The 105,872-nt window shown below is 38.4% G+C and overlaps 4 protein-coding genes across 4 annotated transcripts; 2 read left to right on the top strand and 2 right to left on the bottom strand.

The window, feature by feature from the left end:
• The first annotated feature begins 12,351 nt into the window (after positions 1-12,351).
• On the top strand, positions 12,352-20,792 carry LOC140233318 (uncharacterized). Its single transcript, XM_072313428.1, has 5 exons — positions 12,352-12,593; positions 12,848-13,174; positions 14,529-14,861; positions 17,823-20,002; positions 20,526-20,792. The coding sequence occupies exons 1-5, from the start codon at positions 12,401-12,403 to the stop codon at positions 20,790-20,792; spliced, it is 3,300 nt and encodes a 1,099-aa protein (XP_072169529.1). The 5' UTR covers positions 12,352-12,400.
• An 18,167-nt stretch (positions 20,793-38,959) lies between these two features.
• LOC140233316 (scavenger receptor cysteine-rich domain-containing protein DMBT1-like) lies at positions 38,960-46,940 on the top strand. The gene is made up of 7 exons (XM_072313427.1): positions 38,960-38,966; positions 39,532-39,858; positions 40,127-40,453; positions 41,375-41,707; positions 44,843-45,175; positions 45,993-46,176; positions 46,889-46,940. The coding sequence occupies exons 1-7, from the start codon at positions 38,960-38,962 to the stop codon at positions 46,938-46,940; spliced, it is 1,563 nt and encodes a 520-aa protein (XP_072169528.1).
• A 6,907-nt stretch (positions 46,941-53,847) lies between these two features.
• LOC140233418 (histamine N-methyltransferase A-like) lies at positions 53,848-64,136 on the bottom strand. Its single transcript, XM_072313525.1, is given in 4 exon segments — positions 53,848-54,132; positions 54,134-54,213; positions 55,657-55,986; positions 63,935-64,136. Coding segments are annotated over 4 exon segments (897 nt in total).
• A 13,637-nt stretch (positions 64,137-77,773) lies between these two features.
• Positions 77,774-84,624, bottom strand: LOC140233417 (histamine N-methyltransferase-like). The gene is made up of 3 exons (XM_072313524.1): positions 84,423-84,624; positions 79,344-79,673; positions 77,774-78,159 (listed from the first exon to the last, which is right to left on the bottom strand). Exons 1-3 carry the CDS (start codon positions 84,622-84,624, stop codon positions 77,795-77,797), a joined length of 897 nt encoding a protein of 298 aa, XP_072169625.1. The 3' UTR covers positions 77,774-77,794.
• Between the last annotated feature and the right edge of the window lie 21,248 nt (positions 84,625-105,872).

Below are 105,872 nucleotides of genomic sequence, written 5' to 3'. Positions count from 1 at the left end.
ATGGATGATACGGAAAAATGAGATTGTGGCTTAATCTTCAAAATGATTCTTCCTACTCTATTTTGAAGTTTTTGTATTTGATCAAGAAGTTGCCCACGTGATGATTGAAATATAATATCTGCATAACCTAGATGAGGTAAAATAACCGTTCGATATATCAAATTTAAATATTTTCTACTGATAAATTGTCGTTAACGACGAAGAAATGAAATCATGCGACCAACCTTTTGACACAAATGATCAATATGAACATCCCATTTAAGTTCAGCATCAATATAAAGGCCCAAATATTTCACACTCTGTACTTGATTTATCATATGGCCTTTTATGCTAAGATCCAATCTATTATACCTTTTAATCATATGACGGTTCCCAATGAGCATACTCAGTTTTTTTCATAATTGATTTTAAGTTTATTTTTGGAAATCCACTTGTCGAGTTTCAGAAGCTCATATCGCAAAATTGATTGAACTGTACGCGGGTCTTTATGAGAAACATATAAAACTGTGTCGTCCGCATACAAATGTACGCTACATAAGTCGAATACAGAAGGTAAATCGTTGATAAATATAATGAATAGCAAGGGACCTAAGATAGATCCTTGAGGCACCCCCAGCTCAATGGGTAATTCTTCAGAACAACAAGTCCCTATACTAGTAACAATCCTCCGATCCGAGAGATAGCTTTCAAACCATTTAAGCGAGGTGCTACTGATCCCTATATTACGCATTGTATTGAGAAGGCATTTTACATTGACTAGGTCGAAAGCCTTTTGAAGATCGACAAATACGGCACCTGTATACATTCCTTCATCCATGGCTTTTAACCACGTATCCGTGACCTTAATCAGTGCTGTGGAAGTAGAATGATTAGGACGAAAACCCGATTGTTCTATTGTGAGTATATCATTCTGATTCAAATGCTTAATCAACTGTTTTTGTATGACTCTCTCAAGGACTTTGGATAAACATGACAATATAGAAATTGGTCGGTAATTAATTGGAATCGATCTGTCACCCTTTTTATGTACAGGAATAATTTTACCAATCTTCCGTTTCTTGGGAACGATACCAAGGGTTATGGATTTATTAATCAAAAATGTTATAGGTTTAACAATTTCATTCTGAGAAATTTTCAAAATATGTACAGATATACCATCTAAACCTACAGATTTCTTATTTTTTAATAATTGTATTTCTTTTAGAATATCTTCTTTACTAACAGTACACAGTTTGAAAGGATGATTGACACAGGTATCAGTAATTGAATTACAATTTTCAGGCTCATTCTCAGATGAATCAGGGATCAGTCCAGTCGCAACATTAGCGAAATGGTGGTTAAACTGATTTGCCATGCTCTGGCACTGACTGGGTGGAGGCTGGGAATTGGAACCTTCCTTTGGTAATAATGAAGCCAGTATTTTCCAAGACTTGCTGGCGTTTTGTTCCTTGGTTAAGTGTTCAATATAATAGCTTCTTTTCGATTTTTTAATCAAGGAGGTTACTTTGTTTTTCAGAACACGGTACATTTTCCATTCAGTTTCGTGAAATTGGTGAAATTGTGAGGGTATATAACAAACTCTCAATAGATTATGAATTGACATTGCTGAAACAATAAGTATCCCAGGGAAGAGATGGATGATATGTTGTTTGTTCTTCCTTCTGGTCATATACCAATGTATACTGGCATATAAACTTGTCGGAGTTGTTATTCAATGACACTATTCTTTTGATTAGGATTTATTGCTCAGCGCTGCCTAGAGCGCTGTTCGTGAATCAAATAAAGTCACTTATTTCAATTTCCAAACCCATATTTTGTGGCTATCCAAAATCAAGTAAAACTTTTAAAAAAGTTTATCTAATGTTTAGAATTCAAAACCCTATCTAATTTTGGGGTTAACGAACCTCACTTTATTTTCGGACTATAACGAACTTTACATTTTATTTTGACTGACGGTCCTTACTTTATTTTCAGGGTGAACAAACCTTTCGGAAAAACGAATTATAAGTCACTTACGGAATAACGAATCCTTTTTGATTTTCCGACTATTGACCCTTCTTTCATTTCAAAAATTCGGAATAACGAAACTTATTTTATTGTTGGAATTACGAACCTTCGGAATAACGAACTGTAAAGAGTTTCATGACACACCAATACGAATTACCATCACGAGGTATTTCAACTTCATCTTGGGTCTTTGCTACTGTCATGTCCCCTCAAATTTACTTTTCATTTTGAGGGACGCCGACAAGTTAACACTCCAGTAAAAGATATATATATATATATACATGTATATATATATATATATATATATATATGTATATATATATAATATCTATATCTATATATATAATATTATGACTCGGAGGAACAATTACAACAGATCACCCATCTCACCCCTGGGATACTTGTATTGTTTAGGCAATGTCAATTTATAGTCTGTTGAGAGTTTCTACCCTCACAATTTCAAAATCCATGACTCTGAATTTTATCGGGCATGCATCAATGGGTCTCAACGATTTTGTTTATGTGGAAAGATGAGATAACAGCTAGGATCTTCGATTACAACTCAGCCTAAAGTCAATCATTTGTGTGTTTGTGTGTGTGTGTGTGTGTGTGTGTGTATGCGTGCGTGTTTGTTTTGTTTAATAATTGTGACCGTGCACCTCAAAACGAACATACAGTCGCACACACTGATTTTGCGTGAGGACTGAAAATAAGTAAAATGGATCAACCTAGCCGAACTTGACTTTTTCGTATTTTCTGAAAGAGCGGGTCTTCGTTTACATTATGCTAAAATTTGGTATCATAAAACGGGCAGGAAAGTGTGTTTTTTAGCAGTTTATCTCGAACATTTTTGGTAGAATAGTGTGATTATAGGTGTGTCTTTACAATCCCTTTTTCATTTCTGAAAAACCTTGTCTACACTCTTCACTTTCAACTCTAATAACTTTTGAAAGGATAGTGCTGCTCTTTTGAAAGTTGGCATTAATTATGGACAGTAGGTGTTAATGAGGCATGCTTAATTTCACTTCAATTTGATATTCCCTTCATTGTTGTTACTCTGGTGGTTTACTTCCTGTTTTTTGTCCCATTCATCGCACAGCCAGCACTGTTTGGTAAAGATTAAGCGCTTGAATAGACACTGTACTTCAGAGCCTCTTTTCTCAGTTCACACTTTTCCTGAGTTTGTGCTTTCTTTCCAATATTTAGATAGATTAGGAGAGTCCATTTGATTTGAGTTATACATCATTTTAAAGCTTAAAGTCTGCTCTTTCAGAATATGGTCTTAACTAAAAATTCATGGCTGGCGACTTTTTGTTTGTTTTGAGGTGCAAATTCACAATTGGAATACAAAGAAGTCATTGAACACATCGAATCGGTTTGCGCTTTGGATTATACTACTTACACAAAGGAGTTACTTTCAAAGTCGGCCTCAGGCGTATAATGTACGTCATTACAGTTTACTATTATATTACTAACATAAGATTTGCATATTGTTCACATAGCATCTTGGGTAAGCACCCCCCAACGGAAACAACTAATGTAGTAAATACTTACATGAAGATGAAAAAACACCCGAGGGCCGATGTATTATATCACATAACTTCATACATGAATGAGAATTATTTTCAGTAATACTTTAGTTAACGTTAAATGTATAAATCACGATCTACATAATTCAAAGGAGAAAGATAAATGTGTACATTGATTCCTTTACCCAAATATATTGTATTGCTAAATTTGCAAATAATGATTCAATAAATTATGCAGAAGAAAGGACTGCCACAATAGGGGCATGCTTGAATACGTGGCAGCCCAGGAAACCTACCTACGTATACATTATTTAGTATAGCAGAATGGAGAAAAATCTGAAAATAATTATAAAATGCATTCGGGTTTCATATGCCAGTACATAAATACTAATAGAAATAATCTCAGATGGTAAATTATGATAATGATGAAAGAGTGACGATGATAAGAAAAATATGTTCATGAAGATGAAGGTGATGGTGTCAAAATGAAATGGCAGGCACAGAAATATTGTGTGTATTTACTGTTTACTATAATTTCAAATCCAATTCACTGGTAAAAATCTGATAAAAACAAAACAAACAGTAACATAATTTTCAATCTTGCCTTAAAAGAATATAACGCTTAACATGATTTGACATAACAGATTGATCCCTTTTAATTTTTCAAGTAATCATTGTTGCTGCAATTTCGAAACATAGTTATAATCAATTCGTCATACCGTATGCGCACTTTGACCAGACAATGGCTGAAGAAACGTCAGTGGCAATAAAAAGGCAGCGCACCAATGCACAATACAGAGGCTGCGGGGGGGGGGGGGGGGGTCCATTCACCGTCCGTAACAGCAATGTACAGTTCCTTGGCCGGTTCACTTACTAATTTATGCATCTGCCGTTAAAAGGACGTTATGAAAGTTACATTTAGTAGCACTGCATGTGTGCACAAACAGAATCAAATGGCAACACGGCATTAGAAGCACGCTGTGTCAATAGTGCCTGAAAGTGATACATCATTAAAGATAAGTAGCGCTAACCACTTATTTTATTATCTACCCCGACCATGGCGTAATAAGCAACCAGCAGAAAGTCGTGGAGTGACAAAGTTCGTATAAATTCGTAATTTGACAGAATTCCAAGTTTCTATTTCTCCATTTCGCATGTTCATTTGTATTTATTTTTCATTTCGTTCGACCATGGATGATTTTTGCTGACTACCAAAGATCCTCGATGACTCTGCAATATTGACACGAGCTTTGCTAGAAGGATCAAAACTGGGATCGAGACGGGCGTCAAATCTTTCGTCTGAGAAACGACATCATGTGGATCGTATTTGCTGCAGGAATATCTATTTTTCTTTATTGCCTTCCAGCTGCTTCTTCAGGTAAATATTTATTACATGTATATAATATCATTATTGCAATAAAAATCTTCCTTGTAACATTTACATTTGGCAGTGACATACACATTACATGTTAGTTTTTTAGCATATAGGCAAATATCCTTCGTACGTTAGTGTAATTGAAGGACGGTTGGATAATGACAGAAAAATTCGAGTTCACTGCTGGTTTTGATGCTATTGATTTTGGAGGCGAGTTCTTGTGAAAGAATGAAAATGTTGTGATTACGGCAGTGCTAGTTAATAGATTCCTTCTAGGGCAGCAGAATGAACAAGGGTTGATTCGACAAAAGACTAAAATTCTGACTATTTTAGTAGGCTTATCATACATGTATGCAGTATACTGTTCTTTTCTTTCGGAGGGAGCAGAGTGTTTTGCAAGGAAAGACGGAAATATGTGCCCTAGGGATGTACATGAATGTCATTTTTGTATCTTGTTCTATTGTTCCAGACTACAATCGTTTAGGAAATTACGCCGCAGTAAAACATGTAAATTATGTATATAATAATATATGAATCATGTATAAGACATCATGGAGCTGGCGTATAAACTGAATAAGAAATTGTCTAATGATCTTAGAAGCCATCATTATTTTTAGCGCTTGCAATCGTCATTCAACTCAGTTGATTTGAATCAAATGAAGTTAAATTGGATTGAATATAATTGAATACAGTTAAGTCCTATTCAATTTGGTTTACAAAAAAAATGCTGGTACCTGCGTGCATACTGAATCTGTAAACAAGGTTTTTAAATCATGTATATGACTAAATTAAATGTCTTGGCTACAAATCGATTCCTCGTATTGCTAAAACAGATAATATTTATCACTGATTCACTCTCGTATTGTCTATCTCAAATCGTACCTGTTGACTTATCTAATTCTTCAATATCAAAATATTAAAATGTATTTTTTTTTTATATTTCAAATCATGTTGTTTTGTAATTATGACTACATAATACAGCTGCTCCAAACAAACAAAAAAAGAAATGCTACCATCCCTATGTGTGCATCCTTTACGTTCATCCCTGCCTTGTTTCATTTCCTTTGGTGTTATTTCTTAAATCAAGAATGTTTGAAATACTCTAGGTTCAAGTAATATTGTGTCTGTGTTTTGTTCATCTGGTTAAAACTTAAAGGACAAGTTCACCTTCATAGACATGTGGGTTGAGTGAATGCAGCAATATTAGTAGAACACATCAATGAGAGTTTGAGGAAAATCGGACAATCCGTTCAAAAGTTATGAATTTTTTAAGTTTCTGCTCAGTCACGGCTGGATGAGAAGACTACTGTAGCTTGTGATGTCATATGAGTACAACTATATCAAGAAAGCATAAAGAAAATTCAAGATATTCTCACTTTTCTCACATAATAAAAGAACACTCGATTTCTCTCTTTAAGAAGTCGGGGGGAATGATATCACCCCTAACATAAGTCAGTGACAAGTCGAGGAAATGTTCACTTTATTCAAAAACTCAAGTTTTGTGAAATTCTCTTTTTATTTTCCTTATATCGTTGTACGCATGTGACATCATACACTGTATGTGTTCTGCTAACATTGTTGCTTTCACTCAATCCACATGTATATGAAGGTGAACTTGTGCTTTAAAGAGGGGCACAAGATACCATTTTACCAAGAGGCCGTTATCCCAGTCAAGTAAACTACTTGTTAATCATGTTGAAAACGGTCTCCTCCACCATAAAATACCTGTTTGTGTATGTATACATCCAACCTCATCTGTTTCTTTAAGTACTCTTTTAATTACACTCATAATTACATTTCATGTCATCGTTGTTGATTTGTCATGATATCTTTTGTGCAAGTATCGAATAGAGTGAAACAACATGAACACAGTACACTGAATAATACTCAAACTAAAGGAAAAGTTGAATTTCTCCTCCACAAGGTTATCTATATAGGTCCCTACAAACACAAGAAAAATGATGCAATGTCAGAACCCTCTATACGCTAGTCAATGGCATTGTCCTACCTGTTTTGGATATATTATCATATATATATCTGTATATATGTTAGGGGATGGGTCTTTTTGGTGTTAATAGTTTCGTGCGTTGTAGATATTGAGCTTTGCCAACCTATGTGAAGAGAAGAACATTTTCATTTAATATCAGAAGTAAAAATGTGTGTGTCTCCTTTCGTGCTGGGTCGTAACTTCTGTCTCTCCCTCTGTAACCTCTCCCTCTACCCGACCCCCCCCCAAAAAAAAAAAAAAAACCAAAAACAAAACAAAACAAAACAAAACAACAACAACACAAAAAACCCAACCAAACAAACAAACATACAAACAAAATCGCCTTGACAGCATAAATTTCAGTCATTATAAGTTCACGCAAAGCAGCAATAGGTACTTGTCGAAGTACCCCATTGTTTTCTCCCATACGCAACGTCTTTTTAACCCCCACAGTGCATGACATAAGATGGAATAAGGATTTGCATTTCATTGTCGCGCTTGACCAAAACCAATTACTTATTCCGTTCTTATTTTGTTTGAATGATTGCTCAATTGGATTTTTTTTTTTTTTTTTTAGATAAATAGTATACCATCAAACTTCAAATCTTGATAGTTTGCAATGCAATACATGTACATAGAAATATCTATGTTCAGGGTCTTGAAGAAGCGTAATCAGGCTAATACTGTCCATGATATTGTGTATTACTGCATTTTAATAATGATTATAATTATTCAGAGTTGTTTACCAGTAATGTTAACTTCATGTCAGAGAATGAACCATGTAATTATAATGTGATTTCAGTGAATATCATCAATTGAGCAATTCGGAGAGGACTGCCGGATTTTTGCTACGGCGTTGTATGTTATAATACTCCTTTGTGTGTGTGTATTGTTGTTGTTATTTTTTTTTTCATATTAATGGGTCATCATTGCTGAAGGGTAGGGCTGAAGGAAGAATGACAAAATTTAAGAAGTTTTCCGAGTAAAAATGAAACGTCTGACATAATTAACATAACACAAGTTCAATCTATGAAAAGACTAGTTTAATGTCATCATGTCATCAATACCGTTTAGTATTATATTTTCTTCTTCTTTTTTTACCTATTCCATCTTATTTCAACAGGGTTAAAGCCCCATCCGCAGGCAGGCATTGTTCTTCTTGGGGCCCTGAATACATTAAATCGCAAGTTATCACGCGATGATATGGAATGCAATAAAATGATTTGGATACATTTATCTCTCTGAGTCACTGTTGCTAACTGCAACCAACACCGAATCATAGTCTTCAGAAAATGTATAATTCATAAGTTACCTTCAATTGATTTTTCCAGTGATTAAACTCATGCGACGCTTCGTGTTGTAATGACGCATGTTTAGATGTCACTTTTTAAGCACGTTCGTGTCTTAACCCTATTAAGCCCAGGCTATTTTGACCCTTCGAAGGCCCAAGGGGGGGGGGGACAAATTGTATCCCCCCCCCCATGTAACTTTTTATCATTTGATGTATCATCGTCATATTTGGCACACTGGTTAGAGCAACTCATACTCTACATGACGGTACATCTGAATTTTCTCAAGGTCACCCATGGAGGGCGCTATAACACTTACCAAAATATAAAGGAATACATGGGAAATATGCTAAAAACATGATTTTCTGTATAATTTCTTTATCCCGGTACATATGTCTTATATAGACCAATCATTTTCATCATTGCCATAAATGACAAGCAATTGGAGTCTTATCATATAATCATGATTATCATGGTTGAAAAATTTCAAGGTCACCACATGGCGGCGCTATTCATAACAACATAAAGAAATACATAATGAGACTTGTAATGAAATGTTTAGGATAGGCACATGTATGGTTATCACATATCATATTTGCATAATACTGGAATTTTTAGTTGCAGATTGATATGATATTACAGGCATAACTTGGGTGAAGGAATCAAAATGGCACAAAATATATAATAGAAGGGCAAACTTCGGGAAATACTGTTTTCAGTTATCTGTATTGTATATTATATTGTTTTATGCCAATGTCACATAAAACAAAGGAAACAATAAGAAAAACATTCAGGACCATAATTACTTCATATTTTGCTTCTTCAGCAAATTTCAGCCAAGAAACACCCATTTCATACACTGTAATATTGTTTATTGAAATTGGAACAGAAAAAAGATGCAAAATCTGACTGACATGGTTGTAAATTTATGGTTGCCATGGGAACCAGAAATATCCAATGTAAATCAATTATATATCAAAATGTTTGCAATAAGATTTTAGGAAAAGTCAACAAATTTGGTTGAAATCAAATCAAGGGCGAAGGAGTGGCAAGGGAAAATCTGGAAGGGCGCGCAATGTGCCTCCCCCCCCCTTGGGCTTTATAGGCAGTGGCGTATCTAGGGGGGGGGGGGGCAAGGGGGGCACGTGCCCCGGGCGCCACTCCTTGGGGGCGCAAAAAAAAAGAAACGAAAAAAAAAACGAAGAAGAAGAAGAAGAAAAAAAAAAGAAAAGAAGAAGAAGAAGGAAAAAAAAAAAAACTCGCCCGGAAGGGGGGAGGGAGAATGGTGGGGGGGGGGGGGCAGAAAACCAAATCAAACAAGATGAAAATTAAACGTGATGATGACGCGGACAAAATGACAGTGTTTATTGTGTTCACACAAAAATTCCATGTTCTGTGAGCTGAAATACAAAAATTTTCGGCAAAATGTTTCACGGAGCAGCGGCTGCAATTTCTTTCGTTCTGAAGCGATCGCCAATTGGATCAAAAGAAGGCGCCAACGGTTTCGAACATACGGAGGGGGGGGGGGGCAAAAAACCCCGAATCAAACAAGATAATAACAAAACGTAATGATGACGCGGAAATATACAAATTTCGGCTCACTCGCTCGTACTAATTTAGATTAGTTTTTCAAGTCCTCGGTTTGTTGGTATTTATAAATCGTTATCTATAAGGCCGTCACTATTATCTTGATTAGAATTGTAAGATTTAATAAGCAAAAAATGACAAGAGTTTCATGATTTGTAAGCTGAAATACAAAAATTTTCGGCTCGCTCGCTGCGCTCGCTCGCCAAAATTTGTATAAAAAAAGAGAAGAAGATAAGAGCAAAACGTGACGATGACGCAGACAAAATGACAATGTCTATTGTGTTCACTCATGTCATTTTATATTTAGCAGGAAAAATGTTACACGGAGCAGCGTCTGCAATTTCATTCGTTCTAAAGCGATCGCCGATTTTATCAAAAGAGGACGCCAACGGTTTCGAACATGATTATATACGGGGGAGGGGGGCGCAAAAAAAATCAAAAAAGATAAGAAAAATAAAAAACGTAATGATGACGCAGAAATATAAAAATTTCGGCTCGCTCGCTCGTACTAATTTAGAGTATTTTTTCAAGTCCTCACTTTGTTGATATAAATCGTTATCTATAAGGTCGTCACTATAATTGTGAGATTTAATAAGCAAAAAATGACAAGAATTCCATGTTTTGTAAAGCTGAAATGCAAAAATTTTCGGCTCGCTCGCTGCGCTCGCTCGCCAAAATTTATACTAAAAAAGATAAGAACAATACGTGATGATGACGAGGATATTATACAAATTTCAGCTCACTCGCGCGTGTACTAAAATGTAGAGTATGGTCCTCAGTTTTTTGGTATAATTCGTTATCTATAAGGCCGTCACTATATCTTGTTTAGAATTGTAAGATTTGGTAAGCAAAAAATGACAAGAATTCCATGTTTTGTAAGCTGAAATACAAAAATTTTCGGCTCGCTCGCTGCGCTCGCTCGCCAAAATTTATACTAAGAAAGATAAGAACAATACGTGATGATGACGAGGATATTATACAAATTTCAGCTCACTCGCGCGTGTACTAAAATGTACAGTATGGTCCTCAGTTTTTGGTATAATTCGTTATCTATAAGGCCGTCACTATATCTTGTTTAGAATTGTAAGATTTGGTAAGCAAAAAATGACAAGAATTCCATGTTTTGTAAGCTGAAATACAAAAATTTTCGGCTCGCTCGCTGCGCTCGCTCGCCAAAATTTATACTAAAAAAGATAAGAACAATACGTGATGATGACGAGGATATTATACAAATTTCAGCTCACTCGCGCGTGTACTAAAATGTAGAGTATGGTCCTCAGTTTTTTGGTATAATTCGTTATCTATAAGGCCGTCACTATATCTTGTTTAGAATTGTAAGATTTGGTAAGCAAAAAATGACAAGAATTCCATGTTTTGTAAGCTGAAATACAAAAATTTTCGGCTCGCTCGCTGCGCTCGCTCGCCAAAATTTATACTAAAAAAGATAAGAACAATACGTGATGATGACGAGGATATTATACAAATTTCAGCTCACTCGCGCGTGTACTAAAATGTAGAGTATGGTCCTCAGTTTTTTGGTATAATTCGTTATCTATAAGGCCGTCACTATATTTTGTTTAGAATTGTAAGATTTGGTAAGCAAAAAATGACAAGAATTCCATGTTTTGTAAGCTGAAATACAAAAATTTTCGGTTCGCTCGCTGCGCTCGCTCGCCAAAATTTATACTAAAAAAGATAAGAACAATACGTGATGATGACGAGGATATTATACAAATTTCAGCTCACTCGCGCGTGTACTAAAATGTAGAGTATGGTCCTCAGTTTTTTGGTATAATTCGTTATCTATAAGGCCGTCACTATATCTTGTTTAGAATTGTAAGATTTGGTAAGCAAAAAATGACAAGAATTCCATGTTTTGTAAGCTGAAATACAATAATTTTCGGCTCGCTCGCTGCGCTCGCTCGCCAAAATTTATACTAAGAAAGATAAGAACAATACGTGATGATGACGAGGATATTATACAAATTTCAGCTCACTCGCGCGTACTAATGTAGAGTATGGTCCTCAGTTTTTTGGTATAAATCGTTATCTATAAGGCCGTCACTATATCTTGTTTAGAATTGTAAGATTTGGTAAGCAAAATATGACAAGAATTCCATGTTTTGTAAGCTAAAATACAAAAAATTTCGGCTCGCTCGCTGCGCTCGCTCGCCAAAATCTATCAAAATTCATTACATTTAAATCACCCTCAAAAGATCCCTTTTAAGTGCTTGAAAAAGCATCATGTGGACCTTGTTTTGACCGGGATGGTGTTGGGGTTGAACACTTTTTCAGAAATTAGGGGCGCAATTTTCGTGCTTGCCCCGGGCGCCGTTTTCCCTAGATACGCCACTGTTTATAGGGTTAATTTACTGACACCAAGGGTAATCCATTACATGTATAATTATTAAAAATACCCCAGCTTCTCCGTAGACAAACATAAAAAATGATAGATTAAACTGCAGTACCGCTTGACGTAAACTCCTTTGCAGTAGAGACAACTCCTGTGCGGCTGGTCGGTGGAGAAAGTCCACACGAAGGGCGAGTGGAGCTGTATCATAACGACGACTGGTCAACGGTCTGTGATGATAACTGGGATATCCAAGACGCAAAAGTTGTATGTGCCATGCTTGGCTATCTTGGGGCTGAACGTGCTACATCGGGAGCCGAGTTTGGACCAGGTAAAGGGCTCATCCTACTGGACGATGTGAACTGTGCCGGGGACGAGGTTGATATATTGCAGTGCCCCCACAACGGACTTGGTACTCATAATTGTGGACATCACGAGGACGCGGGCGTCGTCTGCGTGAACATTTCTGGTATGAAATTTGATTTCTTAATTGATTAAAAAGAGGCGTTTAATCGCCATGAAAACATAAAGGAAACCTTGCTGTCGTCCAGAGCTTTAGAATTAAACGCGATTTGTGTATGTAAATTCTGACGAGTGAGGAATTGATAATAAAACTAAAATAGCTTCTTCCATGGACAAAAAAAAAAAGAAGTTCGACAGAAGAAGGTAATGTATCTATCATTTAGAATTCATGATCTGCTATTTCCATCACTTTAATTGCAGTTCAAACAACGCCTGTGCGACTGGTTGGTGGAGAAAGTCCACACGAAGGGCGATTGGAGCTGTATTATAACGGCAAATGGTCGACAGTCTGTGACGATAACTGGAATATCCAAGACGCTCAAGTAGTTTGTGCTATGCTCGGCTATCTTTGGGCGAGGCGTGCTACATCGGGAGCCGAGTTTGGACCAGGTACTGGGCTCATCCTACTGGACGATGTCAATTGTGTCGGAGACGAGGTTGATATATTGCAGTGCCCCCACAGCGGACTTGGTACTCATAATTGTGGACATCATGAGGACGCGGGCGTCGTCTGCCTGAACATTACTGGTATGCGTGAAGTTTCTGGTTTATATATCAAGCCTATCGACACATTCGATATATGGCGTTCCGTTCATTGAGAACTTATATTTGCGTATTCTTTCATCCATACTCAATTGCTGACTGTTTTTTTTTTCTTCCGGGATATACATTTAAAACAGCATTATAGCATTCGTTATAAAATCAGCAATCACACAATGGCATTTGAGGCGTTAAATTCAATTGGGGAGCATGTCCAAGAAACAATAATATGCATATTATTAAAAATACTCTGTTTCGCTTCTGCCACTCAGTATTTATGACTCTTTTTTACTGAAATCAAACATGTGATTTCAATTCTCGATATCTATGTAAGACATCTGGTGACAGCAGTAAGAAGCAATATCTGTAAAGACAATTTTTAAACAGAAGGTAAAACTTGTATGTAATAGCATAGGTTGATATCAAATTTGAAATCATTTATCATTATTATTATTATCATTAATGTTATTATTACTAGTTTCAGTATCATTTTATCATTATCATCATTCGTTTCATCATTATTATCATTATATTACTATCATTATTATTATCGTAAATCAAGTATGAACAATATAGTGTTGGCTTGAAAACAAAAACCCAACAGCAATGGATCCAGCATTTTGATGACCGCGTTGTACCATCTACTTCATTTTGCAAGTGATTTATGTATCAGCTTTATGAAATACATAAAATGTTACAAAAGTGTGGCACTAGAGATGGTTCAGTTCAAACAAAAGTGGAGATTCAAAAGACTTTGTAATACACTGTAATAGCTTTTGATCAGTAGAATGCACAGTACAAACCGTATGCGTGCTGGGATTTCTTACAGAAAAGTTGCATTTTAAATGCATATAATGAGGGAATAAAGACATAATTATTACCAGGGGCAGTCGCTTTGCACGTTACATGGTTGTCGGCGAAAAAAAAAGAAGGCATGTCGCATGTTTTATTTTTCCCCTGTTTTCTTAAACCAAAATGCCTTTTCAAGTTATTGATATGATCAGTATGGCTTCTCTATGACAATGTCGTCTTTCTTTTTGGCCCTACTGGCGTTTACGCCAGTGGAATGCGTCCTTCAACAAATGACGTCATCAAGTAAGTGGCTGAATTCCGAATTCGGGATTCAAATTCCGAGGCCGAGAGTGAGGGGAAATCGACCCACTTTGTAGCCTTTCTAGAACAATTTTTGTTCAATGTTAGACAAAAACATAAAAAGATCGTATTCGGTGTAACTTTTTGTCTTGATTTATAACAAAATTGGACTGGTAAAAAAAGTCCATGAATAGGCTGATAAAAGCTCACAGGAAATATCTAATAAATCTGCTCCCTTGTCCACTGGCAGCTGCAAACGTTCACGAAGTCTTGCGACTGGTAGGTGGCAATGAACCAAACGAAGGTAGGGTGGAACTGTACTTTGACGGCAGCTGGTCAACTATTTGCGACGATGACTGGGACCTGTTTGATGCCAACGTGGTCTGTTCAATGCTGGGCTATCTACGAGCAAGCCGAGCTTCATCACAGGCAGAGTTTGGTCCTGGGACCGGACCAATTCTCCTGGACAACCTGATGTGTCGAGGCAGTGAAATAAGCATATTTACCTGCCCACATGAGGGCATCGGCGTTCACAACTGCGGTCACCACGAGGACGCAGGAGTTGTGTGCTCGAACGATACAGGTATGTCTTTTTATGTACAGTAAAATACAACTTACGCTTAATTTAAACTGTAACATGGTAATGCGTTAAGTCAGCCTCATTTTGTACCTGGCATTGGCCGCGCTGTAGTATAGTTCGATGTTGATAGCTTTGATAAATAGGCCTGTAAGTGCATTTTCCAAATAAGAAACCTAAACACAAAATCAAACAATTAAGTAAGCCTTGAGTTCGGCATGACATGTAACACTGTGTTAGTATTCTTGCTATAATTCCATATGCAGACACAGAATCTACAGTTGTTGGCAAAATCAGCGCGGAGGGAATTTTATATGAATTAAATATTATTTTCTTTTTCCAGAAAAAACAAAAATACGAGCCCATAGCCTCCATCGCCTATTCAAATTCTCATGAAAACATGTCTGGCTTTGCAATAGCAGAAATTGTCTGTGTCTGAATGACTTTCCTGTTAAACAACATTTTTAACGTTAATTTTACTAACTATGAATTGCAATATGATAATTTCCTTTCATTTTTTTTTTCAGCAGCGAGTTCAACTTTGGTTATTTATACCTCTGTTTTAAATCACACACTGCTCTTGCAAATATCTGTTGCTTTCTGAATTTCCTTTATCAAATAAGTATTGTATTTTGTTGCAACTGCATTATGTTAAACTTTCTAGCTCTTAACAAGTATTTGAATAACTGTGGTATTTGTTTTATAAGAGGTGTAAAGAAGGATTTCAGAAGAATCAGCATTCTTTATCTAGACTTATAGAGTGAAACTAAAATTCTTGGAATCTTAAAATTAGTGACAAATTCCGTAGTTCAAGAATTAAGGTCAGAATTTGAATTGTTTAAAGACATTGCTTCATTCAATCTATCTAGTCACACACTATGTAACTGTGTATCATGTGAACTGCAGTTTGTGTTTAATTGAATATTACGTTTGGCACAAATAGCTCCTGTGTGTGAGTAAGAATTGGACATAGAATGGCCTTCATTTCTCGGATTTTGGGGGACTAACCAAGGAAAAGAAATTTATTTTCGGCAATATCTATTTCCATCCCTAGTAAAACCCTTGGTGAAACGGATGAACAATGTAATATACATTTTTTCCCCTCAGAGTTCTATTGGAATGAATGAATCATCATATTCAATCCTTTAACATACCTTCTTGGAATGCTATAAAACTTTCTGAAGTATTATATTAACTGTGATATAGATTTCATTTTATAACTATCTTCCCCCAATTCCCCCTATATCCATGGGAAATGCGTGTTTAGTCCGTCACCAACGGGTTAAATACAGTAAAATGATAAAGATGTAATAACAACAGGTTTGATTTTTTACTAACAGCTCAATTCAGTTCATAAATATCGTTGATATTTCTACATATAATTATTACAACACCTCAACATTCTATGATTCTTTTGAGCATTCTAGATTATTAGACAATTCTTTATTTCATTATAATTTGCATTCAAGGAATGTTATCTTAGCTTTATTTAAGTTCAATCTAAGGCCAGCATATTTTTTTTTAACGTAAACACTTCCTGAATTGTAAGATTGTGTCTAATATAAACAGAGTTTAAAAACAGAGCAACAGCATCCGCTTTTAACACTGAGAAATCTTTACTTCAAGTGCAAATGCTTCTTTCCATGTGAAATCACTCACTGATGACATTAATATTCTTTGGCCTTACGCGTGATTTGTATTGAGTTTTACAACTTTTTAAACCTTACAGTCTGCTGTTTCAGAATCTGTCCGTCTCTAAAATTTCATGTCTGGTAGTTATATATATATATATATATATATATATATATATATATTAATTATTATTATATGTGACCGTGCATCCCAAAACCAACAAAAAGTCGTACCACTTGATTTTATGTGAGGACTCAAAAAAGACGAAATGGGTCAACGAAGTCAATCTTCAGTTTGTCATATTTTTCCGAAAGAGTTATCCTTCGTCTAGATTATTCCTTTGTTTGGGATCATAAAATGAATGGGAAAATGTGTTTTCAGCAGTTTTTCTAGATACCCTTTTTTGTAAAGTAGTGAGATTAAGTATATGTCATAGAGATCCCTTTTCATTTCTTGAAATTCCTTTGCAAACTCTTCACTTTCAACTCTAATAACGTTTTAAAGGATAATGCTACTGCTTTGAAAGATGTTATTAATCATGACCATAATGTGTTAATAGAGCATGCTGAATTTCATATTAATCTGAATTCCCTTCATCGTTGTTACTCCCATAGTTTACTTTTTTTTTTTAATGGTCTCATTCATTGCACAGATAGCACGGTTTGGTAAAGATTAAAGGGATGGTACAGTATTGGTGGATATGAGAATTGGGCTTTTAATTTTTTTGCGAGATACCAAGAAAACACTTGTGATATAGTATAGAACATACCATTTTAAGAGGAATTCAAAGTTTATTTGATGAAAACCAGGTTTGCAATGACTGAAACATCCAAAAACAAAGTAAAACAAAGTGATCGTAATAAAGTGTGGGTCCCACACTATATTAGAATCGCTCTTTTTTGGACATCTCAGCCATTTCAAAACCAATTTTCATCAAATAAACGTTGAATTCCTCATAGAATTACATGCTCTTTCATATTTCATAAGAGGTTTCTCATTATCTCACCAAAAATATTAGAAACCTGAAATTAGGTCTCAACCAAAACTAAACCATCCCTTTAAGCACTTGAATAGACTCTGTACTTCAGAGCCTCTTTTCTCAGTTCACACTTTTCCAGAGTGTGAGCTTTCTTTCCAATATTTCGATAGGTTAGGAGAGTTCACTTGAATTGAAGTATATATCATTTTAAAACTTAGAGTCTGCTCTTTCAGAATCTGACCTTAACTGGAAATTCATGTCTGGTGACTTTTTGTCGCTTTTGTGATGCAGGGTCACATAATTATATGTGTGAAGATGGTAGAATAGAAACGTAATTGTTTCATTTTTTTTCTCAGCCCACGGTTCTCTGGTCCCTGTTCCATCGACAGAAAAAGTTTGCCCAGAGTCATGCCAACAAAATGCACATACATTCTGCTACTGTGACTCCATCTGCACATTCCTTGGGGATTGTTGCGAAGACTTCATCAGCAATTCCTCAAACTTGTCTTCAGGAAGGTCCAATACGATCCCGCCCTTGGAGTATTGGTCTTGCCTTACACTACCCGTAGGACTTCACCTTAAAAACTGGTTACTTGTGAACAGATGCCCACCTGCATACGAAAATACATCAATTACTGAACAGTGTGAATTTGTCGGACACGACAGCATCTTGACTGACGGTCAGGGTGTTTTCTTTGTAAATGAATACTGCGCGGATTGCCACGGCGTCAGAAACACACCGTTACTTCAGGAGTATGCTGTCTTTGACAACTTCTCAACAAACGCGTCTTTAAGCCCATTGACTTTTCTTAGTTACCGTGTACTTTCAAAGAGCAATTCACTCACTCCTCCAAGGGAATGCTCTCTTTCATTCAATTCAATGGTCAAAACATGCCCCGGCGGTGATGATAGTATGCCATTGGCGATCGAAGCTTGTGATCGCTTTTCAGCTGTAGTGCATGTGGATGGTACGCCATATAAAAACGAGCACTGTGCAGTGTGCAACCATGTTCTTGATAATGAAAGCTTAATTACTTCGCCCTTACTTTGCCATTGGGTTGCCACATTCTCATACTCTGCACCGCTCATTCCGCATTATGCTCCAAGTCAAATCGGAGATGTTGTTAATGATGCTCTACAACCAATTGTAAGACCACGGTGCCCTAACGGACTATTTCTTGAAAACTATCGGTGCATACCCGAAGACGCAGAGTGGCCATCCTGCCAGTCTCTCCTCTTATCTTACGCCGTCCTACAGAACAGTGACGCAGTGGGATGCCTTACAGGTCTCGGACTCTCGTCAGTATTGACAGAAATCATTGAGAACACAACAGCTGAAGCCAATACATTATATATCTACGATATCGTTGGGCTACATTTGCCTCCTCGTAGTGAAATCTCGATTATGATAGGCAGCGACATTGCCACATTTAACAGCACATGTCCGGAGATAGCAATAGAGCTTCAGGAAACTTGTCTCATTTCAGACGTTGACGGTGCTGATTGCCCCGAGAAGTGGCATACCGGCCCCCCGAATTTTTTCCAGCCAGTGCAGATCAACGGATCAAACTATGTTTTGTTTAACGAGACTTACATCAATCCGGTGAAATGGAAAAACGCCACAACCTACACCCGTATATCTCAAGCTGCTATATTTGATGCAACAGCACATTTTCATCTGTGCGGAAAACGCGAAGATATTCTGGACTGCCCGTCTGTTTTGATTGACATATTTGAAATCATCACTCTGGAAAATAGAACTGGTTTGAAGATCAGTGGTCATGATGTGTCAGTACCACAGGGGGAATACGCCCTACTGCCGAACGGAAGTGCCCTAGTATGCTGGTCTTCTGATTTAGCTGACAGTGGACTGTGGTACTTTTCACCACTCACGAAAGCACAAACTATTGTTGGTCATGTTGTGATTGGTTTATCATCACTATGTCTCTTAGCAACAATGGTAACGTATTCCGTTCACGAGCAACTACGCAACATTCAAGGCATATCTGTTCTCAACATGATCATTGCTTTACTGATTGGACAATTGCTGATAGAGTATCCAACCACTTATCTTCATCCATGGCCAGCACTCTGTCAGACAGTCGGTGTTCTTGCACACTTTTTTCTCCTCGCTGCGTTTAGCTGGATGAATGTTCTGGCCGGGAACCTTTGGCGTAGTTTTTCTCTGACCGAATTCAAATCGAAGCTAAGTCGTGAGAAAGTACGAGATGTCGTATTGCGCTTTTGCGTGATAGGTTGGGGTGTACCGGCTCTCTTTGTTTCTCTCTGTCTTATTGTGCATTTTGAGGGGCGTGACGTTTTCTCGTTGAGGTACGGTGGTAGAGGCTGTTGGATATATCCTTTCAGAGATAACGTCATTGTTTTCCTCATACCGGTTGCCTTGAGTCTCACGCTGAATGTCGTATTCTTCATTCTTACTGTTCGTGAAATCAAAGCGCTGAAGAGCAACTCTGAAATTCTGACTTCAAACCATGATAAGAAGGAGCGAAGACACGAATTGATTACTTACACAAAGGTAGGTGATGACTAAAACAAAATTCACTTTTATCAATTAAGGGTTAAATATGTCTTACACGATAGAGTAAAACCTGCAATAGCTGCACAAGAAGAACATCTCTCTTTAACATTTTTTTTTTTACTTTCTAAGACTATATTCAAAGCAGTCGACCAAATGGCTAGACAGGAATATCATTTAAATAAGCTTTGTTTCGAACCCAAAAATTTGATATGAAAAAACGAAATAGAGGATTTTAGCGAGCCTTTAAGCACTGTTGAAATTCGGCATTCATTGTCCCATCATAATTATGAATAACATTTGAATATAACTACATTTCTTTTAAATGTAATTTTATACAAAATAGATCATATAATACTGTTGTACAATTCTTTCTTCAACGATTTAAATTACAACGTGGATTACATAGAAAGAGGTATTCATATGTACAGTATTTAAAAAAAAAGACTGCACAATACAATAAAGTACGGAAATACTTCTTGTCTTGTTTTTCGCTCTGATTTTCTCCATGCGTTGCAATTAGATCTCAAGCTTGATGGGATTCGGATGGATAACAAGTTTCATTGCGGCTGCGGTCCAGCTTTCTTTCGCCTTTTACGTCTTCACTCTGGCCGTGGCTGTCCAAGGAATTCTGGTCTTCTGGTCATTCGGTCTCAACAGAAGAGTCAGAAAAATGTGGCAAGACTTGGCTAGGAATAAATTCGGTCAGACAGAAGGAAATAGGAACAAAAACGAGCAGGTGGTCGCTACTAGTTCTAACCAATTGGGCACACATGCAACCTCATTGTAATGAAAAGAAGCAACCATTATTGGTAATGGTGGAGAATAAAGGAACTCTCATTTTCAAACTCAGATTTTTTTTTCGTAGTTGTTCTGCATTTCATAACATTGGATGATGTTTGCCAGATAGATGAATAGATAAATAAATAAACTCGTAGATAAATCCGCGTAACTAGAAAAAAGTAAATAGCATTTTTAGCAATGGATGATCTTCATTCTTCGGTGTGATTTGTTTGATGGGATTATCGTAATTCTTTGTCACTTAACTAATCAATTATAGAAGAGAAGTATTATTCCAGCTATTTTACCAAACCATGTATTTATTAAACCATATTTCGTATTTTGTAAATTATAATTATATACAGTTGTATGGGACCCTGAGTCATCAAACCTCCAAAAAGTCGTCAACATGGATTTTCACAAATTCTGAAAGAGTAGAAAGATTTACAAAAAGAAAAAAAAAATGAAATAAAGTTTGTTACGGCACGAATTGTCGCCCCGGCACAAATTGTCGCCCTTCCATAATTTGTCGCCTGTGTGCTGCTTGTGCAGTTCCCAATTTCTGAACTCGATGGCGACAATTCGTGCAGGCAAAATGAAACGTAGCTGCACAAATTGTCGTCGGCCATGCACTATGAATTGTGTGGTTGGGGTACCCTCCCTAAATGTTATGTGTCTTTGTTCATTTTTTTTTTCACTGCATTCATTTTCTTCCATCAGTCTTAACTTTAACTTCCATAATCACTATTTTTTATCCCAGAATACATGAGCAAATGATTTCGACACGCCGTAAATAATTTCTCAAAATCGTTAGTTGATTTTAGCACAAACGAACTGCCGTATGCACACCCCGAATACATAATGTATTTATAAACAAGCACCAACAAACATTCGAACAAATCCTCATAATGCATATAAACTACCTCAACACACATTCTTCCATAATATGCAATAACTTTTTTTTTAATAATATTCTTTATTTGAGTTTCATTCAATATCAAATCCATATTAACAATAAAATTAATGTCCACCAACAAAATGATTTTTACCAAATCATACCCTGTTTTTATAAGAGAAAAAACATGAAATTCTGCATAATTCTCAGTAATAACACACACACACACACACACACACACACACACACACAGAGGAACGGACACTCAATTATCATGTGCGCGCGCACATACACACTTCCTTGAAACCTCACCGTGACTTTTTACATGACTTGTTTGCATGGATGTAGCCATGTAGGTTATGTGTATTTCAATGATTATGTCAAGAATGATATTACCCCCTGAAATGTGCTTCGAGGGCGAGCGACAATTTCCATGCGCAATTTGTTGCCTGTTTCAGGGGGCGACAATTTGTGTGTTTGTGTGTCGAGGTGTACATATAGCACTGCAGCTTGTGTTTGTGTGTTCATACACTTCAATTATTAATTAACTTTGCATTTCATATTATGAGCACCATTCTTGGAGCATTTTCTTTCAATATTCTGAATTCATATTGATCAATCTAAATGCTTGCCTAAGAAAACAATGAGATAAACTACAATTATATGATTTATGTGTAGAATGGTGTCGAAATCAGGCTCGGAGCACGTGCAAAGCGAAAGAAACAGAAAAACAAAAATCATGTAATTACCTTTGTACAGCCCACTGTATGTTAATTATTTTTTTTTCCAGAGGATTACTATTCTTACCGTTTTTTCATTAACTATTCGTCAGTTTTGCGAAAAACAAATTTAAGACGTGTTTCATTAGCATATGATTAGTAGGTGTTGAATTGAGTTTTTTCCTCTCACAATGTATATTTTGTACGCTATAGTTTGTTTTACATTTTCGACATATGCTTTTCACAAAACATTTTTGCGTGTGTGTGTGTGAAATGTATACTTCCCATCATGTATTACCATTTGTTGGATGAAAATAAAGTATGAATTGACATTTAATTGAAATCAGAACAAACAATGACAATGGGCTCCCATTCACCCAGGGTAGCCACATTAGTGTTAGCACTGTTCTTTCATTGGGTCCTGTCGTTTTCATCGCCCCAGCCTTGTCAGGTTCACATAACAACTGCATCGAGAGGGAGACCGTTGGGGTGTGTGCATGTGCAGGTGTGTGCGTGTGTGTGTGTGTGTGTGTGTGTTAATTCGTGATGACATAATAAATGTACACTCTTATGTTAAACTAGCAAAATGTAAGATGAAGAGCAATTTTACATCAGAAAATACATCATCATTGAATGATAATTAAATCACAGAAACGTGAGATGATGTATCACCTTGTGCAGACACAAAATATTGCCTATGTCACATTCTGGAAGATATTACTGTCTTATTTTGATAAACCCTCCCAAATATTGAAAAGAGAAATAGAAAAGAAAAAAAAAATCATGCATAAAAAAGGGAATTTTCTTTCAGTTAAAAAAAGAAACACGTTAAAAATATCCTTTGCTACACCCTTATATTGAAAATGTTGCAAGGTAAAGATTTCATAGAAATAAACTGACTAGTACTATTATTATGGGGCTCTCTCGGAGAATGTACTGAAGCCTTTAAAATAATCCACTGGAAATATGTCACCTATACATAATTATGAATAATTTATGTAACTTGGAAAGTTATCGTTGAGGTCATGGATATGTAGCAAAAGGAAGTGTCAACATTTCAAATAACATGTGCATGAAGGACAAATGCTTTTATAATCTTAAAAGATGTAGCACATTGTTGTAATGATATCATTTTGTTATTAATGCATGTCCTACCATGCCTACGCAAGCTCCAAGAAATGGATTTTCAACACACCATGGGATAGTGAAATCCATGATATTGTTAAGTCTTTGAAAGCTACTCAAATATCCATGGTGAAAAAGTAGCACGCTTCTCTCAAAACAAATTGTTGGCAGTACAAGGACACCTCTATACATATTGTAACCTTTTACTCTCAACTGGCACAGCATGCAAAATCGTAAGAGTCATTCAAATTATATAAAAAAATAACTCCTCTCGCATTGTTTATAACTATCTCTAACTTTCCTAGTCCTAAATTAATAGGATTTGCCTATATTAAACAGACTTAAGGACATAACGAACCACCATCATTATGGTATCAGGAACTCGAGTCCATACCACGGATATTACATTAACCTAATTACACGATAAAGTGTCGAATGCTTCAGCTGAGCAAACACGTGTCATCAGTGTGTTCATGGACCTAAGCAAGGCATTCGATACTCTCGACCACAATATCTTCATGCACAAATTACAGTTCTATGAAGTTTGTGCATTCAATTCAAAAGGCGGTTGAAGATTATTTGTCAAATAGAAAGCAATAAGTTTATGTCTACTATGAACAAATCAGCTCTGGATTATTGCCTCCAAAATGCAGTGTCCCACAAGACTCTATTTCAGGCCTCTTATTATATTCTTGGTGTACAACACTGACATTTTAAACTCAACTTTGTTACTTAAGATACACTCTATTAGATAGAAAAAAGTTTCTGTTCTAATTCAAACTTTCAGTTACTCCTTCGAACTCTTAATGCTGAATAACCGAGATTGTCTACATGGTTTAAGAGCAATAGATTATCACTCAATTTACAAAAAAAAGGGGAACTAATTTCATTCATTTTCATTATAGAAAGAATAATGGAGATACGCAACACCCCAATATAATGGTGCAGTTGAGAAGAACAGGGGAACATTAGGTTTTTTGGTATTTGAATGAATGAAAATTTGGAATGGAACATTCATGTGCAACATATCTTTGGTGAAATTAATTTCACGCAATGTAGGTATGTTTTATAAGTCATCAGAGTATATTGTATTATGTTCCAATAAACGTTGTATGCATGCTTTATAACTCCCTGATACTATCGTACATCTCATATTGCAACATTGTCTTGGCAACCTCATAAATTACAATTACATCATATCAATCATACAAAAGAAAGTGATACGTACATGCACTTTCTCATGTTCCAAAATTCATTCAGATCCCTCATTTGCAGAGTTACAAACACTCAACAGAAGGTAAATGACGTTAATATTTTCCTTACCCGCCATTACTCGGCTGAACGCGAATAGTTGACAACAGAAAAAAAAAAATCGATGAAGAGTCCAGAATCAGACTAGAGAGGACTCAAACGCGGGACCTCCCTTTCAAAGGCAAGAGTCTCACCACTATTTCACAGTGATTACAATGCAACAAACGTGACAAGACACATTTTGACAGGCAGCAATATCATGAATATTGCGTGACAGGAAATAAAAACTGTAAAACCAATATGACCAACATCAGACCTGAAGAATACACTAAACTCCGATAGAGCACAATATACATAAACTTGTTTCGATCAGCCCTAAAGAGACGATTGGAACAGGGTCAAAGGAATTTCCCGACCACCAGTGGTCTCTCTGAAAAGAAAGAGATGGGAATGTAATGGTTGATGGGTTAATCAATCTATTCTAAGTCTTAAATGTACTACATTAACTTCCTTGTTTGGTACAAACGCATTCTTAGCATGAATCACTGTAGATTCAAAACCATAGTTATTATCGGTGTCTATTGGCAGATTGGTTTATTGATGGGTATTGACTTTAGTCTCGAAGAATTAAAGGACAAGAACATCTTCATGGACATAATTGAGAGAATGCAGCAATGTTAACAGAATACATCACTGAAAGTTTGAGGAAAATCTGACAACCTGTTCAAGAGTTTGAAAGGCAACACATAAGGCGCTTTTTGTTACAATATAAAGAAATATGTGGGGACTGTGATGTCTTGTTTTAGATAGGTGCATTTAGGTATCACGTCAAATTTCCTTAATATTGGAATTTTACGTTTGCAGATTGATAACAATGTGATAAACAAATACTGAGTAATACTTAAACAATAAAGCATGTGTGAAAGATTCAAAATAAGAAAAAAAAATGGAGTCCTTGGAAAACACTGCATTTTTCAATTATCTCTATTACAGGCGGTACAATACTTGTTGCAACTGATTGACAAATTGCCATACATCGACGTAATAAGCACTGAATTGATCAGTGTCTTAGTAGTAGCCATGATAACAATCATGGGCGTACATACTCGAGCAGGATTCGATAATGGCTACTACTAAGACACTGATCAATTCAGTGCTTATTACGTCGATGTAGGGCAATTTGTCAATCAATTGCAATGAAAACATCTCGGCGGAAGAATTTCATGAATTTGAATACTATTGTTATTGTTATAACGAATATCGAACAGCACCCTTGTTATTGCTTATGGCACATGGCCATGGCGACTAGCGCTATCGGACATGACATTGTGTATCACGGTATATGTGAAAATGTTATATGTATTTAATATTGTAACGAAATTTGGTGGAACCGATTCGGTTTTACGCCATCATTGTAAATTATTTGAGCGACTTCTGCCACGGTCTGCCGGAAATTTCCGCAAATCGTTGGATTCGGGAGAAGTTGATAATATGACTTGTCACATATGCCGCCTGCCCAATCCAAGTTCCAGTCATCACCGAAGAATAGCTGGCAATGCGACTTGTCTCATATACCCCGTGTTCATGATCCTAGTTCCAGTCGTCGCCAGAGGCGATTTAGCATTTTACCCCGTGCCCACCAACGACATTATTTTGTGCCACCACATGGTTGAGAAAGGTGTACAACATTAGCGTGACTGAGTTGGTAGCAAAAGTTGGTAACAAAAGTTGGTAACAAAGTTTGGTGTACCGATTTAACACCACATGCAAGTGAAGCTTGGGAGTGACGTAATCTAAGTGTTGGTGAACTTTTTATGTGTGCCGCTTGTGTTGGTGAGCTGTTTCTGATACAGCATATTACATGGCAGTTCGCAGACACAGACTGGTAGTTTTGATAATTTAAAGGGATCGTTGTAATCTGCAATAAAACGAGCCCCGCCTACCAATGCCTACTCGACTATCCTGACACGGCTCGCGGAGGTATTTGTACAGGCAGTCAAATACTCTCACAATGACGACACGGCGAGCTCGTCACAATATATCCTATATCTTATATATATATATATATATATATATATATATATAGTGTGATGATGCTGATATTCCTACCGTACGCCTCTGTCATCTTAAATGAAATTATAGTTGAGACAATGTAGATAACAGAAGACATGCGACATCTTCTGTTATCTACATTGTCTCAAATATATATATATATATATATATATATATATATATATTTGTATATATAAATATATATATATATATATATATATATATATATATATATATATATATAGAATATATATACGTCCCCAAGAAAAACTTGGGGACGTGTCCAATATATTATATTGGACACGTCCCCAAGTGTTTCTTGAAACTGAGTTAAAGGCTTTAGGACTTTCCGGGATTCCACCCCCTTTTTCTTTGAGAGCTAAATAGAGCTGAGCTGCGAGTATTCTGCCTTTAAAAATTTGTATAGACCCTACATAATTTTCTCAAGCGTTTGTTTGGCAAATATAAGGACTTTAATATGGTTTAGATGTTGAGAACGCATAATACCATACCAGTATACCTGCTATGACGCACGTCACTCGGGACCATCTTCAAATTTACGTGTGAAAAACAAACAAAACAACATAAAACAAAACAAAACAAAACAAAACCAGAATTTATACCTCCCCCCCCTCCCCCATTTCCCGAATAATTATGAGCAAAAGATGATGACTGAGTTAGGATACACCTATGTCCAGATATTCCACTAAAAGTAAGCAACACTGCAATCTTAAAAACGCATCCCTCGTGTGGGAGGGAGGGTGGTATCACCCATTCCACATCCTCCCCGCACATTGCTCTGAATACTTGTAGTCTTTATTTTCAACACTTTTTGACAGAAACAGCAATCAAATATCTTACCAAAGGGGTGCACTATATCTCAGAATTTCGGGTCTGATAGTACAAAATCTCCCTCTTGTAAAAAGGGGTATTCCCTCTCCAACACTCTTCCCCCTCCCGCGCATTTCTCTGAATGTAATATGTGTTATTTCTTTCTTTTTCTGGGGGGGGGGGTGGAAAGAAAAATCAAATGTTTTACTCAAGGGGTATACGAGATCTCTGAATTTAAAGTCTGAAAATACGAAAATCTCCCTCTTGTGTCACACGATCCCCTCATTCCCTCAATATATATATATATATATATATATTTCTTACTGTTTGGATAGAGACATACGAGTAGAAGTGCAACAGAGCTATAGGGGAGAGAGCGAACTGTATAAACACAGAGAGAGAGAGAGAGTATACACACATGAATAAAATGTCTACAACAAATGGACGATCAGAACATTTCCTCGATTTACCTTCGGCAAACAATCGCAACCACTTTTACGGCAGTAAATTTGAAAATGACGGGTATACATAATGCCAAGGCTATATTGTATCAGTGAGTGATTTCCTCATGAACTTTTTTTCCAGAAAGAATAGCGCGCTGACACTTTTGAGTGAATCTGTCTAATGGAGAGTTTCTCCCCGTCAGTGGCGTATCTAGGAAAAACGGCGCCCGGGGCAAGCACGAAAATTGCGCCCCTAATTTCTGAAAAAGTGTTCAACCCCAACACCATCCCGGTAGGGACTTTAAACAAAGTCCACATGATGCTTTTTCAAGCACTTAAAAGGGATCTTTTGAGGGTGATTTCAATGTAATGAATTTTGATAGATTTTGGCGAGCGAGCGCAGCGAGCGAGCCGAAAATTTTTGTATTTCAGCTTAAAAACATGGAATTCTTGTCATTTTTTGCTTACCAAATCTTACAATTCTAATCAAGATATAGTGACGGCCTTATAGATAACGATTTATACCAAAAAAAAAAAAAAAAAAAATGAGGACTTTAAAAAATACTCTAAATTAGTGCGCGCGAGTGAGCTGAAATTTGTATATGTCCTCGTCATCATCACGTATCCTTCTTATCTTTTTTATATACATTTTGGCGAGCGAGCGCAGCGAGCGAGCCGAAAATTTTTGTATCTCAGCTTACAAAACATGGAATTCTTGTCATTTTTTGCTTATCAAATCTCACAATTATAGTGACGACCTTATAGATAACGATTTATACCAACAAACTGAGGACTTGAAAAAATACTCTAAATTAGTACGAGCGAGTGAGCCGAAATTTGTATATTTCTGCGTCATCATTACGTTTTTTTCTTATCTTTTTTGATTTTTTTTGCGCCCCCTCCCCCGTATGTTCGAAACCGTTGGCGAGTCCTCTTTTGATCCAATCGGTGATCGCTTCAAAACGAATAAAATTGCAGTCGCTGCTCCGTCTAACATTTTTCCTGCTAAATATACAATGACATGAATGAACACAATAGACATTATCATTTTGACCGCGTCATCGTCACGTTTTGTTCTTATCTTCTTCTCTTCTTTTATACAAATTTTGGCGAGCGAGCGCAGCGAGAGAGCCGAAAATTTTTGTATATCAGCTTACAAATCATGAAACTCATTTGTCATTTTGTGCTTATTAAATCTTACAATTCTAATCAAGATATAGTGACGGCCTTATAGATAACGATTTATACCAACAAAATGAGGACTTGAAAAAATACTCTAAATTAGTACGAGCGAGTGAGCCGAAATTTGTATATTTCTGCGTCATCATTACGTTTTTTTCTTATCTTTTTTTGATTTTTTTTTTTGCGCCCCCCTCCCCCGTATGTTCGAAACCGTTGGCGAGTCCTCTTTTGATCCAATCGGTGATCGCTTCAGAACGAATGAAATTGCAGTCGCTGCTCCGTGTAACATTTTTCCTGCTAAATATACAATGACATGAATGAACACAATAGACATTATCATTTTGTCCGCGTCATCGTCACGTTTTGTTCTTATCTTCTTCTCTTTTTTTTTACAAATTTTGGCGAGCGAGCGCAGCGAGCGAGCCGAAAATTTTTGTATTTCAGCTTACAAATCATGAAACTCATTTGTCATTTTTTGCTTATTAAATCTTACAATTCTAATCAAGATATAGTGACGGCCTTATAGATAACGATTTATACAAACAAAATGAGGACTTGAAAAAAATACTCTAAATTAGTACGAGCGAGTGAGCCGAAATTTGTATATTTTCGCGTCATCATTACGTTTTGTTGTTATCTTGTTTAATTCGGGGTTTTTTGCGCCCCCCCCCCCCCGTATGTTCGAAACCGTTGGCGCCTTCTTTTGATCCAATCCTTATTGGCGATCGCTTCAGAACGAAATTTCAGCCGCTGCTCCGTGAAACATTTTGCCTGCTAAATATAAAATGACATGTGTGAACACAATAGACACTGTCATTTTGTCATCATCACGTTTTGTTCTTACCTTCTTTTTTATATAAATTTTGGCGAGCGAGCGCAGCGAGCGAGCCGAAAATTTTTGTATTTCAGCTCACCGAACATGGAATTTTTGTGTGAACACAATAAACATTGTTATTTTGTGGGCGTCATCATCATGTTTTGTTTTTATCTTGTTTGATTTGATTTTCTGTCCCCCCCCCCCCCACCAATCTCCCTCCCCCCTTCCGGGCGAGTTTTTTTTTTTTTTTTTTTTTCGTCTTCTTCTCCTTTTCTTTTCTTTTTTTTTCTTATTCTTCTTCGTTTTTTTCCCCTTTTTTTTCTTCTTCTTCTTCGTTTTTTTTCGATTTTTTGCGCCCTCAAGGAGTGGCGCCCGGGGCACGTGCCCCCTTGCCCCTCCCTCCCCCCCCCCCTAGATACGCCACTGCTCCCCGTTTACATCAGACAAACGTGAGGAAAAAGGCCTTCTTAAAGTCAATGTGGGGCATAATTTTTCCACCAAGGGGATGTGGTTGATGAATTCCTTACATCATAATGTCTGTGTCAATTGTCTTGTGTTTTTGTTTGATTTACTTGCTCTGGCGGTATTTTACCACCGACAGTTGTTTTTTTATCTTTTTTTTTTGTATTCTTAGACCGTTCTTCACAGCCAGGGGTCCTGTTTTGTGTGTTTGTCTTTGTTGTTCTACGGCTCTTGTTCTAAAAAGAAATATTGGTATTGTAAAATTCATACTTTCTCAATTGTTTAAAAATTACATTGTACGCTTGAGGCTGCTTTTGAATGTCCTTTTCTGTTAGTTGTAACGTCGTAAATTAAACAAAACAATAGTCGCGGTTCATTCATTTTATTCCCAAACAGTGCCCCTTTGTACACCGACTTCGTTGCATTTCAATTCAAACGTTGATTTCTGTATTACTAAAAACAACAGCATCCAAAATCGCTTTCGTTGACATAATAGGGGGAAACTGACGTCAAGAGTTGAAGATCCTGTTATTTTATCTCTCCAAAACTAAACTAAACCTTTGAGACCCATTGACGCACGGTCCGAAAAAAAAAATGCTATTCAATGTCATATGACTGTGAGATTGTGAGGGTACAACAAAACAGCAATATGCCATTTATTGACATACTGCTGAAACAATAAGCTTTCCAGGAGAGATATAGGCGATCAGTTGTATTTTGTATATACCGGTGTATATGTCGGCTTCGTTATTCGAGGGCACAATTCTTTCAATAAGGATGTTGGGGTAATGCTGCCAGTGCATAGGGTGGTCCATGACCATTTGCGGTCAGTTAGTTGTCGCAGTATTATAAGCACTAAATGCATATACGGTCACGTATGACGCTAATAATTGTAAGCTGCATAATTTAATAGGGTGGTGTTTCGAAGGTTCGTTCATCCGAAGTGAAACAGGGTTCTTTATCCCGAAGGTTCGTTATTCCGAAAATGAAATGGCGTTCTTTAATCCGATCATTTGTGGCGTAATACCTATGGCTCGATTGTCTTAGTATAAAATGAGGTTTGTTATTTAGAAGGATAGTAAGTCCAAACATAAAAGCAGGTCGGTGAATGCAAGGTCAGATATTTCATTTCACAAAACAGTATTTCTTCAAAATTTAAAACTAAAAAATTTAAAATTAAAGAATGTATTTGATTAATTTTCAGAAGTACGAACCCCATTTCATTTCCGAATCAACGAACCTCATGCCATTTTTGGTCTAACGAATTTTATACGCTTCTCTGACTATGGACCATGTATTTCATTTTCGGACTTTGGAATAACGATTTTTTTTTTTTTTTTGGACAAACGGACTTTTGGAATAACGAACCTTCGTGATAACGAACCTTCGGGATAACAAACTGTATTTTCATATTTCAGACAGAACTTCGGAATGACAAACCGTAATGACTAACCCCCAAAGAAGTTAAAAGAAGTTTATTTGATTAATTTTCAGAATTACGAACCCCAATTCATTTCCGAATCAACGAATCTCGTGTAATTTTTGGTCTAAAGAATTTTATACGATTATCTGACTATGGACCATGTACTTCATTTTCGGACTTTGGAATAACGATTTGTTTTTTGACTAACGGACTTTTGGAATAACGAACCTTCGGGATAACCAACCTTTGAGATAACAAACTGTATTTTCATATTTCAGACAGAACTTCGGAATGACAAACCGAAATGACGAATACCTCCCAACACGAACAACATTTCAATGGTTAATTTGTCTTTATTTTCCTTTATAAGAATCACAGCAGTGAACTAATATTTTGTCCAAGCTGGTTATATTGTGCACAGTCATTTAGAATTTATCGAAATCTTTCCGACTAGAAACCACAATATGTACCCGCAAATTCACCTTTCTTTATAAAAGATGTATAATACATATCATCTTGTAGTAATACTGACATATTGTAAAGAGATATAAATCCAATGTCATTCAATAAAACTTATTTTTGCCTGGCCATTACAGGTATTGCAATTTTATCGACGCAACGAATATTGATTCCGATCTATTTCTTTTGAAACAAATTGACTGTGCGTGTGTCTATAAACAGAACGACGGCGCTTTTATTTTTCAATTAATGATTATAACAGCAATTTCGGAACACCTATCAATTCATCATACACTCACTTTGACTCGACAATGCCTGACCAAACGTCACTATTGTAGAAAATAAAAAGGCAGTGCATCGCGGCACAGTAAATGGGCACCTCTGTGGGCAACCCCCTCCCCTCAAGAAAAAAGATTAAAAAAGAGAAGATTCCATTCATCGTCCGTGATGTCAGCCATTTTCAGTCCCCTAGCTGGCTCGTAATAATTTATGCATCGCTTCTCAAAAGGGCATTATGAAAGTAGCACCGGATGGGTGCATGAACAGAATCAAACGACACCACTGCGGTAGATGCACCCTCTAGGTCAAGTACTTGGAAACTGATATATCAGTAAAGTAGCGTGTGAACAATCTATCGAATGGCCTTCACCAACCAGGCATACAAGCAACAAGGCACAGTAGCTAGCAATTGGGGTGTACGTGACGCTTTTTTTTTTAAGCGAATAGTCATTTGACAGAGCTCCAAGTTCGTTTTCAGCCCTTGTGCATTTTTGTATTCGTATTTCCCCCATTCGCATTTTCATTCGTATTATTTTTATTTTCCATTTCGACCACAGAGAGAGAGAGAGAGTATATACACATGAATAAAATGCCTATAACAACAAATGGACGATCAGAATATTTCCTCAATTTACCTTCGGCAAACAATCGCAACCACTTTTACGGCAGTGACTCGTATTTGAAAATGACGGGTACATAATGCCAAGGCTATATTATATCAGTGAGTGATTTCCTCATGATTTTTTTTTTTCCAGAAAGAATAGCGCGCTGACACTTTTGAGTGAATCTGTTTAATGGAGAGTTTCTCCCCGTTTACAGCAGACAAACGCGAAGGAAAAAATGCCTTGTGAAAGTCAATTAATGTGGGGCATAATTTTTCCACCAAGGGGATGTGGTTGATGAATTCCTTATTATCATAATGTTTGTGTCAATTGTCTTGTGTTTTTGTTTGATTTGCTTGCTCTGGCGGTATTTTTTTTTAGGCCGTTCTTCACAGCCTGGGGTCCTGTTTTGTGTGTTTTTCTTTGTTGTTCTACGGCTCTTGTTCTGAAAAGAAATATTGGTATTGTAAACATTCATACTTTTTCAACTGTATTCATTGCTTAAGATTTCGTTGATCATGCTTGTGACAAATGTTTTCATGACAGATATCAACTCACGATCTGTTGATGAACGTACAGTATGCTGCCCAGTATTCACTTATATCTTGTTCTCCTTGAACCGAATGGACGCATAATATCATGGGTTGCCTGGTCCTAAATTTAAATATAGGCAGTTTCTCTAATCTCTTAAGAAAAACTTATTCTTCACAAATATTCTTTACAACCATACTCTCCAGTGCGTAATTTGATATTGGAATATACATTTTATAGTACATTCGTATGTGTATATATATATATATATATTTTTTTTCTTTTTTTTGGGGGGGGTTGTTTGTTTGTTTGTTTGTTTATTTGTTTGTTTTTTGGTGGGGGAGCCGTCCGACCTGCGGTAGACCGTATGAATTGATAAGTGGGTTAACAGAAATTGTTTTCTCTTTGATAGCTCTGCGGAAAAAAGATCATCAGACTCGATCTTTTTTCACATGTTACATTTCAGGAGGGTAGAGTGTCTGATACATTATTCGTTTTCAGTGGGAAGAGCTTGCCTAAAGTTGCTATGTTAGCAATAGGCGAATCTTAAGCTATATTAAAAATATAACACTAAATTGTTTAAATATTACATTGTACGCTTGAGGCTGCTTTTGAATGTCCTTTTCTGTTAGTTGTAACGTCGTAAATTAAACAAAACTATACTCGCGGTTCATTTATTTTATTCCCAAACGGTGCCCCTTTGTACACCGACTTCGTTGCATTTCAATTCAAACGTTGATTTCTGTATTACTAAAAACAACAGCATCCAAAATCGCTTTCGTTGACATAATAGGGGGAAACTGACGTCAAGAGTTGAAGATCCTGCTATTTTATCTCTCCAAACTAAACTAAACCTTTGAGACCCATTGACGCACGGTCCGAAAAAAAAAAATGCTATTCAATGTCATATGACTGTGAGATTGTGAGGGTACAACAAAACAGCAATATTATTGACATACTGCTGAAACAATAAGCTTTCTAGGAGAGATATAGACGATCAGTTGTATTTTGTAGCTCTTGGCCATATACCAGTGTATATGTCGGCTTCGTTATTCGAGGGCACAATTCTTTCAATAAGGATGTTGGGGTAATGCTGCCAGTAGGGTGGTCCATGACCATTTGCGGTCAGTTAGTTGTCGCAGTATTATAAGCACTAAATGCATATACGGTCACGTATGGCGCTAATAATTGTAAGCTGCATAATTTAATAGGGTGGTGTTTCGAAGGTTCGTTCATCCGAAGTGAAACAGGGTTCTTTATCCCCAAGGTTCGTTATTCCGAAAATGAAAGGGCGTTCTTTAATCGGAGCATTTGTGGCGTAATACCTATGGCTCGATTGTCTTAGTATAAAATGAGGTTTGTTATTTAGAAGGATAGTAAGTCCAAACATAAAAGCAGGTCGGTGAATGCAAAGTCAGATATTTCATTTCACAAAACAGTATTTCGTCAAAATTTAGAACCCCAAAAGAATGTATTTGATTAATTTTCAGAATTACGAACCCCATTTCATTTCCGAATCAACGAACCTCATGTCATTTTTGGTCTAACGAATTTTATACGATTCTCTGACTATGGACCATGTATTTCATTTTCGGACTTTGGAATAACGATTTTTTTTTTTTTTTTTTTTGACAAACGGACTTTTGGAATAACGAACCTTCGGGATAACAAACTGTATTTTCATATTTCAGACAGAACTTCGGAATGACAAACCGTAATGACTAACCCCCAAAGAAGTTAAAAGAAGTTTATTTGATTAATTTTCAGCATTACGAACCCCAATTCATTTCCGAATCAACGAACCTCGTGTAATTTTTGGTCTAAAGAATTTTATACGATTATCTGACTATGGACCATGTATTTCATTTTCGGACTTTGGAATAACGATTTGTTTTTTGACTAACGGACTTTTGGAATAACGAGCCTTCGGGATAACAAACTGTATTTTCATATTTCAGACAGAACTTTGGAATGACAAACCGTAATGATGAATACCTGACCAATGTGAAGACACACCAATTAGTTCCCAACACGAACAACATTTCAATGGTTAATTTGTCTTTATTTTCCTTTATAAGAATCACAGCAATGAACTAATATTTAGTCCAAGCTGGTTATACTGTGCACAGTCATTTAGAATTTCTCGAAACCTTTCCGACTAGAAACCACAATATGTACCCGCAAATTCACCTTTCTTTATAAAAGATGTATAATACATATCATCTTGTAGTAATACTGCCATATTGTAAAGAGATATAAATCCAATGTCATTCAATAAAACTTATTTTTGCCTGGCCATTACAGGTATTGCAATTTTATCGACGCAACGAATATTGATTCCGATCTATTTCTTTTGAAACAAATTGACTGTGCGTGTGTCTATAAACAGAACGACGGCGCTTTTATTTTTCAATTAATGATTATAACAGCAATTTCGGAACACCTATCAATTCATCATACACTCACTTTGACTCGACAATACCTGACCAAACGTCACTACTGTAGGAAATAAAAAAGGCAGTGCATCGCGGCACAGTAAATGGGCACCTCTGAGGGCAACCCCCCCCCCCCCCAAGAAAAAAAAAAAGAGAGAAGATTCCATTTATTGTCTGTGATGTCAGCAATTTTCAGTCCCCTGGCTGGCTCTTAATAATTTATGCATCGCTTCTTAAAAGGGCATTATGAAAGTAGCACTGGATGGGTGCAAGCACAGAATCAAACGTCAACACTGCGATAGATGCACCCTCTAGGTCAAGTGCTTGGAAACTGATATATCAGTAAAGTAGCGTCTGAACAATCTAATTGCCTTCACCAACCAGGCATACAAGCAACAAGGCACAGTAGCTAGCAATTGGGATGTACGTGACGCTCTTTTTAAGCGATTAGTCATTTGACAGAGTTCCAAGTTCTTTTTTAGCCCTTCTGCATTTTTGTATTCGTATTTCTCCCATTTGCATTTTCATTCGTATTATTTTTATTTTCCATTTCGACCATGGATGATGTTTGCTGACCACGAAAGATACACAATGGCACGTACTCTGCAATATTGTCCTGACCTGTGCTAGAGTGATCAGAACTGGGATCGAGACAAGCGTTCAATCTTTCACCTGAGAAACAACATCATGTGGATCCTATTGGTTGCAGGACTATCAATTTCTCTTTATCGCCTTCCAGTTGTTTCATCAGGTGAGTATTTACTTCAAGAATAATTTCATCGTTGCAATATAAATCTTCTATACATAAAACCGTTTTTCACATTTGGAGGTGGCATACAAATGGCAAGTTAGATGTTGAGCATGGGCAAATCTCATTTGCCCATTATTGTGATTTCTGGACAATTGGATAACAAAAGAAGAATTCTAATTTGCTGTTAGTTGTTTTTGTTAAGTTTAAAGGTGAGTCTTTGTGAAAGAAGTACAAAGTCGTGATTACGGTAATGCCAGTTTATATAGATTCTTTGTAGGGCAGAAAAATGAGAATGGGTTGATTCGATAAGAGACAGGAATTCTGACTAGGCCTACATAAATGCAGTATTGTTCTCTTCTTTGGAAAGAACGGAATGTTTTGCAAAAAAAAAAAAAAGGGGAGGAAAATGTGCCCTTGAAATTTGCAGGAATGTCATTTTTTTTTTTGTGTGTGTGTGTGTGTTTTTTTGTTTTGTTTACTGTTGTTACAGACTAGAATCGTTTGGAAACTCTCATCATAGTACACAAATCTAAGAAATCATGTACCTGTCGAAGGAAATCAATAATAAAATGATCTGATCCTAGAAAACGGTCATTCCTTGCATCACAAAACGGAAAAAAAAAAAGAAGTTACCAGACATGGAATTTTAGTTGCAGGAAGATTTTAAGCTTTAAAATATTACGCACAACTCGATTCAAGTGGACTGTCCTAACCAGTCTAAATATTGGAAAGAAAGCACGTTCTGGAAGAGTGTGTATACGGAGAAAGGATGCCCTGAAGTAAAGGGTCTATTCAAGCACTTGATTTTTCCAAGCCGTGCTCTCTGCAGTGAAAGAGTAAGAAAACAGGACGTGAAATCCATACAGCAACAACAATGAAGAGATTGTCGAATTATGCTGATATTGAGTATGCTTTGTTAGTGCACTCAACCTACGATTGATACCAACATTCCTTTTGAGGCCATCGACGCAAAGAAAATCAGTGTTCCTATGATAACCACAAAAAAAAAAAAAAACAAATACGATTGCCTCCACAGCATACCTTTCAACCAATACATTTCATTCTCTTCGCCCCAGATTGCATTATTGTTTGGCTTTCAAGTTCATTGCTGCGCTTGACCAAATCTATATTTTAGTTTCTACCTTGACAAAGCTGTGAATATTTGATGGCCTCCATTCTTTGTTTGAGTGTTCTGCTCGGTTAGAACTTTTCTAGACGTGGGACAACCATCATATCACCGGCCTTCAAACATTGAAAGTTGACAACGCAATACATGGCAATATCTAGAGTGTACGTTCAGGAACCTGAGAGTAACCAGGCTTATATGTACATAGCATGTTCAGTGTTGTTTACTGGAATGGTGTCAACTTTATGCCATTACTAAAGTGGAATGAACCATAAAGTACATGTAATGTGGATTCAGTGAATACCATTAATTCAACAAACCGGAGAAGACTGCAGGAATTTTGCCAAAGCGTTATTTATATACTTTTGCTCTCTGTTTTTTATATGATTATAATGTATATATAATATATATATATATATATATATATATATATATATATATATATATATATATATCATGCACATTGTTTTATAGCAATGTGTCATTGTTGCCGGATGGAAACGCTGCAAGAAAGATTACAAAAGATAACAAGTGGTTCAGGTAAAACTGAAAAGTCTGACATAACACATTTTAAGTATATGAAAAAAATAATACTAATAGTTTCATTAGAAATCTAAAAGCTACATGCGCAGGAAAACTGCGCAAGCGGTTGTAGTGTACATTGGGAAATTATCGCTCAATTAATTTCATTTGCGAAATGCGCGTACTTTACAAGAGAAAGCAATTATTTTAGCAGGTTGGTTGTGATTTGTAATCTAATATTCCCCATTTTCGCACATTGTTCCAGAGTAAACATGGAGAGTAACCGTAGATCATAGATGACATGTATGTCCTATCATTAAGCCATGTTACATGCTTGTCCACAAGCGTCCACTTCAATAATTTTCAATTTTGTGACAGGAAAACTGCAATGTTTAGGGTTTGCTGCTCCCTTTCATTGGTGTTTATACAAAGGCAGTTGAGTCTGAAAAGTCACCTCAGCAAAATAAGACCGCAATGAGGGAAATGGTACTTTTGTCAGTGAGGCGATGCACGATTGCATAATAGTCATTGTCCGAACATCTGAATGTGCTCATTAAGATGGAAATACTCAGGTGGCGGGGGTGATGATGGGATTAAAAAAAAAGACCTTCGTTTCTAGTCCATGTGTAATAGGTCCATGTTCTTCCAAAGATCACACTCATTGCCATGCTTACGTGTTGTAATGACGCATGTTTTGAAAGTTTCTTTAAGCACGTTCTTGTCTTCAAGGGTAACAAGGTGAGTCCATTACACGTTTATTGAAACTAGCACAGTTCCTTTCTTCGATAAGAAAATTTGATAAAAGATTGGATTACAAAACGCCTTGACGCAAACTCCTTTGCAGAAGAGACAACGCCTGTGCGGCTGGTCGGTGGAGGAAGTCTAACCGAAGGGCGAGTGGAGCTGTATTATGACGGCGAATGGTCGACAGTCTGTGACGATAACTGGGATATCCGAGACGCAAACGTTGTGTGTGTCATGCTTGGCTATCTTGTGGCTGGACGTGCTGTATCGGGAGCCGAGTTTGGACCAGGCACAGGGCTGATCCTACTGGACGATGTGAACTGTGACGGGGACGAGACTGATATATTACAGTGCCCCCACAATGGACTTGGTACTCATAATTGTGGACATCACGAGGATGCGGGCGTCGTCTGCCTAAACATTTCTGGTATGAAATTTGAATTCTTACATGATTAAGAAGAGGTGTTCAATCTCCATAAAAACATAAATGAAACAATGGGGCCGTCCAGAGTTTCAGTATTGAGACGCAATTTGTGTATGTAAATTCTGAAGAGTGAGTACTTCATAATAAAACTAAGATAATTTCTTCCATATCATAGACCCCCCCCCCAAAAAAAAAAAAAAAAAAAAAGACAGAAGAACGTAATGTATATATCATTTAGAATTCATGATCTTTTGCATTAACTTGATTGCAGTTCAAACAACTCCTGTGCGGCTGGTCGATGGAGAAAGTCTGAACGAAGGGCGAGTGGAGCTTTATTATGACGGCGACTGGTCGACAGTCTGTGACGATAATTGGGGTATCCGAGACGCTCAAGTAGTGTGTGCCATGCTCGGCTATCTTGGGGCGAGACGTGCTACACTGGGAGCCGAGTTTGGACCAGGTACTGGACTGATCCTACTGGACGATGTGAACTGTGACGGGGACGAGATTCATTTATTGCAGTGCCCCCACAACGGACTTGGTACTCATAATTGTGGACATCACGAGGACGCGGGTGTCGTTTGCTTGAACGTGACTGGTATGCATAAAGTTTCTGGTTTGTATATCATGTCTATCTACACGTATAGTGTATGATAATAATATTCGTTTATTGAGAGACGAGAAGTTACAGTTCCAGTATTCATGTATCCACGACGCTCAATTTCTGACTGTTTTTCTTTTTCTTCTGGAATTTAATTAACAATTATCAATAGTCGCCCAATGACATTTCCGAGCAGAAATATGTATATTCGAATGTAATCATTTTTGCTTCTGCCACTCGATATGTAGTACATAAGATTCCCCCTTCACTGAAATCAATCATGTGGTTAAACCTTATGAAATAGCACACTGTATGTTTATTGAATCTGAATCAAAGTGTTATCATTGTGATCATCATTATCATTATAATGTCATCATTATCATGATGTTATCATAATCATGAAGTATATCCAATACATTGTAGTGTAGGCTTGAAAAACCTAGACAGCAATGTTTGAAGCGTTTCATTGAATGCGTTGCAGTTTTTTTTTTTTTTTTTTTTGGGGGGGGGGGAGTGATTTATGAATTGTTGATAACCTCCTTTTTCAGCTTCATTACATAGAAAAGTTACAAAAATGTGGCACTAGAGATGATTCAGTTCAAACAAAAGTGGAGATTCAAAAAGATTTGTAATCGTGGTTCTTAACTCAGTAGAAGGCACAGTAAAACCTCGTATGCGTGCTGGGTATTTTTTTTTTAATAGAGAAGCTGCATTTTTAAATGCAAATAATGTGGGAAAGACATACTACATGTATTTCAAGTGGGGGAGGGGTCACTTTTCATATTTCTTAAATAGTATGTTTGTTTGAGATACCGAGACAAGGATGTGTCGCACCACATCAGACAAAATATTCAAGAGAAAGGATTGACATTGAGATGAAGTACGATAGAATACTTCTTCTCCTTTATCCACTGTCAGCGGCAAACGTTCACGAAGTCTTGCGATTGGTCGGTGGCAATGAACCAAACGAAGGTAGGGTGGAACTGCACTTTGACGGCAGCTGGTCAACCATCTGCGACGATGACTGGGACATGTTTGATGCCAACGTGGTCTGTTCAATGCTGGGCTATCTACGAGCAAGCCGAGCTTCATCACAGGCAGAGTTTGGTCCTGGGACCGGACCAATTCTCCTGGACGACTTGATGTGTAGGGGCAGTGAAATAAGCATCTTTGCCTGTCCACATGGAGGCATCGGCGTTCATAACTGCGGTCACCACGAGGACGCAGGAGTTGTGTGCTCGAACGCTACAGGTATGCTTTTATGTACGGTATTATTTTAAAACAACTAAAAACAGCTATTTATCATTTGCAGATTAAAAAAAAACAGCTGAAGTGTTTCAAAAGAGTTTGAGTAATAGATAGGTCACAGAATGCTGTGGACAACATTATTATAAAGAAAATATAAAGAGAATTCCACACACACACACACACACACACACACACAAAAATCACCTTTCTAGCATAATGAAGGATCACTTGACTTACCGCTTTCAGAAAGCAGGGGAATGATTGTTATCCTTAACATTATGTCAGTATCAAGTTGATGGAATGTGAAATTTTCATGAAATATTTTTTTTGGGTGTAACTCCCTTTATATTTTCTTTATATTGTTGTCCACACATGACACCATAATCTCTAGAAGTCTCCTCATCCAGAGGTTCCAACACCAAAACTTTACAAATTCATAACTTTTGCATCGATTGTCCGTTTTTCCTCAACCTTTCACTGGTGTATTCTACTAATGTTGCTCCTTTCACTCAGTCCACGTTTCTCTAAGGTTTGGGTTTCCTTTAAAGAAGAAATTTATAGGAAATAATATCGTATGAATTGACTGTTTTCCATCATTTAATGTTATTTTGATTAATTTCTGACATAAATCATGCAATAAAGTTGTCTCTGCTTTGAATATAAGAATCTTTATTCTTATCAAATTTGAGCACTGGAAGAAGTTCGATGCGGCTACGAAAAGTGCCAAATCTGTGACGTCACCACGTGTGTATGCAACGCAGTGGGATTTACCTATCTATAGGCAAACTGTGTGCACTTTTCAGGAAATTGGTGTGTAATTTGTTGTCAATCTAGAATAAATCGTCCGCCAAAACTATATATTCACGTCGTGAAATTGTTTGTTTGTTTGTTTGTGTTCATTGGAATCATATTTTACACCCATAAATTTACGGAAAAACAAAGTTTTAAAAGCACATAACCCTATATCGTCAGCTCAAGATTCACGATTGCCGTGATCAGCTGTTCCTTCGTACAGCCACAATTTGCTGTTATTATTGACACAACAAATCGATCATTGTGGGGGAATTGCGTATATAGCTGAGGTAATCTTACATTCTCATGAAGGATGATAACTAAGGCAAAGAGCTGTAATTGATTGGAAATCATTTTTACACCCATAAATTTACGGAAATACGACGTTTGAAAAGCACAAAACCTACCGTAATCAGCTCAAGATTCGCGATTGCCGTGATCAGGTGTACGCACAACAGTACCAGCAGAATCTTCAGTGAAGAGGTATTCCTTGATGCCGTGATTTCAGCTTGATTCCTTCGAAATGGCATGATGAAGGTTTGTTAGATAAATGTGACCTTCTTTTTCTCTTGTGTGTTGGTTTAAATTCTAATTTCTACCTCAACTTGCTATAAAAAAAACAACAGTCTAACAAAGCGGGAAACTGCAACATTTCCGTGCTGAGCAGCAGTCACGATACACATGCACCGCTGCTGCAGCGATCCCCATAGTATAACACGTAGGTTGCTTGTAAACAAGGGGGTCCTCGGCGCAGTTGACCAATCGTGAACACGTATTTCGATCACGTGTCTTGGTAAGCAACAAGGCTGTTTACGCGTCTAGGAGACGATTTGCATAAACTTACGCATGTTTCAGACGAATTTATGAATGAAAGTGAGTAGCATGACATCATGTCATGACCATATTTCGAATAAGCAGAGGTAGAGCTTTCTGTAGGTACCAAATGTGTCAGGGTTCAACGCAGAATATCTAAAACACGATCGCCAAAAGAACAGTCATTTCGCCGTAAGCGAAGGCGATTTGGTCTTTAGACGTAAGATTTTGGTCAACATTTGAGATTGACATCCCACTTTTCTCTTCAAAATTCCACATTTTGTAGGTTGTATTTCGAAATGTTGTTGATATCAATCAGAAACTAGAAAATTTCCCCTACAACGTGATACCAAAATGTCACTTTGGTCCCTGAGGTAGGTCATTTTTTTTTTTTTACCTTTTTCGGGCTGTAGCGCGAAATCACATTTGTTTTCGGGTTCTGCCAGAGCGGGTCTCATAGCCGTACGGCAAATCAGCTCATACACATTAGGTGACGTCGCTCAAATCTGATGTTTCTTGTAGCAAACGGAGCTACGTGGTCATGGAAATTGGGTGTTTTTGCAATCTCAAAAACAGTTTGGCGGTAAAGTTACATCGTCTAAAAGATATCCAGTTTTGTTAACTAGCTTCTTAGCTTTCCGTAGATATCAAACTTGTCATATTTCTAGATTCTCTATAAATTTCTGCTTTAATGCATTTTCTAATTTGCTGCGTTTTATGTAAAATCGCGTATCAATATGTGAACTGAGCTTTTTAATCAGTTTGATAGCAGAGGTGTATTAAAATTCTCACTTTTATGACAATGAAAGGACAAACTCTCCCTGGGAATGCAAACGTCGCTTATATCTTTATGATTTTTTATTTATTTATTTATTTATTTATTTATTTATTTATTTATTTATTTTTAGTATTGTGTCGTATTTTTCTTTCCTGGTGAACAGTGGTGTAGGATGCTGTGAGGTTATTACCTTCGCCAAGGGAAGAGATTATGTTTTCGTTACCGTTTGTTTGTTTGTTTGTCTGTTCGCGTGCAAAATAACTTGTCTAAGTAGTTAACGGATTTGGATGAAACCATACAGGAAAGGTTGAGAATGACACTAGTAACAAATGATTGAATTTTTGCTGGTGATCCGAGGATTTGGGGGGAATATATGAAGGATTTTTTGATATTTTGACACGTAACAGGATCAATGAACTTGGGATTTCAAGCTGCGCATTGTTGAGGTTTTCAAACGCACTTTCTACGAGGGCGAGGCGCGCCGCGCAGTTGAGAGTCTATGACGTAACAAAGGCTTCTATATTGGGAAATCGGGCGATTTTTTCAGCATGTATACCTATGGGTGTAAATCACTGATCTCTATGAAAGAGCCCAAAGAGCTTTTCCCCAGTGGTGGAGAGGAGAAAAACCTCTTTGCAAGATCATCGGTGGAAAGTAGGTGCTTGGCGGAGGTCTGCGCTCTCAGAGTACTTTTCTAGTTGTCATTGTTATTTTTAATTAATTTGTTGTCTGATATTTTTTTTCCCCTCCCAAAGTATCCAATACAGAAATAAGCCTTCGGCTGATTGGTGGGAACGGTCCAAACGAAGGCAGAGTGGAGATATTCTACAACGGGACCTGGTCCACTGTCTGTGACGATGGCTGGGACTTACCAGATGCACGGGTGATTTGTTCAATGCTAGGATATCACGGCGCAGCTCGTGCTACAGCGTCTGCCGAATTCGGACCTGGTACGGGCTCTATCCTATTGGATAACGTGACTTGCGAAGGGCATGAACCAAACATTTTTGAGTGTCATCACAACGGGTACGGCAGACACAACTGTAGCCACAACGAAGACGCAGGTGTCGTGTGCACAAGTGCAATAGGTAAAACCATTCTATATCCTGTCTGGTCCTGAAGTGTATTGACCATGCTCTGTTAACACATTCTATCCATGAGCAGTGCCAACTTTTAAAGCAGTGGCATTACCCTTTCAAACGTTATTGAAGTTGAAATAATGTAGAATGTGTAAAGTGTTTTTTTTTTTGTGGTCTTATTTTTAGATGAAAAGGGGACTGTCAGACACACCTAATCACACTATTCTACAAAAAATGTTAAAGGAAAAAACTTCGTTAAACACATAAATCGATGTAGATTTTGATTCGGTAGTATGCTAAAAGCGTGCAAATTAAATCTGTTCGACTGGACTTGTGAAAATCACGGAGAGAACAGTTCTGTGACTCGTCCTAATCACTGTCTAGTCTGTCTGGCTGGAGAGCATTCACCCATGGAGGGTGGATGGGCGTTAAACACAATTTTCCATTAGTTAAACACAATTTTTCGTTCGTTAAACACAATTTTCCATTAGTTTTATGATCCCGAACTTAACCATAATGTATTTTTTTAGAAAATATGAAATACTCGAGATTGACTTGGTTGACCCATCTCACCTATAAGTTTTGAGTTATGACACAAAATCAATGAGAGACTTTTTGCTGTTGTGATGCACGGCCAGACATATAGGCCTATGAATTATGCATATTATGTATATTATACAGTACATATATATATATATATATATATACATATGCAAAATGTATAAAAACATCCTAAACATACCTTAATATACCTATGTATTATGTAATCGATATGCTTCAACAATGAAGAATAAAACACAAAAATTATTGTCGCACGCTTTCTCAGCTCAAGGTTCTCTGGTCCCTGTTCCATCGGCGGTAAAACTTTGTCCAGAGTCATGCCAACAAAACGCACATACATTCTGCTATTGTGACTCCATCTGCACGTCCCTGGGGGATTGTTGCGAAGACTTCATCAGCAATTCATCAAACCTGTCCCCCGGAAGTTCCGATACAATCCCGCGCTTGGAGTTTTGGTCTTGCCTTACAGTACCATTAGAATTTCATCTTAAGAACTGGTTACTTGTGAACAGATGTCCATCTGCCCACGGAAATGCATCGATTATTGAACAATGTGAATTTGTTGGACATGACAGAATCCTAACCGATGATCAAGGCGTTTTTTATGTGAATGAATATTGCGCGGATTGTCACGGGGCCAGAAACACATCGTTACTTCAGGAATATGCCTTCTTCGACAACTTTACAACAAATACTTCACAGGGTCCAATGACATTTCGTAGTTACCGCTTACTTTCGAAGAACGATTCAGTCTCTCCTCCTAGGGAATGCTCTCTTTCATTCAACTCGATTGTCACGACATGCCCCGAGAGTAACGACAGTGTGCCGATGGCGGCCGAAGCCTGTGGACGCTTTTCATCGGTAGTACATGTGGATGGTAGACCCTATAAAAACCAACACTGTGCAGTGTGTAACCAAGTTCTTGGTAATGAACATTTATTCAATCAACCCTTACTTTGCCCACAGGTTGCCACATTCTTTGCACCCAGCATACCAGGTGACTCACCTCATATAGTCGCAAATGTTGTTGTGTATGCTCCAGAACAATTTGTGAGAAAACTATGCCCTAACGGATTATTTCTTGAAAACTATCGGTGCATACCCGAAGACGCAGAGTGGCCATCCTGTCAGTCTCTCCTCTTATCTTACGCTGTCCTACAGAACAGTGACGCAGTGGGATGCCTTACAGGTCTCGGAATTCAGTCAGTATTGACAGAAAGGATTGAGAACACAACGTCTGAAGCCGATACATTATATATCTACGATATCGTTGGGCAAGATTTGCCTCCTCGTAGTGAAATTATGATTATGATAGTAAACAGCATTGCCACATTTAACAACACATGTCCCGAGATAGAAATAGAGCTTCAGGAGGCTTGCCTCATTTCAGACGCGAGTGCCGGTGTTGATTGTCAAGGAGAATGGTTTACAGGCCCCCCGAAATATTTCCAGCCTGTGCAGATCAACGGATCAAACTATGTTTTGTTTAACGAGACTTACATCAATCCGATAAAATGGAAAAATGCCACAACCTACTCCCGTGTATCTCAAGCTGCTATATTTGAGGCAACAGCACATTTTCATCTGTGCGGAAAACGCGAAGATATTCTGGACTGCCCGTTTGTTTTGATTGACACATTCGAAATTATCACTCTCGAAAATAGAACTGGTTTGAAGATCAGTGGTCATGATGTGTCAGTACCACAGGGGGAATACGCCTTACTGCCGAACGGGAGTGCCATAGTATGCTGGTCTTCTGATATAGCTGACAGCGGACTGTGGTACTTTTCACCACTCACGAAAGCACAAACTATCGTTGGTCATGTTGTGATTGGTTTATCATCACTATGTCTCTTAGCAACAATGGTGACGTATTCCGTTCACGAGCAACTACGAAACATTCAAGGCATATCTGTTCTCAACATGATCATTGCTTTACTGATTGGACAATTGCTGATAGAGTATCCAACCACTTATCTTTATCCATGGCCAGCACTTTGTCAGACAGTCGGTGTCCTTGCACACTTTTTTCTCCTCGCTGCGTTTAGCTGGATGAATGTTCTGGCCGGGAACCTTTGGCGTAGTTTTTCTCTGACCGAATTCAAATCGAAGCTAAGTCGTGAGAAAGTACGAGATGTCGTATTACGCTTTTGCCTGATAGGTTGGGGTGTCCCGGCTCTCTTTGTTTCTCTCTGTCTTATTGTGCATTTTGAGGGGCGTGACGTTTTCTCGTTGAGGTACGGTGGTAGAGGCTGTTGGATATATCCTTTCAGAGATAACGTCATTGTTTTCCTCATACCGGTTGCCGTGAGTCTCACGCTGAATGTCGTATTCTTCATTCTTACTGTACGTGAAATCAAAGCGCTGAAGAGCAACTCTGACATTTTGACTTCAAACCATGAGAAGAAGGAGCGAAGACACGAATTGATTACTTACGCAAAGGTAGGTAATGACTAAAATAATATTTCTCATCTTTGTTTTTGAATATGAAACTGAAGATATGAACCAAAGGGCTTTTTCATCAATAGTTCAAATAAATTTGTGCCTGGTAATTATTTCAAAATGAAATGATCCTAGATAATTGCGTGCTCAAGCAAAGACATAAACTTTCACTTTTATCAATTAATAGCTGATTACGTTTAGAACCATAGAGTAAAACCTGCGATAGATGCAGCTATATACCACACAAGCAGAACAGACATCTCTCTTCAAAATGTTTGATCGACAAAGACGTAATTAAAACCAGTTAACCAAATTGCTAATACAGAATAACACTAACATGACTATGTTTGAGCTGCAAAACTGCAAGTGAAGAAATGAAAAAGACGATTTCATCGTGCATTCATTCGGTTTAAAATTTATTAAATGTTATTACGTTCGTTACTTTTTTGTACTGATTTCGTGACATTATTTGTATACTCAAACGTTCCAATGTGTCCTCAACTTGTTGGATATGAAATAAAACACAACTTGAACTTAACTTCAAAATTCCGTACATGTTTTATAATGTACATAGGTATGATTACAACTGATTTATTTGTTTTTGTTTTTTGTTTGTTTGTTTGTTTGTTTTTTGCAAATCAAACCAATCACAAACATTGTAGAATTGTTGCTTTTGGTTGCACAAGTTTTAACAACGTAAGTTTCAGAGAACGAGATATTCACATGTAGAGCTAAAAGAAAAAAAAAAGATTTGGCACATACTATTTGAATCAGCTTTACTGCTTTGTCAAATACAATATGGGAGTGAAAGTATTTTTTCTCTTTTTGTTTTTGTTTTTTTCTCATCATGTGTTTTGATAATACAGATTTCAAGCTTGATGGGATTCGGCTGGATAACAAGTTTCATTGCAGCCGCGGTCCAGCTTTCGTTCGCCTTTTACGTCTTCACTCTTTCTGTAGCTGTCCAAGGAATTCTGGTCTTCTGGTCATTCGGTCTCAACGGAAGAGTCAGAAAAATGTGGCAAGCCTGGGCCAGGACAAAATTCGGCCATTCGGAAGGAAATAGGAACAAGAAAGAGGAGCTCGTCGCTACTTCCTCTAATCAATCGGCTACACATTCAACCTCACTGTGAAAAAAAAAAATAGCAGAATAATACATATAACAAAAGTAAATAAATGATTAAAAAAAAAAAACATAATCAAACTATTTCGTGTTGCCAGATGGTGAGAAAAGTAGAGAATGAAAAAATCGCAATTAAGATACAGAGGCTTTTTGTGGTTATCTGCGTTTAACAAATATTGAATGAAGCCCGCCAAGGAGACAATCATGGCGATAATAATAATGATGATATGATTTTTTTGTCACTATCGTTTCTTTTACTATTCTTAATGTAGCTATTGATACTACAGTTCTTATGTAGTAAATATTACTACCGTAGTGTCTCTATACGCTTTAGGGGAATGGGTTGAAAATGAGAAAAAAAAAAACATATATATATATAATATATTATATACTATATGTACCGTAGATGTTTCAATTTGCAAGCCAAAATCTCTTTCAAAATACTAGTTTAAAGAAAAGGGTCTTGAGAAGGGATTTTAATTTTAACAATGTGGAAGTTTTCATCATAGTTCCACAGTGTAAAGGCGAAGAAAATAGATAAATTCTGAGTACCTAGAAAAATTATATATAATTGTTTTATATAGCACCTATTTGTTGGATGGGATTATCGTATCTTTTTAACTTTATAATCGATTACCAGAGGGTAGCTATGATTCTAGCTAATTGAATTACTGAAACAGCACTGGTCTTACAATCGAGGCACAATGAACAGTTCTAGCACATTAATCATTTTCATATTTCACTTCATGCTTTAATACTAAGCAAAAGACAAAAATACAAACAAGCAAGATAGGTGTGTCAGCATAATATGTACATAAACAACAATTCTCTTTAACATGTGAAATATGAAGGTACCGCAAAAGCAAAGCCTGTAACTACGGGTTCCAGGGAAAAAAAAAATATACCAATCCAAATTCGTTTTGCAATGGATATAGGACACAAAGTACTAATTACGGAACTATGTATGAAAGCTAAAATAGCAAGTTACAAAGGGTAGAAGAAGTAAAAGAAAAGAGAAAGAAAAAAGATAAAAGAAAAAGACAGAGAATAAGAACTGATTAAAAAAATAGCATGGAAATACACAGGCATAAGAGCATAATATCTACGATCAAGTTCATAACGAGTTCAAAGTAATACTGTAATGATTATATGGGAGCACAAACACTAAAACCACAGGTAAAGCAAGCGTACACTTCAAATTGATCCGCCATGCATTGAAATAGGATAATGTAAATAACAGGTTACGTGATTCTGATCAGGCAAGTTATACTCGTTCAGTAGCATTTATTTGATTTTTTTTTTAAATAAACAGAGAAGAACATTAATTGACTAAATCTGGTGGGAAATGATGATAGTTGCCTAGGAAACGACAGACAATTCCATATAATTATGTATGACGAAAGATTTATCAGTTTCCTCTATAAGCATACAAAGGGCTTACTATTTCGTTTTCCAAAATGTCACCACACCATACAAGTCAGGCGTCATTTACCACGACGATACTTTTGAACCCGAGACATTTAAGTGATGAACATGGATGGCATCTGCGTAGTCACATACATCACAGTGCGTAGTCCGAGTTTAAAATTTTGATTATTGATATTTCGTCTTTTCAACAGTGTCGCTGTGTATCGAGCGGTTACGATTGATATTCACCATTAGGGAAACATAGTGGTCTGTAGGTGTGTTTTGAATGTATTGTAGGTGCCGAACAAAGCATGCATACATAGTGGTAATGCACTAAATATCAATAAAATCGGCGTAATTAAGTTTGATATACCACTACTCTATGTTTTATGGTTCAGTTCAGTATTCTGATCTCGTTTTGCAATGGAACATACACTGTCAATTCTCAGTCTGAAGATTACTAATAGGCCCTATTCAAAGTATTGACAACCATGGATACGTTTTGCACTCATTTTAACAACCTGTAATTGACGGTATTTGTACATAGGTAAGATGTTGACCACAATTAATTTGATGGGCACTCGTATTCCGACATAAGTAATAAGGTTGTTGCACACCAACGTAGCCAGTGCTAGGCTTTCTCGTTTGTTTTATGCATAATTATTCAGTAAGCAAATTGTGCGTGCACTTACCATCGCGCACGTATCAAAGCATTACCGGCATAGATATTAATATTCAGTTGAATATGTAAATGTTGTTTCTTTAAAGGAAATTTACCCCAAAAAATACATGTTGATTGAGTGAATGGAGCATCATTAATAAAATACATCAGTGAAAGTTTGAGGAAATTCGGACAATCCGTTCAAAAGTTAAGAATTTTTTAAGTTTTGGTGATGGGACCGATGGATCAGAAGACTACTACGGGCCATGACATCACATATGGACTACGTTAGTGCACTCCCGTTATAACGAACACGATTATAACGAAATTCCGGTTACAACGAAGTAAAATCTAGGGCCGCAACATTATCAACTCTATGTAATTTTATTGTTTATTCATTCGGTTATAACGTAATTTCGATATAACGAAAGAAAATTGCCGGTCCCGAGGACTTCGTTATAACGGGAGTCCACTACCATATAAAGGAAATCTAAAGAAAATTAGACATTTTTTTCACTTGTCTAGCATAGTGAAAGAGCACTAGACTTACCTCTTTCAGAAAGCAGGGGGAATTATGGCCCTTGACATGACCGTGTCAGTAACAAGTCCAGAGAATGTGTACTTTTCATATGAAATTGTATTTTGTGGAACTTTTTTCTTTAGAAATGCTTTCTTTATAGCGTAGTAGCCTAAATATGTGATGTCATGATCTGTAGTAGTCTTCTGATTCAGCGGTCTCGTCACCAATTTTCCAAAAAAAATCATAACTTTTTAACGGATTGTCCGATTTTCCTAAAACTTTAACCAATATCTTCTACTAATATTGCTGCATTCACTCAATCCACACGTATATTAGGGGTTAATTCACCTTTAATGAGCGTTCCGCCGATCAACCAATATACGTAGATTCAATGATACAATCGGCTCAATATTTAGTGTCTGTTATACGCATTGGTGAATACTGGCACGTTGCGATCGATCAAATTGTGATCGGTATAGATTTAGATGAGTAACCTACAGGTATAAGCACAATGTGCATAACCATTAATCGAATACAGTATTGTATCGATTCTACATGTGTGTTATCGCTTCGTTGAAACGAGCACAGCTGTTGCAGGTAATCGTTTGAAAATCGGGATGACCGGATGTACTAGAGATATACGTATACCAACAATAATACGAAAAACAATAATTACAGGAGAAATACATTTCAAGCTTGTTAAAAAATTGATAACATTCTTAGATAGGCAAAACCTTTTTTTCTGTGGGGGGGGGGGGGGTATGTTACTAATATGTATTTATGCAAGTAGGTGTAGTCCACGTGGGGCAGAAATGCCTCGGGAGACAGACATAGCGCTCGAGGGCAAGAATAAAATTGTCAGTTGCTGTTTCTGAAAGAAAGTCTGGTGGTGATAATATATAGTTTTCTGTTGGTGTCACTGATGATGATGCCTTTGACTTGTTGATTGTCACTATCTTTTCCCATAACATCCCTGAGCCCATAACATCATTCTAAAGTATATCTGCATTGTAAATGTTGCTACTTTATTGGTCACCAGCAGTTTTGAGAGGACATGTTATATTCAGTACCTGGTCGGTACAATGTACTGTGAAGTGGACATTGTGCTGTGTTGATGCTGATCTGTTGAATGTTACATGCTACTTATTGCTGTGTGATGTGGGAAACGTGTGATGATGATTATTATGTTTGCCCTTAACTCATTGTTTAGAATGAATTAGAACCTATATGGTATCAATTTATACATCTTCTTGGAAGATATTTGAATATGAAAATGTCTGTTAACTTTCCTTTGAAAGTTTTCAGTAGACTGGTGTTTTAAATTTGTTTTAGATTATGATGTAGAACGAATTTACTACTTCTTGCGCGTTATAATTTCATGATTGAAAGATAATTCCAGGGTTTTCAAGATGATAAGCGAACGACTGACGTGGAAAGAAAGCACTACATTAGTTTCAGTGTTTCTCGATAGAAATAGGTTTCAGTTCAGCCTTAGTTTTTCCATGCAACACAGCACTATGTTATGCATACTAAAATCAAAGAGTTACATGAAATGATAAAAGGATTTTGAGATATGGGGTTTCTCAGTCGGTATACAATTATGTTTGTTTTGTACAATAGATGTGTGAATATTGTGAATGTGATCAGTAGTTTCAAGCAGAATGCCTGACAAAGTCATATAGGCAATTAACACTATGTGCTGATCGAGATCACATCACTATAGTCATTGCAGAAAAATGATAAACCTGTTATCATATGATGATACAAAAATGGGATATAAAAGGAACAAAAATGACGGAACAAATATAGAAAACATTACGTCATTTGATACGACAATCAATGACCTAGTTATGAAATGAATTAAAGCACACTTAGCATGACAAAGACGGCAAGATCGAGATATAGTTACCATGCGTTTAGGCTTACTACCCACGATGTTTCACAACCGCAAAGAGAAAGAAAATGATTTAACTTTGGCTCGTGCCTTTCTGCACGATGATAGCATCCCAGTCACTGTTGAAGAGCACGGTACCATCATCTTTCCTCTCCGAGCACTCGGCGGAGCCCAGGTAGTCTAGGACTTCCTGATGGACCTCCTGGGTCACAGACTCGCGGAGGTTGCAGACTTGGGAAAGGAAGTCAACGATGAGGTTGCCCTCTTCCGACTCGGGATCGAAACAGCTGGTGATATCTAAGTGAAACGTCTGGCTCACAACTGTGAACGGGATGGCGTTGGCGGTCAAGACGTCGCGAAAGGCCTTGGGTGCACATGTACTGATTTTTATTCTGGAAACGGGGGTAGCGTTTCCAAAATCGCCAGGTGCCACTCGTATCTATAGCAGGGTAAGCATCGATTGAAATAAGTCTTGTTATAAAAATGTAGACGAAATTCGGGGAATCGCCATATTGATAACGCAAGTGCCTCCGTGGTAGCTACGTTTTATATGCACTCAAGAAATAGCTTGGCTGCTAAATTGGATCTGGTTTTAGTGGCCTCTCCCTCTGGAAATCAACTTGGGAATATTAATGCAACATTGCTCATATTGTACATCTAACATTTTTATTTTTTTAATCCTTTTTTATTCTAGTTTATAGGGCTCCACCTGTAACTCGTTAGGATGAGACACTCATCCCGGAACTTCGTGTTAATGACTGTCCCTCAGCTATAAGAACTTCTTACAAACAGAGGGATTTCCCACAGAATGACAGAGGAGGCTGCCTGTAAAAGCACCTATAACATGCTGTGTTATCGAACCCAGTGACCTAGAACTAGTTTGAAACGTCATTCATCCAGGTCACCTGTTATTCAAATATTAATTGTCATGAAACTCACACAGAGATTAAAAAAAAAAAAAATCACCAGCCCTCCTAGTAGTTATAATGTTGGACTCGAAATCGCGACTTTTAGTTGTGTTGTTGTTGGTGGTGGTGTTTTTTGTAGAGGGATTTCTACAGAAAATGATGTGAATGATATAAATTTGAACAAAAAAAACACACAAAAATACATAGACTATCAGCCGCGGTCACACTGGCAAAAGATTTCGAAGTCTTTTCGGTCTTTTGTGGGTCTTTAACACTTCGCGATCTTCGGATCGAGAAGTTTGGATCAGCAGTGCGCCTGCGCAAAAGAAGAAAGAGCACGCCTTCTGACAGCTGGTGATTGTGACATAACAATGCAGACATGTACATGACAATGACCATGCTCTTCGGAGGCAGACCCCGCAAACAGATGATGGACTCGTCATGTGCCAAACTTTCAGTTTCTGTATAGCGTCCACACCGGCAAAAGACCGAGAAGTTTGGCAGGAATGGGGAAATAATCCCTCGTTTCAGTGAGGAGTTTCGCGAGATGAAATTTCGCGAGAAGTTTCGAGAAAAGTTTGTGGTCACACTGACAAAACTGCGAGATCTTAAAGATCGCGAACTAAATTTGCCCGATCTTTCGTCAGTGTGACCGCGGCTGGGAGCGTCTAATTGCATATCAATACTTAAAAACACGCTTCATTCATGTTCAGTACTCCACATCTTACACCAATTGTACTAATATTTCATGACTGTCTTCCTGGTAATTAGCTCATCTTACTCCCTCCTTTCTATGTTTTTACCCTTTACGCCCGCTGAGATGATTGATTTAATTCAGTAATCATAATGACTGAAATCTATCTCTTTATTTGTCAAAGTGTTAATCTGGTGACCTATTTTCTTACTGCATACGTGCGCTACTGGGCGTGGAGGAGTCCTACAATATTGTGTCCTATGTGGAATTTCACTTTTACCTGAAATAACGACGATAAACAGCATTCCGCCGTCCTCCAGACACTCATGTAGATAGCGAATGGTGTCGTTCAAATCGTCCACGTAGTAGACTGAGTGAATGGCACTGATGAAGTGGTACTTGGGATACACGCCCGTTTCATTCAGCTTCCTTCTGTAGCCGTCTAGCGTATCCTGGTGGAGGTCGAAGTCGATCCCGGCGAATTCTTCTTTCCCGCTGGAAATGAGCTTACGATACATATCAAGCTGGCTAGCAGCGGGCTCGATCACGGTGTTGTGAACGGCCTTGAAACGAGCTCGGATCTTGGTGGCCATTCTGCTGTCCATTTGTCCTAAACGAACAAAGAATAAGTAAAATAGATATGTAAGTATGATGATAGTGTTGCGGGCTGGCGCCGTTGTCGATGTCGACGTCGTAGAAGTACCCCTCAAACGCGCATGTGTGACACTCAAGATTTCCGGTTCAATAAAAAAAAAAAAAAATCAAAGTTTAATGTCGCATTATTAACAAAAGGTTTGAAATCGCCACTTTTACATTCTTTCACTTGTATTCGAGTCTAAATGTAGGAGCCTAAAGAAGCCGGAAGAAATCCTATCTCATCTTTTTTTTTTAACACTTTCTAAATTCCAGTAAAATCTATTAGTTCCTGAACCGAGACTTGCTTACGAATAGATTTGTATGTTCCTATGTTTAGATACTTACCAAAGGTTCTAAAGTATAAGTTGGGTAATTTACGCGGGGATCAAGGGAGTGGGCGTGTTGAGTCATCATGGACTTAATGCGGACGTCCAGGGAAACACTACGCGGAGGCAGCCTACGTTTGTGCTAAGCGCTGTACTTGTTACCCTCCGTAGATTCTGTGCTAGTTGGACGTCGTAAATCTGTTATCTTGAAATACATGACTTTCCATTGCATGACATCCGTATGGTAATAAATAATGAATGATTTACCAGATGGTCAGATACATAATTGTGACCCGCTACAACAAAAGGATCCTAAAGTCGCTGATGGCGGAGCCGAGAAAATCGAGTTTCCAGTCACATCATCAAAATTGGTCAAAACAATCGGATTTCCGTTTTTGGCATAATTTTGTAGTCTTATGTTTTGTCTATCGTCTGCCGAAATTTCGAAGCTAAATGATCAAACGAAAGGCAAGAAATTAGCGTTTTTCTGGGCCATGATTTTCCGACTTTCAACGTAACAGAAACGTGTCCAAAGATTTGGATTTAGCGCCGCAACTAGACTCCGCCCCTCGCAGCGAGGGAGTGATCTTATTGGTCAGTGCGTGGCATCCTGATTACTAATTGGTTGTGCGTAGACCGCTGGCGCTAAGCTTGAATGAACATCGCGGAGGTCGCTAGGAGCATATCTTCTATTGTCAAGCGGTGAAAACTGTTATACCTCCCCTTGATCATGTTACCGTCAGAAGGAAAACTTTCAAGGCGTTTTTCTCGAAACTCTGATTTCCTCAAGTACTTGACATGCGCTAATAAAATCATCGATATCTCCGCAACCAAGTACTTTTATGAGTTGTGTTATATATGAAATTAAAGTAGAAGAATAGGGGAATAATGTCAAGTCATTTACAGAAAATTGTCCTCCCCGACTTTCGGATCCTTTTGTTGTAGCGGGTCACAATTATTACAAAGCAAATGTCTCTACTATTGACTAGAATTGACAAAATATAAGTAATGTTCACGTACGAAAGATCCAAATCATTAGCTGACATGGCAACATTGTACGATAACAGTGAGCCGAAGCTCGCGACCAATCTCAGATCAGTTTGCAAATAATTTTTCCAATGATTATAAACTGAATTCATTTTTATCACCAAAGTCTACTTCCTGAAATATTAATTGCAACTTATTTTTTCTGAAAGATTAAGGATTTGGGGAATTTTGGATGGGTGAACGTAACGAGACCGACACCCATGAGTCATTTACAGCCCACGAGTTATACAGACGAGTCATACAGCCCACGATTCATACAGTTCATATTATGTCATACAACCCACTAGTTATACAGCCCACGAGTTCGACATAAAGTAAAATAAACGCACGAGTTATACAGCTAATAAGTTCGACACAACGCGCAAAAGGCTCACGAGACCGACACTATATGCAAACAAAGCCCACGAGACCGACAGTACGCTTAAAAGGCTCACGAGACCGACACTTCGCAAAAGAGGCTCACGAGACCGACACGAGGCAAAGAAGGCCCACTAGACCGACAGGATGAACAGCGCCACCTATAGACCAATCAATTGTATAGGGTGTTCAGATAATGGCATATTATGGAAGATATAAGAGATGGAAAAGGAGAGTTTCTAGGGCGTTACCCCGCGAGTTGCCCTCATTCACCCCAGTGAAATGTTCAAGGCATTTGATTGTGTTTACGCGTGTGTGTGTTTGTGAAAAAATTAAAAAGAAAAAAAATTATTAAAGGTGTGCATCAGGTCTTTCCACCTTGGTTTGAAAAATGTCAAAACACCCTCGTTTCCCTTTCCGTAAAACACATACACTTTGGTAATACTTGGGTCAAAGGCAGAAGCGCTACCGACTGAGCCAACTCACCGCCATAACCTAACTGTTCAGTTAGTTACAATCTCACGCTCGATGGCGTGACGGAATTGCATTCGCCAGTATGCTATTTTGCCCTTTATGGACAACCCTGTAACAGGTACATACTTGCAATTGACATGTAGATGGCGCTGCTCATCCTGTCAGTCCGGTGATCAGAGCCTTCTTTGCGTAGTGTCGATTCGTGAACTTTCTTTGCCTTGTGTCGGTCTCGTGAACCTTCTTTGCCTAGTGTCGGTCTCGTGGGCTTTCTTTGCGCAGTGTCGGTCTCGTGAGCCTTTCGTGCGTAGTGTCGAACTCATGGGCTGTATGACGCGTGAGCCATATAATTCGTGGGCTGTATGAATCAAGGACCTGTTTATAATATATGTCGGTCTCGTGGACCGTATGACTCAGGGGTTTCGGGATGACCCCCTTTTGGATATGAATTAAAACTGATAGCCAAAACATCGTTAGGGAGTAACCGATGGAAGGTACTGTAATCATGAATGATCACTACGCGCATCTAGGCCTACAGGCAGTGTTTTGTATCTTTCGTAAAGGACATAAATTAAAACTGATAGCCAAAACATCGTTAGGGAGTAACCGATGGAAGGTACTGTAATCATGAATGATCACTTCGCGCATCTTGGCCTACAGGCAGTGTTTTGGATCCTTCGTAAAGGACATAACAGCAATCGAAATTCCATATTCCTTCATATTCCTGCTAATATTGGATGACTTACCAATCGAGTATTTTTACTCATTTATTCAAATACTAGGATATTCCTTACCAACAATTCATAATAAAGCGACACTTCCATGTTTAGATTCGTCTCTATGCCTTATGTGTTCTATGCCTTAGTGTGCATAGAACTTTATATACGTATCCAAGCAAAGCAATTTCAGCAAAAGGTCAGCTATAGGGCAAGAATCAACAGTGGATATCGGAATGCCGATCGATTGTCTAAACTGTAACTTCCTATCATCGGAACATTTATGCTATAAATAAAATGCTTGTCGTAACTTAAAATAATTTTTATGACTTCTCTGACAACTTGACCTCTCTGACCAAAGCAGTGCAGCAAATATCAACGATCGATCTTACTTTTCGTACTCTTAGCAGTGAGAGCAGAAGAGGTGGGGAGTGAAGGGAGGAAAGTAGACATAGTGACAGGCGGAAGGATATAGTGTAGATTGAGGGAACAGATGCAGGTGAAGAAACAAAGTTAAGCACTGCTGCTGAAACTGATGAGAATAATATACCCTATCAATACTATACTGGAAAGAATGCAGAGCCCCATATTCTGTTCACAGTGCCATGCACATAATCAACTATGTGAAAACGCTCGAATTTAACAATGTGAAGATGATTTCACACTGTGATGTGGTTTTCACAGCGTGTTCACATAGTAATGCTCTGTTTCACACTGTAAATCAATGACTCACATTGTGTTTACACTCTTAAGCGCTCGAATTTAACAGTGTGAAGATATTTCCCAAGTGTTCACATTGTGTTCACACTGTGTTTGTCACAGTACTGTGAGACACTGTGTTCTTTCCAGGAGGGTAGAAACAAACAAAGAAGGCAAACTAGCTGAGTGTAACTAGGTTGGCACGTTGCAATATCAACAAAAATTGTACATTTCCTACAGGTTTGGGCCAAAATGCATGAAAAAGTATTAAGTGTCTCACTGGGAAAAGAACAGAATAATAAAACAATAAAATGATAACAACAATAAAGACAAACGTACTATAGGGGCATCAACTAAGCCAAAAACTTGACGGAAAATGGAAAGTTACGTAGATTATGATCATTATTAAAAGATGACAACTATAAATTTTGTGTTCTTATTGCTAAGATACCTTAAGAAACAAAAGCCATACAGCTGAAACTCTTTGAAGGTTTCCCCGTGTTTATTACCATTATTGTTGTTGTTATTATAATTATCATTATTATGTTAATTTAAATATCAATTGCCATTGGAGCAAATCGAGATCCTATTACCAAAAGGGATGCTACGTGCCAGTGTCAGGTTTAAGGAAAGAGCATAATATTATACTTATAATATTCTAAGAGGAATTCAGCCTTTTTGATAAAAATTGGTTTTGAAATGACTGAAATGTCCAAAAACAAAATAAAACAAAGCGATCCTAATGTAGGTCCCACCTTTTACTGGGATTGATATGTTTTGGATAGCTCAGTTAAAACCGCTAATCAGAAGTTTCGGGCTGCAGAGAAACTGATATGAGTTTTTGTTGTTGTTGTTGTTGTTGTTGTTGTTGTTGTTGTTGTAGCTGTTGTCGTTGCTGTTCAAGTTCAAGTTCAAGTTTGTATAACATTTATTTTCCATCTTTTTTTCATGTAGGAAATCACATGCATGAAATTATTGTACAGGAAGGCAGAACCTCAAAAAAGCAAAGCTTGTGGTGAGCTGCCTTACAAAAATACATTACCTCACAAACACAAGCACAAAAAAAAAACAAACAAACAACGAAAACATGATAATAGTTCCCATGACAACACTGAAATGAAATATTCCTCAGAGGGAGTAGTACAGAGAGGCAACAATGAGTATGAAAATGCATTGTAGTGACAAGATACAGGCTATGGCAAATGTACCTGGGTACAGCAAACCTCGCACGAGCCGAAGCTCTAGGGACTGAAAGAGAAAAAAGAAAATGCGACTTTCGCGAGAGTCGATTTTTTTTTTGACTCAACTTAATGTACATGTATAGTACATTTGCATGCATGCATGTGTGTGTGTGTGTGTGTGTGCGTGTGCATACATGTGCTGTGTCAATAATGCAACATAGGTAGCCACTACTGGCAGACATTCTCTTAGCTGTGTGCTTTCATCCCTGCCGACCCTGAAACAAAACACTCTCGACGGGGATTTTCCCCGTCGAGACTCCTGAAGAAGGTGGAGGCCACCGAATTATTTGAGTTGTTCAATAAACTCATTTTTATTGGCGAAATAATGCATTACTAGTTTATTTCTTGATTCTTCGCTATATATATATATATATATATATATATATATATACTCCAGGGAAAGTGTAATTTTTTTCCATAATCTTTCATTGATTCCATATTCAAAACAATTTCGTGACAAATAAAATCACATGTATTACAAAATCTACGATTTATCATGACACAATTATAATGAAATCAAACCAAGCTGTACTTTCAGTAGAAATACAGTACATTTGTAAAGAATATACAATGCACCAGAGAAAGAAAACAACATATACTGCTTACATACTCTCATTAAAATCAGATCGAGCTGTACTTTCAGCATGACAGCACAATCATTAAAAAAAAAGAAAACTACTTATCACGTCATCGATCTTTCCATACACGCAAATAGAATCGATATTCCCTTTAATCACCCCCTCCCCCCGCCTCCTCCCCTCCAAACAACCCGTCCCCTCCCTTCCCCCTTCCCCGTAGACATCTGGCTCCGGGTCCTTCCATACTTACTTTCAAATTGAAATGAATGGTCAAAGTTCCCCTCATTGATGCTAATTTCTTTTCCTCCAATCTATCCTCTAAAATATTATTTTTTTAATTTCATTATATGTAGGCGGCTTTCTATATTCTCTACTTTTAAAAATCAAATATGTAACCAAGATTTAAATATGATTTAGTATTTGTGTTTTCCTCTATTGCCCTCCTTCCTCCCGAGCAGAATTTTTTCCCAAGTACAATTTTTTAAATCAACATCCTCTATCATTTTCTCACATAATTCCCAGATAAATTTCACATGCTCACAAGTGTAAACTGAATGTTTGTATGTTTCTCCTTCTTTTTCACAAAAAGAGCATAAGTTAATTGCAGCCAAACCAAACCTGAAAAGATGATGATTTGTGTAAACAATACCATGCACCAGTTTGAATGGAAACTCTCGTAATTGGCTATTTAATGTGCATTGTCTTGGCCTTAAAAATATGAATGCCTAAATGAATGCCTAAGTGAATGCCTAAATGAATCGATCACCAGCCTGCATATTGTTTTACTCTATACTACTTTAGGGATGTCATTAGGGGAGGCTGGTGTATTCTCCTCCCTCCCATGAGCGAGAGAACCCTTCCCATTTGTAGGCCTCAAATTCGCAATATCGCTCACCAGCAATGGAAAAATAGCGGCAGTGAATGCATGGAGTCGTTTCACACAAGGCTACTCGAATCTGTTATGCATAATAGCCTATTGTACAGTTAGAAGTAAGTAATAGGTTTCACGCACTTGCCCTAAACGTGAACATGACCCTTCCATGTGCATTATTCAATGTACTGTACCAGACACCGCAGTTATATAGGCCAGACGGACAGGAGTAGATGACCTTGACAGCGCCGCGACAGCCTTGGTATAGAATGGACCTTGGGGAATGCACGAAAAAAGGGCCGGCGCAGTGTTTTCAAAAGTGTGGGGGCCCACTTCCGGGTTTCATGAGCTAACAAGCAAAAAACAAACAAACAAACAAACAAAAAAAAAAAACGGTCCACAGCTCATCTCTCCCCGTCTACTTCCGGGTTTCTTCAGCTGACAAGCAAAAAAAAAAAAAAGGTCTTCAGAGACAACACATAACCTGACCGCCGCCACACTTCAAGATCTCTACCTAACTTAATTATTTCTATTTTAGTGCCACTTACATACTTCCGGGGGTTGAAAAAAGTATGGGGGCCCAAAGTGATGACACCTTATGTATTCCTTTGTATGGTGCACAAAAAGTGTGGGGGCCCGAGCCCCCACGGCCCCCACGGCTGCGCCGGCCCTGGAAAAAAAGGTCAACTTCAAGCCTGCTAGCTGCAGCTATGCCTCACCAAAATTAGGCTGCGTTTATCTAACTTGAGAGAAAATAGCGTTTCAAAACGCGTTTGGAATAGTGTTTACGAACGTGATTTGAAACGCGATCCTCGGGGTGGAGAATTTAACGAAATAATCAATGACATTATTGTAGGCCTTACGTTTCCTTTTTTCTTCATATATAGTGCATATTATAGGTTTTCCTGTCCAATTTCATCAGATTTGCATTCAAATCAATGAAAAGGTGTTCAAATTCAAACGATTTTGGTCACTGCTCTCCTCCCACGGTTCATTTTAATTCTTTGAGCATTACATTTAATTTCATGACACTCTCTTTTAGATTAAGTAAGCATACTCGGAAAGATCAGTAACTACAAAAATATAAGCAACAGTGAAAGTCACTCCCCATATGTTGTAAATGTTTGCCTTATGAGAAATTTGAATTCCTTAAAGCTCTTCACGGCGGTGTTAATACGAATTTGAATGCGTTGCACGTGCATTTTTAATTTGAAGCCACTTTTACACGTTTATTGGAGAAACTCATGAGATCGCATGCTGATGAAATTAAATTGAATGAACTAGACACCTTTTTGAATGATGATCTCGATGACCATTCAAATTCACGCGAATTTGAATGACTGCATTGTTAAATTGAATGCAAATCTTATCAAATGTATGGTTTCTTTTTGTTTTGGGTGTTTTTCTTTTAGTTTTAGTTTTACGTCTACGACGTTGATATATCACTCACGCCTATAAGCTTAGTATTTTTGACTAATCACTGGAGGGGCTGAAACTGGCTGAAAATCAACTTCCCGTTCCTGAATGCCAGAGACTTTAATTGGACAGTGTGTATAATGTTATGAGGTTTCTGTGCCGATCGGCAATTAAGGCACACAAGGGGTTTAAGTTCTTACCCGAGCCGCTGCCAATTCGCAACATTCTGACTGTGGAGTCTGAGGGAAGGCGCTCTACGAGTCTCTCAACCACTGGTGGCAGAAACTTCTCTTCCCATTTCGCAAGGATCTCGGACTTGGTGGACCGCTTGGCAAAGACATGAAAAGCCTTGGTGTAGTAGCTTGGGTCGTCCTTGAGAGGTTTCAGTTTGGTTTGTTCCATCGTCGGTCTCGAAAGTATCAATTCTCAGAATAATGCAATATGCAACTATTCTACTCTAGGGTTGTCAGTGCAGTTGTATGGCAAAGTACTGTACTATATACATTCAGCAATATTATGGAATTGCATGTGCAAAGAACATTCTCACTCCCCCGAATTGATCTGTTACCCTTTTCCCGTTACCGCACGTAAATAACTCGGCGCGAAAAAAAAAAATAGTGCTTATTGTGTCATGGAGCTCCATGAATGTAGGCCTACCGTTCGCTTTGTATGTTAGTTCGGATATTCATGATCTGTGATATTGTTACGCCCGTTTAGTGGTGCAGGTTCCACTGACTTTTCTTTTAACGGCCTTAAAGAACGAAGACGATGGAGCGGAAGAGGCACCTAGGAGCATTGAGTAGCACTGACACTGCATATGTTCCGTTGAAAATTCGAACGGTTAAAGGGGACCTCCGGACGATTTTCAGACTTTTACATTTGAACAACTATAAATTAGTTAAACTGAGTACAGAGTTTTTGAATTTATAGTGATTGGGATGAGGAATAAGAATGTTTTCAAAATTTATAACACATTGCAATGAACAAGGATGATGACATGGCAGCCTCACCATAAGAATGTTTGAGTTGGGGCTCAAGGAAGCAGAACAAAAGAAGAAGGCATGCATATATTTTTCACAGGTGAACTTGTTGAGCAAGTGGTATTGTAATGGAATTACACTGCTACATTTCTGAAATATAAGAGGCTCTGATGTCATCAACACTGTTCAGTATAATTTGTTTAAGATTCTAAATTCATTGGTTTCTCTGCTCAAGGACCACAATAAATTCCACGAATCTATACATGGAGCTGTCGATTTATGTACTGCATGATGTGAAATTATGAAAATCGTCCGGAATGCCCCTTTAACATTGCTACTCACGTACCACCCCCCCCCCGCCACCGTAACTTTTTATCGAATGAATTAATGTCCATGCATTTCATCTAGGTGTTTAAGGAGCAATGTAGGTGATGTGATCCTACCGACAGAGACAGACAGGGATTCAGTAGCCAAGCATAAATTTTGATGATTCTCACGGTTATTTCCACAGGATGTGTCGGCAAACAATGTTCCATGGCAATTGTCACTTTTGTAACTGATATTGCAGCAGACGATAATGCACTACAAAGTCTTGTCCCGGCAGGCCACACACGACCCGAGCCGAGATTGTCCCCGCGACTCGTCTCGTGTTCATGATTTCCCAATATTGCCTTTAAATGTGATTTTGCTTGTTTTAAATTTTCAGAATAAATTCTTCATGAATTCCTTGTAGCAGTGGTTGATTTATTTCCATATATCTCGTATTCTCTCAAATTGCAACCAGTAGGATCATTCATGTAAATCTTATAAAGCCTATTCCCTGTATGTATTGAGCAAAAAAAAAAAAGTCGATAATGTTATCCATGACATTTTCCATGTTCATTTTCCTTGAGCCTTACCAATGGAAAAATGTTATTGTATTTCATTTTATATTTTATTTCATTTTATATCGTATCAAATTATTACACGACATATTCACATTTTAATTGTTGTTAACACCAAACCTTTGTTTTGATACCACATCAGTTCTTAACGATCTTATCATCGAGGTGTTCCCTTTCTATACATTACTGATTTATATGGGTTTTTAATCAAGGCGTCATTACAACATGGACAGTGATCAGATATATCAAAATAATCGATAAACCGCTTATAATACCTTTATGTGACATATAATTATTAGAAGTGAATGAAACACCGTTAAAGGTTAAAGAACGAGTTCACCTCCATTAACATGTGGATTAAGAGAATGCAGCAATTTTATTAAAACACATTTTTGAAAACAATATTTGAGTAAATTGGAAACCTGCTCAAAAGATAAGAATTCTTGACTTGAAGATTCAGTTCCACGATCGCTGGATGTGCAACTAATACAGTCTGCTTATAATGTGTTCAATGTATATACGTTGAGAAAATCTGCAGAAAAAAAAATCAGCATATGTTCACTTTTCTCGATAATAGAAGTGCAAATGTCTTGCCTCTTTCAGAAGTCAAGGGGGAATAATATTACGGGCCTTAACTTATTATTTATGTTTGATACAAGTTTAGGGAATGTGTAATTATTATTTTTTTCAAAAAATGAAATTTTGAGGAATTCTCTTTATATTTTTCTTGTTTTGTGGTATGCGTGTAACATGATTGAACTGTAGTAATTTTTTCATCCAGGAGTGACAGCACAGAAACTGTTAAAAAAAAAAAATAACTTCTGAACGGATTGTCTGATTTTTCTCAAACTTTCACAGATGTATCATTTTTGACATAAGCATTGAAACACCAACACAGAACTTTCATGGCTCCATCCATGCAAACAAGTCATGTAAAAAGTCATGTTAAGGTTAGGAGGAAGTGTGTACAATGTATGTGCACGCGCTCTTGAGAATTGAGAGTCCGTGTGTGTGCGTGCGTGTGTGCGTGTGTGTTGTGTTTATGTGTGTGTATGTATGCATGTATGTGTGGGGTGCGCCTGAAAAGGAGAGGAGTGGATGGACGGGATGTGGGTTTGAGGGACGGGTGTGAACGTGTGAGTGTGTGTGTTTGCAGTTGGTGGATGATGAGTGAGTGTAAGTTAGGGAAATTGATGTGCAAACACATGTCACATACACGCGTCTACACACCATACACAACACATAGCATGCAACCCCCCCCCCCCACACACACACACATACATATCACATTTACCAGTCACACCCACCTCAACCACTCAATTCGTAGTGCATCAATAGCATCATCTTCTGCAGCTTGAAGACAACAAACGACGACAACTTGTACAGCTACGTTTCATTTTTTGCATGCACGAATTGACGCCATTGAGGACAAAAATTGGGGACTGCACGAGCAGCACAATTTGTCGCCAGGCGACAAATTGTGCGGGGGCGACAATTTCAGCCGTAACAGAGGTATTTAATCAATTTCTGAATATCTATAGCATTTCGACTTCTTTAAGGCGAAGGAACAACATTCAACATACATGTAGTTTGAATGAACGTGCATGTCGTCAAGACCCTTATATCGCCATAGGCCTAATACTGTATTTGATGACGTACACATGTACAACCTTGTACATCCGTATATTTGTTGTATCATATGTAGGCCTACGCAGTTTTACCGCACTACAGATTGGTTAATAGCTTACTTTTATTTCTTGCTTTTTTTCCAAATCATACATAACGAAAGAATACATACATTTAGAAATCAACATTGTACGACGCATAAGCTAGCATATAGCTGTCTTACAAATTAATTCAAAGTACATGATACATATGTAAATGAGGTGTACATTTTGCAGTGTTTTTTTTGTTGTTTACTGGAGTCTCATCATATGTTATGTGACATGTTCAGACCTGGCTGGGTCAAGACTTGTTTATGTTTTGTAGGCGATTTTGCAGTTGTTATTTGTGTATAACCCTTGTGTTTAACGGTAGTAGAGGAATTGTTTGACGTAGTATTTTAGACTAAGTGGCGTGCCATAAGACCAAAATTAAGCCCAGTTTTCGTACTGGTACATTAAAACAGTTTCTAAATGGGAGTTAGGATAGAAACAACCAGTTAGAGAAAGTTAATCAGTTTAATCATTTTTAAATAGTAATACAGTTTACTTACACATGTACTAGAGTTGGTGACCCAAACATATTTTGTCCCCTTTGGTGAACAGCACCTTTAAGATTGAATGTAGTGGGGCTGCTATGTTGTGCAGTTGGAAATCCAGCACAGGGGAGCCTCGGACAACATAGAGCAAGTTATGGGCAAGGGTCGACAGGTCAAGGGGGTGACTGTGGCCAGGCCAGGCCTGAGCGAAGGCAGTCTGGTCATGTACATGTGGACAACATTTGGGGGGGGGGACATGATGGGATGTAAGGGAACATTATGGGATGTAGGGGAGAGTGGGGAGAAGCGAGGGGAGGGTATGTGTCGGGTCTTCTTCTACAGCCTGCGATAGGGGAAGGGTGTAAGATAACCTGGGCTGGAGGAAAACTGTAGGGAAGGAGAGATTTGTACTTGTTCTGGGCTTGCCGACAGTTGTTTTGAAGACTGTAAAATGTGTGAATGGAGATGAGGTCTGAGATAGACGCTTACAATTGTACCTGCCGTGAATGTCCATGGAAATGCGGTGAATCGGAAATGCCAGTTTAATAGTCCAGTCTCCAGTGATGCCAGGTTGTTTGGATGTGGCATTGGAAATCCATTTTGTTGAACTGATATATCTTCGTGCAGTACGGAAGGAGGCACTACACCCCCCCCCCCCCACCTGTGGATCAACCCTGCGTGGAGAAAATCTGAGTTATTTGGTGCTCATCATCTGTAGACCCCTTTATGAACTGAGCGCTCCAACGCGATCAGCTGACGTGAAGTGTTGCAATTCCACCGCGAGGACTGTTCTTGCGTTATTAAATTCGCGACTGATTATCCATACAAAGATAATATGTAAGTACCGCGGTACGTTTTCACACCATTCATTATCTGTATAATTACCCCTTTTCCTCCTCTTTTATGCGAGGAGAGCAAACTGGTTGAGTTAAAGATCAATAAATAAATCTCAATGCCAAGGAGGCCACGCAATATAATTCACTGTGCATTTCATTGTTCTTTATATTGTCTCCGCCTTGACGCCCACACGCTCGGTTCGATTGGTGATTTGGCGAATTGTATTTGATGAAACATGATTATTATGTATTTGGGGTAGGGATGAACCATCCTGACAAATGACTTTCCATCTCATAAGACCCCCCTTACATAAATTGGTGTCAGGAGTGGGATGTCAAGGTTGGCGTTGAGATTTACACATAATAACACTATCAATTTACACCGTATTTCGTATTATGCCACAAACACTGTGAAGCACTGCATCGAGCAAGGTAATTTTTTTTAGTAATTGAAATATTAATTGAAACATTATTCAGGGCAAATCAGTGAAAGCCCATTACTGAAAGGCGACAATGTTTTAATGTGAGTATACTGCTCCATGCTGACGCTAGATGTGGCACCTTTGATTGTTGTTCTAAATATCACGATCCTATGTCCTCACAATGACGTATTACATTTAATATCAAATATAATTTGAGAGACGACAGATTTGGACTATTCGGGACGCATTCAATACTAGGTCATCTGGTGTGTTGTGTTGAGTTATTTTGTGGTGTAAATATATAGTTGATAATCCTTGTAGCAGCTGGAGGGAGGTACCTCGATTATATATTAACTGATTAATGCTGTTGATTGTGAATGTGATTTATTTTGTTTCGTGATTGAGTGGGAATCCAAGTTGAAATACTTTTAGTATAAAGTAAACAACATGTCCACAGACGACCAGACAGACCTAGTAGATAGTGTTGTGAACCCAAACGACGAACAAGTCCCATTGCCTAGTCCCAATCAAGCGAGCAAAATGTCCAAAATGGACCAAACACACCAAATAAATAGTGCTGCAAACAGAAACGAGACACAAATCCCATCCCCAAGCCCTGTCATGCCAGTAAGTTATGTGCCCTTCTATATATCGATCCCCGAATTTACTGGGCACAGGGCAAGTGGGTCGAATGTACACGAGTTTATTGCGAGGGTAGAGGCTGCATTCCGGGCATGGCGCACACCCGAAGATCAGAAGGTTGAGGTTATCTTGCATCACCTTGCCGGGGACGCAAGAAGAGAGATCTTGGTGCTTCCTCAGGAACAGCGATCGGTAGAGGATATTTTCAAGACTCTTAGGGAGCTCTATGAAGAAAAGGATACCGTTGCATCCCTTCTCGGCAGGCTGCACGCCAGGCGACAAAAGCCAGGCGAGTCCACCCGACAATACGCGCTGGCCTTGCAGGAAATCGGAGGAAAGATACGATCTGTGAAGCCAGACTTCGTGAAAAATATCGACGAACTGTTGTGTAGTTGCTTCACTGAGGGGCTCCGTGCAGGGCACGTCAGGGTGGTTGTCTCCCGATATTGGAGGCAGCAGCAACCTATGACCTTTGCAGACCTAAAGGAGGAAGCCAGTAAGATTGAAGGCGAGGAGGAAAGTGGCTTGGGTGACCTTGGTCACCCACCCGCAACAGTATATGCCACCCACCAAGATTCAGGGCGTACGAAAACTCCGGACCCCACGGTACAACAACTGGTTGAGGAAATGAAGGCCCTTCGTGCGATAGTCACCGAACTGAGTGAGCAAGTGACCCAACACAAAGCTCAGGAGCGGGCACCAAGAGGAAACCCAAACTGGGATGAATCCGGGCGGCCACGATGTTTTACTTGCCAACAGTATGGACACCTGGCACGCAACTGCCCTGTAGCAGCACCCCGCCAACCGTATGGCTGGACCCCCCAACCGTCCACGACATCCCATCCACCCCCCATCCATCCGCGACAAGCACCCGCCAACCTGGTACCACCACACATGCAACCTCCCTTCCAGCCTGGTCCTCCTCCTAAGCGCCCAAACACAATGACCCAGGGACCACGTGCTCCTTACCAGGGAAACTAGATGGCTCCGGCGCCGAGGGTCGAGCGACGGAGAGCAAGAGGGAAGACCCTACAGGAGGTACCTCGGTATCATCAGAGAGCACCCAACACGTCATTGGTGGACATCTGTTGGCCACTGCCAGGATTGAAGGAGTCGACATCTCCTGCATTCTCGACACTGGCTCTCAGGTGTCTACCATTGATAAACATTGTTTGGAATCTCTCCAAGTTGAGCAACACACTGGAACCCTGCCTTGGCTGAAACTCCGGGGTGCAAACGGCCTAGAGGTACCCTATATCGGATGTGTTGAAGTGAAGATGGAGGTCCTCGGCCAGGACTTAGGGAGAGTAAGCATGTTAGTAGTGGACCGAGCACCCTCATCTTCATCCCCCTGCCTACTGGGAATGAACGTCATAGACCAGTGTCGAAAATCTCTCTTTAGCCAGCTTGGACAGAGCTTCCTCCAACCTACACAGGTACACAATGGAGGAGCGTGGAAACAGGTTCTCTCAGTAGGACAATACATGGATAGCCCAAGCTATGGGTTTCGGGTACACCCTGCAGCAAAGCGAGTGCAAGTGAAGGCTGGGTGCGAAGAAATTGTCTTGGGGGTGTGCCATGCAGTTCAGAATAGAAGGGAGCTAATGGGCTTAGTGGAGCCTTGGATGGATGGAAATCTGCCGAAGGGTATCCTTACCGGCCGTGCAGTGGTGACCGCAAAGAGAGGACTTGTCCCAGTGAGAGTTGTTAACCACAGCCCAGGTGATATTTACCTTGACCGATGCACCCAGCTAGCCACACTGCACACCGTGGACCCATGCGCCATAATTGGTTGTAACAGAATACGACTAGAGCAGGTTGATGCTGAGACACTCCAAGTTTCACTTGGAGAACAGTCCCTCCCTGATGATGTACTTGCGGATGTCGACATATGTACTGATGGGCTATCGGGTACCCAAATTGAGAGGATAGGGCAACTCCTGACTCGACATAAACAGGTATTCTCGCAGGGCGAGGGAGATTACGGCCGGACCACGATAAGCACCCATTCCATCCCAACCGGGAACGCCCCACCCCACAAGGAGCCGTTCCGGCGTATTCCCCCACAACTCTTCAAGGATGTCAAAGAACACCTCAACAACCTGCTAGAAAGTGACATCATCAGGGAGAGCTCAAGCCCTTGGGCGTCGCCAATAGTCTTAGTTAAGAAACGTGACGGCAGTCTACGCTTGTGCGTTGACTATCGCAAGCTCAATGCTAAGACCAGAAGGGATGCTTTCCCCCTCCCAAGGATTGAGGAGTCCCTGGACGCCCTTGGGGATGCCTGCTATTTCTCCACCTTGGACTTGGCCAGCGGCTATTGGCAGGTGGAGATGAACGAAGATGACAAAGAGAAGACTGCATTCACAACCCCCATGGGGCTCTTTGAATTTAATAGGATGCCCTTTGGTCTCTCCAACGCGCCGGCAACCTTTCAACGACTAATGCAACGCTGTCTAGGTGATCAAAATTATGAAACACTGCTGATATACTTGGACGACGTAGTCATCTTCTCGCGGGATTTCGACTCACACCTGCTGAACCTGGACAGAGTCTTTAACCGCTTGTCTGAGGCTGGACTCAAGGTAAAACCCTCAAAGTGCCACCTCTTCCAAAAGGAGGTCAAATACCTGGGCCATGTCATATCGGCTGAGGGGATCTCTACCGACCCAGACAAGTGTGCTGCACTGAAAGACTGGCCACAACCTCGCAATGCCAAGGAGGTCCGGATGTTTTTAGGGTTCGCAGGATATTACAGGAGATTTGTGGAGGGCTTTTCAAAGATCGCCAAGCCCCTCTTTGCCCTTACCGGCCAGCCGAAGCGGAGGCAGAAGAAGAGGCCTGAGCCACCCAAACCCTTCATCTGGACCACAGAGTGCCAAGTCGCCTTCGACACTCTCCGAAAGTGCCTTGTGACATCACCAGTTCTAGCATACCCTAGATTCGACAGGCCTTTCAAGTTGTACACAGACGCGAGCAACCTGGGGTTAGGTGCAGTTCTCTCACAGGAGACGGACGGAACTGAGAGAGTCATCGCATATGCCAGTCGGGGTTTAAGAAAGGCAGAAAGGAATGACTCTAATTACAGTGCCTTCAAGCTCGAACTCCTCGCTCTGAAGTGGGCCGTTGCAGAGAAGTTTAGAGACTATCTCCTTGGTTCTGCCGTTGAGGTCTACACCGATCACAACCCGCTTGTTCATCTGAACACCGCTAGTCTTGGAGCGACAGAGCAAAGATGGTTGGCTAAGCTAGCTAACTTTGAGCTGAAGATCCACTACCGTCCAGGGAGGACAAATGCTAATGCAGACCTACTGTCCCGCCTTCCAAACTCCGAACAGGTACAGCCAGCTACAAGGGATGAACCTGACGAAGCTGACGATGTAGAAGTCTTCCAGACGACGGTTAGCGAGGGCAAGGGAGGGACCTTCGTGTTACCTGGAATGTCAGCTGAGGAATTCGCAGCACATCAAACAAATGACCAGGACGTGTCCAAAGTGATGCAACACCTTTCCCTAGGAACAAGACCCACAGCTGAAGAAAGGAGGGAGTACAGCAGCACTACCTGCAAGCTCCTCGGACAGTGGGAGAGGCTTTCGTTGGAAGCAGGCATCTTGTACCGCCGCCGCTACAATCAGAGGCAAGGAAGGGAGGAGAGACAGATTATCCTTCCTCATCACCTGCAGGATATAGCTCTGAAAGCACTGCATGACGACATGGGCCATTTTGGCGTTGACAGAACAACAGAGCTTCTAGCTGAGCGCTTTTATTGGCCGCAAATGACGGAAAGGGTTTCTCAGTGGTGTGCGAGATGCCGTGAATGTTCCCTCCGCCGCTCGCAGCCGAGGCCACAAGCCCCCCTGGTTCCCATCAAAGTCTCTGCCCCTCTGGAACTGGTAGCCCTCGATTACCTGTCATTGGAGCGCTCCACTGATGGGTATGAAAACGTCCTGGTAATCACAGATCATTTCACCAAGTTCTGTGTAGCAATTCCTACTCGGGACCAAACGGCGGCGACAACTGCCCGTGCCCTATGGAAGAACTTCGTCCTTTGTTATGGATTCCCACAACGGATTCTTACCGACCAAGGGGCAAATTTTGAGTCTAGACTCATGCGAGACCTCTGTGACCTGTACGGAGCAGAAAAAAGTAGGACCACGCCATATCACCCGGCTGGAAATGGACAATGCGAAAGGTTTAATAGAACCTTGATTGGCATGGTCCAGACCCTTGAGACTGAGAAGCGAAGGAGGTGGCCCCAATACCTGCACGCCCTGGTGTACTCCTACAACAACACTGTTCACTCTGCCACGGGCTATACCCCGTTTTACCTCCTGTTCGGGAGACACGCTCGTCTACCCCTTGATGTGTCGCTGGGTTTAGAACGTGAACACCATCAGAATACGGAACTCTCCGCATGGGTAGAGGCTCACCACGAGGGGCTAAAAGTGGCCCATACGCTCACCCAAGCACACCTAGCGAAAGCGGCAGAGAGTAGGCAGACACAGTACAAGAAGAAAGTTGTAGACCACCCTCTACGCGTTGGGGAACGGGTCTTACTACGCAACCGTGACCCCAAACGAATGAAGAAGATTGCCGACAAGTGGAACCCTTCTCCCTACATCATTGAGGAAATACCTCAGGAAGGACGGCCCGTGTATAGGGTCAAGCCGGAAAGAGGAGAAGGCAGTCATAAAGTTGTGCACCGGAATGAATTGAAACCATGTGTGTTCGAGGACGCTGGAGATGAGCTGGAAAGGACAAACGAGCCACCACGGGAAGACTCCCATACGTCCCTCGACACCTCAACCCCAAACCCTCTGTTCAGACTCTATCCAGTTCTGGTCCCTCCACCTCCCCATCACCCGGACCCTGCAGCCTTTCCCCAACCAACCACTCCAATACCAATCTTTCCAGAACAACACGTCCCCCCTCCTAGCCCAGTCGCCCCCTTAGAAGAGACAGAGTCCTCCCCCCAAGGGCCAAAGGAGAGCAGCACTGATGGTTGTGTCCATGGTAACCCCGCCTTAGAGGCAGAACTTCCCCCATTGCGAAGGTCCGGAAGGTCAAATATTGGGGTGCCACCGCCCCGTTATGAGGCTTCGTCGTTATATGTAGGACAGGATCGGTTTGTGATCAGTAAGGATTGGTTGGAGCTGGGACTCAGCTTGGCCCGGGCGGAGGATTTCTTTGGAAGAATTGAATGACCTTGTTCAGTTAATAAATATGTCAGGTATGCAACATTAAGATTAAGAGTTTTTGTGTGTAGGCATGTTTGCGTTGTATTATGTTCGTGTTCAAGATAGGGCCACATCCAGGTCTTAGGATGAAGGTCCCCCGTATTGATTTTTGCTTTGTGGACACAAGAATGTGGTATGCCTAAACATGATGTTTTGTTCATAGATCAGACTGTTGATATTAGATTGTTTCATACATATAGATGGACGTTGTCATGAAATGGACAACCATTGTATTAATCTTTATGTTATGCACCATCGGTATCGCCTTTTGGTCAAGTGTTATTGTATGTAGAGAAAGAAACTGTAGGCACAAAACTACATCTAAACCTAATTGCATTTTAAGGTTTGAGACTTGCCAAAGTTATATGAAACTTGATTCTTTGTTGTTTATCAATTGTACAGTTGTTTGTGTTCCAGATAGGAGATATGAAAGTGTAAATACTCATACATTAATGTGAGGCTTAACACTGCTAGTATTTCAATGGAAATGTCCAGTGCCAAGTTGATGGCTAATGGGCTCTCGCATAAATGCGTGGCGTTAATTGTGCTGGAAGGTAATTACACGATCTTAGGATCTAAAACAAGGTTAAGACTTTTTAGCAATGCAAGGTATGAATTGGTAACGTAGAACTCCAAAGAGCTTGTCAATGTAAATACGCTGGTATCTATGTAATCCAACTGAGTCTCAGCAAACCAAAATGTGTATGACCTTATAAGGCTATACACAATCCTCAGTTACTCAAAAAAGCAAGTAGTTTCATGGGCGAACCAACAGCTACTAGACTGTACAAAACTTTAGTCCAAAGTCACTTTGACCTCTGTTGCACTCTCTGCACGAATGTCAATTCATTGCATTTATGAGAATTGTAAATAGTATAAAATGTGATGCTGAGGATTGCGTTGCAAACGTTCATTTGCATCTTTAAACTGCTTTATGGTTTATGTACTCTGTGTGAGTTTTGCCTTCGTTTGTAACGATTATTGTGTGTTTTGAGTTGCATCCTTTTCATTGAATGATTTGTATGTTGTAGTTTGTTATCATTCACGGCCTTGTGAAAAAAAAAAGCAAGCTTTGGTTGATCATACGAGTCATGTGAAAAATATTTAGGAAGTTTCCTATGGCTGTCATGACGTGGAAGTCATGACAAATCAAAACATGGAGGGATGTAAATGAGGTGTACATTTTGCAGTGTTTTTTTTGTTGTTTACTGGAGTCTCATCATATGTTATGTGACATGTTCAGACCTGGCTGGGTCAAGACTTGTTTATGTTTTGTAGGCGATTTTGCAGTTGTTATTTGTGTATAACCCTTGTGTTTAACGGTAGTAGAGGAATTGTTTGACGTAGTATTTTAGACTAAGTGGCGTGCCATAAGACCAAAATTAAGCCCAGTTTTCGTACTGGTACATTAAAACAGTTTCTAAATGGGAGTTAGGATAGAAACAACCAGTTAGAGAAAGTTAATCAGTTTAATCATTTTTAAATAGTAATACAGTTTACTTACACATGTACTAGAGTTGGTGACCCAAACATATTTTGTCCCCTTTGGTGAACAGCACCTTTAAGATTGAATGTAGTGGGGCTGCTATGTTGTGCAGTTGGAAATCCAGCACAGGGGAGCCTCGGACAACATAGAGCAAGTTATGGGCAAGGGTCGACAGGTCAAGGGGGTGACTGTGGCCAGGCCAGGCCTGAGCGAAGGCAGTCTGGTCATGTACATGTGGACAACATTTGGGGGGGGGGGACATGATGGGATGTAAGGGAACATTATGGGATGTAGGGGAGAGTGGGGAGAAGCGAGGGGAGGGTATGTGTCGGGTCTTCTTCTACAGCCTGCGATAGGGGAAGGGTGTAAGATAACCTGGGCTGGAGGAAAACTGTAGGGAAGGAGAGATTTGTACTTGTTCTGGGCTTGCCGACAGTTGTTTTGAAGACTGTAAAATGTGTGAATGGAGATGAGGTCTGAGATAGACGCTTACAATTGTACCTGCCGTGAATGTCCATGGAAATGCGGTGAATCGGAAATGCCAGTTTAATAGTCCAGTCTCCAGTGATGCCAGGTTGTTTGGATGTGGCATTGGAAATCCATTTTGTTGAACTGATATATCTTCGTGCAGTACGGAAGGAGGCACTACACCCCCCCCCCCCACCTGTGGATCAACCCTGCGTGGAGAAAATCTGAGTTATTTGGTGCTCATCATCTGTAGACCCCTTTATGAACTGAGCGCTCCAACGCGATCAGCTGACGTGAAGTGTTGCAATTCCACCGCGAGGACTGTTCTTGCGTTATTAAATTCGCGACTGATTATCCATACAAAGATAATATGTAAGTACCGCGGTACGTTTTCACACCATTCATTATCTGTATAATTACCCCTTTTCCTCCTCTTTTATGCGAGGAGAGCAAACTGGTTGAGTTAAAGATCAATAAATAAATCTCAATGCCAAGGAGGCCACGCAATATAATTCACTGTGCATTTCATTGTTCTTTATATTGTCTCCGCCTTGACGCCCACACGCTCGGTTCGATTGGTGATTTGGCGAATTGTATTTGATGAAACATGATTATTATGTATTTGGGGTAGGGATGAACCATCCTGACAAATGACTTTCCATCTCATAAGACCCCCCTTACACATACACTATGAACATGACAGTATCAATTATCAATTTAGAATATGCCATGCCGTTACAATAAACGAATTTCAGGAAAAAAAATAGAGGTAGATTTGAATGAATTGATTTTAGAATTGAGTATCTTTAGACATCATAATAACAGAAAAGCAGGAGACCGCGATCATAAACAGCAGCTTGACATAGATCGAGGCCTCGGGGTAAAATTTGACACTTAAATCCGATTTACATAACGAATTTCTGCACGATAATAGCATCCCAGTCATCATTGAAGAGCACGGTACCATCATCTTTCCTCTCCGAGCACTCGGCGGAGCCCAGGTAGTCCAGGACTTCCTGATGGACCTCCTGGGTCACAGACCCGCGGAGGTCGCAGACTTGGGAAAGGAAGTCAACGAGGAGGTTGCCCTCTTCCGAATCATGATCGAAGCAGCTGGTGATATCTATAAAGTGAGACGGCTGGCGAATGACTGTGAACGGGATACCGTTGGCGTTGAAGACGTCGCGCAGGTCCCGAGTGCACATGTAAGGGCTGTTCTTATCCTGAAAACGGGTGTAGCGTTGCCAAAATCGCCAAGTGCCACTGGTATCTAGTAGGGTAAGCCAATTTTGTTTTTTCATCGATTGAAGTATATTCTTTTAGAAATTTAGACGTATTTTGGGGTATCGCCAACACGCAAGTGCCGCCATGCTAGCTCCGTTTTATTTGCACTCAAAGGATAGCTTGGCCGCAGAGTTGGATCTGGTTTAGTTGCATCTCCCTCGCGAAAAAAAAAATGGATACGATTTATTTAACCTTTTTCTTTTTCATGTTTTGTTTTGTTTTTCAGGTTCTAGGATGACATGTATAACTCACTACAATCGGACACTCATGTCGAAACATCGTGGGTATGACTGTCCCTCAGCTTTATGTTTTACTGATAGAGGGCTTAATTCCAAGAGAATACGTAAACGAGACTGCCCGTAAAAGCAGTTAAAACAAACAGTGTTATCGATTCTTTTTTTATCATTCAAAAGGAAGAAAAGGATAGTAGGGAATGAAATCCAGACATTGGTTTTATTGCATCACATGTTTGTTTACGTAGGCAAGAGCTAGACCACTGGACGCAACAATGCCTAAAAAGGTATGTCGTGGTGCATCTGTGACAGGGCTCTACAACGGTGTTTTGCACGTTGGCGATACTGAGAATTAAAACGAGTTTGGAGAAGGAAACAAAACGAAAGCTTATTCAAATATTGATATTCATGATACTTTCATAAAGCCATCGCCAGTAGTAATAATGCCAGATCTTTCATTATTAGAGTCTTTTTATCATGTTTATAGAGGGATTCCTACTGAAAGGGAAGTGAATGGTATGAATTTGAAGACATTGATACATTTGAATACATTGATAGTCATTCCAATACTAACCCTATGTTCAGTATTCGACTTCTAATACCAATAGTAATTCTTTGCTAATTATCTCCAGGGTAATTATGATGGATATGTAGCTCATCTCACTCGCTCCTTTCTATTATGCTATCCTTTACGCCCGTTGAGATGCATTAATTTGATTTTAATTCAATTGATAATTACATACATAATTACAGTGTACATACTGAAAATATACATTTATAAATCTCTCTATCTGTGAAAGTGTTAATCTGGTGACCTACATGTATTTCCTTACTGCATACGTGCGCGCCTGGGCATGAAGGATACTTTTAGTACTGTGTCCTACGTGAAATTACAATTTTATATACATGTATCATTTCCGGCCCTTTCCGCATTTACCTGAAATGATAACGATTAGCAGCATTCCTCCGTCCTCCAGACAGTCATGTAGATAGCGAATGGTGTCGATCAAATCGTCCACGTAGTAGACTGAGTGAATGGCACAGATGAAGTGGTACTTTGGATGCACGCCCGTTTCGCTCAGCTTCCTTCGATACTCGTCTAGTGTATCCTGGTGGAGTTCGAAGTCGATTCCGGCAAATTGTTCCTTCCCATCGGCGATGAGCTTACGATACATATCAAGCTGGCTAGCAGCGGGTTCGATCACGGTGTTGTGAACGGCCTTGAAACGAGCCCGGATCATGGCGGCCATACTGCTGTCCACTTCTCCTATAAAAAGAAGAAAAAATAAGTAAAATGAATACGTAAGTATGATCATATTAATACAATACGTTACAGGTTTAGGCAAGGATACATTGAAAAATGTCCACTGAAAAAAAAAAACAGGAAAAAAACGAACAACAAACATTTCGAAAGACAGACGTACTGGGAAAATATCAAGTAAACGAACAAAACGACGAAAATGGCAGTAGAGTTACGTAGATAATAATCATTGATCAAAACTGAAATAAGAGAGCCATTAAAACATTTGTTCTTCTACAATATTCATTTCACGTGGTATCACTGGAAGTGATATCTGTTTATTTACGTGTCCGCACGTTTTGCTATTAAATAATAACGTTTTACCTTGTTATAACTCTTTTGGGAGCTCAGTACATTTTTGCCAGTTTGGTAGATGGACATGAATCAGACTATGGAAACAATATCCTTCGGCTGAAACTCTACGAAGAAGATTTCTACGTAGTTTTATATGGATATATATATATATATATATATATATATATATTTGGTTTGGTTTGGTTTAGTTTGGTTTATTTCTGCATTTCCTTTCTCCAAATACAATTGCAAATGAAAACAGAGTGATACACAGTATGCAAAAAAAGAGAGGGTTTAACATACAAATCAATACAAGAAATATCATTTGCGTAACAGCATCAGTCTGTAGTGACATATGAATCAAAATAACATATTAAGGCATACTGTATCTATGAACAAAGGAGAAATCAATACAGGGGACCGTCATCATAAGCAGAGCTTGACGTGGATGAGGCCCTATCTATATATGTAATACGAATATAATACAACACCAATCGTAAATGTACTCATAAAACTCTTAATCTTGATATACGAAACACAATTTGCTAAAGAAAAAAAACAACGGAAAAGAAAAACAGTGACTTGGCGCTTTCAAAGAAGAAAAAAAAAAAAACAGCACGCAGCACCATTGACTACTGGTATAATAGACAACAGAAGTGTAGGTGTGTGCGAGTGACAGTGCGTCGTGTGTGCAGATGACAGTGCAAGAGAAAAATTAATGCTATAGCATGCCTATTTTGAGGGTAAGGTATGTGCTTTACTGAAGGTATGCAATATACAAATAAGTGCCCCTGTACAGTCATTATCAAAGAAAAGAACGGGAGGGAATGGGAAAAAATGAAAAACATTTTGCATGGGTCAGGGCTGACTGAGACTAATCAAAGACAACTAACTGGAAACATATTTCAATAATAAATACTTTTTTTAAATGAGCCTTAAAGGAAAAAGAATGAAGTACACTGCTTTAATTGATCAGGTACAGGTTGTTCCAGACATCGGGACCGTAATGTCTAATTGATTTCTGAACTAAAACAGTTTTGGGGTTCACAAGGTGAAAGTTGTCGAATGGCGACTTGGATATGTGTGTATATTCGAACTTAAGTGAAATATATTATGAAATAAAGAGGAAAGTTGATTTGTTGCGTACTTGTACATAAATATACCTGTTTGTAAAATGTGGATGTCATGAAGCTTCAAATTGTGCAAACAATGAAATAAAGGATCTGTATGAGATAAATAAGTAGAATTAGTAATGATGCGAATGGCACGCTTTTGGAGTAAATACAATGAATTCAGTTTAGTAATACTACAATTACCCCATACAATATTTGAATACAATAATTGAGGCAAAATTAAAGAATTATATAAGATGATCAGGGATTGTTCCGATAAAAGATCTCTCAACTTCCAGAGTACACCAATATTTCCTGATAGGGTCCTTTGTAGACAGGATATATGTTCGTTCCATGTCAAATGAGAATCGATTGCAATGCCTAGAAATCCAATAGCCTGCTTCTCGCAAAGAGAAAACCCATCAATTGATTTATTGACATTAAAATCCTGTGAGAAGGGTTTTCTAAAGTGAACAAAATTTGTCTTGTTAACATTCAAAGATAGCTTGTTTGATTTAAACCAATACAATATATTTGATAATTCAGTGTTCAAACGATTTACAAGGGTCCCTATATCATGATCTGATGTAATAATGAATGTATCATCAGCAAAACGTATAAAATTCAAAGATGGAGAAGAATTTATGATATCATTTATATAAATGTTAAACAACAGAGGCCCTGAAATGGAGGTACCCCACATTTAACATCAAGTTTCTGTGATTCATACGACTGAAAACTAACATACTGTTGACGATTTTGCAAATAATTTATATATATATATATGTTGATTAGGTAGTCCACGTGTTGGCAAGATAAAAAGATAAGTAACAAAACTGGAACAAAGTTCATGCTGTATTCACCAACGGTTTATTTCTGCACACAAATTTTCGAGCGTCTCGCCGCCCTTTCACAACATATCAACACTTGAGAAAGGGCGGCGAGACGCTCGAAAATTTGTGTGCAGAAATAAACCGTTGGTGAATGCAGCATAAACTTTGTTCCAGTTTTGTTACTTATATAATTTATATTTTTTTTTTTGTCGATATGACGCGTCTATACAGGATACAAGGGACGCAGGCAGCTTTATTTAATAATACATGATATTTAACAATCTATTGAAATGTTCCAGTTGCAACGAGATATGCGACGTTTCCTAACTCGATGATTACACGGAAAATCAACCGAAGGCAATAAAGCAGAGTAGAGGATCTCTAATGGCAGGACAAAGTTTAACACCGGAACATCATATCGGTGATCAATCTGCACATCTTTTGGAAGGTAAACACCGTTAAAATCTGACAGAGAGAGAGAGAGAGAGACGGAGAGAGAGAGAGAGAGAGAGAGAGACTCGAATTCGATTAATAGTACTTTCTTTTTTGCTGCAATTGGCGGTATAACGCGATACTAGGGGAAAATAATTATTGATCGACATATCAGCCACTCGTTTAACAGTGATGTCTTTGAACAAATTGAGACCGTGTATTACCCTAGGAATGCTACCTGACAAGTTTGGTGAAAATCAAACGTGGGAATGTAGATGGAGATTTGACAGAACTCATCTACCATATCTTCAAGTAATGTTGTTGGAGTTAACTACAAATATACAAGTACATAAGACATTGTATTTACATTTACTTGCACGATTCACGTGGTTGGCATATTGCTATCTATAGTTTCCCGTCTGCATATTGCGTTTGCTGCAATTTAGGAGACTGATTTTTATGGGTGACAGTTTGCACATTAAACTGTTTTTATATTTACGCCCTTCGGGTTTTTGTGCATTTCATGGCTTTACAGTGACAGTGCAATAACATGACTAAATCTCTTGTACTGGCAAACACAAGATCGCCTACTACATTGCGCCGTGATTCTAGTTTGTAATAGGTTCGAATAAAAAGCATTTTTTTTTTTATTGTATGTACTTCATATAGAATCCCATTATATTTGAAATATCCCAACCATACTTAATCAACTTTCAAAATTTGATGAAATGATCTTGAATGTGTTTTCATTTCCTATATATACGCGTTACGTAAACGGGCTGATCGAGTTCACAGATAAATTTCAAAATAGGTCATTGATAATAATCATTTGAATTAAAACTTAAAAAAAAAAAAACAGCTTTAAATCAAGAATTTCTTATCTTGTTCAGACATTAGAATCCGGGCACAAAGACCACTTATACTCCAAGACATTTATGGCCTTGAATGTAAAATTTGTCTCCTCCTTATCTAAAAGAGCTGTTTAGATTTTCATGCCATGTAATAGTCGTTCTGTCGGTACTCATGTTCTACCTAAACCCAAAACCCATAAACACCGCAGATATTTTAGTAATAGAGGGTCGCAAATTTACCCCCTATGTTTATTTCAAAATGTTTAAAAAGGTAGATTATTTAATTTCGCATATCTTTTTGTTGATGTTTTGTTTATTTTCTGTGTTGACATTGTACTGAAGGTTTTACTTCTGGACCCCTCGGAAGAACAGCTCCATCATGAGGGCACTGCTATTAACCCCTCTTGTGCCAATGGGTGTACAGTTTTCACACACAAACCAATGGACAGGATATGAACGTGCACTCTAGAAACATCCGGGTCAGTCTGACCCGGAAAAGGGTCTGCTGGGGCCACACTCCATTCCAGGTCAGAAATCACAAGGAATGGGGTCAGATATGACCCTATTCAGAGTCATGAATTGGGTCAGGGTGAACCCATTCCGGCTCTTCATGACCAAATTCCAAGTAATTTTTTGACCTGGAACGGAGTGTGACCCCAACGGACCCTAGTTTTCCGGGTCAGTTCTGACCCGGATGTTTTTAGAGTGTGGCACAAAGAGGGTTAATGTGTATAGGGCTACCAACCCAAATTAATGTGTGCTTTTGTGATCATTCATTTGTAGATATATCAGATGTTTAATAATGTATACATTATTCATCGAATTGCAAAAATTACATCAATCAATGAATAAATCAACAGCGAACTTGTTACAGGTTACGTCAACGATAATGTGCGAATCACGCCGATGACCTGATTTTTCGTCTAACTGTGGGTGGGGATCAAACTAGGCTATGAATCGAGTTCAGCTGTTTCAGAAAACAAGCCCGAAACTGATACTGGGAGTATCGATCTGTCCGGAAATTTTTCTGTTCACTATAGGTCCGAAGCAGAACACGTTGAACATTTTGTTCCTTAACTTGTTTTATGATACTGATGCTCTTGTTTTGCCAGAAATTTTGGACAGCGTGTACAATGCTATGGGGTATTCTGTGTCAATCAGTACTCAAAGCACACAAAGGGTTAAAGTTCTTACCAGAGCCGCTGCCGATTCCCAACATTCTGACTGTGGAGTCTGAGGGAAGGCGCTCTACGAGTCTCTCAACCACTCCAGGAAGAAACTTATCTTCCCATTTAGCTAGGATCTCGATATTTTCGGACCGTTTGGCGAACACATGGAAAGTTTTGGTGTAGTAGTCGGGGTCGTCCATGAGTGGCTTCAACTTGGCGTGTTCCATCGTCGATCTCGAAAGTATCCTTGCTCAGATTCAGAATAATGCAATGTGCAACGATTGTGCACTTGTATAATCAGTGAGTAACTTATGTCATATGATACTGGTAGTCCTGCACTACATCCCAATATTATGGGAGTGCATGAACAAAGATCATTGTCACTCGACCGAAATTAATCTCTTTGACCCTTTGCTGGTATACTGCACGTAAATAATAGCATGCGACACCGTGTGCTTTGTGTGTTAATTGGGATATCGTTCTTGACCTGTCATCATATTGTTACGTCCGTTTGGTGCTGGTTTCGATTATTTTTTTTTTCCATACCAACCTTACAGAACGAAGAGGATGGAGCGGAAGAGGTAACTATCGAGTATATAAAGATATGCTGGCGCTACTGACACAGATGCAGATTTTGTTCGGTATAGACAGATGTTTCTTTATAATATGTGACCCGCTACAACAAAATGAGTCTAAAGTCGGGCGAGGTCGATTATTTGAAAATTGCATGACACAATTCCCTAATCTTTCTGCTTTAAATTGATATATAACACGTCTTATAAAAATAATCGGCTGCGGAGATATCGATGTCTAAAAGAGAGCATGTCAAGACGTCTGGGAAATCACTGTTTCAAGAAAAGCGCCCTAAAAGTTCTCCTTGCGACGCAATCACAATCAAGAGACACGCAAGTCAGTATTCACCTCCGAACAATAGAAGTTAAGCCCTAGCAACCCCCGAAATGCTCATTCAAACACGGCGTCGGCGGTCTCCTCACCGACCAATCAGTGACCAGGATGTCATGAGAAGCGGCTAGGCATAGCGCAACCCGCCCGCACGCACCAGTCGACTGGGCAGTGTGCGAGCTTCACGCTTCGGTTAGCGGCAAGCAGCAAACTGACCAATGAGATCACTCTTGTCGTTGTTAGGGGCGGAGCCTATGTGTGGCGCTCAATCCAAATGTTCGAACCAGTTTCTGCTTCGTTGAAACGCCAAAAAAAAACATGGCCCAGAAAAACGCTATTTTTTGGTCTTTCCTTTCATCATTTTGCTTCAAAATTTCGATAGATGATAGAAAACATGTCAGACTCTAATAATATGTAAAATTCAGAAAATCGTAAGTTTTGACCAATTTTGATGCTCTAACTTCAAACTCGATTTTCACGGCTTCGACCGTGCGCGACTTTAGGACCATTTTGTTGTAGCGGGTCACATATACAATAGCACGCTAACTTAGAGAAAAGTAATTTGTCATTGTTGTCTTTAAAGTCCATGTGCTCAGTCATATATAATGTTTGTCAGCATATTAGGTGTCAATGGAAAGAAAAAGAGATTCCCTTTTTCTTCACGATCAAATTGCGCTCTCAGTAGCTGACAATTATGAAAAAGTAGCCCTGAGCTCCCGATTGCATTGCCTTTTTTATATTTTCTATCATTAGATTATTTCATACAAAAGTCTTGTAAAACTTTTGCAAATGAAGGACACTTCATTGGGATTTATGACTTTATCGAAATCATTTTGATGTAATTAATAATAGCTCTTATGATTCATAAGTTAAGGAGAGAAAGAAAGAACCATTCGGTACCTAAATGGATCGTCGATTATTTATCTAGTATATACAGGCCACTAAATTAAATATGATATTGTAATGTATGTGGCGTTCACCAACGATAAGTATTGAGTCATTGTTTTTCCTTGTGTACCGCAGCATTAATTCCCCAAGAACTCTTAAAGAGATGGTATAGTTATAGCTGAGATGGGGATTCAAGTTTTTGCTTTTTGTGAGATGATAAGAAATCATTTATATAAAGTATCAGAAAACATACATTTCTGTATTTAGATGTATTAAACGTTTATTTGAAGAAGATCGCTTTTGAAATGGTTGAGATATCAAAACACAAAGCCATCTCAAGCAAAACTATACCATCCCTTTAAGTTTATGTTTTGCGCTCATGACATTGATATTTGATATATCTCCTCTGTGAACTGTGAATATACTGAAAATATGTTAAACACAGAAATAGAGAACATTTCTCCATGATTTTTGAGCAACAAACTGTTCCTAAACGTATACCCCCAAAAGTGAATATATATGTATACATATATATATATATATATATATATATATATATATATTAGTTTACAATTCAATAGTAATGATATTGATAATGATGTTTGTATTGATGAGATGGCTTCAGTTTATCAGAAATAAACTAAATTCTTTAAATTAAAACTGACTCCAGTTTCGCTTTAACTGATCGTTTCACAATATTACGTTTGATTCAAAAAATATTTGGCAGCTTATCACACCAACTGAAATTTTTTATAACTCAACTTCCCTTATTCTTATTTGAATGGTTCTGTGCTTCTGTATCTTACAAAAAGTGGAATCATGTTCGGGAAAATTGTGGCTTGAAAAAGATCCCATTCTCACTTATCAAACGCTTATTATACAGTTTACTATTTCCCGTTCTAATGGTAACTTAATCTGCTGATACACCGAAAATAAAGAGTATGACTTCATAATGTTCATATTGCTGTTTTCATGAAAGATATTTAGTAACCACTGATATGAAATATTTCAAAAAAAAAAAAATCTAAGAGGTTTACAACTTTATTTGATGAAAATAAGTTTTAAAGTGACTGTGGATATAAAAAAAAGAACAAAACAAAGCAAAGCGGACCCAATAGAGGAGGGACCCATCTATTTTTAGGACAGAATACGCTATTTGATATATACATAAACTGTTTTAAGTTATTTTGCTAAAACCAAAAACCCGAATCGCAAGCTCAAACATAAACAATGCCATTCGTTTAAATTTGTTTTGTGCTCATGGCACTGACATTTTTCATCTTTTTTTTTTAGAACTTTGAAATAGTGGAAAATATGTTAAACACAGGGATAGAGAATGTTTCTCCGTGACTTAAAAAAAAACAAACAAACAAATTGTCCCTAAACGTATCTAAAACAAATTCTGTACATCGTTACCATAATATTACAGGGTGGCCCACGAGGGGTTTCAGCATGACCCTGTAACATGATCAAACTCTTGTGCAACATCCTCAAAGGCCAGCAACATGTTGTGCAACATCCTCAAGAATTTGCAACAAGCTCACAATGAAACGTATTCAAACGTTTGAAAGACATATGCTTAAGAAACATCAGAACACCTTGTACTTAGGTATTTGTGTGCAAAACATGAGAGAGAACATGAAATGTTATTAGCAAAAAGAGAGATAAGCTGTGAAATGTTGCGTTCTACGTGTTCGTGATGCTCCGAGCGCATGGAATTTCGGCAATATTCACAGATTTTATTTTGAAAACAAGCAATATGCTCAACTTTCAAGTTCTGGACAACCCTGATATTATTTTAAAAATCAATAATAATGATATCGATGATAATTTTAATGTTTCTGTTGAAATGTTTCCAATGGAAGAGACATCAACCATATTCTTTAAATTTCAACTGACTCCAGTTCATTTGGAATGATCATTTTACAATACAAGTCTAAGAGGAATTCACAGTATAAATGCGTCACATAACACAGCTTAAGACATTGATGAAAATTGGTTTTGAAATTGGTTTTGAAATAGCTGAGAAATCCAAAACAAAGTGGTCCTATAGTGAAAGATTGGACAGATCAGGACCACTTTGATTTACTTTGTTTGTGGATATCAGCCACAGCAGAACCGATTTTCGTCAAATAACAATGATTTTTCTCTTAGAATTGTACGTACTGTAATATTTCATTTAATATTTAAAAATCTAAATCCCCATCTCAACTAAAACTATACCACTTATTTAAAGTCAATCTTGTCTCTTAAGTGAACTTCCGGACTAATTATTTGTGTGTATTTTCTTCTTCATAGTGGCCCAGAATCAAAAGCATTGTCTTTTGCAGTAGCCTACTTCATTTTTTTTTCTTTTTTTTTTGTACAGTACTTAACTGTTCTCGTTTATTTATTCATCATAATGTTCCGTATTACAATAATGTATAACGATTCCCTTTCACTGTACACTGTTTCTTTCACAATGTACTGTCTGCATTATTCTTTAGTCAACAAAAAGTAAAAATGTTAATGTGTGTGCATTTTTCCTGCCAAAAAAAAAAAAAAAATCAATGTCAAATTTGTTTGAATCGAAATGAATTGAACAGCAGTACGGAAGAAGTCTAATTTTCCAAACTAAACAAAATCTTAGGCAACTATTCTATCATGAATTCCCATGTATTGTTTGCATTTTCATCCTGAAGACATCCACCAACTCTCATTTAGTATAAATGCGTTACATAACACAGCTTAAGACATTGTTATATTTTCGCACCTTTTTAATGATAATTCTATAACGTCATCTGTGCTCATAAAGAGCGCCATGGAGTCACACTGCACATTGGATACACCGAGTCTCAGTTTGTCTACAGAACATGTATTGCAGTTCTCGAAACATGACATAATGCAATGGCCGGCAAAAATAGATTTTAATTGTAACAGTCAATGCCTCAACTTGAACTGTTAACACACAAATTGGGATCAAAACCATTTATTCTTAAGAATAGTAAAATGCTTGTCGTGATACTAGTTCATTTCATGACCGGATTCTATACAGAAATGAAGTCTATTAAACATTAAATATGAATATACATTTGCCCTTACCATACTGCTGGTAATGAGTAGCGCCTATATTTTTTAACTAATTCTAATACACAAAAAGCATATAATATTTCCCCCCAAAAAATGAATGTTACGAGATGAAGGCTTCATTTCTGTACAAACGTAATCACCGTTTATAACCAAAATGTTTCCTACACTGAAAGTGCAGAAAAGAATATGAACTTACATTTGCCTTGAACTCGCCAGCTCATTCATCATCGCTAGCTACGTGATGCCTCTGTCGTATGGTAGCGCATGCATGGCAAAATCAGCAGTCTGGCCTCCAGAACAGCTAAAAGAAAGTAGGCCTACTGCTGCATCTTACATGTATACGCTTTCTCTGACCAGAAAACTACCTGCACTCACCCAGCTATAGATGTTCGCTGATAGCAAGCAATAGCTATCATAACCTTTGTGACGATGTCCAGTCCAACCTAGCTAGAGTTAATTCAATTAAAGTTAGGTTACTGAGTGACGGAAATTCAGCAGCAACCTCACTGTTATGCTGAAAAGTACACCATGCATGAATAAGCCCCTTCCACTGAATTAACCGTGATCTGTTGTCCTTAAAAGATAATAATAAACCTGTTTCGAAAACGCTAGCTTCTTCTGGCATGTTGAGATTCGTCGTAGATATATCAAAATATGGACTGATAGCTGCTTGATTTTCAACACTTTTGTGTTTCCATGCTTCATTTGTTTGTTTGGTGATTTTGTAATATGAAAACATGCAAGTAATGCTCAGTGTAAGGAAGGTATATTTTAATCTTCTTTTTAATCTTATAGAAACATATTAATATTATAGAAACATGGAAACATTCAAGTCATATACTTTTTCAGGTTGGGTGCATTACATTGTATTCTGTAAATCGTCATATGAAATATTATGTCTTATAGTCTTAGTACGATAGCACTGATTGCCAGATAATATCACCAACAGAATCCTGGTGTAGACTGTTTTCGTGGAAAGAGTGGAGTAATAATCATCAAAAATATATTTCACATAGTCAAGTGTTCTTTTAGGCTACATTACAATGCAAGGTGGGTATCATAAAAACAGTACAATGTCATGTCAACGTGCATTTGGCTTAAGGAATGAGTCAGCAAAGTTCGGTCTTTTTTTCTTTTCTTTTTTTACTTTTTTTCACTTAGTCATCACAATCACAAACATTTGAAAAAAAAAAGCCTCAATGTAGATTAAATGTCGCCTAAAACCAAAAGTGAATTCGTTTAAGACGTTCTTTCAAATTATTTACAGTGCGCGTATTTCCTCGTGAAAATTATGAAATCCATGAAGCCATTCACTACTACAGACATAGGGCAGACAGGCTGTAACTTTGATCTCCGTCGCCCTGTTTTCAGCTTCGAGCAAAGGTTCTAAACACCATTCACACAAAATGTGGGTGTTTGGTTACTTTCGTCATTGACGAAGTTTCAATTAACACATTTCTTGCAACTATACGTTTTATATAATACAGCTTGACATCTGCTCAAAGATTCTCTTACATGAAGAATGATAAGCCCGGTAAAGGGATATACGTAACACAATTTTAATCAGATCAGCCTAGCAACAGAAAACAACATGTAAAATCTTCGGATCGCTATACAGCCAAAGTTTTCTCTAGGGACATACATCTGAATAGGATAAAGAAAGTTAAAGGACAAGTTCACCTTCATAGATATGTGGGTTTAGTGAATGCAGCAATATTAATAGAACACACTAGTGAGAGTTTGGGGGAAATCGGACAATCCGTTCAAAAGTTATGAATTTTTGAAGTTTCTGCTCAGTCACCGCTGGATGAAAAGACTACTATAGCTTGTAATGTCACATGTTCACAAAGATATAAAGAAAGAATAAATAAAATTCAACATTTTTCCATTTTCTTGCATAACAAAAGAACACTCGACTTCTCTCTTTCAGAAGGCAGGGGGAATAATACTACCCTGAACACACGTCAGTAACAAGTCGAAGAAATGTGCACTTTATTCAAAAAGTAAAGTTCTGAGAATTTCTCTTTTTATTTTCCTTATATCGTTGTACACATGTGACATTATACACTGTAGTCGTTTTCTCATCCAGCAGTGACTGCGCAGATACTTCAAAAATTCATAACTTTTGAACGAATTATCCGATTTTCCTCGAACTGTCACTGATGTGTTCTACTAATATTGCTGCATTCAATCCTTATGTTTATGAAGGTGGACTTGTCCTTTAAAAGTAAAGTAAGAGAAAAGGCGAAAGTTGAGGAAAAAAACAAAAGTAAGTCGTTCTGATCCATGGAAACTGTAATTTGTTTTTTGTGAAGATATCATAATTTCTAAGAAGATAGCAACTCGAATGCGTTTGTGCAGAAACGGCGAAGTTGGCACGCCGTCGACTGAGTCGGGCTTGCGAATAAAGTGACTGGGAGGTTGCGAAATATCTCATCACATGTAAGTCCAAATACTACATATTAAAATGTATTTACTAGCACTGCTTTCACGTAACTGCAATTTTCAATGTATCTGCTTCCCGTTTAGTGTGACGACAAAAATCTATAAAACATCGGTGTACTGTTCGAAGTTAACGTATGTTCCTCAAGTGAAACAGGTTTCGGATACGTTCCTCTACATTATTTATTCCGAAACTGCAGTAGAATACTAATTTAAATGATTTTCGAGGTGAAAATGGAATCCACATTTCTTTGGGATGACGGTTTACACATGTTCGATATGGCTTTACGAAAGTCAGGGTTTCTAATTGCGTATATGAATGGATTCGCACAGGAGTTACAGAATGCCAAAACAATAAAGGCTTGATCTAGTGGCGAGTATAAATACGATCCCGAAAGGGGGCCGAATATGTGAACTAGGTAACTCGTAAACAGGGGACCCCAACAGATTATGTACACAACAAAGACGATGAAGAACATCTGAAGCATGCGTTTCCTGGCGACAACATGTGTAGACCTGGAGTTTGCCTTCTCCTTGCTGGTGTTTTCTTGAAGGTTGAGGTTAGACTGACGTTTTAGCGTGCAAGATGTCAGTACATGGCTTGTGGTCATGGTGACGATCGGGATTATGATGTGGAACACGTACAATATGAAGGCTGCAGCTCGTTGCATACTGACAGAAGAGTACTCCAGCACACATTCCCCTCCTTGTGCTTTCGGCAAGATAACCAGGTCCAAGCACATCATACCTGCACAGAGCCAGATGAATATGATGAAGCGTCTAATCCTCTTGTCCGTTACAACCATTTTAAACTTCAGCGGAAAGACTATGGCAAGACACAGCTCCAGTGGTATCAGGGTAAGGGTAAGTATTGACGCATCGACAGAAAGCCACATGAAAATTGAAGTATGTATCACCTTACAATATAGATGTCCGAACCACGAGGCAGGAACTCTAGATGCCTCATACGGAAGAGGAATCATGAAGACTGACGTCAAAAAGTCGGCGACGGCCAACACTCCGATCAAGGTGTCGCTTGAGCGGCGTTTGTGTCTCCTTAGAAAGACGATGTGGATGACAAGACCGTTGCCAGTGATCCCCAGCACTGCAGCCGTCGTCTGAGCAATTGTGATCCACGTCCAGGTTAAAGACTGCCAAGCCCATGATGGATCCACCCCTTCTACGTCTTCAGATGGATCTACGTTTTCAGACGAATGAAGATTACCCTCATCTGAGGAATTTGTAGATGCATCATTGCTATCGGATGTTTGTGTTACAATTAACTCTTCCGTCAAAGTAGTAAGATACTCATTTCCCCGAGTCTGTAAAACTTGATGGAGAAACCCCGTTGAAACGGTAGATATGTTGACCTGATGATCCATTAACGTGAGACCAGTGGACGACGTAGGTGAAGGTGACGTACTTTCCACCATGCTGAGTTTTTCGGCGTCTTTACCGGTGGCTTGGTAGAAATCCTTGAGAAGCATAAACGTAATGAGAACACGAACAATGCTCCCAGCCATTTTGTATTAGCACGCGAACTGTGATGGCAGTTTAACAGAAAAAAAAGGAAAAACAAATCATCCTATTCCATCTACATAATTATGAAATCAAAATGTACGTATATTATGTATGTCAGCATTCATTTAAACATGGCTTTTTGAGATACCCCGAAGACTACTTTGTATTGTACATGTGGCGCCAAAGACCAATAGAGAAGAGGGGTAAAATAAGGCTACTTACTGTGATTTGTTGTGATCAATTTGTATGTCCATGGTTATTTGGTTTTGACAAAATCAGTACGATATCATTTTCAGGCTGTCTGTATAACCATCTATAATCACGCCGCATTCATTTCGATCATTTCTGCAATAGCTTAATCTCTCTGTGTGAGTTACAAGCTTCTTTTTCAACCTACAAAATGAGAAGACGCATATTACAAAATAATGGTCCATCCTAGCTCATGTTTGAAATCTACGAAGAACGTGCATGTACCTGCAACTTGCAATGATTCCATCTTTAGTCATTTTTCTCGTCACGCGCTGGTATTAATTACGGTCTCCTTCAGTGCCAATTATTTTTGTAAACTTTATTCGGAATGTTTCCTCCGCTATAGAGTACCTTCAATTTCACATTTCTTTACATTGTTTTCTTCTTCCTTTATAGTCTCCCTACGATTAACGAATTGCATACTATATGGAGTGAAGTATGAACATGAGTCACACAATTGCATTGAGAGTGGATCGCAGAAATAAACTGCATTGAGTCTATAGACGAGACGATCAGAATAGACGACCTATTGACAATTAGACCAAATGAGAATTAAACTAAATGGTAATTAGCTGAAGAAAAAAAAAATGTTTAGACGAAATAACAATAGACGAATTGGCTTGCAGACCAGATGAAAGATGGACTTATTTGAATTAGACGAAATGGAAATGGACCAACTAGATATTAGACCTAGTGAAATATAGACCAAACATTAAAGGGATCGTATAGTTTTGGTTGAGACCTGATTTCAGGTTTCTAACATTTTTTTTGGTGAGATAATGAGAAACCTCTTATGAAATATGAAAGAGCATGCAATTCCATGAAGAATTCAACGTTTATTTGATGAAGATTGGTTTTGAAATGGCTGTGATATCCAAAACAGAGCGATTCTATCAAAATGTGGGACCCAACTTTTATTACGATCGCTTTGTTTTACTTTGTTTTTGGATGTATCAGTCATTCCAAACCCGATTTTCATAAAATGAACTTTGAATTCCTCTTAAAATGGTATGCTCTGTACTATTTTATAAGTATTTTCTTGGTATCTCGCAAAAAGTAAAACACCCAATTCTCATCTCCACCAATACTGTGCCATCCCTTCAAAACGACAAACTGTCCATATAGGGCAAGGCCAAATGAAGATAAACTAGATGACAGTAAGACGAACTGGCAAGAGACCGAACGGTATACAATAGACTACGTAAAAACAAAGTAAAAAATTGTGGTAATTAGACCATAAGGCGCTGGACAAATGACAATCAGCAAATGTGCACAGTAGACGAAATGATTAGACCAGAATTAACCATTTGACCGAATTGACAATAGACTGAATGGGTTTTAACCGCATTGGTGCTAGACGATCTGGCAATACGAGCGCCTGGAATTAGACCAGGTGACAAAAACCTTATTAATTGAATTGTTTCAGAAGCAGCTAAAAAAATTCATGCAAGGCTTACACACACACACACACACAAAAAAAAAATAGTATTCATACCCAGTATTGGGTAAAACATTAACGTGATATAGTTTGTACGTGATATTTTCACAAATTCGTGGGTAGTGTAGAAATGTTTCAAGAAAATGTGATTTCAAAAATTCTGCACAGTGCAACATTTATCATGTTTTGCTAATGAAACAAGACCCTCTAGTCCAACATTGAATGTCAAACTTTTGCATTTCCTTTTCCTCAAGACCTATTCGAATCAAAATTCCAATTAAGTAGGATATATAAGTATAAGATACTCACCGGGAGATAAACGTGCAAAGTCGACAAATTCCTCTGATACCTCGATGCAATTTTAGCAACAGACTTGCTTGAAATAACGTCTTATACCTCTCCTTGTAAAAAGTATCATTACTAAAGCGCTGTCATCGTCGAAAAACACACACGCGCGCGCGCACACACACACAAACACGCACAGAGCTTGCGCAGTAAGTGTATTCTAATATAAAATTTCGAAGATAAAGTTTTTTTTTTAGAAGTTCGTATCACTTCAGATACTCCTTATCTCTCTTTCTCTCTTTCTCTTTGCATAAAAGCATTAAAGGGAAAGTTTATTGTCACTTCAGTTCGATGACATTGTAATCCCCCCTATTTACTCTTTCTTTCATTCCATTTTTTTCTATTAAACTTTATCTTAACATTTTCTAATCTGTCTTTCCTTTTCCCCTGTTTAATATCTGGACGTCGTTGTCCTTTTTTTTTTCTTCCCCAATACTCAGTTGACCTGATGTAATTTCCTTTGATATTATGTCTTTTCTTACTATAATGCGGGGGTATTATGTTGTATATCGACGTTTGATATAAGGTATAAAGGCTTGTAACTACAAGCGTCATAGAAAGGCGAGGGCGGCCTCGACTGCCGATACAATTGTGAACAAAAATACCACTGTCTTCTCTATATCAAATCCTAGCGAGAACTCTGCAAGCGGCCATTAGCTCGCTTGTGTTAAATGCGATGGAAACGTCTTAGAAAAGATGATTTTCCGCATCATTTCAATTAAGTCTAGCACAGCGGATGCTGCTGTTGCTGTTGTTGCTATTCACCTTTGTGAAGTTTCCTTGGAATACTATTTAGGAGAAGGGTCGTAAATAGCATCGCACACATTTTGGTTAAAAACTTTTCTTTGCTTATTGCCACTGCGTAATGGACAAAGCGAAAAAGGCAACTTCAGAAACCACAAATTTACAAAAAGCAAATGTGGGATATAAACTGGAAAATATGAGTTGTGTGATAAGAGGTTGATATCCGTTTGGTTTGCAGGCTACACTTCGTCAACGATCAAAGGAGTGCTACGTTCAGCTTTCACGGATATTTAACAGGAACGACGGTATGGGAAAAAATATAGTTTAGTGTGTTTGGCCTTGGTGGCCGAAGTAAAGGAAAATCAGGGTTTTTTATACATCAAACATTCATTATGTAAGTAAAATTGAAGACACGAGAAAAATAACAGCTAATGCGGAGGACTTTAAACTAGTTCAAAGGAACGGCAGTAGGGAGGAGTAGAGAGAGGGTAAAATAAAATGAGAATCTGAATATAAAAACGAGAAACATTTGAGGGAGAGAGTCATGAGTAGGTAAGATTTAGGAGAGAGGCAGCACGTGACTTCATAGTTACATGGTGGAGTGCACGTCACCAGTCAGAGAGCCATAAGTCATTCAGCCCACGAGTCATACAGCCCACGAGTCAAGTAGCCCACGAGTCATACAGCCCATGAATCATACAGCCCACGAGCTACAGCTGTAGACACAGAGTGGACAAGGCCCAGGAGCTCGAAATCACGTGAAATAGACCCACGAGCTATACGGCCCACCAGCCTGACACCAGACAATTAAGGCCCATGAGTCCAGCAACACACCCAAGGCCGACGAGTCCGATTGCATCACGGGACTTACTAAGTAATGCACGCAGTGCGGTCTCTTGGGCCTTTTTGCTTAGTGTCGGATCGTGGGCTTTATTTGCCTAGTGTCGGACTCATGGGCCTAATTTGCTCAGTGTCGAGGTCATTGGCTGTATGACTCATCTAATTTTTTTCCCAATATCGAGCTCATGGGCCATATGGCTCGTGGGATGCCCCTGCATGGTCTGTCAAGATCTCGTATTTACCAGCAGGGCTTATCACAATTCTATGAAGGATTGAATTAGATTGATTATAGTAAAGCCGCTAAAGTAACAAAAAAGAAATTGTTCAACACCTTCCAAATAATAGGTAGTGGATTTCAGTCCATGGTAGGAAATCCATGCATTTACAGACGTAGAAACCGGAGCAATTGCCAAGTTGAGGAGCAGCTGCTAAGTGGTGATTACTAGAGATTATGTACTCTCACCAAGAGAGAAAAAAAAAACGATCAAAAAGAACATCAAAGCAATCTTAATTGATTACCTCTAAAAAGACACAGTAGTTGCTGTCACTAAGCAGTGTGATACGTGACCAAGTTAAACGTTAACAGCACCAACGACAAAACTTAAAATGAAATAATACATTACTTACCGTGAAAATTATATACCGATTGAGACTGCTGGTTCGATCTTATCAGTATCGTTACGTAGAGGTCCGTACGCATCGAAACAAACATTTACAGTTAAGGCCTATATACTTGCCTGCGATTCCACACTTTTTTTTTCTCGTAGACGTAATGTTTATAACATTAGCAGATCGAGCACACGACCTTTTCAAATTACGAAGAGTGGGAATAAATTAAACGTCTATAACTACACTCTCTCCGAGGAAAATCCTTTTATTGTTCATGCCTTTGCTATCTTTAATGAGCCAAGTGTTGTTTTATTGTAGTTTCACGTTTCCCTATACAGAATTTGAGTGACTTATTGTAATCCCATCCACAATCAGAATTAAACATATGATGGACCCCTATGGAAACCAGCTTTGCTGATCAGTGTGTTCCACCCAATGATGTAGAAATAAATCCAGTTCGGTTTAACTGAATTTTGACGGCGTATCCAATGCGTGAGCATAAAAAGCAGACCAATGGTTGGAATTTACAAAAATGAGCTCGAATTCTATTGACCGAATTTCGCTTTTGTGTGTGTGTCAAGGTTGCCATAGGAATGAAGCCGGCACTTTTAGTTGAGCCAAATATAAGCGAAAATGTGCAGTATACAGAAGAGTATGTGCAATGTATGATGGAAAGAAGCCTACGCAAACTCGTACAAAGGATCCTTATACGTTATAGATGTTTGATAGTCCATTCCCCTTAGAATCAACATTATAGAGACAATGATAATAATGATGATGATGATAATAATGAAAATGATAATGATGATAATGATAATAATAATAATAATAATAATAATAATAATAACAATAATGATAATGATAATAATAATAATAGTAATAATAGCAAAAATAATGATACTAGTGATAATAATACTAACGTAGTCTTTTTATGGCTCATTTGCAATAAACTGATCAATGTGATTTTTCAAATTCTTTCAGTATTAAAACCGAGCTAGGGTGAATAAAATATTCAAATATATACGTAGAATTCTTATGATTTGCTCTGCTTGGGTCATATTCCTGGGGTTTCTCTTTTTTTTTTCATTCTTTTATTTTCATTTTCAACAAAGAGTGTAAGTGTACAAAACATAGCATGAACAAAGTTTAAATAAAATGCACATTTTACATACACCGAAATTATATAAACACAATGAATTGAGGAAGATATAGATCCTTGCTATTTACTGCATAATGCTGAAAAAGTTGAAAATAGATTAAAAGCTAATAAGCATAGCATGTAGTATGCATTCCCCTCAGAAGCTCTGTAAATAAAGCAAATAGATAAAGAAAATATAACGATGTAAGTTTATTGTACTGGCAGAGAAGTGTGTTATATCAATTGACTGAATTACACTGACAACAGAACTGAAACTTATTTTCTCTTACCAAACAAATTAATGTCTATTATGTTCTTGCCCAAAAAAAAAAAAATGAAATAAAAATTGGAATTGAAATTGATATTGAAATTAAAAACATTACAAAGTCCTTCACAAGGTAGTCTTAATAGGAATTATTGCAGTAAACAATGGAGGAGTTGAGAAGGAATCTTCTTATCTATTTATTTATCGATTCAGTCTTATTCAAAAACAGGGTAGTCTTTTCAGAGCCAAAAGGCCTGTTTTAAAAAATAGCCCTGTTAACGTAAATATACAATCACATCGGAACTTATTATTTGAACAGTGTAAAGATATATATATATATATATATATATATAATAAATACACTGTTCAAATGATAAGTCAATAACCCAACAGACGAAAAATTAATTCTACCTGTTTTCACCAAAAAATATGATTATATTTTTACATTTGGGATCTAAGCAGGCGATACATGTCACGATAATATTATTCTTCTCATTATTAGTAGTAATATTATCATTCTTTTTTTATTCTTCTTCTTTTTCTTCTTCTTTGCGGGTGTCGAGTTTGCATGGAAGTTTGTAAAGTATAAATAGAAATACGAACATCGTTTTATGTGACGTTTTCTGTGGAAACTTACGAGACCTTGCAAGAAACTATGTGAACGTAGATGACGTGAGTGCACCATTATCATAGGTAGCGTATTAAGGTGCTGGGCTGGACGGTCATGAATACGCATTAGTACCGACGTCAGTCATAGACGTGTATTGCACTTTGATGTCTTAAAGACTTCAATTTACTGACGAAATAAACCTCAATCCCATTTATAAAAAACACAAAAAACATGGTGAAAATGATTTCAAGACTCTGATCAGGTTTTGAACCGGTTTCGAACCCGCACAGCCCTTCGTGTCGAGTCTGTGACTGCGCCCAACCCACTGAGCTATGCGAGATTCGCAGCCATGCTTGGGTTGTTTGGATTCTTATAATGTTTTGTGTATCCCACGCTGAACTAATGCATTCGTGTTTTGGTGCGAGTGTCGTATGCAATGCATGCAATCGACGGATTCGAGACGTCATCGTGTAATGTTTATTCATGACCGTCCAGCCTTGCACCTATTTTAATACACTACCATTATCATACCAGAAACATAACAGCATGTCTGTATGAACAAACGGACTTCCAGGGAAGAAGAGATTTTATCAAAATAGAACTTAACATACGGATGTTTTACCTGTTTTCACCAAAAAGTGATATTTTTACATTTGAGTTCAAAGGAGGCGATAATGTCACGACACTTATTTGCTTTGAATATTACTGCTTCGTAATAATAAGTTGAGCTTTCAGTTTTTTACTTTTCTCTTATTTCCAACTTTCTCTAATTTCCGGAATTTTTATCACACGTATGATTTCCTCTATTTGTTAAAAGCCAATAAAACGTTGTGTGGAGATGTACTTTAAGATGATTAGAAAAATAAATGTACATTATAATCTAAGTGAACAAATTAATACAGGCAAACATAAATGTATGTATCACTTTGGCAAATTGCGTTCTTTTTTGTAATTTGATTTTTTTCTCATTTTCTTTCTCATGGGGGGACTGCATACTACAAGCTCTGCTTTTTAGCAGTCCCCTCCATTTCCAGCAATTTTGTTTCTGCCTTTACCATAATGATATATCATTTATTTGTATCCTTGTAGATCATTTATCTGTGTCTTTATCACATGTTATTATGTTCATCTCATTGTTGTACTGATTTCCTGACATCTGTATATAGGAACATTTATTGTATTCCTAATTATTTGTTTGTTGGAAAATGAAATAAATCAACCTGAACAACTTGAACAAAGGTAAATATTTTCATACCTGCACAGCAATGTAACTTTTGCATGACAAAAGCAGCACTTATTATGTGAATACATCACTGTAACCTAGAAGTATAAATATGTGCATGTATGTATGTGTCTAGGCATAATAAGTATGTCGAGTTGATCTGGCGAGACTAGTATCGCGAGGTTTTATCATCTCCTCCCCTTTCATTCTTCTCTCTCCCTCTCTCTCTCTCTCTCTCTCTCTCTCCCTCTCTTTCTCTCTCGCTCTAACCCTTATTCCACAAGCATCATCATGGACCCTCTTGTTTTTTCTTCATTGTAATGTTATTCGTTATCGGTTGCCAAACAGTCAAGCTTTGTGCTTATTCTCGTTCCATAATGAATTCTGAAATGCCCATAAACTTAATACGCAGGCCACCAGGTTGCCGTACGGAACGGGTTAAGATGTAACTCATATCATATTACAGATGTATTGTATAATTGATGAAAACGATGATAATTGTTGAAAGTATGCCACTGTTATTTTGTAATGTGTTAATGAAATTGCAGAAAATTGATGTATTCTTTAAAAAATGGCATAAAGATAATAAATCAAATCCAAATCAAATCCAAATCAAAGAATGGGGAAAGAGAAAGAGGGATCGAAAAAAATAATAAACGTATGCTTTTCACAAAGTCCTGAGACAAATCAATGTCAATCAAACCGAAATCCGACTCACGCAAGATTGATCATGATGGTCCCATGAGCGGGGTCATCCCGCGAGTCCACGACCACTTATTGCCCCCAAAATAAGGGGGATACATGAGTTGTACAGCCCACGAGTCATACAGCCTATCTTAACGGCGCAGCTCCATGATGAGACCTCTGGTAGTGTTTTGACATCATCCTCGCCATGCTCTTTTTTCGCTTTGTTGTTGTTGTTTACATATTATTACATATTTTGCACAGCTAGTTTTGCGTCGACATTGGCCATGTTGGCAGATGGTGTTGGTAGCTGGTTACGAGCTCAATAATGAGGCTATTCCTACAAGCTATGGCGCCACCTATGACGAACAAGCGAACAGGCGCACACCCGACGTGCAGCAGCCTGTGGATATGATCATTGTCAGATGTAATTTAAAAGAATTCGTTAAGTTTTAGCAGTACATGTCTGTAAAACGAGAACATACACCTTGACAAATATTGCATGACAAGCTAATGTCAACGATTGTAAGCTATAAATGCTGGAGAAGGTAAGAATCCAGGGATGGAACTAAACATGCCAATAAAAGGACTCTAGTTATGCATTTGCCTGTCGGAGAGAATAACAAAGCAAACCAATACAGGTCATGTTAGATATTAGTTCATGACAAACGCGAAGGGACGTGTTTACGCTCCATTGTAAAATTTAGCACTGAGTAAATGGGTACACTTTGAAAGGGGGAGGGGTGTAGTATCATGATGCATGTCGCCTCTGTTTACCACGTTGTTTCCTTTTCTCGATTTCTGCGACAATCCCTGCTATAGAGACCACCCAGAACAATGCTTACAGATAAAACTAACGGAGTGCTTTTGACGAAAGACACATGCCAGGAGTCGGCATCTCCAGAATAACATGCAACATTACCACATGGCATATCGCCAATTAACCTTCCCGACATTTCAGGCACTTTTGTCGTGGTATCAGTACATTGTTTCGCAGATAAAACAGAATTTGATGGAGTGAATAAAGCGCTATCCCGACGAGAACGATGGTGGAATAAGAGTCTAGAATACGTTATAGAATGCTTTATGGCGCCTAAGCAGATTTGAACGCCTCACATTCTTATCACGTGAGTCACTATCTATCACTATCAAAATGAAAACACAAGGAGTAGCAGCTTGATGAATACTTCGTTATGATAATGATAATAATAATGATAATGATAATGATAATAATAATAATGATAATAATAATAATGATAATAATAATAATGATAATAATAATAATAATAAGTTGTGGTTGATTAGGCTGATTTGCTCTAAATGTGTCAAATTTGGAGACTCAACACGCTTTTCCTATATTCCTTAATTAGACTATACAGAGATCATTGATTGTCTCTTTATTTTGGATTTGATTTTGAGTAAAAGAACCGCAATCATTTTTCAGTCATTAGGTCCAGTTAGAATTTGCTGCAAAAATTGTCATTTTGTCATCATCTATTTGCTTTGCACGCCTGATATCCAATGAATATTTTGTAATGGAGAAAAGCAATAGCAGATGTTACTGTTCAGAGCATTAAATCTGCACAAAAGAAAAAAAAAGACAAATTTTATATGGGAGCTTTTACCTTCCTAGAATCGCTTATAGATTCAGGAATTAAAAGGCACTCATAATCCATTATAGATTTAGGAATTCAAAAGCATTCCAAATTTTACAAGCAAAAAAAAACAAAAAAAAAGGGACCATGAAGTTTTATTTCCCTCCAATGGTATGGGCAAGGGTCTACATGGAGAACTATCTACTGATGTGAAAACGCCAAAGTTATAAGGATGTCAGTCTCCATGGGGGGAGCGGGTAAGTCGTGCAAAAATAGATACATCCTTTGAGAATATCAAGAAAAAAATTGTGCCTTCAAAGAATTGTTGTCACGAGATCATAAGATGAACTTTTATTTTTCCCATTTGCAAATTGTCATAACATTACGCCAAAGTGGCAAGTCCACCTGTACAAATGCATCCCTTATAAAGCAATCTTGCCACAATCTTGACAGACAGTATAGAATAATATAATTCAATTGCTTTTGTACTTTTTTTTTTCGGAACATTTATGGCACTGTGGAGACTTAGATAATTTCTGTCGCAGTCTCTTCGCGTATTTAACCACATAATGGTAAGATGATGAAAGGTTTGCTAGAAAAGTGAAATCTGAAAAGAATAGGTTAGGTACATGGAAATAGTTATTCCCCCCCCCCCCCCATTATGTTTTGAAGGGCCCTTGACGATCATACGCAGTATTCCATTCAGGCTAATAAACACGTAATCGAAATCAAATGAGAGTGTAGCTGCAGTACTGTGTGAAGTACAAAGATTCCGCCGATGGCTGCTGATGTCCACCACTGCTTCAGAACGTCGACCCAACAAGTTTTGCGTTTTCACTTCTCGCTTCGAAGAAGACGCAAAGAATAAGAAGAAAACGGTTGAAGAAGAACCGATTTGCCAAACAGTCAAGCTTTGTACTTATTCTTGGCAGTTGGCCTGTATGCATATTAAGATGTAACTCATGTAATTATATTACAGATGTATTGTATAACTGATGAGAATAATGATAATAAGTTGTTGAAAATATTCATACTACCCTTGTTTTGTACAATATTAATGAAATTGCAGAAAATTTGATGTACTTGAAGAAAAATAGCAAACAGAGAATAAATCGAATCAAATAAAATTAAAACAGGAACTGGAGGAAAAAATAGGAGATGAGGGTAGAGGATGATAAGAAGACAAAGGAGTAGAAGAACAGTGAGGAGCAAGGTGAAAATGATGAGAAAGAGGAGAAGGAGGAAGACGCGAGAGATAGAGTGAAGGGGAGACAGGTCAGAAGCAGCAACACCAGTACAACCATCGTGACCAACAAGGGAACGAGAAAGTAAGCATCACCCCCTTTCATGTCCCACCTTCTCTTGGAGTTACTGTTGCGGTTTCACTGCAGCCTCTTGTTCCATCAATCCCGTATCATTACCGTGGGGTCAAAGACAGCATGAACCACGAATTGGATTGTCCTTTTCTTTGTGCAGAAATAAACGGAATCACACCTCTGCTTTTTTCTGTTATCTGCTTGCGTTTAAGGCCAAATGGTGTGACGGTTCGAGGGTCCCTGTGGGGAGTCTCTCCCAAGCCACGCGTCAAAATGAAAGTCTTCTCTAATCACTACCACACCCTGACTTCTGTTTTCTTTTTCTTTCTTTTTTTCATGTTTCATTTTGTTGTTCCGTCCTGTTGCTTGTTCTGATCCAACATTGATACATTACTGTTGTGGAAAGTGAAGGATGTTGATTGTTGTATTACATGTAAAACTCTTAAAAGCTAATGAAAACATTTATCAATTTGAATTCACAATTTTTACAATGGTACTTTTGAAAGAAACAGTTATACAATTCTTACGTGTGTGTGTGTAAGTGAGCGTTTGTGTGTGTGTGTCCGTGTACATGTGTGTGTGTGTGTGTGTGTGTGTGTGTGTGTGCATGAGTGTATATGTGTGTTTATGTATGCTTGTGTGTTTTGATGGATAAAACGACTTCGAAAAAAAAAAAGTATTTTTGCCACGTGTACTCCTGCAGCCACGCGACTCGGCAGGGCCATTTCAGCTTGTGAAAGTTGAGTAGTTTTCACAGGTGGAGATCCGCCTCGGGGTATCCTATCCTGAGCTGTTGAAACCACGCGATTTTTTTTTCTTTACTTGTTTACACCAAGGAGTTACACCTTATTCATTTGACTACAACGTTCTCAAGTGACTAGAAACTCTGTAGAGGTACTATATCTGTTACCTGCAGTTAGCTGGGCGTTATGAATGATAGCAAATTATTAATTACAAATGTAAGTAAGCAAGTATGTTCTTAGTGAACTTCTCGATTCCTTTTTTTTTCCTCTGTGACACATAACTTTGCCTGTATGCCCATGTATATCTTTATTTGTTGACTACCATTTATCTTTGCACAGTTGAATGTACGCCTTTCTGATAATTCGTGATTTATTCTGTGTTTTGTTGAAAATTTTAATTGAATTAAATTGTATTGGACTCAACTGAATTGAATTGAATTGAATTGAGTTGAATTGAATTGAATCGAATTGAATTGAATTGAGTTGAATTGAATTGAATCGAATTGAATTGAATCGAATTGGATTGAATTGAATTGAATTGAATTGAACTTTTTTTTTTTCACTTGTTTTACCGCCTAATATTGTCATCGACAGGTAGAATGTACAAAAAGTGTACTGAGACAAAAGCAAGTCATTGGATAAACAATAGTACAGACTTAGATTCCTCCCGTGGATGAAGATAATAACTATTCAATCACTGTCCTCTCCCTCCTGACCGTGCGCAATACATTCCAAGCTTTTCATTTGGAGATATTAATATTAATTTGGGCGGTGAGTTGGCTCAGTCGGTAGCGCGTCTGCCTCACGATCCTATGGGCCCGGGTTCGAACCCGAGTCTGGAATGAGTAATGTTG

This window comes from Diadema setosum, chromosome 9, assembly GCF_964275005.1.
Source record: "Diadema setosum chromosome 9, eeDiaSeto1, whole genome shotgun sequence".
Lineage (NCBI taxonomy): Eukaryota > Metazoa > Echinodermata > Echinoidea > Diadematoida > Diadematidae > Diadema > Diadema setosum.
This window is presented reverse-complemented; position numbering and strand designations above follow the sequence as displayed.

Coding starts and splice junctions, on each gene's coding strand:
- LOC140233318 (XM_072313428.1), top strand. CDS start 12,401: ATGCTTGGCTATCTTGGGGCTGAACGTGCTACATCGGGAGCCGAGTTT. Junction 12,594..12,847: donor CGTCTGCGTGAACATTTCTG/GTATGAAATTTG, acceptor CTTTAATTGCAG/TTCAAACAACGCCTGTGCGA. Junction 14,862..17,822: donor TGTGTGCTCGAACGATACAG/GTATGTCTTTTT, acceptor TTTTTTTCTCAG/CCCACGGTTCTCTGGTCCCT.
- LOC140233316 (XM_072313427.1), top strand. Junction 41,708..44,842: donor TGTGTGCTCGAACGCTACAG/GTATGCTTTTAT, acceptor CCCCTCCCAAAG/TATCCAATACAGAAATAAGC. Junction 45,176..45,992: donor CGTGTGCACAAGTGCAATAG/GTAAAACCATTC, acceptor ACGCTTTCTCAG/CTCAAGGTTCTCTGGTCCCT.
- LOC140233417 (XM_072313524.1), bottom strand. CDS start 84,624: ATGGAACACGCCAAGTTGAAGCCACTCATGGACGACCCCGACTACTAC. Junction 79,674..84,422: donor GGGAATCGGCAGCGGCTCTG/GTAAGAACTTTA, acceptor TTCTTTTTATAG/GAGAAGTGGACAGCAGTATG. Junction 78,160..79,343: donor GCTAATCGTTATCATTTCAG/GTAAATGCGGAA, acceptor TTACCCTACTAG/ATACCAGTGGCACTTGGCGA.